The sequence below is a fragment of the Oncorhynchus gorbuscha genome, linkage group LG01 (assembly GCF_021184085.1).
Source record: "Oncorhynchus gorbuscha isolate QuinsamMale2020 ecotype Even-year linkage group LG01, OgorEven_v1.0, whole genome shotgun sequence".
In the NCBI taxonomy this organism is placed as follows: Eukaryota; Metazoa; Chordata; class Actinopteri; order Salmoniformes; family Salmonidae; genus Oncorhynchus; species Oncorhynchus gorbuscha.
Genome location: NC_060173.1, coordinates 50,780,756 through 50,924,934, shown reverse-complemented (window position 1 = coordinate 50,924,934; position 144,179 = coordinate 50,780,756). Strand labels below are relative to the sequence as shown.

The 144,179-nt window shown below is 42.4% G+C and overlaps 6 protein-coding genes and 1 pseudogene across 13 annotated transcripts in view; all 7 read left to right on the top strand.

Annotated features, from left to right (window-relative positions):
* Positions 1-3,857: 3,857 nt before the first annotated feature.
* On the top strand, positions 3,858-12,894 carry LOC124039341 (SIN3-HDAC complex-associated factor-like). 3 transcript variants are annotated; one of them, XM_046355307.1, is made up of 6 exons: positions 3,858-3,906; positions 8,075-8,202; positions 8,599-8,698; positions 8,843-8,966; positions 9,298-9,448; positions 9,721-12,894. In XM_046355307.1, exons 2-6 carry the CDS (start codon positions 8,075-8,077, stop codon positions 9,992-9,994), a joined length of 777 nt encoding a protein of 258 aa, XP_046211263.1. In that variant the 5' UTR covers positions 3,858-3,906; the 3' UTR covers positions 9,995-12,894. The 3 variants fall into 3 exon arrangements, with proteins under 3 accessions (XP_046211263.1, XP_046211256.1, XP_046211270.1); XM_046355300.1 differs by lacking the exon at positions 3,858-3,906 and adding an exon at positions 5,737-5,906; XM_046355314.1 differs by lacking the exon at positions 3,858-3,906 and adding an exon at positions 7,506-7,912.
* A 6,222-nt stretch (positions 12,895-19,116) lies between these two features.
* LOC124039443 (kxDL motif-containing protein 1-like) lies at positions 19,117-23,458 on the top strand. Of its 3 annotated transcripts, none has more exons than XM_046355431.1 (5): positions 19,117-19,314; positions 20,877-20,958; positions 21,487-21,639; positions 22,167-22,213; positions 22,598-23,458. In XM_046355431.1, exons 2-5 carry the CDS (start codon positions 20,885-20,887, stop codon positions 22,858-22,860), a joined length of 537 nt encoding a protein of 178 aa, XP_046211387.1. In that variant the 5' UTR covers positions 19,117-19,314; positions 20,877-20,884; the 3' UTR covers positions 22,861-23,458. The 3 variants fall into 3 exon arrangements, with proteins under 3 accessions (XP_046211387.1, XP_046211368.1, XP_046211376.1); XM_046355412.1 differs by having other exon boundaries at positions 20,860-20,958; XM_046355420.1 differs by having other exon boundaries at positions 20,827-20,958.
* Positions 23,459-23,599: 141 nt separating this feature from the next.
* On the top strand, positions 23,600-29,908 carry LOC124039292 (annotated as a pseudogene).
* Positions 29,909-38,675: 8,767 nt separating this feature from the next.
* LOC124039390 (coiled-coil domain-containing protein 34-like) lies at positions 38,676-45,814 on the top strand. The gene is made up of 7 exons (XM_046355356.1): positions 38,676-38,765; positions 43,002-43,267; positions 43,546-43,687; positions 43,873-43,980; positions 44,130-44,288; positions 44,761-44,887; positions 45,076-45,814. Exons 2-7 carry the CDS (start codon positions 43,113-43,115, stop codon positions 45,282-45,284), a joined length of 900 nt encoding a protein of 299 aa, XP_046211312.1. The 5' UTR covers positions 38,676-38,765; positions 43,002-43,112; the 3' UTR covers positions 45,285-45,814.
* A 702-nt stretch (positions 45,815-46,516) lies between these two features.
* On the top strand, positions 46,517-53,209 carry LOC124039409 (ras-related protein Rab-19-like). Its single transcript, XM_046355378.1, has 5 exons — positions 46,517-46,714; positions 47,098-47,184; positions 47,960-48,148; positions 48,901-49,084; positions 49,315-53,209. The coding sequence occupies exons 1-5, from the start codon at positions 46,703-46,705 to the stop codon at positions 49,578-49,580; spliced, it is 738 nt and encodes a 245-aa protein (XP_046211334.1). The 5' UTR covers positions 46,517-46,702; the 3' UTR covers positions 49,581-53,209.
* A 14,617-nt stretch (positions 53,210-67,826) lies between these two features.
* Positions 67,827-114,016, top strand: LOC124039309 (harmonin-like). 4 transcript variants are annotated; one of them, XM_046355257.1, is made up of 21 exons: positions 67,827-67,955; positions 71,059-71,126; positions 72,653-72,796; positions 73,041-73,179; positions 73,761-73,869; positions 73,977-74,001; positions 74,273-74,330; positions 74,669-74,857; positions 80,436-80,495; positions 80,602-80,658; positions 83,578-83,720; positions 85,036-85,101; positions 85,439-85,572; positions 86,950-87,026; positions 103,787-103,828; positions 105,634-105,687; positions 106,339-106,438; positions 106,946-107,055; positions 107,402-107,457; positions 109,174-109,298; positions 112,861-114,016. In XM_046355257.1, the coding sequence occupies exons 1-20, from the start codon at positions 67,920-67,922 to the stop codon at positions 109,265-109,267; spliced, it is 1,761 nt and encodes a 586-aa protein (XP_046211213.1). In that variant the 5' UTR covers positions 67,827-67,919; the 3' UTR covers positions 109,268-109,298; positions 112,861-114,016. The 4 variants fall into 4 exon arrangements, with proteins under 4 accessions (XP_046211213.1, XP_046211222.1, XP_046211230.1 ...); XM_046355266.1 differs by having other exon boundaries at positions 109,174-109,302; XM_046355274.1 differs by lacking the exon at positions 109,174-109,298.
* Positions 114,017-129,843: 15,827 nt separating this feature from the next.
* LOC124044709 (ATP-binding cassette sub-family C member 8-like) overlaps positions 129,844-144,179 on the top strand; it is a 142,530-nt gene continuing 128,194 nt past the window's right edge. The window contains exon 1 of the mRNA XM_046364145.1: positions 129,844-130,190. Coding sequence (XP_046220101.1) covers positions 130,170-130,190 — 21 coding nt within the window. The 5' untranslated portion in view covers positions 129,844-130,169. The remainder of the gene's footprint in view (positions 130,191-144,179) is intronic.

Genomic DNA, 144,179 nt, shown 5'->3' with positions numbered 1-144,179 from the left:
CGAGTAAAAGCCTTGGGTGGTGAGTTGATACAATTTCAAGTCTGGAAGATTAAAACCACCCTCAGACTTAGGAAGATGTAAAACTTGCCTTTTTATTCTATGAGTTTTATTTGCCCTTATAAAGTCTTATGACAGAGTATACCTTTTTAATGAATATCTTTGGTGGGGTAATCAGTATTATTGAGAATTCATATAAAAACTTTGGGAGCCATGCTATTCTGAAGAGGTTTATTCTACTTGTAAGATTAATGGGAAGAGTGTTCCATTTAATTAGATCTGCTTTCATATTGTTGAGTAATGGCATGAAGATATCGTTATATATTTGTTGTTTGTTGTCACTTATAAGACATCCAAAGTATTTGATATTTTTTGTGGTTCACTTATAGGATTGCTGCAGATCATGAGTTGTTCTTTTTCTTTTTCCTATTGCCAATATTTGGGTTTTTCCACTTAATTTTATATCCTGAGATTTTCAGATATTGAGTTTTCAATATTGGTCAGGTATATTAGGAGATCATCTGCAAATGAGTTTAGTTTATACTTATGTTTACCAATACTTATACATATTACGTTTGGTTCCTGACCAATGAATTTATGCAAGTGGTTCAATTGCCAGTGAAAACAGCAGGGAGGAGAGAGGACATCCCTGTCTTGTGCCCCTTTCTAAAGCAATTTCATCAGATAATCATCAGATAATCAGCATAAACTGGAGGCTGAGACAGGAGGGGTCGAGAGACACTGTGGCCCCATCCGATGATACCCCCGGACAGGGCCAAATAAGCAGGATATAACCCCACCCACTTTGCCACCACTAGAGGGATATCTTCAACCACCAACTTACCATCCTGAGACAAGCACACAAAGATCTCCGCCACGGCACAACTCAAGGGGGGGGCCTACCTGGACAGGAAGATCATGTCAGTGACTCAACCCACTCAAGTGATGCACCCCTCCTAGGGACGGCATGGAAGAGCACCAGTAAGCCAGTGACTCAGCCCCTGCAATAGGGTTAGAGGCAGAGAATCCCAGTGGAGAGTGGGGAACCAGCCAGGCAGAGACAGCAAGGGCGTTCATTGCTCCAGAGCCTTTCCATTCACCTTCACACTGTTGGGCTAGACTACACTCAATTATAGGACCTACTGAAGAGATGAGTCTTCAATAAAGACTTAAAGGTTGAGAATGAGTGTGCGTCTCTCACATGGGTAGGCAGACCATTCCATAAAAATGGAGCTCTAAAGGAGAAAGCCCTGCCTCCAGCTGTTTGCTTTGAAATTCTTGGGACAATAAAGAGGCCTGCGTCTTGTGACCGTAGCGAACATGTAGGTATGTACGACAGGATCAAATCAGAAAGATAGGTAGGAGCAAGTCCATGTAATGCTTTGTAAGTTAGCAGTAAAACCTAGAAATCAGCCCTTTCCTTAACAGGAAGCCAGTGTAGAGAGGCTAGCACTGGAGTAATATGATAACATTTTTGACAGGAGCTGCTAACATAATTGACATATTGTATAGCTAGCTAAGTGAATTAAATATCACCAGCTAGCTAACTTCATATTAGCTATAGCTAGCTATCCTAATGTATTTATCATTAGAAATTAAAAAAGCAAACTCGAAATGCATTTGTAGCTAGGCAGCTAGCTAGCTAACAACCATGGAAGAGGGTGAAAGAATTAGAAGCTCCAGCTGTCAGAGAAGGGAGAGAGTAGGCTACTCTGGAAAGGGCCTGTGTGGGAGGAATAATGAAAATATTCTCCAGTTCAGGTCCCTAGCGAGAAAAAAAACTGAGGACAGAGATATAGCAACATAACATTCAGTGCTGTCTAATTAAAGTACAATGAAGCCTGTTTCATTGTGATTTTTTCTGTGAAACCCTGTCTGCAGATGAAGAGGTCCCAATGACTGTCTCAAGAGAATAAGGGTACATCCTTGTATACCATGGTTTATATGTGTACTTATGTTAGCAAATGTTGTGAACAAAAATACAGTTTAAAAGTCACACAATGTATAAACCTATTACAACTGGAGAAGGCCAACCGCGCTGGGTGTACAGGCTTCTGTTCCAGCCCAGCACTAACACACATTATCACAAATAATGAGTTGATAATTAACTGTGCTATTGCCGGGCTGGATCAGGGATCATGGTAGCAAGGTTGGCCACCTCTGGAATTTACTATTTTTTTATTACCTGAAATTATACTTGAGGAATAATAGCCTACGTGTTTTTTTCATGTTTATTTTTATTTTTTATTAACCCATCCACCTCTTTGGAGGACAAAACAATAGCTATTTTATTTTTACAGCTTTTTTGTTACATATACAGTACCAGTCAAAGGTTTGGACACACCTACTCATTTAAGGGTATTTATTTTTACTATTTTCTAGATTGTAGAATAATAGAGAAGACATCAAAACTATGAAATAACACATATGGAATAATTTAGTAACCAAAAAGGTGTTACATAAATGAAAACATATGTTATATTTGAGATTCTTCAAAGTAGCCACCCTTTGCCTTGATGACAGCTTTACACACTTGGCATTCTCTCAACCAGCTTCACCTGGAATACTTTTCTAACAGTCTTGAAGGAGTTCCCACAAATGCTGAACACTTGTTGGCTGCTTTTCCTTCACTCTGCGTTCCAACTCATCCCAAACCATCTCAATTGGGTTGAGGTCAGGTGATTGTGGAGGCCAGGTCATGTGATGCAGCACTCCATCACTAGCACTCCATCCCTCTCCTTCTTATAGCCCTTACACAAATAATCCTTACACTGCCTGGAGGTGTGTTGGGTCATTGTCTTGTTGAAAAACAAATGGTAGTCCCGCTGAGTGCAAACCAGTTGGGATGGCATATCGTTGCAGAATGCTGTGGTAGCCATTATGGTTAAGGGTGCCTTGAATTGTAAATAAATCACTGACACGGTCACCAGCCAAGCACCCTCACACCTCATCCTCCATGCTTCACAAAGATCATCCGTTCACCTACTCTGCGTCTCACAAAGACACGGCAGTTGGAACCAAAAATCTCAAATTTGGACTCATCAGACCAAAGGATATAAAACATTATACTGGGGAATGAGTTCAGTGAGTTCAAGACAACTGCGAACTCATAAAAATAAAAAAACTCAGACTGGGAAAATATATTTCGAATGGTCATCCAACTCGGAATTCCAAGTCAGGAACTCTGGCCTCTTTCTAGAGCTTCAACCTGAATCATGATGTCAGTGATCCTCATGATTCAACCTGGTCCCCCCCCCGAGTTCCCAGTCATATTGAAAGCTCCATAAATCCAGAGAGTGCCCAATGTTGATGACAGATTTTCATGACAAAATCTGCTCACGAAAGCCCGCCTCACCACTGTCCTGTTCAAGTGAGCACAGTACAACAAGGTATCATGACAGAAGGCTAGACACAGATGCAGACACAGACACAGGAGGCAGATGGTTGGAGTCTTACAATATGTATCAATCCAATAGGGGAAGGCAAGAGAATGGTCGTGGACAGGCCAAAGGGTCAAAACCAGTTCAGAATCCAAAAGGTACAGGCAGGCAGAATCAAGGTGAGGCCAGGCAGGATGATTAGGCAGGCGGGAAAGAAGTTCAGAGTCGGGCAGGCATCAAAACCAGGAGGACAATTCAAAGAGAATAGAAAAGGGAGTATGTGGAAAAACATGCGGGTTTACTCAACTAACATACGAGACAAACTGGCACAGAGAGACAGGAAACACAGGGATAAATACACTGGGGAAAACAAGCGACACCTGGAAGGGGTGGAGACAATAACGAGGACAGGTGAAACTGATCAGGGTGTGACACAAGGTGAGTCCAGAAATGCTAGACTTTGATGACAAAATTTGCCCACCAGGACTGCTGCGGCACATTCCTGTTCAAGTGAGCACAGCACAACAAGGTGAGTCCAAAAATGTATTGTATGCTGCTGCATAAATTATGTAATATGCCAGGGAAATATGTATACTGTAGCTAAGAAAGAAATACTAATGTTGTGTAGTAAGGTGTTAGTAGCCCCTGTTCCTCACCATAATAATTTGGTCCCATTTCCCCTCATAACTTAGCCTACTGTTCTGACTTGGTGGTGCACATGTAGCCTATAGCCTGTTTTAGAGAAATGTCATAATCAAATATTGTAATATTGTAGCTTTCATTGTCTGTTTATATGCCCCCAATTATTTATCATATCGTTCTGACTTGGTGTACAGGGAGAATACTGTAAGAACGGCCCATGTTCTGAATTCTGTCACTGTACATTTAAAAAATGCTGAAAAAATAGTTAAATTGACTACATCCGTCGTAGCCCGCTCATTAATGTCTTCATCGAAATTAAGGACTTCCTCTTATCCACTCGTCGTCCCCTTATGACACAGTTTGTCCATCTCAATTATCAGTAGAAACCAAATTTGTTTAAGCAAGTCGATGTTCTTTTAAAAGGCAGTAAATTAGGCTGACTGAACTGTTTCACTGCCAGACAAGGCTCTATTGATAGCCAAGTGTAGCAGTGGTAAGGTGTTGGGACTGCTGTTTGGACTCTGCTGTTGGGACAGCTTATGTAGCCTCTAACAGTTTGTGGGTACCGTTTATCACTGTTATAGTGCAATTAATGTATTGTTTAGTGTTGTTGTGGCTTTTCTGGCATGCATCAAAAAATGTACAGTTGAAGTTGGAAGTTTACATACACCTTAGCCAAATATATTTATACTTTTTCACAAATCCTGACATTATCTGATATTGGCAGAAAGCTTAAATTCTTGTTAATCTACCTGCACTGTCTAATTTACAGTAGCTATTACAGTGAAAGAATACCATGCTATTGTTTGAGGGTGCACAGTTATGAACTTGAAAAGTTATTAATAAACCAATTAGGCACATTTGGGCAGTCTTGATACATTTTGAACAGAAATACAATGGTTCATTGTATCCGTCTAAAACTTTGTACATACACTGCTCCCATTTAGTGGACAAAATCTAAATTGCGCCTGGGCTGGAATAATATATTATGGCCTTTCTCTTGCATTTACAAGATGATGGTACAAAAAATACAAAAAAACATGTTTTTTATCTGTATTATCTTTTACCAGATCTAAAGTGTTATATTCTCCTACATTCATTTTGCATTTCCACAAACTTCAAAGTGTTTCCATTCAAACGTTATCAATAATATGTGTATCCTTGCTTCAGGTCCTGAGCTACAGGCAGTCAGAGTTGGGTATGTCATTTTAGGTGAACATTTTTTGAAAGGGGGATCCTTAAGAGGTTTTTAAATAGCTGGAGTAAAAAAAAAGTTTTATTTTTTTAAATGACTGCACTTTTGGAGCTAGGAACACAAGCGTTTCGCTACACCCGCATACCAATACAATTTGATTTGATAAAAAGTCAGATGTCAGTGAGTGGTTCTCACTTTTAAATAAATGTATGTTGGAGTTACCCAGCTACACGAGTCCTTGTCCACTAAACGAGACCTAAGTCCAGTTACTAATGTTTTGTTATAACGGCCATTACTCAAGCGAATGCATTTTAAGCCATCTGGCGTTCCATAGTAAAAGACTGTCTCCGCCTCTTTGCTTACATTCTTCAACGTGCCATAGCAACGAAAGACGAGCCCCCTGTTCCCGCGCAATGCTCCCATCCTCATAACGCCAGCAGAGTGCAAACGCGATGAAACGTCAGCCGTTTATGCAAATCAGGTTGATTGAAGAAAGTCAGAAAATGGAGGCGTGGATGGGGCGCACGCGCACTGAGTCCACAACTACCAAGTCCCATACACAGCGAGCTAGACATCAACAAGAGAGAACGGTATCTCGATGCTGTGGAATTGTGAGAGTAGTTCGGCAACATTGTAACCGCGCGTGTTCAAGGTTATTAATTTGTATCAGCTACGCTCGACTTGCATTTAAGGTAAGAATTGTGTTGGCTAATGTTCAGGTCTAGGCTTCTCAAAATGTGCAACATTTTTGTGTCAGTTTGCTTGGCTATTGTAGGCTTCGAAACAAGCAAGCTCCGAGTTGTTTTGGCCACTTGACAAGGCGAACAATTAACATCGATTTTCACAGTTCGAAAAACAGAATTAATTAGCCTATAAGCCTAGCCTATTTATTCGTTTTTTAACTTTTTTTAATATGCCGGATTTTATAGGCTAGTTTAAATGGGAATGAAACGACTGCAGTAATATGCCTGTTGACTTCTGGAGGTGAACTAAATAAACCCAGTCTGCAACATAAAAAAATGGGTGAACAGCAGATTTAGGCCTAGGCATTTTATCCCCATTATTTCGAGTTATATAGTGCGTTGTATGGTGTCTTCCCGATTAATTCGTTTTTAGTTGTGATTCTTAATAGGTGGATTCCTAGCCTCCGAGTACACTTCGTTTGCAATGTTGAAATGTGCATGTTCCGCTATTTATTCGACTGCTTACCGACGTAAGTAATACCCAAGTGCGAGAACCCATCATGCCTGCCATTCCTACCCGAGATGGTGCGCTTTCAACACGCGGGCGATTGCTCTGTCAACACGGATGCATCTATTACAAAACAAGTAGTAGCCTAACCAAATGATAGCGACGAACTAAAAAATGATAGCAAGATTAAACCACAATTTAAAATAATTGATGTAGACCTACGTTGTCACTGTTAAAAACCGAAGCTTTGAACTTCGTGCGCATTTGGTGTTTGGAGTTGCACTGGCCAGTGACGCGACGTCACCTGAATAACAATGTGTAGCCTAAAGATCACATTACACGACTATTCCAAAGCAAAAAATGTCTCGTTTTAGAGAGGACTGTGTTGTTTTTATGTAAAAAGTTTGATAATGCGGTTGTGTCAATTACATGATCGAGTTTATGGACTCAGACGGTGGGTTGAAAGGTTCAGTTAAAATGGGTGCGCATGAGGCTGCTCTTGTGGCATGCTTCCTCGTGTAAAGTGGGCGGGGAACGTATCGATTTACAGTAGTCTTTCTTCGGTGCTAATGTTATTTTTCATCACGGCCGTTTCGTTTTTAAACATAGGCCGTTTTTAATGAAACGATGTTAGTCGGTTTTACAACTTTAAAATTCTAAATATCACAAGCTCCATTCCTCCCTCACACACCCCCTTTCCTCCTCCACACACACACTCCCTGGCCTCCTCCTCCACACACACACCCCCGGGCCTCCTCCACATACACACCCCCTGTCCCCCTCCTCCACATACACACCCCCTCTCCGACTTTGAAGTCTGTTGCCATGTAGAGCTACGTCACGTACTGTATTATCCTGCTACTGTCTGGTTGTGCCACTGCACTGTCAAGACACCCGAAGGACTGCCACTTATATGGCAAAACAAGTAGACTGTAGGGGGCGCGGCTCACGGTTTTGCCGCATGATTATTTTGAAGGATTCCAAGCATCGTGATAGGTTTTGCATGGCAACGTAATATATACTTCTCCTTTAAATGCAAATGAGAAATAACCCGTTCTTCCAATTTTTTTTGCACCACGAGGTATTTACACAAGCAGCAGGTCAAATAACCAAGGCATAAGCTAAGTTTATTTAATTTACTGGGTCGGTGCGTCTGTGTCTTCTAGCATCAAACTAGAGTTTACAATTTTGTCTTAGCTAAGGATATTTGGCCATAACGCTGCGGCAACTATGCAATGCAAATCTCCGAAGACTATATGAGCGCTGCAGCAGGGTGACATTATCTGTATGACAGGCAGACAGACAGCTGACCTATATTCGCTCCTTTTGGGTCAGGGCATGGCAAGATGCTCACTTTCATCTGCTGCGCGTTATTTTTTATTTTAATTTAAAATATATTTAACGCGCGAGACTTCTGAAAATGATTGAATGTCTATCAACCATTATTACAATAGTTAGCCTATATGGAGGGGAAAAAATATTGAAGTTGTAACCTATTGTTCCGCCGGTTGGTACACAGGCTGAATCTTTTGCAAATAAATAACTTTTGAACAAAATTGACCATAAAATGGACCATCTTATTATAGGCCATTTCATTTCATAATGATTTGTACCATTTTTATTTTATTAAACTGCAAATGTCTTTGCTGTTTTGTGTTTTTGAAAACAGATGTTTGGCTTTCACAAGCCAAAGATGTACCGGAGTTTAGACGGCTGTTGCATCTGCCGCGCCAAGTCCTCCAGCTCACGCTTCACCGATAGCAAGCGGTACGAGAATGACTTCACGAGCTGTTTCGGGTAAGCAAGGATTTCTGACAAATACCGCGCCCTTATAGCAGATTTCGACATCTATGAATTCTTGCAAAAGTAGAATGACTGCAGGCGTTCTAAAACATAAAATAAAAACTAAAGCAGTCAAAAAAATATCACACATTGAGTTCTGTTTCCATAGCACTCAGTGCATAATTATGCACGGGGCCTGTGCAGGAAATCGGTGGACTGCTGCCTCCCAAACACACTGAAAATTAACAAAATATTAATATCCCTAATGAGTGGGCAGCTACATGTGAAATTCTGTAAAATGGTCAGAAATTGTGTTCCTCCTGGTAAAGCCAAATGTAATGTCATTATGAACATCTGTAATATTTACATTGTTCACATGGTCCATATTTCACATGTTTTCCCCACATGTAGATTATGTGAAACTCGGTCTGGAGAAATCTGCAATGCATGTGTACTCCTGGTGAAACGATGTAAGAAACTCCCAGTGGGGTCTAAGAAAAACTGGAATCACGTAAGATCCATATTTTATTTGTCCATATCTGCTCCTCACAACTCACCTGCCTGTTGGAAATGGTTAAGAAGGGGAAAAAAGTAATGGGAGCCCCTCTCTTCACTTCTCCTCTCTTCAATTTTCTTTTCTTCTATCCTATCCTAGGTAGTTGATGCCCGAGGAGGCCCCAGCCTAAAGATTTCCTCCAGGCCAAAGAAACGGAAGTCCCTCTCAAAGAGAGCCATGCCAATCCAGATCAGCCAACTGCAGAAAGAGCTAAAGAGGAACAGTAAGTCCTGTTCAGTGCCCCATAAACATATTAAGGTTTGACCACTTTTAGGTCCGTTTAGCTAATTCAGTAATAGATCAATGCAACCGTAACACCTAATCTCAGTGCTTTTCAGAGATTGAGGCACTGAGTCAGACAATTATTATTATTATTTTTTTTCATTTTAAAAGTATCTTTATAATGTAGCCTAAATATCTACATAATCTGGAAGGTTGAGATTCAAAAATTGTGAGATTTTACCAATCTCAACAAACGCCTTCTTCAGTCTACCTAATGATGTACACTACAGCATAGCCTTCTACATCTATGGTTCTACCCCTCCCTCCTCCAGACTCTGATGCCCACAGCACCACGTCCAGTGCCTCCCCGGCCCAGTCTCCCAGCTACAGCAACCCTTCAGATGAGGGCTCCGACACAGAGCTCTCCCCAGGCTCCAGCCGCTCCCCTGTCTTCTCCTTCCTGGACCTCACCTACTGGAAGAGGTAAGGCTGCAGTCCCCTCCAATCAAAACACTGTGTCTGTAATATCCAGCCTGGAAGTGTCCTTGTTCATCTTCACCAGATGCTTTGGTACTCAGATAAGAGAGAAATAGGGAAAAAAAGGAAACATGAACAATCTAAGGCTTAAATTTATTTTGTATGCACATATGCATTCGTCACTAACAATAATTGACCATATCTTGAATGGCAGTATGGCTGCATAAACTGTATCAGTATTACATGAATAATCTCATGTTCCTTTGCTTCTCCTCCAGGAAGAAGGTGTGTTGTGGGATCATCTACAAGGGCCGCTTTGGGGAGGTGCTCATCGACCCTCACCTCTTCAAGCCCTGCTGCCGCAAGAAACGGCAACAGCAGCGGCAGGAGGAGGAGGTTGTGGAAGAGGCAGAAGTGGTGGAGGAGGTGGTGGTGAGGAAGGAAGACGAGGTGGTGAGGTCAAACAGCCAGGAGAGCTCAGAGAGACCTCAGCTACAGGTCATCATGACGACATCTCAGACCAAAGTGGAGGTTGAGGAGGAAGACTGGTGATATTGCACCACAGTGTGAGCATCTTTGAGGAAGCCTACGGAATGCTTCTGGTTTACAAGCTCTTACAAGAAGAAGTTACCGCTGATTGCCTTTAGTCAGCGAGCAGCTGAATCCCGTCGTTTTGTTTGTTTGGTAACTTATAGACTGACTGAGGCATATGGACTAGTTTTTCCCCAATTCATCTGGTCTTGTTGTACCTAGTATTGTCCTGGGTTCGTCTTCATTAGGCTTGGGCATGCAACGGAAAATGTTTGAAAACGTTTTGCAACGGAAAATTTGCATTTATTATTGGGCAAGTCCATGTAGTCCACTCAGTGTTGCAAATCCATTTTCTTCCGTTTGGTGCCTTATGAACACAACCCGGACACCTCTCTTGGTGTTTTTCTCCTTGACATAAAATGCTGTAGTTTTGACTGATCGGCAGAATACCTTAATTAACAGGTAACAGCTGTACAGTAGCACTTGTATTATCGTGAAACACATTCACACTATATTTATCTATTCTGTATATATGGGCCTGTATGGATTTCTATATGGGCCACGATCGAGAGCCTGTTCACAGCACCAACAGCCAATACACCAGCCTTAATTTAGTGAGGGAAGGCAGTGCTAGTGTTTTGTCAGTGTTGGTAGGGATGATATTAAGGGAAAATGTTCAAATTGAAACTTCAAATTGAAACTTCATATTCATCATCTCCAGCACCGGTGTGTAAACTGTTTTTTTTGTGTTGTGTAATCAAAAAGATGCACACCAGAAAATATATTATTCTAGATGATGTCATCTGGTGTGCATCATGTCATTTTAACCAATTATGAGTTGGAAATTTTGACCAGGTGATGCTCCTGCTCAGACGTTGCATGCATCAACTAATGTTTGCGTGCCATTATAGCAACTGACATGGACTGGCAGATTGCTATAACATAGGTGGTGGCTCAATTGGTAGAGCAAGTTGTTTACAATACCAAATATCATGGGTTCCATTCCCACTGAGGCCACCCACATATAAAAGGGTCTGCTAAATGGCATATGTATATTATTATTATTATTATTATGTGGTTAGCTGATACGTAAAATACCTATCCAGGTGTTGTAAGATCTGGCTGGTGTCAACAACGCCTAGGCTGAGGAACGCTATCAATTTCTAAAGTGTTTCCCGAATGATGTCCTCATCTTTTGTTACTACAAAATATAGAAATGGACTGTTTTTATATATAGTATGTTGATGTTTGGGTGGTGGAGATGATGAATATGAAGTTGAAAATGGTGAAATGTCCCCATTTTTTAAAGGCAATAGTTAGTGCTAGATAGGTAGTTTGCGTTTTCTCCAGCTTATTATGTTAACGTTTGCAACGGAGGCCTAAGGTTTTCAAAAGGAAGTAGAGCAACACTAGTGTGCTTTGCATAAATGCCGAAGAAATAACCCCTCTCATCCAGAAGATGTGTAGATCGGATGCATGAGTGAAATACGCTATTTCATGGCCTTAAAAGCATATTACTCTTATTTTCCAGACCCAATGCCCCAACGTATTTTTTTATTTATATATTACATATAAAAAATGTCTTCACCATATTATAAATCAGCAAATGCAATAGTAACCTGTTCAGATCGTGAAATATTCCTCCTGGAGGCCTGGCTGGATACCTTTTTGGTTATTACCGTCAATAATGGGACATTATTGTCATTACCACACACACAGTGGATCTACTGCAACAACTTAGACCTACAATGCAATGAAATGACCCACATGAGCACAACTATCTGTCCTCCCCTGTTGTCAAACTTTTTGTATTTATTCTGGGGAATTGTTATCTTTTCTTTTTATATTCTATTTATCTTTTGTCTGCAGGACTTCTGTATAATTTAAACTTCATTATACATATGTCAATTCTATTGATCGTTATTTAGGCATTTTATACTTTTGGGGACTTACTATCATGTTCAAACAGAATTCATAATTCCTTGGTTAGTTAAGCAACTACTATATACTAGCCTACATTATCAAACAAAAACCAAAGCACACTTAAATTCATTCCATTTCAAATGCTAAACAGTTTATTTAGTCATTTATTTGTAACTTGAGTGGTATAAAAAGTACACTAAAATCAGTTAATTATCCATACTATAGGGAAGAGTGTATGTATATGGACATATTTCAATGGGGGGGGTTTGAGGGCTTTCTAATTAAATGTTATTTATTTCATATTGACTCGGTACTGGTACTTCCTGTATACTGTTATTTTCTACTCCCTATATACAGCCATATTTATTTATTCCTCGTCACTATTTATTTCTTATTTTATCTCTGCATTGTTGGAAAAGGACCCATAAATAAGCATTTCACTGTTTGTTTGTCTGCGAAGTATGTGACTAATAAACTTCGATTTGTATTTGTGCATTTTCCCCATGTGACTATTCTGATGCTGGTTTCTCACTATGTAATAATTTTGATTTCACATTTAAAGTTCTGTGATATGGTTAGCATTTAATGTAGTTCTTAAGCAATCAGTCTAGTCTGAAATTCACAATTAACAGTATTTGTGAATTATTGGGAACAATACTCTTATCAACATTAATGTGTAGTAATTTATTATATAATATACTGTACAAGAATTTGATTGGACCTGTATCTTTGTATCAGGTATCCAGCCTGTTGAACTATGAATTTCAATGATTTGAGGTAGCCTATATTCCAATTTTACTTTCCTCTCATCTTTGCCCTGTAATGTTGCATATGACCTGCAAGTCGAATCTTTGCTTTAGTGCTTCATGCATGTATTGTAGCTATGCAATTGCATTTATTTACCAAGTTAGATCTAGACAAAGCAATGTTTTGTGTTTTATACATGATGTACTTTTTTTTGTACTAGTCTTTTAATAAAAATAATTTGTGATTTTTGAGTCAGAATTTTCTGTTTTGCTAAAAACCTTGGGACTTTTATCCTGTTTTGGGGTAGTTTATAACCACTCCCAAGCTCATCACAATGCACTTTCACCATCCTATGAAGTTCATAACTTATTTCATCAGTAGCCTAATAAACTTCATGCCATCCCGAGTTGTAGCAATATATACAGTTGAAGTCGGAAGTTTACATACACTTAGGTTGGAGTCATTAAAACTCCTTTTTCAACCACTCCCCAAATTTCTTGTTAACTATAGTTTTGGCAAGTCAGTTAGGACATCTACTGTGTGCATGACACAAGTCATTTAAAAAAAATTGTATACAGACAGTTTATTTCACTTATAATTCATTGTATAACAATTCCAGTGGGCTTCTGGTGGATGTATTTCAAGGCCTACCTTCAAATTCAGTGCCTCTTTGCTTGACATCATTTGAAAATCTAAAGAAATCAGCCAAAATCAGAAAAAAACGTGTAGACCTCCACAAGTCTGGTTCATCCTTAGGAACAATTTCCAAACACCTGAAGGGACCCTGGTCATCTGTACAAGCAATAGTATGCAAGTATAAATACCATGGGTCTACGCAGCCGTCATACCGCGTTCTGTCTCCTAGAGGTGAATGTTGCAAATCAATCCCAGAACAACAGCAAAGGACCTTGTGAAGATGCTGGAGGACACAGGTACAGAAATATCTATATCCACAGTAAAAACAAGTCCAATATCGACATAACCCGGAATGCCGCCCAGCAAGGAAGAAGCCACTGCTCCAAAACCGCCATAAAAAAGCCAGACTACGGTTTGCAGTTGCACATGGGGACAAATATCATACTTTTTGGAGAAATGTCCTCTGGTCTGATGAAAAAATATATAACTGTTTGGCCATAATGACCATTGTTATGTTTGGAGGAAAAAGGAGGAGCCTTGCAAGCCGAAGAACACCATCCCAACCGTGAAGCACGGTGGTGGCAGCATCATGTTTTGGGGGTGCTTTGCTGCAGGAGGGACTGGTGCACTTCACAAAATTAATGGCATGAGGAAGGACAATTAGGTGGATATTTTGAAGACATCAAGACATCAGTCACGAAGTTAAAGCTTGGTTGCAAATGGGTCTTCAAAATGGACAAGCATTCTTCTACAGTTGTTGCAAAATGGCTTAAGGACAACAAAGTCAAGGTATGGGAGTGGCCATCACAAAGCCCTGACCTCCATCCTATAGAACATTTGTGGGCAGAACTGAAAAAGAGTGTGCGAGCAAGGAGGCCTACAAACCTGACTCAGTTACACCAGCTCTGTCAGGAGGAATGGGCAAAATTCAAGCTTGTGGAAGGCTATCCGAAACATTTGACCCAAGTTAAACAATTTAAAGGCAATGCTACCAAGTACTAATTGAGTATATGTAGCCGGGTTCCCCATCATAGCCTGGTTCCTCTCTAGGTTTCTTCTTAGGTTTCTGGCCTTTCTAGGGAGTTTTTCCTAGCCACCGTGCTTCTACACCTGCATTGCTTGCTTGCTGTTTGGAGTTTTAGGCTGGGTTTCTGTACAGCACGTTGTGACACCAGCTGATGTAAGAAGTGCTTTATAAATAAACGTGAATGATGTAAACTTTGAAAGAAATAAAAGCTGAAATAAATCATTCTCTCTATTATTCTGACATTTCACATTCTTAAAATAAAGTGGTTATCCTAACTGACCTAAAACAGGGATTTTTACGAGGATTGAATGTCAGTAATTGTGAAAAACTGAGTTTACATGTATTTGGCTAAGGTGTATGTAAACTTCCGACTTCAACTGTATATAGGAGGTGACTGCTGTTTAACGTAACAAAAAAAGCATAACTATGTTTATTCGCGGTGCTGAGCGAGTAATGGTAACTGACATGTGACGTTATCTAATGTTTTATCCCCTCTCGACTGAGGTGAATGAATAACACAGCCAGGTCAGCTCTAGCCTCTAGTTATCTGTCAGAAAGTGATATTTGTAGCCTTTGTTTTGTTCCGTTTCAGGAAGTAAATGATGAACTTGGATAGCTTTCGCCAGTTTATGTACAGTTCGAGAGAGACCTTGCCAAAAGTAATAAAAAGCTCTATCATTTCAGGCTTCACATACACCATGACATTGAAACCTGCAACGTTAGAGCTGTTTATTACTGTGTCAGTGTGAAAAGTTGAGAACTAGCTAGGGAAACTGACAGATCAATAACATTTCATTGCCACACTGCCTAATAAAACTCACATTGCACTGGAAAAAAGTCAGAAAATCAATATTAAATCGTTTAGCTGATGGTTTCAACGTTTGATTCTGGTTTAGTGTGATTGAGGCAAAAAGCTAACATTAGCCAACTTTTGGCCAACTATCTGTCTAACTTTAAATCAACTGGCGAAACCTAGCCAAGTTCATTTACTTCTGAAACGAGAGGCTACAAAACCTTTCCATACAAACAAAATCTGTTGGCCAGTAATAATCGCCACCTCATATTTCTATTTGACAGATTACTAAAGGCTAGAATTGATCTCAATCAGGATTACGGCAATACGTATTTAGATCTTCTTGAATTAGTGAATTTGAAAAGATTGTGTTAACAGACTATTAGCCTTTTTTTTCTGTCAATCAAAGCATATATTCTGCCGAGAGGGGTGCTCTGTTGAGTTTTGACGCATGAGAAAATACATGTGACTTGCCTATTCAGCTTCAGCTACTAACCATCCTAACATCTAATTAGAAATGAGGAGGTGTTTTTGGTGTAGCAGTAATGTTATAGCCCTACTATTTTATGTTATTATATTATGTAACATGCAAATGAATCATTTCAATCTTGCGAGACGTTGATTCTTTGATCTAACTTTACTAAACGAGCAACATTGTTAGAACAGATAATCTATTTGTAATAATACTAATAATAAGTGATGAGTATGACTATTAAAGGCGTAGGCAACAGATCTGGATGAAATTGCATTGTAAGCGAAAGGACTGAAAGAACGTTTTAACCCGAAAGGTGCTGAAAGGACAGAGCCAGGATTGCGTAATGACGTTAATGAAATAACTTTACCCAAATTGTGATGCTGAAGAATAGTTTAAGGATAGCTCTGCCATTCGGCCAGTTCAGGAACATACAACAATAATTTGCAGTAGGCCTACAACTAGGCTATGTGGTATAGATATTTGTAGGTAAATACAAATATCCTACCGCTTAATGTCATTGCAGTGTTTGCAAGGAGAGCTTTATTGCACGTAGGCATTTCCTTGTATTGTGTAGTTTACAAGCTGTATCATAAATAAGCGTTGATTCGACTAGCTTGAACACGTGAATACCCTATTACAGAATAGAATAAAACAGAGAAGTGAACTATTAATTCATATAATTTATTTGCATAGATAAAAAATGCGATCAAATCATTTGGCCAAGTAGTAAACATAAATCAGTACAATGTAGTATTGCACAGACATAAAATCTACTTGTTAGTGTGGTGCATTCCCGCCACAGGAGGTTGGTGGCACCTTATTTAGCGAGAACGGGCTTGTGGTAATGACTGGAGCGGAATCACTGTAATGGTATCAAATACATGGTTTCCAGGTGTTCGGTGGCATTTCATTCGCTCCGTTCCGGCCTTTTTTAAGAGCCGTTCTCCCCTCCACAGATTCACGTCTGAAAACTAGAACCTAAATGCATTATTAACTCCAATTTGACCCAATTTACATTTCCAATTGCCCACACTGACATACCAATCTAGGCTAAATATACTAAACAGGGCTACACCAACTTCCAGAGAGGGTCAGGCTTCTTAGGCTTTGCGGTGGCCACTCTGGTTTAGGTGTCCTCTGCAAAACGGCATTGCCTTAAGCAAGTGGTCATACATCGTTCTGGGTTCCACATATCGTTGTGGGTTCCACTGCACAAGAGGGGTCCATGCAGTTTTAGGCAGACACAGTGATTTGTTTTTGTATTGATTTTTTACCTACCACCATTTTACCTACCTTAGGCTACATATTAATTTCGTTTATCATTCTATAGTTTTTCATTGAAATTTAGTGGTAGGGCCTAGTTAAATATAATTTTTTTTAAAAATGTGTCATTCATTTTCCCAAAATAGTTTAACCGTGTATTCTCGAGTCAAATAGAAAAAAGTGAGGGAGCGCAGCTCCCCTGAGCTCTGGCAGCACTAAACCCATACATTTAAATGTTTAAAATGTATTTTCATTGTTAGAGTGGCCACTATCCGGTCAATATAATGTATAATCTGTGTCAAAAGCAATTACTTGTCCCATGCGACCCCCAGTTTGGGTCGCATTAGTTTGGGTCCCATTTGATTAGTTAGATTTCGAGTCAGGGTTGGGTAGGTTACTTTCTAAATGTAATCCGTTACAGTTACTAGTTACCTGTCCAAAATTGTAATCAGTCATGTAATTGTGGGATTACCCAAACTAGTTACCTGTCTAAAATTGGAATCAATCATGGAATTGTGTGATTATCCAAACTCAGTAATGTAATCTTATTACATTCCGTTACTTTTAGATTACTTTCCCTTCAAGAGGCATTAGACGAAAATAAAAATATATGTTACCAATTGAACAACATCTATTACAGGATAAATCAATGTTAAAGTTTACATAGCTGGCCATATATGGATGTTAAATGTTACTTTATGGGTTGTTTATGCAGGCTTCTTCTAACCCATCGCTTTCTACTACATATAATAATACGATTAAATTATATCTTTACATTAAAAACCAAAGTCTATCAGAATTCCAGTCATTCCAATAAATTATTGGTCTTGAAGAATAGGACTTGGAAATATGGAAGTATAGATTAGCTAAATTGTTTTACCTGATCATGACCCCAAAACTAAGGACTTATTAGCCAGCCCTACTCTGTTGTTTATGCTTTTGTTGTCATGGAGGACTGATTGGGCTCATTGATTCGAGTTGAAAAATAAATGCTGCACTCATGGAATGGCATGCTTTGAGCTCTACTGAAAAGTGCTATTTACATGTGAAAAATGAATGCCATATCCTGCATTTGTTAAAGGACTATTGTTAACCTTTTTGTTGGTGACACTTTGAAATCTTAATAACATTCAGCTGTTTAAAGGGCAAATCCACAGATGAAACAATAACCACTCTCAGATTAATAGACAGAGCTATGGATGCAAGGACTGACCATCCATGATATCAAAATGATTGATAAATCCAAAAACGGATGGAGCAACTACAGATTTCCGCTTTAAGTCTATCAAAAGTGTGCAAGTGTGAGCATGTGCCCCTTAGGGATATTCTTTTTTTATCAGCATGAATTAAATTGAGCAATAAAAGCCCCACTGTTATTTCATGGGTTTGGATCCGCACTATGCAGATGTGGCAAGAGCGCATTTTTCACTGGCTGTCCACTGGTTTCCAAAACAATGATTGATAGGCAGTTTAAACATCTTGAATTCAACCATTATTGGGTTCAAATACACATTTAGATTTGTGAACAGCCATCTACAACAACCACAATCGGTAAGGCGCAAATAGCTAAATGAGAGTGTGTGATCAGTGTGATTCACATCAATGCGCAATGTAGATATCATTAATAAGTGATATCCGTATCGCCGTAGACTACACAACTGCTGTCACCCTTACATCCAAGCTTTTATTCAAATTGATCATCTTTGGATGCCGACAGCAGTCCCACCATTGGAAGACATAGCTTGGACTGTAGCCTACCAAAGCCTATTCCTGCTCTTTTCCCGCGACACATTTGGTGTGACATCACAAGTCAGAGATCATGAAAAAAATATTTCACACTTCTCTGTTTTCTTGATGACATTCAAATCAGCATTGAAAAAAGTCGCAAATTTAAGTTTGTTCCACATGTGGTCAGATTTGCTCAAGTGGAACAAACTTAAACTTGCGCCTTTTTTCAAAACAGAGAAGTGTGAAATATTTTTCTTCGCAAACATCCTTTCTGAATATAAAAGTAATCCTCGAAGTAATATAGTTTTTCAAAGGTATCTGTAATCTGATTAGAATATGTTTGCAAGTAATGTAAAGACTACAGTTACCGTTAACGGATTACATGCAAAAAAACACAAAAAACGGTAATTACATGTAATCCGTTACCCCTTAACGCGTCCTAAAGTTCTAAAAAAGGTAAAAACAATTATAATAACTACCTTTGGTTTGCTGTGATTGCCATAAGCCACCGGAAATGACAGATATTCCTTTCCTATGTCACATGATCAACATTTCCACAACACGGAAATGCGGTGCAGCATATTGTTCTGTTTCTCCAGAAATAAATGTTTCTCTTTGCCACAGACTGCTAAATTACATCTAGCTCCAGTTATGAAAGTGAATGTCAGTAGCTTAATGTAAGAGTGTATATTGCCATTCAAGTGTTAAAGAAAACTCACGGATATAACGAGTTTGGGACATATCTAATCGTAAGTATGTTAGGCTAGCCTGGTTATCGTTACCACATATTTGTATAACTAAACTCGTTCTGTGTGACGTTACGTCTACTGTCTGTCTATAGTCTAGTCCATCATAGTTAGGTAACGTTAGTATGCTGGCCAGCTAGCTTTAGCACACTGAACAATAATATAAACGCAACGTAAAGTGTTGGTTTCATGAGCTGATATAAAAGATCCCACACATTTTCCATACGCACAAAAACGTCTCTCTCAAATTGTGAACAACTTCGTCACTCTCAAATTTGCAATTTTGTCACACAACACATGGCACAGCTGACTCACGTTTTGAGGGTGCGTGAAATTAGCATGCAGACTGCAGGAATGTCCACCAGGGCTGTTGCCAGATAATTGAATGTTAATTACCCTACCATTATCAAACGTTGTTTGGCAGTATGTCCAACCAGCCTTAAACTTGTAACCATGCCAGCCAAGGACCACCACATCCGGCTTCTTCACCGGTGGGATCGTCTGAGACCAGCCACCTGAACAGCTGATGGAACTGTGGGTTTGCACAACTTAAGAAGTTTAGCACAAAAGGAGGGGAGCTCATCTGCGTGCTTGTCGTTCCTCACCAGGGTCTTGACCTGACTGCAGTTTGGCGTCGTAACCAACTTCAGTGGGCAAATGCTCACCTTCAATGGCCACTGGCACGTTGGAGAAGTGTGTTCTTCACGGATGAATCTCGGTTTCGACTGTACCGGGCAGTGGTTTGCTGATGTCAACTTTGAACAGAGTGCCCTATGGTGGTGTGGTGGTGGGGTTATGGTATGGGCAGGTATAAGCTATGGACAACAAACACCATTGCATTTTATCGATGGAAATTTGCACAGACATTGTGACGAGATAACGCACTGCCCCATGTTGCAAGTATCTCTACACAATTCCTGGAAGATGAAAATGTCCCACTTCTTCAATGGCCCATTGAGCATGTTTGGATGTTCTGGATCGATGTGTACGACAGTGTGTTCCGGTTCCCGCCAATATCCATCAACTTTGCACAGCCATTGAAGAGGAGTGGGACAACATTCCACTGGCCACAATCAACACCCTGATCAACTCAATGTGAAGGAGATGTGTCACACTGCATGAGACAAATGGTGGCCACACCAGGTACTAACTGGTTTTCTGATCCACACCCATACCTTTTTTTTAAGACATCTGTGACCAACCGATGCATATCTGTATTCCCAGTCATGTGAAATCCATAGCCTGATTGATTTTATTTTGAGTGATTTCCTTATATGAAATGTAACTCAGTAAAATCTTTGAAATTGTTGCATTTATATTTTTGTTCAGTGTTAAGCAAACTAACAGAACGCATAATAAGCCTTGTATCTTGCCAGTGCTAACAATGTAACTGTTTCATAGCATTTCTTGACTACGATAGGCCTGCTCCCTAGCAGGCTCATATTTGTGTTAGCTAGCTATTTGCTATAATTTGTCATACAAACACCTAGCTTTTTGACATTCATGTATTCACAGTGTTGATGGTAAATGCTTTCCATTAATCATCAGCACCATGGAACCCACAGCTTCTGGAATGTTCTGTAACAGAATGCTTAGCATGGTAAACTCTGAGGATGTCAACGCCATCATCCAAGCCCAGAGGCACATGTGAGTAACAGTCCGGACTGCTGCACAGAGCACATCCTATATCTGCTGGGAGCATTGATATTTCTCACCCAGAGCAATGTTTCCCAACTCCCAGCGCACATTTTTGTTATTGCTCCGAACAAACATGCCTCATTCAACTTGTGTGCTTGTCCAGGGCTACAATAAAAAGTTGTACTGTTGGGGGTATTTGACTGGAGTTGGGAAACACTAACATGGAGAGCAGACTAGCTGGCTGCATGGGGTCTTGATGGATGGCCTTGCACTCGCTGTGATATGTTACAATAGTCAAATACAGCACAACATTGGTTCATTTTGCGTCAATCAGATCTGAGGTGATTTTATTACACCAACAAAACAGTCTAGACCTACTCATTTCCTTGACACTCAAGCCTGTTACAGTCAGCTTGTGCAGACTGGCAAAACAGGCACAGCTTTGCCAAAGACTAACACAAATAGGACACCATTAATTTAATATTATCGATATAATAGAGCCTATTTTATCTTGCTCGTCATTGGCTCCTCTCCCAGGCTGGACCGCTTTGAGAAGACCAATGAGATGCTGATCAACTTCAATGGACTTTCCAACGTGCGGCTGCAGCAGATGAACGAACACTTCCTGCTTCACACACGCACCCTGGTGGAGATGAAGAAGGACTTGGACAGCATCTTTAGGAGAATCAGGTGATGGACCCATCCTAATACCTCCCCCATTGTCTTCTGACAGATGGCGTCATTCTGACATGACACGCCGTTGCCGTCACGCTATCTGACGTAAGACAATGAGGCTACCCTTAGACCCGGCCTCTAGACTCCTTATACCCTACATACAAAAACATCCCCAAGCCTTACCCCGAAATCCTTTCTGTAGATTTGACATGGGTTGGATAAGTGTAAACAATATGGTAATGTCTCCACCCAGTCTATCGGGACAAGATGGGAACTACTTTCATACCTATCAAATTGTCAGATCTACAGGAAGTGGCAAGGGGTTGTTTAACAACCATTTTCTTGGTGGATTGTATACTTCCTCCAAGTACATATTATACTAACTACGAATGGAAACTTTTATCTGACTGTGACGGTCAGTCACATACTGTCTCTTGTCCAATTTTCACTCTAGCTCGTGGGAGTAGTCACAAAATTATAGCTCTAACCTTGGTTTCTTTCTTTCATAATCTACATATTCATGGTTTTATCTGTCCACGCAGGACTTTAAAGGGCAAGATCGCCAAGCAGTACCCAGAGGCCTTCAGCAGTGAGTTTGACATTTTACAGTCATGACGGCAACATTGGCAGAAAGACAAGTTGTTTACTGTAAATAGTTGCACATTCAGGCATTTTTCACAGTACAGTAGTTTACTCGTCTTGTTAATTGGATCTACACATATCCGACACTTTTGAAAGTATTTGATGTAACATAATTCAATGTTTTGATTCCATATTCAGTAAGTCTTTCTCCTCAGTGCCTCTGAAGGGGCATCTTAATATTAAGTGCTGTACTTTCTTCATCCAAATGCACAATGGGGAAAGAAATTGGTGGTGAATTGCTTTCACCTGTGATGTTTTTTTTTTCTCTCCAATTAATGTAGAATGGTGGCTACTTTAGACTATCGAGAGTCACCCTGAGTCTCTCCCACAGACGCCCACGAGTCGTCGGTCCTGGAGGACGACGAGTTTGATCCCATCCCGCCCAGTGTCGCCACGATGATCACCGCCACCATGTCGGGGCAGAGCACCGAGTCATGTGACACGAGCCCCGACGTCATTTCCCCGAATGTAAGCCGGTGTTCCGAAGACCTCTCCCAGGATCAGGCCGACACGCCCACCTCTGACCAAGGCCTGCCTAGCCCTGAAACGGACATGCTGAGGGACGAGGGCCCGGACTCAGTACCTGCAGAGTAGAGCCTCTGTAACCTAGGCCTAGAGCGCTACTCAGTACCTGCAGAGTAGAGCCTCCGTAACCCAGGCCTAGAGCTCTACTCAATACCCATAGATTAGATAGAAGCAGCAGGAGGTCAATGTGATTGATTTGGATTTTAGAGTTTTGGCCAGTTATCGGGGTTTGTCGGGTTTGAATCAGTAGCTGATTTGATGGTCAGGATTTAAACCAGCACACTGACTGCTGTTCACTTGTAAATGCCAAGATTGTGTCCAAAGATCCCTTTTGTTAGACACGCTTGTCCATCACTCGCCACTAACAATGAAGAAGATACTTGAATATGTGTTGTGGTTGTGAAGAACTGAATCCTTAATTACTGACCACAGGAGGACTGCACCCAGCTACTCATTTGTTTTGTATGCACAGGAGTCGCTCTCTCATTAATAATGGTTGAGCGTGGAAATATGCACTCATTTAAAGAGGTAGTGAGCTTTGTTGGTCATGGGTAAGCCTATTGGAAGCCAGCTAATCGCAATAGTACGGCCTACCAAAATATGTTTCCATTTTTTTTAGTGACACACCTCCGTGTTATTTGCCCTATTAAAACTAGAGCCTGACCGATATGGTTATTTGGGTCCGATTTTTGGAGGGACAAAACTTACCAATACAGATATCTGCTGATAAACTGTTTTACAGCAGGGAAATGAAAGTGCCATTTTCCACACTGAATTCTCCTGAATTGCCATTCAGAAGAGCAGTTGTCCAAGAAATATGCTGCTAATGTTGATTTCTTACATTGTGACATAATGAGAATGGCCGCAAACATTCAGATCAGCTTGACATACACCCCCCCCCCCCCCATCCTATTTATTGAATATTAGTTATCGTGGAATTATCGTCTGATACCGATAAAGCGTTAAAATGCCAATATCAGCAGATCATTTCAGCGACGCAGTATATCGGTCAGCTTCTTTTTTTTTACATGCAAAATGTGTGAGTTGCTGCATGGAAGAGTTCAGTATTATTGTTTTCCGTTGTTGCTCGGATATGCATTTTATTTTGTTGGGATGACTTGAGCTCGACTACTAGGCTACATAGCCACTTCACCCAGTGGTAATTGACAAACTTAAGCATTCTAAGTCTTTTATCTGTATCATGATTACGGTAAATGTTACGCAACAACTTGAATGTTAAATTATATTATTTGGTTTAACAATTTAAAAATACTTGAAATATGAACACCCCCCCCCCCCCCAACAACAACAAAAACAAAAAACCTCCAGCTTTTAATGTAACTTTTAGAAGAGGCGGAGCATCAGACGGGTTGCCTCCCACAGTGGACCAATGTTCCAGCCATAGATATGGGATTTCCAAAACTAGCTTGAGCGTTGTTCTGTAGCACATGCACAGAAGTTATGGGGCTTTAGCTATTGGGGAGATGTGTCCAGAACAGAATAAAACGTGCTCCCTTGCCACATTGAAAAGGGTTAGATTAATACCAGGTGATCATTCTGAGAAGACAATTTTCTCTGGTTGTAATGAAAAGAAACTTCAGCACGCTGATGATCTTAATGCGACACAGATGAAGGATTTTACACCAATTTGACCCTTCATCAGAATTTATTTGCTGGTTGTGAGTCAATGTTGATTTCTTACATTGTGACAAGAATGACATGAGAATGGCCACAAGCCGTTCAGATCAGCTATTTATTGAATATCAGTTATTGGTGGAATTATCGATTGGCAGGTTCTAATTTAAACTTCTGACAGACCTCATATCATGGGGATTAAGAGACTTTGTATTTGAGCCGAACACTGCACCTTGCCATCAATAACCTGCAGTATACTGCGTTTGCACTAGACTATATGCACTGTATATATTTGTTAAGGCAGCATCCTTTCCTCTGCATATCCCCTCTATAAATTGTATATCCTCACTGTAAATCTACTCCAGAATGGTATGTTGACTGTGTCTGTATTCTGTTAGTACACTGTCTATTGCTGGCAGCGCCTACCAAGTCAATGTACTGTACTTGACGAATAGGGATTCTGATGCCCTCTGCTGGCCAGACACTGATTTTATGGATCACAGATCCAGGCCAAAAGCCAAGTTTCGAATTCAGTGGAAGCCACACCTACTGCTCAGAACAAACCATTAAACCGGGAAACAAGTATCTCTCTGACTCTGCTGCTCAGTCTGATAGGGTGTGTTTCATCATGGCAGAAGCTGTTTTTGATGAGGATTTGATTACCTGTTCAATCTGTCTGGATCCACTGAAGGATCCAGTGACTACTGCCTGTGGACACAGTTACTGTATGGGCTGCATTAAAGAAAGCTGGGATCAGGATGATGGGAAAGGTGTCTACAGCTGTCCCCAGTGCAGGCAGACCTTCACCCCAAGACCTGTTCTGGGGAAAAATACTCTACTGAACGAATTGGTGGAGAAACTGAAGATGACAGGACAAGCTGCTCCTCCTGCTTACTGTTATGCTGGACCTTTAGATGTGGGGTGTGACATTGCGCTGGGAGAAAACTCAAAGCTGTCAAGTCCTGTCTGCTGTGTCTTGCCTCTTACTGTGCGACTCACCTAAAACTTCACAATGACCTCAACCAAGGAAAAAAACACAAGTTGATTGATGCTACTAGACTACAGGAGAAGATTTGCACTCGCCATGACAAACTGCTGGAGGTTTACTGTCGTACCGATCAGCAATGTATCTGTCTGCTGTGTGTGATTGATGATCATAAAGGCCATGTTATAGTCGCCGCTGCAGAAGAAAGGACTGAAAAACAGGTAAAGATGAGAAGAGTCAAATCACACAATACATTTGTTCATCTCTTTTAGCCTGGCATCCAGACCAGCGAGTGAGAATATGCGTAAGAAGCAGAGTAGAGACATTTTAACTCGCAAAAATATTTGGACATAACCTGTTTTTAACATGCTTCATCTGGTAGGTCGATGTCCCTGGTTCCTCATACAAAACAGAATGATGAGGTTCAATTTGGAAAGGGATCATCCAATCAGTGCGACGCCCAACCCATTTGAGGGGACAATAGTTTTCAGACGGTTAAACTAGAGGTTGCACGCTTGATGAGTCAGATGTTTGAGAGCGAGATGCAGCTCAAATTTCAAGGGGGTGAGAGAGCCAGAGAGGTGTGATCACGAAAGGGGTTTGGCTTGAAGCGCTGAACATCATGGCGTGAATATAAATGTGCTTTTGCCATTACTAGCATCATACATTTCACTGAATTACAGCATTATATACTTGACATTAGAAACAAAAAATATTATGCTGCTCTCAAGATTTGAAAATAACGGTTCCACTTCCGGGAACACGAGAGATCACTTTGGCCCGGTTCTGTTTCGATTCCTTGAAAAATATCGGTATTTTCAGGTTCCGTTCCTTGAACCGGTTCCTTCAGAACTAAAAGTGTAGATGGCTTCAACGTCAGACAAAAAACGCCTTTTCAACATTTTGTTTTCTGGGTACCTTGTCAGATGCACAGTGGCCTACCTTGATAGTAAGCTATTTGTTTTATGCAAATAATAAAATTCTCTGCAGAAGCAGTTGGGGGGAAATCATCTGAAATCCCAGCAGAGAATCCAGGAGAGCGAGAAGGAGATGCAGGAGCTGAGACAGGCTGTGGTCTCTCTGAAGGTGAGCGTTGGGAACATTTTAATTACACTCGCGGCAGTCTGGGGTCCCGATGAAAGCTAAGTGAATAGGGTGGTTGAAATGGATCCCCTCTTCTCTGTGTCCCAACAGCGCTCTGCACAAGCGGAATTGTTTGACAGTGAGAGGACCTTGACTGAGCTCATCCACTCAGTTGAGAAAAGGCGCTCTGAGGTGAAGGAGCTGATCAGTGCCCAAGAGAAGGCTCAAGTGAGTCGAGCTAAAAGGCATCTGAAGCAACTGGAGCAAGAGGTCGCTGGACTGAGGAGGAGAGATGCTGAGCTAAAGCACCTGTCACACACAGAAGATCACATCCATTTCCTCCAGGTGACATCTCTAACTTAAATGTCACTCACAAATGACTTTTCAATGACTAGGTCTGGAACTCTTTCACAAGTGAAATGTGCTGAAATAACGTAACCGTAGCCTTTCTCAATGTCGTAGAATTTCCAGTCTCTCTGTGTCCCTCTTGGATCTGAGGGCACACCCAGCATCATTGTCACCTTTGAGCACGTGAAGAAATTTGTCACTGAACTGAAAGAGCGACTACAAGACATCTGCAAGGAGGAAATGGACAGAATATACGGGAAAGGTTGGTAGAAGGCATATTTCGAGCTCATAAGTGCTCTTGTATGTTTGCTATTGTGTCTTCTGTAGAGATGCATGCAGTATGATTTGCGGTGTTTGTACCGTTGATGGCTAGGTTAGCATCGCTGAGTGACGTTGCCCTCCTGAAACTTGTTGCATACCTCCTAATGATGGTTGTGCCTGTGTCCTATAGTGACTAAAGTTCCAAACATTCACCCTTCTGAGCCCAAGACCAGAGAGGAGTTCTTAGAATGTAAGTAAAGCACACGCGCACAGTGCATGTTCACTCACTTTGTAAAAAAAGCAGGTAGCTGGAACCATTCTGAGTGGTCAGCTTCTGAGACCTCACTTGCTATATACTCATACAGCACTGACTGCTATATAACACTGACCGTTAGGGATCTGACCCACCACAGGTGGTCCAATAAGAACCAAACAGATGCTTAAAATGTTTCTCACCAACCAGACCTGGGCAGAAAATAGTTTTATTTTGTAGTGTATTTGAAGATAACCAACTTTACAAATACTTGAGGTAGTTGAATATGGTTTATATAGAGCATACTGGGAAAAATGATAATGATTGATGTGGATTTGGTTCAAATTGATGTGGATTGTATGAGTTTCAGGCCCTTGTATTAGGGTAAAACGAGGCCCATGCATGTATGCATGACAATGACCCAACACACCTCCAGGCTGTGTAAGGGCTATTTGACTAAGGAGAGTACTAGAGTGCTGCATCAGATGACCTGGCCTCCACAATCACCTGACCTCAACCCATTTGAGATGGTTTGGGATGAGTTGGACTGCAGAGTGAAGGAAAAGCAGCCAACAAGTGCTCAGCATATGTGGGAACTCCTTCAAGACTGTTGGAAAATCATTCCTCATGAAGCTGGTTGAGAGAATGCCAAGTGTGTGCAAAGCTGTCATCAAGGCAAAGGGTGGCTATTTGATTTGTTTAACACCTTTTTGGTTAAAAAATAACGAAACCCTTGAATGAGTAGGTGTATCATCTTTTGACTGGTACTGTGTCTGTATACACCGAACAAAAATATAAACGTAACATGTAAAGTGTTGGTCCCATGTTTCATGAGCTGAAATATTCAATCCCAGAAATGTTCCATACGCACAAAAAAGCTTTCTAAAATGTGCACAAATCTGTTTACGTCCCTCTTGGTGAGATGTCCCAACTTTTGAGGGAGTGTAATTGGCATGCTGAATGCAGGAATGTTTTAAAGGTACAGTATCTGTGACCAACAGATGCATGTCTTGGAATAGTATAGTAGATTGTGTGTGTGCTCTACTCATTCTATTTCCATCTTCAACATGCAGTTCCAGATGCAGCCATGCCATTAGTTGAGGGCAGCCAATCAAATAGTTTCAGAAAAGTAGTAACTTCCTGAGATCTGTATTCAAATAGTTTGAAAAAGTAGTTGCTTTCTCAGATCTTTATTCAAATACCTGTAGTCACCTCCAAAGTCACTGTTTTTGTTCCCCCCAGAAACTGTTTTACTTTCAACAAAGCATAGTTAAAACTAGAGTTCAGAAAGAAAAACATTTCTACATTAACATTTATTAAGCAATGAATAGAAGGCGAAAACCAAATGGTAGCATGAATATGTTAGCATTGCAAACATTATTCAAACACTAAGCCTACTCAGAGTTTAGTGGATGCACTTATCAACTTGACTAGGTCATCTCTTCTCATGTCCCGCTCTTTTTGAGAAAATAAAACTCCCCTAACACCCAAGGGAAGAGCGCCAAGAAGGTGATTGGCCAACATATGGGAGCAGAGATTGGTTGACTGGCTTATCAATAAAATACCCTTAAATTCACAGGGTCTTTAAAAATATACAAATAATAATTTTACACTATTTTTCCTCTTCCTAGACTGCTGCCCGCTGACATTGGATCCCAACACCGCAAATAAACTCCTGTGTCTGTCTGAGGGGAACAGGAAGGTGACCAGGAGTCATAAGATCCAGACCTATCCCAACCATGAACATAGATTTAGCCACTGGAAACAGGTGTTGTGTAAAGAGGGTGTCTGGAGTGTGTCTGAACCCTGCTACTGGGAGGTAGAGTGGACCGGGGTGGAGGTTGATGTAGCCGTCTCATATAAAGGGATCAGCAGGAGAGGAAGTGGTCATGAGTGTTGGTTTGGTGCTAATGACCAGTCCTGGAGGTTGTACTGCTCTGCAACTAGATGCTGTTTCTACCATAATGGTAGAGAGACTTCTATCCCCGCCATCCGCTCAGACTCCAGAGTCGGAGTGTACCTGGAACACGGGGCAGGAACTCTGTCCTTTTACAGCGTGACTGTCTCAGACACCATGACCCTCCTCCACGGAGTCAAGACCACGTTCACTCGGCCCCTCTACCCTGGGTTTGGGGTTGGTTCATCTGTGAGGATACTGACACCATTTTTGAGTAGTAACTAACTTAATATGTACGGTGTAAAATATGAACCTAGATTACAGTACTTTCCTATGGAACTACTGTGGAAATGGAACTACTGTGGAAATAGAAAAGTATCAGGAACACATTGTAAAGTGGGATGGTTATTTGTGTACTTTTTGGAAACTTTGAAAAAGCTGCGTTGATTGTCATCAATCATACTCCCTGTGTGTACAGCGAACAATAAGTTCAGCTGCTGTTCAACATATTCAATGCCAACCATAAGACAATGTGTTTAGACTTGTAAGTAGGGTAGTACTTTTCTAGCCATAACTCTGCCTTACCATATAGTAATGCATGTATACTATGCACTATTCTACTATATTAGTTCATTAAAAGTGAGAGTGATTTGTTGGGAGTTGTCTGTCTCTATTCTGTCCAGTGACATCACTTCTGCCCTCTTCTCGCCAGACCTGGTACCTTATACCGCAGCACAAACAGGAAAAGGAAACTCTTCCTTTACTGTCCAATTAGTTCAGAGAACCAAGGCTTTGTTTCTACACAGATCATTTGTTTTCCAGTATGATTATCCATTATTACACTGTAGCTTTATAGAAGGCTCCTCCATACAAGGGCCCATAAATCATACTCCACTGATACAGAAATCGCACTAATAGTAGAAGGCGCCATCAACAGAACCCTGGGAAATATGTTAATGAGCCCCTGTTACTAGTTTTTTTTTTTACAGGTCTAAATTGCCCCTGAGCCTTATACCAAAGATGAGTTTGGCTTATATCCGTAAATGTTTATTTTTCTCTCAATGTTGTCTCCATTACTGGCAGAGTGAAATTAGACCCAGCAATCACTATTTATCCATAATAGCAATGCAACATTCACCTTTATGGTCACAAAATCACTGACTCTTGATTGAAAGAACTCTCGTCATCTCCTTTGCAATGACTAGATTGACAGCCCTTTAAATGAGATGTTACACTGGGTCAAAGGAATTCTCAAATTTGACAGACTGCTAAAGAGAGGTTCTCATATTTTAAAAGTAAGATATCCACCAGAACACCAGAGTATTTATGGCCATGAATGTGAAGAAGAAATGCTCCAGATTCCCTTAATGCAGTGTGTTTGGGTAGAAGTTACCTGAAGTTGGACAGGCTATATTTTATTGGCTATAGAAATGAATCACCTTAATGCAGACAGACCCCCTATCAACATCAGAAACGGTCGTCAAAATGGATAAAAAAGGTCCGAAATACAGTTCTGACAATTGTAACAGCTGCATAATGGAGTAAGATACTTAACCATTTTTAATGAGAAAAAAAAAAATCTGTCAAATATTGACTGCATTATAGCAAATAATTATATGAGAGACAGAAAATCAGTGGAATTCAGAAATTGGTGGGACTGAATGTCAAATATCAAAAATACATGCCAACGTTTTTAAACCACATATGGCCCTTTTATACGTTCTGTCATATTGATAGAATAATAACGTTTGAAAATAACTAATTTGCATATACATATGGGCATAATAAATTAGCATGAAATGACTCTCTATCCAACCAGCTCTTTTTCAGGTACCCCCCACAATATCCCATCAACTTTCACCATGGGTTAATTTGAGTGGTAATGCAAAGGCAACCGAGTATAGATGGTCAACCCCCATATCACACACTCACTAATGGTAAATATACAATGTCTTCAGAATGTATTCACACGCCTCGACTTGTTCCAGTTTGTTGTGTAACAGACTGAATATAAAAATGATTACATTTATATTTTGTGTCACTGATCTACACACAATTCCCCATAATGTGTGGAATTATGTTTGAAAAAAATGTAGAAAGAGAAAAAAAAGAATAGCCTTGAGTCAATGAGTATTCAACACTTTTGTAATGGCAAGTCTAAATAAGTTCAGGAATATAAATGTGCATAACAAGTCACATATGTTACATGGGCTTATTCTGTATGAAATAATAATGTTTAACTTCCCAATCTACCCCACACATACAATTATCCCTCAGTCGAGCAGTGAATTTCAAGCACAGATTCAACCACAAAGACCAGGGAGGTTTTCTAATGGTTCGCAAAGAAGGGCACCTATTGGTAGATTTTTTATTTTTTTAAAATTAATAGCCCTTTGAGCATGGGGAAGTTATTAACTACACTTTGGATTACACATAGTCACTACAAAGATATACAGGTGTCCATCCTAACTCAGTTGCCGGAGAAGAAGGAAACCGCTCAGGAATTTCACCAGTTTAATGGCTGTGACAGGAGATAATTGAGGATGGATCAAAAATATTATAGTTACTGAAGGGGTTAAACCAAGGCCTCATATCTTTTACAGTGTTAATAAATTGTGTTATGATGAACTGTAAGGTCTCCTCTCAGAAGACCTCTGTGTGTGTGTTAACCTGACTTGAGTGATATGCCCTGCAGACGACTATCAGATGGCGGAAACCGCCTAAGCTCATACTCCTCCTTTCTGGGTCCCACCGTGACTGTCTGACGTTCTGAGAATCCGACTGGTTTTCTGAGAACACAAGGCCACCGAGGCCACCGCAGGCCTGATGGAAACCGCCACTTGGCAGAAGATGCTTAGACTTCTCTGTTGTGAAATGTCACCTTGTTATGAACCTATAACTATATAATTTGCAGGAGGTCTTAGATGCCTCACAGAACCTGGGGAGAGCTATCATATACCGTACTCTACCAACTTCTGCCATACAATTGTACTACTAAAATAAAATCCTAATAGTTAAACAAGGAGTCTGTGTTTCCTTTCTATTACCAATATATACGTTTGATAATTGTATAGACCTGATTGTCTTTTGAAGAAATTGATCAACATTACTCCACAATACTAGCATAAATGACAAGAGTGAAAAGAAGGAAGCCTGTACAGAATAAAAATATTCCAAAACGTGCATCATGTTTGCAATACGGCACTAAAGTAATACTGCAACAAATGTGTCAAAGAAAATCACTTTTTATCCTGAATACAAAGTGTATGGGCGGCAGGTAGCCTAGTGGTTTATAGCATTGGGCCAGTAACTGAAAGGTCGCTGAATCTAATTACTAATAATATAATAATAATCTAATATCCATAAAACCTAGCGGTATAATAGGGAAATGGTTCCAATAATTTTTCCACCATTAATTTTTCCCAGAGGGGATTTTAGAAACACTTAAAATAAGGGCTGTGTTTGGTGTAGGCTTAACCCTGGCGTGAGCTTTTGATAACCGTGTAACTCTCTGACATTGTTGGAAATCAGGCCTACTACTGTTGCGTCATCTGCAAACTTGATGATCGAGTTGGAGGCGTGCGTGGCCACACAGTCATGGGTGAACACGGAGTACAGGAGGGGGCTGAGCACGCACCCTTGTGGGACCCCTATGTTGAGGATCAGCAAAGTGGAAGTGTTGTTTCCTTCCTTCACCACCTCTGGGCGGCCCGTCAGAAAGTCCAGGACCCAGTTGCACAGGGCAGCATTCTTACATAGGTATTCCTCTTGTCCAGATGGGATAGGGCAGTGTGCAGTGTGATGGCGATTGCATCATCTGTGGATCTATTGGGGCGGTAAGCAAATTGAAGAGGGTCTAGGGCAGGGTTGGACAATTACAGTCCTCGAGGGCCTGATTGGTCTTACAGTTTTGCCCCAGCTAACACACCTGACTCCAATAATCACCTAATCTTGATCTTCAGTTTAGAATGCAATTTGATGAATCAGCTGTGTTTGCTCGGGATGGAATAAAAGTGTGACACCAATCAGGCCCTCGAGGACTGGAGTTGTCCACCCCTGGTTTAGGTTGTCAGGTAAGGTAGAGGTGATATGATCCTTAACTTGCCTCTCAAAGCACTTCATAATGACAGAAGTGAGTGCTATGGGGCGATAGTCATTTAATTCAATTACCTTTGCTTTTTTGGGTCCAGGAACAATGGTGGACATCTTGAAGCAAGTGCGGACAGCAGACTGGGATAGGGAGTGTGACAATAATGCTAGTACCAACTCGAACCCAGGCGCAGAGAAACACAGCAGGCAGAGGTAAGGGTAAATCCATAACTTTACTTAGTCATAACAAAGCAACCGCACAAGGGCACACTAAGAAAAACACGAGACCTAAGCAAGGATCCAGGCCAACAGAGGAACCTAAATACAAGGCAACCAGGTGAATTCAATAACCATTAATCAGGGTAACCTGGAAACTCGAAGACAGGGTAATGGTGCCCTCCAATAGAAACCCGAAGAAACAATAGTCAAAAACCACAGACCCCGTGACAGGGAGAGATGTAATATGTCCGTAAACACTACAGCCAGCTGGAGTGCGCATTCTCTGAGGATGTGACTTTGGATGCCGTCTGTGCCGACAGCCTTGCGAGGTTAACACGTTTAAATGTCTTACTCACATCGGCCACGGAGAAGGAGAGCCCACAGTCCTTGATTAGCGGGCTGCGTCGGTGGCACTGTGTTATCCTCAAAGCGGGCGAAGAAGGTGTTTAGCTTGTTTGGAAGTTAGATTTCTGTGGTTTTCCCTTTGTAGTCTGTGATTGACTGTAGATCCTGCCGCATACGTCTTGTGTCTGAACCATTGAATTGCGACTCCACTTTGTCTCTGTACTGATGTTTTGCCTGTGATTGCCTTACGGAGGGAATAACTACACTGTTTGTGTTCGGTCATATTCCCAGTCACCTTGCAATGTTTAAATGCTGTGGTTCGCACTTTCAGTTTTGCACGAATGCTGCCATCTATCCATGGTTTCTGGTTTGGGTAGGTTTTAATAGTCACAGTGGGTACAACATCTCCTATACACTTCCTGATGAACTCAGTCACTGTATCCGTGTATTCATCGATGTTATTTTCAGAGGCTACCTGGAAAATATCCCAGTCCGTGTGATCAAAACAATCTTGAAGTATGGATAACGATTGGTCAGACCAGCATTGAATAGACCTTAGCACGGGTACTTCCTGTTTGAGTTTCTGCCTATAGGAAGGGAGGAGCAAAATGGAGTCTTGATCAGATTTGCCAAAGGGAGGGCCTATGCATTTAGAAAAGTTGAGTAGCAGTTGTCCAATGTTTTACCAGGGCGAGTACTACAGTCAATGTGTTGGTAGAACTTCAGTAGTATTTTCCTCATATTTACTTTGTTTCAATCCCCAGCTACAATAAATGCAGCCTCAGGATATGTGGTTTCCAGTTTGCATAAAGGCCAGTGTAGTTATTTGAGGGCCGTCGTGTTATCGGCTTGAGGGGGAAAATACAGGGCTGTGACTATAACCGAAGAGAATTCTCTTGAGAGGTAGTACGGTCGGCATTTGTTTGAGGTATTCTCGGTCGGTGAAGAAAATGACTTGAGTTTCTGTATGTTATCACAATCACACCATGAGTAGTTAATCATGAAACATACAGCCCTGGCTTTCTTCTTCCCTGAGAGTTATTTATTCCTTTCTGTGCGATGTACTGAGAACCCAGATGTCTGTATGGACGTGGACAGTATATCCCGAGAGAGCCATGTTTCCGGGAAACAGAGTATGTTTCGATCCCCGAAGTCTCTCTGGAAGGAGATCCTCGCCCAGAGCTTGTCTACTTTATTATCCAGAGACTGAACATTAGCGAGTAATATACTCAGAAGTGGTGGATGGTGTGCACGCCTCCTGAGTAGGACTAGGAGTCCACTCCGAATACCTCTTCTCCGCTAGCAGTGTTTTGGAGCAGCCTCTGGAATAAGTTAAATTGCTCTGAGTGGTACGAACAAAGGATCCAACTCGGGAAAGTTATATTCCTGGATGTAATGCTGTTGAGTCACCGCCGCTCTGAATACCAAAAGTTATTTACGGTTGTATGTAATAACACAACTTCTTCAGGAGGTTAATAGTGTAAGAAAAAACACACAAAAAAAACAAATAACTGCACAGTTTCAGCATATCTGTCGGCACCATCTTACACGGACATGGCTTGTGTATTCAAGTAGAGCTGATGCCGCTTTTTTGTTTTTGTTGTCGCATTTTTGGAAAAAGATACTCTCATTTGAGCAGTGATGTTGTTCGTTTCTGGAATAATATCAGGACCAATTTGAAAGCACATGATCATTGTACTGAGCATTTACCAAACACGGAGAGTTTGAGCCACCTTGCGGAAAGATTGAAAACAGGCACAACCATTGACGCAATCAACCGAACTGGCAGCGAGCTGGATCGCATCCTGACAAAGCCCTTGGGAAGAAGTGCTGGCTTGGTTTCTCTGTGTGTTTTCTACTTCAAAGGTACTAGAAGGCTGGGGATCAAGCTCTTTTTTAATTTTCTGAAGTTGTTTTCACCTTTCAGCTCGTGAGTGTGAGAGACTGAACTGAGTAATCTATCCACAAAGTAGATGGATGGACGACTTACAGCTAGATAGGGAGGTGCTTACCCGCATTGCCATGATGACCCAGGACCATTACCAAGTGAAATTGGCTATTACCTCCAGGCTGCAAAATAAGTACACAGTTAATTTCTTCTCACAGTCTGGTATAAAACATTTCTTATTGTTCATAATCATACTTTCCAATTGATCTGAGCTCTCCCCTTCTCCATTTCGTCCCTGACTCTTTCTCCCTCCTTCCCTTCCTCTCTCTATGCAGATTGTCCAAATGCAGGATGATGTCAGTATGGACACGTTTGTCCAGGACCTCTCCATGACCCTGCAGCCTGTGAAGGTGGCCCTCACACTGCCTTCCTAGAGTTCAGCTGACCTGCTGCCTCTGCTCACTGACCAGGGTGAGTACTCATTCATCCCATCTCATCCTGTCTTTGAATGCTTGTCTCCCTCCTCCACCTTTAGGACCAATACATCTTCAAACTTTTGGAGTAAAGTTGTTTTTTAAATATATATATTTTTTGTTGATTATCTGATCCATCTTCTACGACATGTGTGCATTTATCTCTCTCTTTGTATTTTACAAGGACTTTCCCCGTCCCTCTTTATCTATCTCCTTCCCTCGGTCTCTCTCAACCTTCCCCTTTCTCCCTCTCTCTCTTCTCTCTCTTGCTCTCTTTCCCTCCTCCCATCTTTCTCTCACTCACACACACGCTGCACTGGCCCAGTATCTTCTACGACCTCTTTCACAGACTCCTGCAGTCCTAGCATGGATGTGGATCCCAACACAGCATGTGCAACCCTCTCTCTATCCAGCATTTAAGTATTGAAAAGGTGTGGGGCTACGAAGAAAAATAGAACAGTGCAATTTGAAGTCAGCCTTTGAACGGGGTAGTAGGTGCCAGATGCACTAGTTTGTGTCAGGAACTACAACACTGCTGGGTTTTTCACGCTCAACAGTTTCCTGTGTGTTTCAAGAATGGTCCACCACCCAAGGAACATACTGTCAACTTGACAGAACTTTGGGAAGCATTGGTGTCAACATGGGCCAGCATCCCTGTGGAACACTTGTCACCTTGTAGAGTCCATGCCCCGACGAATTGAGGGTGTTCTCAGGGGAGAGGGTGCAAGACTGCAAAGCTGTCATCAAGGCAAAGGGTGGCTACTTTGAAGACTCTCAAATACAAAACATATTCTGATTTGTTGAACACTTTTTTGATTACTACATGATACCATATGTGTTATTTCATAGTTTTGATGTCTTCACTATTATTCTACAATGTAGAAAATAGTAAAAATAAAGAAAAACCCTTGAATTAGTAGGTGTTCTAAAACAACTTATAAATGCCTCATGAGCTTATTTCAACTGTCACACTCCGGGAGAACCCAATATATGACCGTGTTTTCCCCCAATGTTTTTAAACATTGTAAAAGTAAACAAACACTGTATAGCCTCATAACATGGTTAAAACAACCATTTTGATGTCATGGATGGTCAGTCCATAGCTCTGTCTATTAATCTGAGAGTGGTTACATTTCTCCAGGCCCATCCCTCAGTTTGTTTTACCAAAACAGAGACGGGGTGACCGTTTTATTATTGTTTAGTCTGGATCTGCCCTTTAAACAGCTGCATATTATCAACATGTCAAAGTGTCACCAACTAAAGGTCAACAATAGGCTTATAGCAAATGCAGCAAATGGCGTTCATTTTTCACATGTAAATAGCACTTTTCAGTAGTGATCAAAGCATGCCATTCCATGAGCGCAGCATTTAATTTTCAACTCAAATCAATGAGCCCAATCAGTCCTCCATGAACAACAGAGTAGGGCTGGCTAATAAGTCCTTAGTTTTGAGGTCATGCTCAGGTAAAACAAATTGTCAAATCTATACTTCCATTTTTCCAAGTCCTATTCTTGAAGACCAAGAATTTATTGGAATGACTGGAATTCTGATAGACTTTGGTTTTTAATGTAAAGATATAATTGAATCATATGATATGTAGCTGAAAGTGATGGGTTTAGAAGAAGCCTACATAACCAACCCATAAAGTAAAGTTTAACATCTGGCCAGCTGTGTAAACTTTAACATTGATTTATCCTGCAATAGATGTTGTTCAATTGGTAACCTACATGTTTGTCTTCTAATGCCTCTTAAGGGGAAAGTAATCAGATTACGTTACTGGTTTGGGTAATTCAAAAGTTATGTTACTGATTACAATTTCGGACAGGTAACTAACTAATGGATTACATTAGAAAGTAACTTACCCAACCCTGCCCGTTAAAACAGGGCAACCAGTGGAGCACAAATATTGTAAATACAACCAATATTAATCTGTTTACTTGTCTTCCCCTACTATTCGTACTACAACTATTTGCACATTGTTAAAAACACTCGCTGATAATATAACACTTGAAATGTCTTTACTTTAAACCTTTTTGAGTGCAATGTTTACTGTAAATTTATAATTGTTATTTTGTTGTTTTTTGTTGTTTATTTCACTTGCTTTGGCAATGTAAACAATGTTGCCCATACCAATTAAGCCCCTTTGAATTTAACTATATAGTTATGACAGTCATGGCAAGAAGTGATCCGGCTTTTTTCAAATTAAAATTAGATATTTTTTTTGCATTTTAGATAGACCTAACCCTTAACCTAAAATGCTACGTTAATTATCCTAGCTTGCTGCGGAAGTTCTAACCTACTACAAGTCAAATCTGACTTTCATGACGGTGACGACCCTCTTCTCCATGTTGTCACCATGGATACCGCTCCGCGTCTACAAGGAGCGTCGCGTTCCGCGTTGGTGATTGGCGAGAGATTGTGTGGTGTATCATGGGAAAATAAAGTTGTTTGCAATCACAACCAAGTAAACAGAAGGGAAGAGGTGCGTGAAGACCTAGGTAAAAAGATGAATATAAGCCAAATATTTATTGGATAGTCGAGCTAGATGCTATTGCATTGCTAATGACAAGCATAATTGTATGATAATCTAACGTTAGCTAGCTGGAAAACAAGCTAGTAACTAGCTAATTTGCTAACTGTCTGTAGGTAAGTAGCTACTTCATACAGTGCTACGTATCGCGATAACTGGCCAGTTCCAAGGGAGGTTATTGCCAGAGGATTAGCTAGCTGTCTGGGCCTTTTAACATAATTGATCTGAGCTGCAATAACAGTCTGCTAGGGCTGCTCGGGCCCTGCAAATAGCTACGATTACTTTGAACAAGTATCTAACGCCCAGATCGCTCCGTTCAAACTCCCATTCACCAACTCTGCAAGCGTTATAATGTCAAAATACGTTCGTTTATCACGAAATATCGAGTTTCGCTTAGCAACTATCGTAATTTAGTCCCGTTACGGCTGGTATGTACTTCCCAAAAAGGTCTAAATACAACATTTACAAGCAATTGAACAATGTTTTATTCCGCACCTCCAACAATGGCAATGGAAATCAATAATTACTGCCACGCACAGGTCAGAAGTCTACAACAGCTCAAATCAAATCAAATTTTATTTGTCACATACACATGGTTAGCAGATGTTAATGCGAGTGTAGCGAAATGCTTGTGCTTCTAGTTCCGACAATGCAGTGATAACCAACAAGTAATCTAACTAACAATTCCAAAACTACTGTCTTATACACAGTGTAAGGGGATAAGGAACATGTACATAAGGATATATGAATGAGTGATGGTACAGAGCAGCATACAGTAGATGGTATCGAGTACAGTATATACATATGAGATGAGTGTGTAGACAAAGTAAACAAAGTGGCATAGTTAAAGTGGCTAGTGATACATATGTTACATAAGGATGCAGTCGATGATGTAGAGTACAGTATATACATATGCATATGAGATGAATAATGTAGGGTAAGTAACATTATATAAGGTAGCATTGTTTAAAGTGGCTAGTGATATATTTACATCATTTCCCATCAATTCCCATTATTAAAATGGAGTTGGAGTCAGTGTCAATGACAGTGTGTTGGCAGCAGCCACTCAATGTTAGTGGTGGCTGTTTAACAGTCTGATGGCCTTGAGATAGAAGCTGTTTTTCAGTCTCTCGGTCCCAGCTTTGATGCACCTGTACTGACCTCGCCTTCTGGATGATAGCGGGGTGAACAGGCAGTGGTTCGGGTGGTTGATGTCCTTGATGATCTTTATGGCCTTCCTGTAACAACGGGTGGTGTAGGTGTCCTGGAGGGCAGGTAGTTTGCCCCCGGTGATGCGTTGTGCAGTCCTCACTACCCTCTGGAGAGCCTTACGGTTGAGGGCGGAGCAGTTGCCGTACCAGGCGGTGATACAGCCCGCCAGGATGCTCTCGATTGTGCATCTGTAGAAGTTTGTGAGTGCTTTTGGTGACAAGCCGAATTTCTTCAGCCTCCTGAGGTTGAATAGGCGCTGCTGCGCTTCTTCACGACGCTGTCAGTGTGAGTGGACCAATTCAGTTTGTCTGTGATGTGTATGCAGAGGAACTTAAAACTAGCTACCCTCTCCACTACTGTTCCATCGATGTGGATAGGGGGTGTTCCCTCTGCTGTTTCCTGAAGTCCACAATCATCTCCTTAGTTTTGTTGACGTTGAGTGTGAGGTTATTTTCCTGACACCACACTCCGAGGGCCCTCACCTCCTCCCTGTAGGCCGTCTCGTCGTTGTTGGTAATCAAGCCTACCACTGTTGTGTCGTCCGCAAACTTGATGATTGAGTTGGAGGCGTGCGTGGCCACGCAGTCGTGGGTGAACAGGGAGTACAGGAGAGGGCTCAGAACGCACCCTTGTGGGGCCCCCGTGTTGAGGATCAGCGGGGAGGAGATGTTGTTGCCTACCCTCACCACCTGGGGGCGGCCCGTCAGGAAGTCCAGTACCCAGTTGCACAGGGCGGGGTCGAGACCCAGGGTCTCGAGCTTGATGACGAGCTTGGAGGGTACTATGGTGTTGAATGCCGAGCTGTAGTCGATGAACAGCATTCTCACATAGGTATTCCTCTTGTCCAGGTGGGTTAGGGCAGTGTGCAGTGTGGTTGAGATTGCATCGTCTGTGGACCTATTTGGGCGGTAAGCAAATTGGAGTGGGTCTAGGGTGTCAGGTAGGGTGGAGGTGATATGGTCCTTGACTAGTCTCTCAAAGCACTTCATGATGACGGAAGTGAGTGCTACGGGGCGGTAGTCGTTTAGCTCAATTACCTTAGCTTTCTTGGGAACAGGAACAATGGTGGCCCTCTTGAAGCATGTGGGAACAGCAGACTGGTATAGGGATTGATTGAATATGTCCGTAAACACACCGGCCAGCTGGTCTGCGCATGCTCTGAGGGCGCGGCTGGGGATGCCGTCTGGGCCTGCAGCCTTTTGAGGGTTAACACGTTTAAATGTCTTACTCACCTCGGCTGCAGTGAAGGAGAGACCGCATGTTTCCGTTACAGGCCGTGTCAGTGGCACTGTATTGTCCTCAACACAGTACATTGGAGGTGCTGAAGAGGAATTTTCCGGTTACTTGTACATTTTTATTTAGACCTTTCTTGGAAGTACATACTGGGCGCTACGATAGTAAATGAAGATAGTTGCTTAGCGGAACTCCATATATGGTGATCAGCGAACAGATGTTTACGTTATAACGCTGGCAGAACTGGTGAATGGGGGTTCGAATCGGAGCTTCATGGGCGTTATATGCTGACCAGACCGGACACGTCGCGTGCGAGAGCGTCGCAAAATAAATTTAGAAATTAGAAATCCATGTTATTAAATTATTGCACCCACACTGCTCGCGCGCGCCAACGAGCGTCTGCGATGCCAAGGGTTAACACGGAACCCAAACCGGCTGCGCTCGTGCGCTATCGTGCATAAATGTATTTTGTCCCCCCACACCAAACTCGATCACGACATGCAGGTTAAAATATCAAAACAAACTCTGAACCAATGTCATTAATTTGGGGACAGGTCGAAAAGCATTAAACATGTATGGCAATTTAGCTAGTTAGCTTGCACTTGCTAGCTAATTTGTCCTATTTAGATAGCTTGCTGTTGCTAGCTAATTTGTCCTGGGATATACACATTGAGTTGTTATTTTACCTGAACTGCACAAGGTTCTCTACTCCGACAAATTAATCCACACATAAAATGGTAAACCGAATCGTTTCTAGTCATCTCTCCTCTTTCCAGGCTTTTTCATTGTTGAACTTATATGGTGAACTCAACTAAACTTGAACGCAACTGATCTGTGTCAGAAATAGGAACGACTTCTATTTTAGCCCTTGGCGTGGTAGATGCTCGCGAGCAGTGTGGGTGCAATAATTGACTAACATGGATTTCTACATTTATTTTGCGCTGCTCGTGCACGCGACTTGTTCAGCATGTAAAATAGAAGTCATTCCTATTTCTGAAGCAGATCGCGCTGAAAGTCCGGCCTCTCCCATCTCCTCATTGGTTTATAGAAGCAGGTACCCATGTGCCATCTCCTCATTGGTTATACCCACGTGGGTGATTGAAAGACAAACTTTGTTGCCGGTTGTCATGGTAATACTATGAAAGTTTAGATGCGATCCCCATATAAATTCAAAGATGAAAAAGCCTGGAAGGAGGAGAGATGACTAGAAACGATTCGGTTGGCCGTTTTATTTGTGGATTAATTGTCGGAGTAGAGGTCCTTGTGCATTTCAGGTAAAATAACAACTCATAGTTTATATCCCAGGACAAATTAGCTAGCAACAGCAAGCTTGCTAAATAGGACAAATTAGCTAGCAAGTGCAAGCTAACTAGTGAAATTGCAATACATGTTTAATGCTTTTTGACCTGTCCCCAAATTAATGCCATTGGTACAGAGTTTGTTTTGATATTTTAACCTGCATGTCGTGATCGCGTTTGGTGTAGGGGGACAAAATACATTTATGCACAATAGCGCACGACGGCGCACGCGCGCAGCCAGTTTGGGTTCTGTTTAGTAGCCATGCGTGTTTATTATAATGCTTGTTCATCACAATGATCGCTCGTCATAATGCTCGCTACATAGCTTCTCCTGTTGAACTCTGTCTGCATTCCTTATTTGTGACTGCAAGAGTGACATTAGAGTATCCACAAAATAAATGTAAAAAATGGTTTGTGCTCGTTTAAAAAAATAAAAATTCACTTGTTTATATGCTAACAGGGGGGAAAGATGTCAAGCTTTCCTGCCTCCGCCTCCAAGAGTTTTAGCTCGACTCCTCTAAAGACTTACCAGGACAGCGGCAGGGAACTGCACCAATCCAAGAGTGTGGACTATGACTCAACAGGCGACTCCACCTACTCTCTGCTCTCCCCCCATCTACCATGACAGCTATGAGAGTGATGAGGACCTGGCTGCAGCTCACCACGTACATCAGATTGACACCTCAGCCACACAGAGTGATGACGCCAGACCCCTCTCACCCATCAGGTATGGTTGGTGAACACGAGCAGTGTTACCCAACTGGATTCAGCAGACAGTCAGCAACATTTTTGTTCGCGCCACATGCTCTTTAGTTAGGGTCCCCTCATCAACAAGCAATTAAAAAGGGTTGATGACGCTAGACAATTTGATGAGACTGTTTCAATGGAAGTGCCACAGACCAAAATAAAATGTATGAATGAAGGGTACACAGAATTAGCTCTAGTAGGCTTAACTGTAGGGTTTGTGCACAAAGTTATGCTCAGAGTTGAGCATGTGTGTTTCAGAGATGATCCACAACAGAAGCCCCCAGAGAGGAGAGCAGTAACTGAGGCGGAGGATCCAGAGGCATGTCTCTCTGCCTGGGAGAGGTGGCTGGTCTGCAAAGCCAAAGAGGAGAGACTCAGAATAGAAAAGAAAGCAGAAGAGGTGCGCAGTCGTATCTTTTTAGTTTCTTCTTCTGTTTGGCAACTCCTGTTAGCATTGGAGTCAGAACGTGATCATTTATGTTTTTCTAACATTTTATATCTTCCTTTCTGTAAATTAGGGCTGCAAATGTCTATACATGGAAGCAATTGAGTATGACTGTGGGGCTGACAAGTGTTATTTGTTAGGAGCGCCTACTGAGGGAGAGGAATGAGGAACAGGAGAGAGAGCAGCAGAAGAAGAAGATGGTGGTGGAGGAGAAGATCCAGGAGTGGCTGCAGATGAAGAAAGAACAGGTTAAGAACCCCCCCCCCCCCCCGTCTTTTGACTCGGTTATTAACGAAGTTCCAGAGAGGAACAATGCAGTTGTATGCTTTCTCATGCATACGTTATATCTGCACCTAAAGGGGTAAGTCATGTTTTTGTGATTGTTTGTCATCCCCAGGAGAAGCAGGAGAAATTGCTGAAGGAGAGCAAAGAGCAGAAGGAGATGCAGAGGCAGCAGCAGAAGCAGAGGGAGATTGAACAGAAAGCAGAGGAGAAGTACAGAGAGTGGCTACGGAGGAAGAACCTGGAGAAAATGGAGAGCGAGAGGAGAGCGAAGGTAGGTTCTTTCACAGTAGCCTTGTGGAAGTATTCAGAGACGTATTCAGGACGGTAAACATTAAAATCTCTGAAATATTTTGTTGCTTTGCTCTACATTAGAGTACAGTTGTTGGAAGAGATCGACATATTAGCCATTTGCTAAATATTCCTGTGCTCTCTCTTTTCTGTCGTTGCTAACTAATCCATACGTAGAATGTATGCACACATGACTGTAAGTCGCTTTGGATAAAAGCGTCTGCTAAATGGCATATATTATTATTATTATTATAATCTTCAGCAACACAGAACTAAACCATGTAATTGCATTATACAGTAGTTTGTTACTCTGAATGCAAGTTGATGTGGCAAATTCCTGGAAATGTCCATTTCAACATGCGTTTCAATCTTTCTGACCACAACTGCTTTGGTTTCCCTGGAAATAATTTGTGAGGTGCTCAGCTGCTGAGATTGGGACAATTGTGTTGTAACAGGAGGAGGCAGCCAGCAGAGAGGCTCAGGAGAGGGAGCGCAGACAGAGAGCAGAGGAAAACTTTAAGGAATGGCTTCGTGCCCAGGACAAGAGCCGACCCAGTCCCAATGCACCCGGCTGCCCGCGAGGTAACATAACGGTCTTCACCCAGTTTAGGGTTGTTCAATCTCATATTCACCTTCTGGAAAATGTCATTAAAAAAAATGTAACAATGAGATGTTTTATTGCCACACACATGTAGTTGTACAGTCGTGCATGTATATTTTAAAGCAAGTTTGGATTTTGTAAAGTAAGTGTATTTTGTGTCTTCTCCCAGGTGGCTATGACAATGTAACGTACCCATCTCCCAGCTTCTACAACCCAATCCCATGGAAGCCCATCCACGTCCCGCCACCAGAGAAAACACCAGTGAAGAAGACTTCCCATAGGAAACGGCCAAGTCAGCCCAAGTACCAGAACAGCCCCAGCATCCCATTCAGACTCAGAGACACTGTAAGCTCGGCAGCTCGCCTGCAGAGGAGATGACAGCTCCAGTAGAGGTTCACCTTGGACACAGATCTAGAGTACTATCCTCAGATCTAACCTCTGGGGAAACCACAAAACTGACCTTAGATCAGTGTTTAGGCGCTTTATGGTACTGTGAGAGGACACAGGGGAGGTGACCATGCTAATGTACATGCCAGGGATCATCAACTTTTTTGAGTGGATGATCAGGTGGCCGGAATATAATTACAAATCATTTGTAGACTACAAATGGACCGCAAGAAGCCCAAACCGATATAACATTTGACCAAATAAAATGGGATAATTTCAAACCTTGCTTACATTTGAATTAGATCACAAACAGTATATCTCTCTTTTATGCATGTGAATCTTTTGAAACAGATTGCTAAAATTCAAATAACTTGGAGCTGATTTGCTGATGTTTTCAGTCTTTTATGTCCAACAATAATAAAAATCACCTGCGGGCTGCTAGTTGGTGAACCATGGTATAGGTATTTCTGTTTTTTTTTTAAAAGTTTTAATACATTTGCAATAAATTCTAAAAACCTGTTTTCGCTTTGTCACTGTGTGGTATTGTGTGTAGATTAATGAGGAAAAACGGTATTTAGTCCAGTTTAAAATAAGGCTGTAACGTAACAGAAAAGTACAGGTCTGAATACTTTCTGACTGCACTGTGTAGACTGTTGCACTAGTCCATTGACTGTGTTTTCATGTATTTCTTATTGAAAATACACATTGTGGTAGTGCATGTTTTTTGATGCCAGATTTGTATAGGTTCTTAATTCTCAAATAATATTTTATGATTCATGTGAAGCTAAATATTTCTACAAATTCTGTTACTTTCACTGACAAACAATTTTCTAATGACACATGTACATTTTTTTGCATAGTTCGGGATGTCAATAAAAACTGTTTATTGTACTGTTTAGTTGTGGCTATTTATATTATGGCTATGGGCTGGATATTTTAATTCATTTTAGATTTATCAACCTAAATGGATAGCAGACAGAGGGAGACTGACAAGTGTTATTTCTTATGCTTGAACTATTTGTCAGACACAGTAAAAAAAACAATGCTAACATAACATGAGTTGATCAGTAGACAGCTGCAGATAAGGCAATAATAGGAGATTTGGTGTCAGTGGGTGAAAGATAAACATTCCTCAGGCTGCAGGGCTTAATGTGGAACCGTCATGTGACCACACACTCAGAGGAAGAACATGGTGGCTGGGGCCAGAGATAGGCCAGCCCTGGTGCACAGCGCCACTCACACTCGCACACATTGTTCTGTGTCCAGCTGTGCCTTGTGCCTCTGTGGGCTGAGATGACGACAAACCAGTGTGTGGGTGGAGAGAGAAATGAGAAAAAAAGAGGGGGTCTCTGACTTCCAGAACAGTAGACTCTTCATCACTTCACTTTATCTCCTCGCGAGGTCAATGTATGGCGCCTGAGGTAAAATGGATTCATCACACAGTAAATTCAATTAACCCTCATTAACAAGATGTTTACTGAGAAACGCTTAAGCGTTGTCTTGTGTTCTTGCCTGCTCTATATTTAGCTGTTGAATGCACTGGAATGTGTTAGTTGACGGCAGTCGGGAGGTGGCGAATAGTGAGAGAGGGGAAGCCGTCTGTGTGTTTCTGAGTATTTGTATGCAGCTCTCTGGGGTCCAAAGGCCACTTGTCAAGACAAAATTATTGTGTTTACATTTCGCCACGAGCAGCTTAACTACAGGAGTGGCTCCCTCTATTGACTTAAGGATGTGTACCCAGTGAGCCTTGCAAGAACCTAGAGATGTGACCGCTGCGACTGATCCCTCCTTCCTGTCCTCACAGACCCTGGACCTTACCCGGAAAACTACAATTCCCAAGATGCAGTGGTGCAGGTGGGCAGGCAACTGGAAATCACACCTGCCAGGAAAGGTAAGGGGTGTACCGTAGCTGTCTGTGAACGAATGAGAGTGGGGAGAACAACAGAGTAGAGAGAGAAATATGGTATAAAGGGCATAAGAAAACCAACTGTGCAGGGAAACAGTTGGAGGTCTGAGCACAAAGAATGGGAGTGATTTGATGTACACAACCTTTGAAAAAGGGCGAAGACTTGAAACGTGGACCTTTTGGAAGCCTTCCAGAACACCTTTAATTAGGATATTGTTTCGAATGTGACGTTTTATTTGCGTGTGGAATGAGCTCACTTTGGGAGATGGACACCTGAGGAAATACCCGAAGAGGGGCTGAGTAGAGAACACCTGTAGAAGTAGAGGATATAGCCTATTGAAGCCTTATCTTCAATACAACTTCTGACAAGAAAAAATAATGAAGAAGAAACAGGCTATGGTTATAAACAGGGGACTAACAAAACGTGATATTCTTGTTTTGGCCAACAATTTGTTTTCTGTATAGCAGCCAGTTTAAAAGAAAATATAGTTCCTGAGTTTTCCCAAGACAATCTGCATAGAAGGGACACCGTTTTAGTAGGAAATGTTCATGTACTTCTTTAGCTCCTCTTGAGGAAGGGTTCTCTTCGTGTTTTTGACTAGGATGTGACCATCTCTGTCAACAGTTTCAACTGTTATTGACGCAGCTAACAACTTACACAGTAGAGAACCAGTTCTATCGCTGCTGCAGGGCATCTCGGCCTGGCCCTATTTTAGTTTTGTCTCTCAGACTCTCCCTGTGTCGACCCCTCACCATGCAGTCCTCTGGGCCGGAGCAGGACGACTCCTTCGACTTCCTCTTTAAGATCATCCTGGTGGGAGACTCGGACGTGGGGAAGACCTGCGTGGTCCAGAGCTTTAAGTCTGGTGTCTTCATGGAGAAACAACAAAACACTATCGGGGTGGACTTCACCGTACGCACCATGGACATTGATGGCAGGAAGGTCAAGGTAAGGAAATACGTGTCGATTTCTGGGACGATTGTTTATCACATTTTTCCGATGTTAAGTACAGGACATGTTGTCTTTGTTCCGTCCGGTATTTTGTTATTGTCAATAGGCCTAGCTAGCTTAATTGTGTCTTTACACAGTGTAAATGGTTCTGCCTCTGTTGTCCTCAAAAGCAAAGAAGTCTTCAGCACTTTTTTGTTTGTTTTAAGGAACGGGAGAGGTCAAACTGTAACTTTGGATCGCCCGGCTCTGAGTGTGTGTGTGTTTTCTGGGTGTGTATCAAGTGACTGTATAATTGTATGGACAATATAAGTGTGTTTTCCTAGGTACATGTTTGTGTGTGTATTTGGAGGATGGGTTGGATGTTTTTGGACCTTAAAAACGTCTCATCCATAAATGAAATCCATTAAAACCTCCCTGTACCGGTCTCTCCTGCACAGGGATGCATAGACATCCAACCCACAGTCCTTTGCCCTTTAGTGTTTGCCGAAGCGACTGGATAGGTGTAAGCATGTGGTGCTGTCTCCAGCTAATCTTTCAATGTGCTTAGGGGAGCGCTCTCCATGTTTACACCTATCTTGTTCTACCAGAGGGTTGGGGAAAAGGCTATGGGTGGGTTCAAACGGACCCTTTGTTCCTTAACCTTAATAAAGGTCAAAATAAAAAAAAACCTGGCCTGAGAGTGTGTGTATAAGAAATTGGTGTAGTGTGTGTTCTGCAGCTAAAGTGGGTGTTGTTTCTTGTCTCCTCAGCTGCAGGTGTGGGACACGGCTGGACAGGAGCGTTTCCGCACAATCACCCAGAGTTATTACCGCAGTGCCCACGGCGCTATAGTGGCCTATGACATCACACGGCGTCCAACTTTTGAATCTGTGACACACTGGATCCAGGAAGTGGAGCAGTACGGGGCTGCCAGCGTTGTTCTCATCCTCATTGGTGGGTGGGAGAGACACAGGCAACACGTGGCTTTAGTCAAACTCTGTTATAAAGCCTACTGAGCAGTTGTAATAATGACATAACAGATTTGGTGCTCATCGTCACCGGTGGGTGAGAGAAAATTGTCTGACACTTACCTTGAGCTTATAAATAGATTCTTCCAAGCAATCAACATTCATCTATTTCTCAAATTAAAATAACAATTTCCATTCTCTGCTCTTTTCTCCTAGGGAACAAGTCGGATCTGCAGTCGGAGAGACAAGTGCTGTTTGAGGATGCCTGTACTCTGGCTGAAGGGAAGGGTGCGCTGGCTGCTTTGGAAACCTCAGCCAAGGAGGCCCAGAATGTGGAGGCAGCCTTCGTGCTAATGGCCCGGGAGCTGATGGTTAGAAACGGCCTGACCATCACAGACGAACACTCACAGGCCTCCCCACACTTCCCAAACTCACATCCTATCCATGGCTCCGATTCCACGGACAGGAAATCATGTTGTTGAGAGGATTGATGGACAAGGTTGTTGTGCTGATGGTCCTGATAACTGTATAATTAACCTAGAGATAAACTATAATTGTCTGGAATCAACGTTGCCACAAAGCCTGCTAGTTTTAGACTGCCACATTTAAAGGTGCTGTCAAGAAGCGTGTTGGGATCGAGGCTAGGGGTTGGGGATGTGTGCGTCTACTATATTGTGCGTTGGTGGGAATGGAATAGATACAAGTACTGTAGTGATGATTGAGACTATCACTGCCACTGAAAAGTCCCACTCCAACTGTATTTTTTACTTTTCCCATTGAAAAACAATATTTCAAGTATGAATACAGTACACACATTTAGGGGTAAAAATAAATACATGTTTTGAGCAAAATAGTAAAAAAAAAAAAACATTTTTAACACAATTGCGAAATTCAAGAGTTTGCCAAAACAAGGAGTTGGTCTGATGGTGCACTCTGATGTCATCGGATTTTCCCTTTGCTTGCAGGAACAATAGAGGATCACCTATTTTGTTAAGTGAATCAGGTCAATCAATTAAGTTCTAGGGAGGCTGGAGTGGGTCTTTAACTGTAGTTTTCAACTTGGCTGCCAGTCGTCACATGCACCTGTCCTTATCGTACTTAACCTACTACTTTTGTCTAAAACGTAACCAGTATTTAATAACCAAACGTGGTAAAAGTATCCTCTGGCCACCTGTGGTCTATTGTATGTGTCAGAATGACTGGTTTCAATGAACACTCCTATTGTTTGATCTTTTACCTTTAAAAAAAAAATTGTCCTCCAGTTTGTCAAATTGCATTGACAATTCCACAGTCTCACACTTCTTTCCCTTCAAACAATTGGCCAAATTGTACAAATGCTGACATCCCCGCACAAAACATTCAATAACAAATTCCATTAAAATAATAATCATAATTCAGAAAACATGATAAAATAACTACATCCCCCAGTAGCATCCCGTCACATACTATTGGCTCTGTTAAGATGCTCCAACCCTTAATTGAACACAAGCGGATATGTAGGACCAGTTTAGTTAACGGTAAATTGAACAACTTGCCTTGCATCAGTTGTGGAGACCATCAATGAACATTCCTTGACTTAAATTAGTCACTTGCGTAAAGAAATTACTCCGATACTGTAATAATCCTGGAAGTCACTGACCTATCAAACCCACCCCTAAGGCTGTTTCAAGTAAACTAAGAATCATTTTAGTTGCCAAAAACATAATCATGATTACCATAACAGACATAATTACACTCTTTAGAACAGGACACGCAACAGAAATGGAAAAGTTACGGAAATCTCAATGGCAGAACCGTATGATATATGTGCACGGACATTGTAGACTTGTATAAGACAATACAAGAGTGAGGGGGTTAAGGAGGAAGCCTCCTTCATATGTTAACTTGTATTTTAGACATCTGTTGGTCACAGCGAGGTCTATGTGGACTCTCAGGCTCTGTCCTAACCAAAGAGTAGCTGCTAGGCTAGGTTTACACAGGCAGCACAATTCTGATCTTTTACCCAATTGTTGGCAAAACATCTGATCTGACTGGTCAAAAGAGCAATTATTGGGCAAACGATCAGAATTAGGCTGCCTGTGTAAAGGCAGCCTTTGAGACCCAGACCACGAGGGGCTGTTAACTAACTAGGCAGTGAAGTGAACAGTGTATGGGCCAGGAATAGACTTGACAGGACAGTATTGTCCTCGCCCCTAGTACACCCCAGACACCCATTCCATTTTGTCACGGATCATTTTGTGGTTGTCCTCCAGGCTCTGGGGCTCCCCACCGATCCGTTTGAGCTGCATCTGAACCCTGCAGTGGCGTCAGGCCTGTAAGTAGTGGTTGTAGAGGTTGGCACCATAAATGTCTGCTATAGGGTTGTCACTGTGATGGAGAGACGGGAGGGAAGGAAGAGAGTTAAGTGGGCTTGAGTTAAAATGTGATAGCCTGGCTGACGTGACCCACGTGACCACACAGCAAAGAGCTGTGACCCACTTGGTCTGAACAAGAGTCCGTGTAAAATTCAATATTTGCTCACAATTTGAGCTAACATTTCGAATGGTTCTCATATGCACGGTATTTCCTCGTCAATTTCCTACTCCCCACTAGCGAGATAAACAAGCCAAGCTGTGGGGAGAAAAACTCAGGGGTGAAATATTCTGAAAAGTAATGGCCAATTTAGGGACTGAATTAAGATAGGCGCAACTTGAAGCATTTCAAGCCTTTGTGTGAGGGGAGGATATATTGATGGTCTTGCCAATTGCATTTGGGGAAAAGCCTAATTTAACCAGCTAGCGAGTTCTAGTCTTCAAGAAGCTAGGAAAACAGCTTCCAATTCTGACAGTCGTGTCCACGCTAAAGGCTGTGGTGGACGGACTAATCCACGAAGCAACAGCCCTGGCTCAGATCGGTGGTTGTGAAGCAAGACAAGAACGTTATATTGGAGGGTGCATGCGACCTTGTCTTCGGAAGTCCGGAGAGCTGGTTGGAGAAAACCAGGAAAGATGTTTTGGCCTCATTCCTTTACAGATCCAAAATCGTCCGAGTTATTGCGGATGAAGTCCACATGGCCTACAAATGGTATGTACAATGATCTAGAACTGTTCAGCAAGACTACTCATCTTGTTGGCTGAGGAAAAGTAAATGTGGACAGTTCTTCTAACATCTTCAATATGCACCTCGGACTTCGACAAGAAGGACACGCACAGTTGCGTCCCAGATGTGTCTGTCTTCACTCTTAGCCTACTTCAGAGCTGAGATGCCTGTGAGAAGGACCCGATCACATGAAGGGCATTGGCTAAAAATAATGTAGGTATCTGAGAGCCATGTGAGTGTGAGGTGCTTCAGAGCACGGTGATTGCCAGCCTGGAGAAGGGAATTATATGAATTATATTCAGTCCAAGGACACAATGGCCACTTTGGCCACAAAAGGCATGGATTTTTTAGGGGACATTATGGCCACACAAGGAGGATGCTGCCGGGACATTAGAGGCCTAGTGAGAATATTATCAAGTGCTTGTCAAATTGTGAATGAGAGACTGATGTAGTGTGTGCATCCTGCGCAAGATACAAAGCTGAGCTCATGACTTTCATGCAACTTTTTTCAAATCATAATTAGTCGCATAATTCAGCCTTAGAATGTTTTAAAAATCAAAACATTTCTTGTGAAGGTGTAGCTTATATTAAATGGATTTTTGAAATGCAGACATTCCAAAGGTCTGCATCAGTGGCTTGTAGGCTATGCGTGGAAGCCAAGAGAGGCGAAATTTTTTTATGTTAATTAACGATCAATTACCGTGAGACCAGCAGATATTTGCTTGACAATCACCGGATGACAAAATGACATGACAGCCCCAGTCTCAAGTTGGAAAAACTCCCAGCTCACAGAGTGCGCATTGGTCCTCCTCTTCTTCCACCTACGACGAACGTTACACAGCTATCCAGAATCAGAACCAGTCATGCTGCTCTGAGGCTGAAAGATAATTGTTCCACTGCACCTGGGTACAGAGAGGTTCAAAAGATACCTTCACTCTACATCTTCACCGGGTTTAAACCTTCACATTTCACAAAGTCATTCCACATTTGCTTCATGCCTTATCTCACCCTCTAAAATAAAGTGAATTTTGTACATGCTCTCTGTTTTCTTTATATTTACATTAGTAAATGTTGCATTAAGTGCCAGATGATTCGTATCTATTTAGGTTTTGTTGGTCATACTTGCTGTCGTCTGATCTTTGTGGGCCAGACTGTGATCTATTAATGTTTAGGTTACTACATGCATTGCCATAATGAGGGAGCAGGGAGAAAACATGCTACAGCAGGTAGTAGATGGTACAATGTGAATCACTCATGTATTCCATGTAAACAGAGGACATCCAAGAAGGAAAATCCAAGAAGGAAAATTAATACCTTCAGTGGGGTAATGTTCAGCCTGTAATTAACTAACTAACTAACTAACTAGTAAATGTATAACCAGAGACAGTACAGTATGAAGATCGGCAGAAACTGCTTCTCTAATAGAAATTCCCGATCACACTTGTAGGCGATGTCAGGGTGACTTTGGCTAGCTAAGCTCATGCGGAAACGCGCCTACCTGCGCATATGCAGGCCTTCAAATCAAAGTCACTTCTTCGCTATTAAGTTGTTATTAACTCTAATGAAAAGGTCTCAGTTTCGACTGCAGGCTGACTTCAGTCGTCAGTTGAATGGTGTTTCCTCCAACACATTGGTGCAGCTGGCTTCGGGCCATGTATTGGAGGACGCATGACCTTTGACTCTCCCAAGCCCGTTGGGGAGTTGCAGCTATGAGACAAGATTGTAATCACGAAATTGGGGAGATAAAGGAGGTAAAAAATAATCATAAATAAAACCTGTCAGTTTTCACGAGGTTGGAGTAATAACTTAAGACATTGACTCGATTGTAGTTTGTTCCTTTAGATTTAGAGAAAATAAGTAACTAAGGAAGAAGTTTTCACTTTACTAATTGACTTCTCAAACCCCAAACCTCGTCCTGATCTGCTTGATCTGTTTCGCAAGCGTTCCTGGAATTCTCAAGATGTTGCGCCTCTGGGCTTATATACTCTGTGGTATGACTAAAACATACAGTTGAAGTCGGAAGTTTACATACACCTTAGCCAAATAAATTTAAAGTCAGTTTTTCACAATTCCTGACATTAATTCATAGTGAAAATTCCCTGTCTTAGGTCAGTTAGGGTCACCACTTTATTTTAAGAATGTGAAATGTCAGAATAATATTAGAGAGAATGATTTATTCCAGCTTTTATTTCTTTCATCACATTCCCAGTGGGTCAGAATTTTACATACACTCAATTAGTATTTGATAGCATTGCCTTTAGGTCCTTCTGTAGCTCAGTTGGTAGAGCATGGCGCTTGTAACGCCAGGGTAGTGGGTTCGATCCCCGGGACCACCCAAACGTAGAATGTATGCACACATGACTGTAAGTCGCTAAATGGTATATATATTATATTAAATTGTTTAACTTGGGTCAACCATTTCAGGTAGCCTTCAACAAGCTTCCCACAATAAGTTGGCTGATTTTTGGCCCATTCCTCCTGACAGAGCTAGTGTAACTGAGTCAGGTTTGTAGGCCTCCTTGCTCACACAAGCTTTTCAGTTCTGCCCACAAATGTTCTATAGGATTGAGGATTGTGATGGCCACTCCAATACCTTGACTTTGTTGTCCTTAAGCCATTTTGCCACAACTTTGGAAGTATGCTTGGGGTCATTGTTCATTTGGAAGACCCATTTGCGACAAAGCTTTAACTTCCTGACTGATGTCTTGAGATGTTGCTTCAATATATCCACATCATTGTCCTCCCTCATGATGCCATCCATTTTGTGAAGTGTACCAGCTCCTCCTGCAGCAAAGCACCCCCACAACATGATGCTGCAACCCCCGTGCTTCATGGTTGGGATGGTGTTCCTTGGCTTGCAAGCCTCCCCCTTTTACCTCCAAACATAACAATTGTCATCATGGACAAACAGTTTTATTTTTGTTTCATCAGACCAGAGGACATTTCTCCAAAAAGTCCAATCTTTGTCCCCATGTGCAGTTGTAAACCGTAGTCTGGCTTTTTTTTATGGCGGTTCTGGAGCAGTGGCTTCTTCCTTGCTGAGTGGCCTTTCAGGTTATGTCAATATAGGACTCATTTTACTGTGGATATAGATACTTTTGTACCTGTTTCCTCCAGCATCTTCACAAGGTCCTTTGTTGTTGTTCTGGGATTGATTTGCACTTTTCGCACCAAAGTACGTTCATCTCTAAGAGACAGAACGCGTCTCCTTCCTGAGCGGTATGATGGCTGCGTGATCCCATGGTCTATATACTTGTGTACTATTGTTTGTACAGATGAACGTGGTACCTTCAGGAATTTGGAAATGGCTCCCAAGGGTGAACCAGACTTGTGGAGGTCTACAAGTTTTATTCTGAGGTCTTGGCTGATTTCTTTTGATTTTCCCATGATGTCAAGCAAAGAGGTACTGAGTTTGAAGGTAGGCCTTGAAATACATCCACAGGTACACCTCCAATTGACTCAAATGATGTCAATTAACCTATCAGAAGCTTCTAAAGCCATGACATCATTTTGGGGAATTTTCCAAACTGCTTAAAGGCACAGTCAATTTAGTATGTAATCTTCTGACCCACTGGAATTGTGACACTGAATTATAAATTAAATAATCTGTCTTTAAACAATTGTTGGAAAAATTACCTGTGTCATGCACAAAGAAATTTGTGGAGTGGTTGAAAAACAAGATTTAATGACTCCAACTTAAGTGTATGTAAACTTCCAATTTCAACTGTACATTTGATTAGCTACTTGATTTCAAGTAGATAGCAAGCTAAAGTTATAGCTGGCTGACTTTGGGCTAAACATTGCTAGCTAGCTATGCTAGCTGACGTTAGTTGCTACTTGCTAGCAACAAGATTGCAACATGTTACAGATTGCATTTGTCTGATATGCCACTCATTTTTTTGTGTAAAAGGGTTGTTTTAACATTCAGAAAATATGTATATCTGTAGACCTTATATCTGTAGGCCTTCATGCCAGACCACCCTTCTTTTCTTTGTGGTAGGCCGTTAAAGCTGGTGAAACTGCCATGCCCATTTGGGATAACACAACAACAAAGAAGATACTTCAAACAACAAACACCATTTCCCCTAATGTCGATTCCATCATTAAGGTGCAGTAGGTGGTGGAATTAATCTGCATTGATAATGACCTGACCAGTCACACAACTCAAACAGTCCATTCTGTGTGAGTAGAGGGGCTTTTCCAAGCCAAGGTACACACAGTGCATACAGTATCATGGTGGTGTCTACTACATGCTCTATGTTCTGTCCCTGTCAATCATTATCAAACTACACCCACCCAGCTCTTTCAAGTTTCAGCCAGTGGGCATTGGTCATTTTAGTGCACAGCCTTGGCAGGGACTGTGGCTAAGTAATGATAGGCAAGTGTAAAGGTGACATCAAGGTTATTATAGTTTTGTGATTGAATGTGAGTTTTTATTTCTGTTTGTTTTTACATATTAAATAATAATAATCAGTTGAGTTTAGTTTCAGTTTTCAGGCTTGATTTTCTAGTTTTATTTATTTTCAGTTTGATAAAAACATTTATTTTTCTCACCCATCTACACACAATACCCCACAATGACAAAGCAAATTTATTGAAAATGAAATACAGAAATATCTCATTTACATAAGTATTAACACCCGAGTCAATACATGTTAGAATCCCCATTGGCAGCGATTAAATCTGTGATTCTTTCTGGATAAATCTCTAAGTTTTGCACACCTGGATTGTACAATATTTGTACATTATTCTTTCAAAAAAAATATTCCAGCTGTGTCAAGTGGTTTGTTGATCATTCATAAACAGACATTTTCAAATCTTGCCATAGATTTGAAGCCAATTTAAGTCAAAACTGTAACTAGGCCACTAAAGAACATTAAATGTCTTCTTGGTAAGCAACTCTAGTGTAAATTTGGCCTTGTCTTTTAGGTTATTGTCCTGCTGAAAGGTGAATTTGCCTCCCATTGTCTGTTGGAAAGCAGACTGAACCAGGTTTTCCTCTAGGATTTTGCCTGTGATTAGCTCTATTCTGTTTTTTTTGTTTAAAAAAAAAACTCCCTACTCCTTGCCGATGACAAGCGTCATGTCACCATTACTCAACATGATGCAGCCACCAACAATGCATGAAGAGTGGAACTCAGTGATGTGTTGAGTTTGCGCCAAACATAACACTTTGTATTCAGGACATAAAATGTGTTTCTTTGCCACATTTCTTGCAGCTTTACTTTAGTGTCTTGTTGCAAACAGGATGCATATTTTGGAATATTTGCATTCTGTACAGGCTTCTTTCTTTTCACTCTGTTTTCACTCTGACATTTAGATTAGTATTGTGGGGTAACTACAATGTTGTTGATCCATCCTCAGTTTTCCCCTATCACGGGCATTGAACTCTGTAACTGTTTTAAAGTCACCATTGGCCTAATGGTGAAATCCCCGAGTGGTTTCCTTCCTCTCCGGCAACTGAGTTAGAAAGGACACCTGTATCTTTGTAGTGACTGGGTGTATTGATACATCATCCAAAGTGTAATCAATAACTTCACCATGCTCAAAGGGATATTCAATGTGTGCTTTTTTATTTGTTTACCCATCTAGGTCCCTTATTTGCGAGGCATTGGAAAACCTCCCTCGTCTTTGTGGTTGAATCTGTGTTTGAAATTCACTGCTCCACTGAGGGACTTTACAGATGATTTTACTGTATGTGCGGGGTACAGAGTGGAGGTAGTCATTCAAAAATAATGTTAAATACTATTATTGCACACAGAGTGAGTCCATGCAATGTATTATGTGACTTGTTAAGCAGATTTCTACTCCTGAAACGTATTTAGGCTTGCCATAACAAAGGCATTGAATACTAATTGACTCAAGACATTTCAGCTTTGAATGTTTTTATTCATTTGCAAAAATGTCTAATAACAATTCTATTTTGGCACTATGGGCTATTGTGTGTAACCCAGTGACACATTTACATTTAATCTATTTTAAATTCAGGCTGTAACACAACAAAATGTGGAAAAAGTCGAGGGGTGTAAATACTTTCTGAAGGCACTGTATGTGTTGTAGGCCTATAGATTATTTTGGGATGTCACTTCTTTCCACTAGGGGGCAGTAATACACAAAGTGATAGACCAGGACCATAGACTTGGGTAGACATAACATCTCTGTATCTGTGTAATAATGAACGATCTCTTAAGCTAAGAGCATTGTATTTGGTACAAATCATTCCCTAAGTTCTAGACCTCAGCTGAATCTGGTAATGAATGGTGTGGCTGTTGAACAAGTTGAGGAGCCTAAATTACTTGGTGTTGCCTTAGATTGTAAACTCATGGTTAAAACATATAGATTCAATGGTTGTAAATATTGTGAGTGTCCGTGCTAAAGAGATGCTCTGCTTATTTGATACCACACTCTACAAAGCAAGTCCTGCCGGCTCTAGTTTTATTTTATCTTGATTATTGTCCAGTCATATGGTCATGTGCTGCAAAGAAAGACCTAGTTAAGCTGCAGCTGGCCCAGAACAGAGTGGCGAGTCTTGCTAGTCACTGTAATCAGAGGGCTAATATTAATAGTGTGCATGCCAGTCTCTCTTGGCTGAGCGTTGAAAGGCTCTGACTGCGTCACTTATTTTTTACAAGAAACATGTGTTGGTTATTCCAAATTGTTTGCATAGTCAACTTACACACAGTACTGACACACTTACTCCACCAGACATGCCACCAAGGGTCTTTAAAAAATGTAAAAATAAAGCAGTACTTCACGACACAATGTCTCTCCCACGTGACCGACTTGTGTATGTACTGACATGTATTCACGTTTTTAAATGGATGTAAATTGTAGTAATTTTTGTTGTGTGTCGGGACCCCAGTAAGACGAGCTGTCACTATTGGCGTCGGCTAATGGGGATCCTAATCAAATCAAAGATGGTGTCTGTGAGCATGGGCTGCACCATTGAGGACATCGCCATCTTCAAATAGTCCATTTTACTTGTTCACAAGTAAAATTCATTGGCTGATCCCTCCTGATGACCTGGCTGTCAAGACTCCAAACTGGTAATCAGGTCAACCGGGTCATCAGGAGAGATCAGCCAATGAAGTTGGAAGCTTCACCCAAGTCCTCAATGGCATCACCCAAGCTAACAGTATTTTGGCCACTAGAGGACTCTATTCAACACCATAGCCAGGACATAGATTTGGTTTGAATTATAACTCAATCTTAATGTCACTTGGATTTAAAGGATAAGCACCTAGACTGGTAGAAAAATATGGAAGGAAACTCTTGCTTGTGTTTAAATGAAGCCAATTTTTATTTCATTTTTTACTTTAGACTAGTCAATTAATTTTACCTGACAGAAAGAGAGGAAAACAAAGTAATGCAGGAATTTTACATGTTTATTTACATCAGACATTTAGCAGACACTTATCCAGAGCGACTAACAAGAGTGCATACATTTTTTGTACTGTTCATGTAATATTCAAATCAAGTCACTGACTAACCCCTTCAAATAAAGGTTAATAAAAACAGCTGCAACAGCAAAAACCTAAGCAATACAACACTTCACAAAGCTATCAGTCCACAGCCAGCCAGTGTGCATTCAACCAATCAAGATTTTCTGGTTCATCTTCAAGAAAACTGCGTTCCAGAGGTGGTTTTTCGGTTTCTCAAGCTTGATGACCAGCCAGGTTGACCCTCCGGGTGGACAGTGACCTTAGACACAATCTTCAATGCGAGGAAGTTATATTTCTTAAGCACTGTGGTCGAGACACTTGCCAGATTCCTCGCGCTGGCATCTTCCTGGGGTCCAGCTGCTCTATGGAGGAAGTACAAAAGACAGCATACCTACTTTATGGGCGGGATGAGATCTACGTCGATTTGAGTAAATGGGCTCTCTTTCCTAAACAATATTTTAGATCTACAGAGATTTTGATTGTTTCCTCTGAACAGAAATGGATCCCAAACATTTATGCAACTAGCCCACGCAATTGTTCATTTTTATATCTAGTTATTAAAACGACCAGTTAATTAATGATACATCCATTGATAAAAAATGAAACTCATTTTTTTCACAGCAACACACAAGACAATTAATGATACATCTTTATTGATAACTGTCATGCAGGTGAAAGAGGACCCAAAAGCGACTTGGCGAAAACAGAGTCTTTAATCCAGTAAAGTAAATACAAACAAAAAACACAACTTTCACTCGAAATGACGAGGACAAACTGGAGACTCGATCTTGAACAGCAGGTGAACAGCAGGTTGCCTCGGGAAGGCACTTGAACCAGACAGACTCAGACACCTGCTCACCACGCAGCATCTGAGGAAAACACGACACGACAGGGCGATACACAAACACAGCACGGTGAATTCTAGACAAGGAACCGACAGGACAGGAACGGAACACAAAGGAAGAAATAGGGACTCTAATCAGGGGAAAGGATCGGGAACAGGTGTGGGAAGACTAAATGATTGATTAGGGGAATAGGAACAGCTGGGAGCAGGAACGGAACGATAGAGAGAAGAGAGAGCGAGAGAGTGAGAGAGGGAGGGGGAGAGAGAGGGATAGAAAGAGGGAAAGAACCTAATAAGACCAGCAGAGGGAAACTAATAGAATGGGAAGCACAGGGACAAGACAAGATAATAAATGACAAAACATGACAGTACCCCCCCACTCACCGAGCGCCTCCTGGCGCACTCGAGGAGGAATCCTGGCGGCAACGGAGGAAATCATCAATGAGTGAACGGTCCAGCACGTCCCGAGACGGAACCCAACTCCTCTCCTCAGGACCGTAACCCTCCCAATCCACTAAGTATTGGTGACCCCGTCCCCGAGAACGCATGTCCATGATCTTATGTACCTTGTAAATAGGTGCGCTCTCGACAAGGACGGGAGGGGGAGGGAAGACGAACGGGGGTGCGAAGAAAGGGCTTAACACAGGAGACATGGAAGACAGGATGGACGCGACGAAGATGTCGCGGAAGAAGCAGTCGCACAGCGACAGGATTGACGACCTGGGAGACACGGAACGGACCAATGAACCGCGGAGTCAACTTACGAGAAGCTGTCGTAAGAGGAAGGTTGCGAGTGGAAAGCCACACTCTCTGGCCGCAACAATACCTTGGACTCTTAATCCTGCGTTTATTGGCGGCTCTCACAGTCTGTGCCCTGTAACGGCAAAGTGCAGACCTCACCCTCCTCCAGGTGCGCTCACAACGTTGGACAAACGCTTGAGCGGAGGGAACGCTGGACTCGGCAAGCTGGGATGAGAACAGAGGAGGCTGGTAACCCAGACTACTCTGAAACGGAGATAACCCGGTAGCAGACGAAGGAAGCGAATTGTGAGCGTATTCTGCCCAGGGGAGCTGTTCTGCCCAAGACGCAGGGTTTCTGAAAGAAAGGCTGCGTAGTATGCGACCAATCGTCTGATTGGCCCTCTCTGCTTGACCGTTAGACTGGGGATGAAACCCGGAAGAGAGACTGACGGACGCACCAATCAAACGACAGAACTCCCTCCAAAACTGTGACGTGAATTGCGGGCCTCTGTCTGAAACGGCGTCTAACGGGAGGCCATGAATTCTGAATACATTCTCGATAATGATTTGTGCCGTCTCCTTAGCGGAAGGAAGTTTAGCGAGGGGAATGAAATGTGCCGCCTTAGAGAACCTATCGACAACCGTAAGAATCACAGTCTTCCCCGCAGACAAAGGCAGACCGGTAATGAAGTCTAGGGCGATGTGAGACCATGGTCGAGAAGGAATGGGGAGCGGTCTGAGACGACCGGCAGGAGGAGAGTTACCCGACTTAGTCTGCGCGCAGTCCGAACAAGCAGCCACGAAACGGCGCGTGTCACGCTCCTGAGTCGGCCACCAAAAGCGCTGGCGAATAGACGCAAGAGTGCCTCGAACACCGGGATGACCAGCTAACTTGGCAGAGTGAGCCCACTGAAGAACAGCCAGACGAGTGGAAACAGGAACGAAAAGGAGGTTACTAGGACAAGCGCGCGGCGACGCAGTGTGCGTGAGTGCTTGCTTAACCTGTCTTTCAATTCCCCAGACTGTTAACCCGACAACACGCCCATAAGGAAGAATCCCCTCGGGATCAGTAGAAGCCACAGAAGAACTAAACAGACGGGATAAGGCATCAGGCTTGGTGTTCTTGCTACCCGGACGGTAAGAAATCACAAACTCGAAACGAGCGAAAAACAACGCCCAACGAGCTTGACGGGCATTAAGTCGTTTGGCAGAACGGATGTACTCAAGGTTCTTATGGTCTGTCCAAACGACAAAAGGAACGGTCGCCCCCTCCAACCACTGTCGCCATTCGCCTAGGGCTAAGCGGATGGCGAGCAGTTCACGGTTACCCACATCATAGTTGCGCTCAGATGGCGACAGGCGATGAGAAAAATAAGCGCAAGGATGAACCTTATCGTCAGACTGGAAGCGCTGGGATAGAATGGCTCCCACGCCTACCTCTGAAGCGTCAACCTCGACAATGAATTGTCTAGTGACGTCAGGAGTAACGAGGATAGGAGCGGACGTAAAACGTTCTTTTAGAAGATCAAAAGCTCCCTGGGCGGAACCGGACCACTTAAAACACGTCTTGACAGAAGTAAGAGCTGTGAGAGGGGCAGCAACTTGACCGAAATTACGAATGAAACGCCGATAGAAATTAGCGAAACCTAAAAAGCGCTGCAACTCGACACGTGACCTTGGAACGGGCCAATCACTGACAGCTTGGACCTTAGCGGAATCCATCTGAATGCCTTCAGCGGAAATAACGGAACCGAGAAAAGTAACGGAGGAGACATGAAAAGAGCACTTCTCAGACTTTACGTAGAGACAATTCTCTAAAAGGCGCTGTAGAACACGTCGAACGTGCTGAACATGAATCTCGAGTGACGGAGAAAAAATCAGGATATCGTCAAGATAGACAAAAACAAAGATGTTCAGCATGTCTCTCAGAACATCATTAACTAATGCCTGAAAAACAGCTGGCGCATTGGCGAGACCAAACGGCAGAACCCGGTACTCAAAATGCCCTAACGGAGTGTTAAACGCCGTTTTCCACTCGTCCCCCTCTCTGATGCGCACGAGATGGTAAGCGTTACGAAGGTCCAACTTAGTAAAGCACCTGGCTCCCTGCAGAATCTCGAAGGCTGATGACATAAGGGGAAGCGGATAACGATTCTTAACCGTTATGTCATTCAGCCCTCGATAATCCACGCAGGGGCGCAGAGTACCGTCCTTCTTCTTAACAAAAAGAACCCCGCCCCGGCCGGAGAGGAAGAAGGCACTATGGTACCGGCGTCAAGAGACACAGACAAATAATCCTCGAGAGCCTTACGTTCGGGAGCCGACAGAGAGTATAGTCTACCCCGAGGAGGAGTGGTCCCCGGAAGGAGATCAATACTACAATCATACGACCGGTGAGGAGGAAGGGAGTTGGCTCGGGACCGACTGAAGACCGTGCGCAGATCATGATATTCCTCCGGCACTCCTGTCAAATCGCCAGGTTCCTCCTGAGAAGTAGGGACAGAAGAAACGGGAGGGATGGCAGACATTAAACACTTCACATGACAAGAAACGTTCCAGGATAGGATAGAATTACTAGACCAATTAATAGAAGGATTATGACATACTAGCCAGGGATGACCCAAAACAACAGGTGTAAACGGTGAACGAAAAATCAAAAAAGAAATAGTCTCACTGTGGTTACCAGATACTGTGAGGGTTAAAGGTAGTGTCTCAAATCTGATACTGGGAAGATGACTACCATCTAAGGCGAACATGGGCGTAGGCTTCTCTAACTCTCTGAAAGGAATGTCATGTTTCCGAACCCATGCTTCGTCCATGAAACAACCCTCAGCCCCAGAGTCTATCAAGGCACTACATGTAGCACCCGAACCGGTCCAGCGTAGATGGACCGACAAAGTAGTACAGGATCTTGATGGAGAGACTTGAGTAGTTGCGCTCACCTGTAGCCCTCCGCTTACAGATGAGCTCTGGCTTTTACTGGACATGAATTAACAAAATGTCCAGCAACTCCGCAATAGAGGCACAGGCGGTTGGTGATCCTCCGTTCCCTCTCCTTAGTCGAGATGCGAATCCCTCCCAGCTGCATGGGCTCAGACTCTGAGCCAGAGGAGGGAGATGGTTGCGATGCGGAGCAGGGAAACACCGTTGATGCGAGCTCTCTTCCACGAGCCCGGTGACGAAGATCTACCCGTCGTTCTATGCGGATGGCGAGAGCAATCAAAGAGTCCACATCTGAAGGAACCTCCCGGGAGAGAATCTCATCCTTAACCACTGCGTGGAGTCCCTCCAGAAAACGAGCGAGCAGCGCCGGCTCGTTCCACTCACTAGAGGCAGCAAGAGTGCGAAACTCAATAGAATAATCCGTTATGGACCGTTCACCTTGGCATAAGGAAGCCAGGGCCCTAGAAGCCTCCCTACCAAAAACTGAACGGTCAAAAACCCGAATCATCTCCTCTTTAAAGTTCTGGAACTTGTTAGAGCAATCAGCCCTTGCCTCCCAGATAGCTGTGCCCCATTCTCGAGCCCGGCCAGTAAGGAGTGAAATGACGTAAGCAACCCGAGCTCTCTCTCTAGAGTATGTGTTGGGTTGGAGAGAGAACACAATCTCACACTGCGTGAGAAAGGAGCGGCACTCAGTGGGCTGCCCGGAGTAGCAAGGTGGGTTATTAACCCTAGGTTCTGGAGGCTCGGCAGGCCAGGAAGTAACAGGTGGCACGAGACGTAGACTCTGGAACTGTCCAGAGAGGTCGGAAACCTGAGCGGCCAGGTTCTCCACGGCATGGCGAGCAGCAGACAATTCCTGCTCGTGTCTGCCGAGCATGGCTCCTTGGATCTCGACGGCAGTGTAACGAGCGTCTGAAGTCGCTGGGTCCATTCCTTGGTCGGTTCCTTCTGTCATGCAGGTGAAAGAGGACCCAAAAGCGACTTGGCGAAAACAGAGTCTTTAATCCAGTAAAGTAAATACAAACAAAAAACACAACTTTCACTCGAAATGACGAGGACAAACTGGAGACTCGATCTTGAACAGCAGGTGAACAGCAGGTTGCCTCGGGAAGGCACTTGAACCAGACAGACTCAGACACCTGCTCACCACGCAGCATCTGAGGAAAACACGACACGACAGGGCGATACACAAACACAGCACGGTGAATTCTAGACAAGGAACCGACAGGACAGGAACGGAACACAAAGGAAGAAATAGGGACTCTAATCAGGGGAAAGGATCGGGAACAGGTGTGGGAAGACTAAATGATTGATTAGGGGAATAGGAACAGCTGGGAGCAGGAACGGAACGATAGAGAGAAGAGAGAGCGAGAGAGTGAGAGAGGGAGGGGGAGAGAGAGGGATAGAAAGAGGGAAAGAACCTAATAAGACCAGCAGAGGGAAACGAATAGAATGGGAAGCACAGGGACAAGACAAGATAATAAATGACAAAACATGACAGATAACAATAAAACCACTAGTTATTTCACAGCAACACACAATAGACAAATCAGTAGTAGAGAACAAGTGAGTCTAGGATGCATGTGCATGACCTATGCACAATGTTCAAGTTGTTCTGTTTGTATTTGATTAGACTATCAATGTAAAATGACATTAACGTCGTACACAACTTGTCTGCCAATGACCATACACACCCAGGTCTTCTTGGCCTAAAACATGACAAACTGATTTGTGAGACATGACCATGCTAGTCATTTATGAACATTTGAACATCTTGGCCATGTTCTGTTATAATCTCCACCCGGCACAGCCAGAAGAGGACTGGCCACCCCTCATAGCCTGGTTCCTCTCTAGGTTTCTTCCTAGGTTTTGGCCTTTCTAGGGAGTTTTACCTAGCCAACATGCTTCAACACCTGCATTGCTTGCTGTTTGGGGTTTTAGGCTGGGTTTCTGTTCAGCACTTTGAGATATCAGCTGATGTACGTAGGGCTATATAAATGAATTTGATTTGGATTTGGACATGAGTGGGACATACAGACTAACAAGAAACATGGAAAAATAGATACAACTGAGTGTTTATATTTATATGTAACAAAAATATAAACGTAAAGTGTAAAGTGTTGGTCCCATGTTTCATGAGCTGAAATAAAAGATCCCAGAAATGTTCAGCACAAAAAACGCATTTCTCTTAAATGTTCACACATTTGTTTACATCCCTGTTCGTGAGCATTTATCTTTTGCCAAGATAATCCATCCACATGATAGGTGTGGCATATCAAGAAGCTGATTAAACAGCATGATCATTACACAGGTGCACCTTGTGTTGGGGACAATAAAAGGCCACTCTAAAATGTTTTTTTTTTCTTCACGCAACACAATGCCACAGATATCTCAAGTTTTGAGGGAGAGTGCAATTTGCATGCTGACTGCAGGAATGTCCACTAGAGCTGTTGCCAGTAAATGTAATATTAATTTCTCTACCATAAGCCGACTCCAATGTCGTTTTATAGAATTTGGCAGTACGTCCAACCAGACTCACAACCGCAGACCAAGTGTACCCATGCCAGCCCAGGACCTCCACATCCGGCTTCTTCACATGCAGGACCGTCTGAGACCTGCCACCCGGGCAGCTGTTAAATCTGAGTATTTATGTCTGTAATAAAGCCCTTTTGGGGGGGATAAACTCATTCTGAATGGCTGGGCCTGGCTCCTCTGTGGGTGGGCCTCTGCCCTCTCAGACCAACCCATGGTTGCGCCCATGCCCATCCTTATATGAACTGTAAATCAGTAAACTTTTTGAAATTGTTAAATTTTGAGTTTATATTGTTGCTCTGTATATTTAGCTTTGCACAAGCTTTAGTTGTTTTCCCACCAACTAAATTATGAAGCTTCCTGAATTGTAAATACTGTATCCTGAAAACCGGAAACATCCGCCTTTCCCCAGCCCAGCAGTGCCTCAGCAATTGAATACCAGGAGCTATTCTCTGAATGGGGCCACTGCTGGGATCTACCACCACAGAGATAGATAGAGGACTCATCTATGATATAGTGTCTGTGACAACATGGGCAGTGCCAGTAAGGCTACAACCCATAGAGCCCTGCAGTGTGGGTGTCATAATACCCATAAAATCTAGAGGTCAAACAGGGAAATGGTTCCAATCTTTTTTTACCACCATTCATTTTTTTTTAGAAACACAAATAAGGGCCGTTTTGTAGAAACACTTTTGATAACAAAATTTCTCTCGGACAAGGTGACTTAACAATATATTTGTCTCTATTCCATGTAATCAGCATCAAAGTTCACAAAACTACAAATGACCTGACATTTTGATAACCATTTAAATTAAACAAATCATCAAGGCATTTCAAGTTCTTTATGATTGCCATATTAGCAGCTAATTAGCATTTAATTTATTTTTATTTTGGGGGGGGGGGGGATACAGACAAATATATTGACAAAAGTCACCTTGTCCTAGAGAGATTTACACGGTTATCAAAACGTCATGCCAGGGTATTATGACTCTTACTGTGGTACTCTATAGGAATCCCCACCCGGTCGACTACTTTGACTACTTTTAAATGGCGGAAGAATGTTGGAAGCACTCATTGGCGCTGCCCATGTTAAAACGGCTTTGGGCCACTAGAGGCCTCTATCATTCTTTATGTCTACCGCCCAGCGTTCACTGTCGGTAGCGCCACTGTCGAGAGGGTACTGTCGCTAACAGGAAGATAGTACATCGGTCGGTGTCAGCGTTATTCTTTTGTCGAAAATGGAACGAAAAGTAGCTCGAGAATTTAGGCACAAGGTAAGAACTTCATTTGTGTTTCATTTTGTTTTGGCTGTTATCAAAGTCCTATGATGTACTCTGAACCCTGTTGGGGGTAATGCTCTTGCACAGGTGCCTTTAGATGCGTTTATAATGTCTTCATAGGTGTAGAAAATGTTCATGTAGGACTAACATGTTTTGGCTGGGATTTTAATTGAATTGTTTCATCCTTTATTTCACAATTGTGAAATTAGACGGTTGTGTTATACAACTGTTATACAACAAGTGAATCCTCTGTAGTGTAGGATTAAAAAGTTGCCCCCTCTTGTGAGGATATTTAATTTAATATATTCCTTTTTAATACCACATGTGTGTATAATCTATACAATAACAATGTCGATTATAGGGAGAGTGTGTACAGGTAAACTAGGCTATTATCATGAGTACCTATGGCCTGTGTGTCAGCTTTCCTGATTGGTTATCCTGGTCATTTGTCAGGTGAACTGTGTGTATTGCAAAACGTTCACCTGGTGTTTCCAACATATTTTCGTCTGTTGGTCATTCTAGACCCAACACAAAGATACCGATGATGCATTTTGTATTTAGCCATACAATTGTTCACGGATACTCACGGTGACAGTATTCGGATAATTATGTAAAAAAAAAAAAAAAGAGAAGCTGTGTAAAGGCAACGTGATACGTTTGGGTTTTTTCCGTCCTCTGTAATGTGGACCCAGAGCCATCTGTCCTCTATGCTGTAGGCTCTCACTAGGTCGCTCCCCATTAGTTAATTTAGACCGTGTCAGGGATGTCCAGCCGAGCGGAAAAGGATGGGACGATTTACAGCAGCAATTAGAGACAGAGAGGGGACTGGCAGGCAGGAAGGCATGAGCAACAACAACAACACTTTTAGATAAGGCTCTAAAAAAGGGCTTTATAAATACATTTGATTGATTGACCACAGAACAGCATGCGTTTTTGGTCATGTTTGTGACAATGAATATGTGGTGACAATATGTCTTTGACAGGTGAATATAGGCTACTGTTAGATTGAAGTGGGCCCTTAACTTCTCTTCCAGTTTATTTGTTGTATGTGTCGTGTTCACCTCGGTGCCTTTGTTGCACGTTTTGAGAATAAGGGAGTTTCAGGGTTTAGAGAACACAATAGGTCTTCATATACTGTATAACATAAGCTGAGGTATCTGGCTGGCTCTTTATGACATTAGCTTCAACCGTTCCGGCTGCTAAAGTCTGCGCGTAGTCACCGTTGCTTACCCTGTCTCTTTATGTTGAGTCCGAGAGCTTTACCAAACCATAAATACACTGTCATACACCCAGGAACCTGCACGGTTGAGCTTGTGTGTAGTAATATGTGCCTAGGTGTCTGCGTGTGCGTGTTGTGTGTTGTGTGTATCTCTAAAGCCTTTTCTTTGTACACTCTTGGAAGTAAAAGCAGCCTCAAATAAACTTTTGGGATTGCCAGCTGTGAGGGTTAAATGTCATTCCTGTGCATAAGTTTGTACACAATATATATATTTTTAAATGCATATTACATATTGTAATATTAACATTGCTGATGACATTGTAGGAAAGTGGTAGCTCTTCCAACGTTAGGATTTGCATGGGCTCTTAAGGAACTCAGTTTTGAACCTTAACAATACGGGGGCCAGAAATAACTATCTGAAAGACACAACCCCAATCGTCTTATCTGACCCGCTGGGCCAAAAATAACTATATTGCAAGCCAGGGCCCTACTAAGCCACGCCCCCGGTCATCTTATCTGACCGCCTGGGTCATTTCTTAATAACCCAGCATCGATAATCCAGCATCAACAACCAACGTGTTTCTTTTTTTTTATTTAAGAAAACCACCTGACTAAGTGACCCAATGCCTGCTACCCAGCAGTTGGGCCATCCAAACATCCAGGCATTTTTAAGAGTGTAGGCCAGGTTGAAGATACTGTAGGTAACTAGCGAACTAAGCCAACACTTAATAATTATCATCATAAACAAATGTCATTACCATCAAAAATAAACATTATTATTAAAACAAACAGGACCACTTTGGAAACAAGGGTTTTAATGAATCATTTTAAGTGATATCCTCTGGGTCCACATTGTACATTTAGTTGTTTATGTCTTTTACCCCAAAATACATTCAATTCAATTCAATATAGTCATATAATATAATGTGCTTGACAGCCAATGTTGTATTATTCAACATTGATATTAAAATAGTACTGATATAGGAATGGGTAATGTTTTACCAGTTGCTGGCCATCCCATAAAGCCATTGCCAAAAACCACATATTTTCATCTTCTTCCGAGTTTGGCAGCGCAACAAATCCAACATCAGAATAAATTCAGAGTGCTCCGCACACTCTTGCGAGAGAGTTCCTCCAGGAAACATGAAAGGTTCCCCCATAACCCATCAACTAACCAAAGGTGCAAATATGAACCTATTGACTGCAATGGTTCCTTGAGTCACCCCTAATTGTAAGAAATGATGGTGGAGGACTGCTTGTCACAGGGATGTACTGTAAGGTGACACTGCTCACCTCACTATTCCAAACCGCCCTCCAACCTCCACCCCTCCTTATCGCTCCCTTACTCCCCCTCCCTAGTCCGGTGGCATGAGTGTGTGTACCAGCCCACAGTCCTAGTAAGGGGAAGGGATCTAGAAAACAGGAAAGCTACCTGGCCTTCTACCTCCAGCAACACACAATAGAGATGCTATTGATGCTAACGCTTTACAGGCACAGGCACACAAAACGCAGCACTGACAAACATATACACAGGTTGGTGCCCACACGCGCACACACACTGAGGCACTCACACACAGCCGGATCGACAACCTTCCTTAATGAAGGAGATGGGGTATATTAATGACTGGCCTAAGCGCTTCCTCAAAACCTTTCTGCAGCAGTTCAGTCGCTACAAGGTAAGATGCACACACTGCTGTGCGCACACACGCACACACACACACACAAGCCTAGGGCTAAAGGGAATGCCCCCTGTTGTGCTGAAAGGACCACAGTAGAGTGGGATGTGTCAGTGTAGAGCCCGCAGCCTTCCCTGGCAGCTGCTATCTTGTCTGTGATGATGAAGATGAGAGTGAGACTAAAGATGCCTTTGCTGTTTAGGTGGAGCTGCTCATTGACAATGAGGCTGAAAAGGATTACCTGTACGATGTCCTGCGGATGTATCACCAGTGAGTACCAGTGGTGTAAATTACTTAAGTAAAAATACTTTAAAGTACTACTTAAGTAGTTTTTTGGGGTGTCTGTACTTTGCTTTGCTATTTATATTTGTCACAACTTTTACTTCACTACATTCCTAAAAGAAAATGATGTACTTTTTACTCCATACATTTTCCCTGTCACCCAAAAGTACTCGTTACATTTTAAATGCTTAACAGGATAGAAAATGGTCCAATTCACACACTTATCATCCCTAATGCCTCTGATCTGGCAGACTCACTCAAAACAAATGCTTAGTTTGTAAATGATGTTGGAGTGTGCCCATGGCTATTCATACTTTTTTTTAAACTAAAAAAATTGTGCAGTCTGCTTAATATAAAATAATTAGAAATTATTCATACTTTTACTTGTGATACTTAAGTATATTTGAGAAATTCTATTTACTTTTGATACTTATGTATATTTTAAAACCAAAACACTTTTAGACTTTTACTCAAGTAGTATTTCACTGGTTGACTTTCACTTTTACTCGAGTCATTTTCTGTTAAGGTATCTTTATTTTTACTCAAGTATGACAATTGGGTACTTTTTCCACCACTGGTGAGTACCACCATCTCTGTTTGACTTTCACTCCAGTTTAGTGATAAATTATTGACCTATTCTTCTTTTTTTCAGGATGACCAATTTTCTGACAATTTAACTTCCCTCAACTGATTTGCTGATCCTTTATTTGGGGAAGTGGATTGTTAGTGTGTCTACCAGTACTTGAACAAAATGAAGATGGCCTTTTTTTCTGTCAATTCTACTTCAACAATGTGTGTGTGTGTGTGTGTGTGTGTGTGTGTGTGTGTGTGTGTGTGTGTGTGTGTGTGTGTGTGTGTGTGTGTGTGTGTGTGTGTGTGTGTGTGTGTGTGTGTGTGTGTGTGTGTGTGTGTGTGTGTGCGCGCGTGCGTGTGTGTGTGCGCGCGTGCGTGTGTGTGTGCGTGCATGCTTGTGTGTGTGTATACAGGTGTATGGTGGGAGATAGGATTTCATTCAGGACTATGACGATAATGTGGACTGAATGGAGGTGAAGGGGAATTAGCGGTGCTGGTTTCCATGCGCTCTTTGTATGGAGCCAGAGACCTGAGACCCCATTGGTTAGACCCATGATCAGTTTTCCGCCGGTGCTCCGCCAAGCCTGGCCAGCTATTCACTAAAGCCCTTTACTCGTTCATACACGAGTAAGGAGTGAAATGGCAAACGTTAATAATTCATAGTCATAGGTCATACGTTCCCATTGGAATTGGTAGGTTGATTGCACATTCTTGGAATCCTGGATGGCCCATAAGGCCATGGCGTTTATCATACCGTTCTGAACGAGTCATTCTGTGCGCTGCTTTGAGTCCCTTTGTCCTCATAATCACGTATGTCAACGATAGGAATGATAAAGAAAGGCATTCAAAACATCTCGCTCTCCCCTGAATGTCTGTGCAGTGTGTGCGTGCGTGCGCACGCGTGTTGAAGCTGTCCTTTGACCCTCTGCCCTCTCCCTCAGGTCCATGGAGCTGCCCGTGTTGGTGGGGGACCTGAAGCTGGTCATCAACGAGCCCAGCCGCCTGCCGCTGTTTGATGCCATCCGGCCCCTCATTCCCCTCAAACACCAGGTGGAGTACGACCTGCTCACCCCCAAGAGGTCACGGTGAGTGGAGGGGTCGCTGCCACCCACCAGGCCGGAGCCCATAGACTTTCAATAAGATGCACTTGTCTTATACCATGTAGTTACTCTCTTAGTACTTATAGGCAACGAGAATGTACACCAATTTGATAACACAGAACTGATAACCCCTTCCTCCACCTTTTACTGTCATCCTCCATCTAACCCCTTCTCCCTCTCCCCTCCTGTCTTCCCTTTCCTCCCCCCTCTCTCCATCCGGGTGGTGCAGTAAGCTGAAGGAGGTGCGTCTGGATCGTACTCATCCTGAGGGTCTGGGGCTGAGCGTGAGAGGGGGCCTGGAGTTCGGCTGTGGACTCTTCATCTCACAGATCGTCAAGGATGGACAGGCTGGAAACAGTGGCCTGCAGGTGTGTGGGTGTGTGTGTGTTTGTTTGCGTGCGTGTTTGTGTGTGCAGCACTTGTGCATGCATCGAATAAAGTCAACCCGAGGAACAAACCGTTTTGGTAAAAACACCCAGGAACTTTTTAAGTATCTTCCTGTCCTTCATCTCTTCCTGAAGCAATTTGCTCCTGAGTCACGACTCAGACTGATTGGATCTGCTTTTCCATCAGTCTGCTGTAGTTATTCCCCTCAACCGGCGTGACAAGATGTCACACACTTCCATTAGCTCAATAACCGGTGACACAAATTGACACACAGCTACAGCCGAGGTGACACAGCCATCCTGTCTTCGCATCTAGGAGAAAAAAAAAACACTTCTGAGACTCATCCTTACCCAGTGAGCACAAGACGTTGACTTATTTTCAACCCAAAATACGTATTTTCACTGTCATGTAGTACCAGTATGGAGGGTGGATGGGATGTGGTGAAATATCTAAAGAGAGGCAAACATACACTGAGAAACATAACACTCAGAAAAGGAGCCACACACTGTCACACTACATAAAAAGTGCGGGTCGTAACGTCTGACCTCCTTGTGACCTCCAGATGGGAGATGAGATTGTCCGCATCAATGGATACGCCATCTCTTCCTGTATCCACGAGGAAGTCATCAACCTCATCAAGACCAAGAAAATCGTGTCGCTCAAAGTCCGGCGTAAGTTAAACTAAATCCACCCAACCAATATACGCACTCACCCTCATGTCAAATACAAAAGTGAATATTCATAACTTACTTCAATTTTGATCCTTTTATTTGTGCAGAGGTTGGGATGATACCAGTGAAGAGGTAGGGCTGTTTCTCTCTTTGTTGGTATTGTATCTGACACCTTTCTGCTTTAGAAAAGACTGTGATCAAAATGAAACAAGAAATCCTGTCCTGGGCAAGGGGTATCCGGTGAGCACTGAGATGGTAGCTAGATTATTGATTGATGTATTTCCTGTGCCAGGTGTTGCTCACAAAATCTTACTCAAGGGATCTTCCTGATCAAATAAAGCTGAAATAAATACATGAATGAATATAGAATCGGATTTATCCCACGCTATCTGTTCCTCTGTAGTACCACAGCGGAGCCTCTGAAGTGGCAGTTCGTGGACCAATTTGTGTCTGATTCTGGGGTGAGAATGAGATAAATTTTTCTTTGAGATGAAATATTCTCTCATATTCTTTGAAGTGTAGCACCATATGGCCCTTCTTCATTCTCATTTTAGTAATTTAATAAACACTTGTCCAGAGTGACCTACCAATAAGGAGGCAGAAAAAGCAACACACTGTAATGCAACCACGGAATTGTACAATCTCTCTCTCTCTCTCTCTCTCTCTCTCTCTCTCTCTCTCTCTCTCTCTCTCTCTCTCTCTCTCTCTCTCTCTCTCTCTCTCTCTCTCTCTCTCTCTCTCTCTCTCTCTCTCTCTCTCTCTCTCTCTCTCTGTCTCTCTCTCTCTCTCTCTCGCTCAGGATAAGAAGAGCAGTGTGGCAGGCCTGGCATCCATGGGAGGGAAGGAGATCAAGGAGAAGAAGGTGTTCCTGAGCCTGGTGGGCACCAAGGGCATGGGTGTCAGCATCTCCAGTGGCCCCACACAGAAGCCTGGCATCTACATCAGTAACGTCAAATCTGGATCCCTCGCTGCTGAAGTAGGACTGCAGGTAAGAGTTTGGCCCTGTCTAGCGTACTGTAAACCACTTTGTAATGAACATGTAGAAATGTATCACGATGACAACCAGTCAACTTGTTGGGACCATACTTGCGAACATAAACCTTTTTTTAAATGGATTAAATGAATGTTTTTCCTCATCAATCTACACACAATAACCCATAATGACAAATCAAAAAAAGATTTTTCGAAAGCAAATATATTAAACATAAAAAACATAAATACCTTATTTACACAAGTATTCAGACCCTATACTCTGTGCATCTGTCTATGTAAGCTCCCACGGTTGACAGAATGTGCCATGTGCAATAACATCAACAATTTTCATTGGCCGATGCGCATTTTGAGACAGAGAAAAAGTTTAAACTGAAAAGTATGGACCCATAGTGTTTTGTCAAGATCAATGAGAAATCTTCACTCGATTGGAAACCTTTTTCTGAACCATGTCTCAATATTGTGTGAGTGTTTGTGTCAAGATTCCATCTACAGGGCCTTCAGAAAGTATTCATACCCCTTGACTTATTTCACATTTTGTTGTGTTACAGCCTGAATTCAAAATAGATTCAATTGAATTTCTTACCCATTTTATTCATTTATTTATTTAACCTTTATTTAACCAGGTTAGCCAGTTGAGAACAAGTTCTCATTTACAACTGCGACCTGGCCAAGATAAAGCAGTGCGACAAAAACAAAAACACAGAGTGTGTAACTCTGGGATAGACAAACAGTCAATAACACAATAGAAAAATCTAAGGCAATAAATAGGCCATAGTGGCAAAATAATTACAATTTAGCAATTAAACACTGGAGTGATAGATGTGCAGATGATGATGTGCAAGTAGAGATACTGGGGTGCAAAAAATAAAATAATAATAACAGTATTGGGATGAGGTAGTTGGGTGGGCTATTTACAGATGGGCTGTGTACAGGTGCAGTGATTGGTAAGCTGCTCTGACAGCTGGTGCTTAAATTTAGTGAGGGATATATGAGTCTCCAGCTTCAGTGATTTTTGCAATTCGTTCCAGTCATTGGCAGCAGAGAACTGGAAGGAAAGGCGGCCAAAGGAGGTGTTGGCCTTGTGGATGACCAGTGAAATATACCTGTTGGAGTGCGTGCTATGGGTGGATGCTGCTATGGTGACCAGTGAGCTGAGATAAGGCGGGACTTTACCTAGCAAAGACTTATAGATGACCTGGAGCCAGTGGGTTTGGCGACGAATATGTAGCGGGGGCCAGCCAACGAGAGCATACAGGTTGCAGTAATGGGTAGTATATGGAGCTTTAGTGACAAAACGGATGGCACTGTGATAGACTACATCCAATTTGCTGAGTAGAGTGTCGGAGGCGATTTTGTAAATGACATCGCCGAAGTCAAGGATTGGTAGGATAGTCAGTTTTACGAGGGTATGTTTGGCGGCATGAGTGAAGGATGCTTTGTTGCGAAATAGGAAGCCGATTCTAGATTTAATTTTGATTGGAGATGCTTAATATGAGACTGGAAGGAGAGTTTACAGTCTAACCAGACACCTAGGTATTTGTAGTTGTCCACATATTCAGAAGTCAGAAACGTCCAGAGTAGTGATGCTAGTCGGGCGGGCGGGTGCGAGCAGCAATCAGTTGAAGAGCATGCATTTATTTTTACTAGCGTTTAAGAGCAGTTGGAGGCCACGGAGGGAGTGTTGTATGGCATTGAAGCTCGACTGTAGGTTTGTTAACACAGTGTCCAAAGAAGGGCCAGATGTATACAGAATGGTGTCGTCTCCATAGAGGTGGATCAGAGAATCACCAGCAGCAAAGAGCAACATCATTGACATACACAGAGAAAAGAGTCGGCCCGAGAATTGAACCCTATGCCACCCCCATAGAGACTGCCAGAGGTCCGGACAACAGGCCCTCCGATTTGACACGCTGAACTCTGTCTGAGAAGTAGTTGGTGAACCAGGCGAGGCAGTCATTTGAGAAACCAAGGCTATTGAGTCTACCGATAAGAATGTGCTGATTGACAGATTCGAAAGCCTTGGCCAGGTCGATGAATACGGCTGCACAGTAATGTCTTTTATCGATGGCGGTTATGGGGGCAGGTTGCTGCGGGGGGTGCAGAGCTGTTGGCCGGGGTAGGGGTAGCCAGGTGGAAAGCATGGCCGGCCATAGAAAAGTGCTTATTGAAATTCTCGATTAATATCCTTCCAGGATACCCGGGCCAGGTCGATTATAAAGGTATTTTAGGGAGCGTTTGACAGTGATGAGGGGTGGTCGTTTGACCGCGGACCCATTATGGACGCAGGCAATGAGGCAGTGATCAGTGAGATCCTGGTTGAAGACAGCAGAGCTGTATTTGTGGAGCAAGTTGGTTAGGATGATATCTATGAGGGTTCCCATATTTACGGATTTAGCGTTGTACCTGGTATGTTCCTTGATCATTTGTGTGAGATTGAGGGCATCTAGTTTAGATTGTAGGATGGCCGAGGTGTTAAGCATATCTCAGTTTAGGTCACCTAACAGTACGAACTCTGAAGATAGATGGGGGTAATCAATTCACATATGGTGTCCAGGGCACAGTTGGGGGTTGAGGGGGGTCTACAACAAGTGGCAACATTTAGAGACTTATTTCTGGAAAGGTGGATTTTTAAAAGTAGAAGCTCGAAATGTTTGGTCACAGACCTGGATAGTACGACAGAGCTCTGCAGGCTATCTCTGCAGTAGATTGCAACTCCACCCCCTTTGGCAGTACTATCTTGACAGGAAATGTTGTTGTTGGGGATGGAGATTCCAGAATTTTTGGTGGCCTTCCTAAGCCAGGATTCAGACAAGGCTAAGACATCAGGGTTGGTGTAGTGTGCTAAAGCAGTGAATAAAACAAACTTACGGAGGAGGCTTCTGATGTTAACATGCATGAAAACCAAGCTTTTACGGTTACAGAGGTATCTACACACAGTACCCCATAATGTTAAAGTGAAAATATGTTTAAACATTTTTGCTAATTTATTGAAAATGAAATACAGAAATCTCTCATTTACATAAGTATTCACACCCCTCAGTCAATACTTTGTAGAAACACATTTGGCGGCGATTACAGCTTTGAGCCATCTTGGGTATGTCTGTATCAGCTTTGCACATCTGGAATTGGGGATTTTTGTCCATTCTTCCTTGTAGATTCAAGCACTGATAAATTAGATGGGCAGTGGCGGTGAACAACAATCTTCAAGTCTTTCCACAGATTTTCAATGGGATTCAAGTCTGGGCTTTGGCTGGGCCACTCAAGGACTTTCACATACTTGTTCTGAAGCCATTCCAGCATTGCTTCGGCTGTATGCTTGGGGTCATTGTCTTGCTGGAATATAAATCTTTCGCCCCAGTCTCATGAAAGATCTGCCTGTATTTTAGCTCAAATCATTGTTCCTTTTATCCTTTCCAGCCTCCCAGTCCCTGCTGCTGAAAAGCATCCCCATAGTATGATGCTGCCACCACCATGCTTCATGGTAGGGATGGTGTTAGACGGGTGATGAGCTGTGTCTAGTTTTCTCCAGGCATAATGCTTTGCATTCAGGCCAAAGAGTACAATTTTTTCCATATGCTCTCAAAGTCTTTTTGCAAACTCCAGGCATGCTGTCATGTGCCTTTTTCTCAGGAGTGGCTTCCGTTTCACCACTCTCCCATAAAGCCCAGATTGGTGAAGTGCTGTAGAGACTGTTGTAGTTCTGTCAGGTTCTCCCATCTCAGCCAAGGAACTCTGCAGTTCTGTCAGATTGGTCATTGTGTTCTTGGTCACTACCTTGACCAAGGCCCTTTTTGGCCAGTTGCTCAGTTTGGTTGGACGGCCAGCTCTAGGCAGAGTCTGGGTAGTTCCATATTTTTTTCATTTTCCCACTGTGTTCCTGGAAACATTCAACACTCTATAAATACTTGTATAGCCTTCCTCAGATATATGCCTCAGATATATGCCTCATATATATGCCTCAGATATATGCCTCATATATGCCTCAGATATATGCCTCAGATATATGCCTCATATATGCCTCATCACAGTTCTATCTCAGAGATCTATGTACAGTTGGACTTCATGGTATAGTTTCTGCTCTGACATGCACATGTCAACTGTGGGACTTTATATACTAAACACAGGCGTGTTTCGTTCTAAATCATGTCCAAACAATTGAATTGGCCCCAGGTGGACTCCAATCAAGTTGTAGTGACATCTCAAGGATTTCCAATGGAAATTGTATGCACCTTAATTTGGAGTATCATAGCAAAGGGGTGTGAATACTTATTTGTATAAAATATTTCTTTAGTTCGTTTTCAATAAATTTGCAAAAATGTCTAAACATGTTTTCACTTTGTCATTATGGGGTATTGTGTGTAGATGGGTGAGAAAACATGTATTTAATGAACTTTTTATGGATAAACGTGCCGTCAATGGGGCAGTTGTAAATCGTGCAGCACAATCGCAGATTTTAGAGAAACAACTCATTTCTGTACATAAAAGTGTCTTATATCGGTTGAAAGCTTAAATTCATGTTAATATAACCAGACTGTCCAATTTACAGTAGCTATTACTGAGAAAAAAATGCCATGCTATTGTTTGAGGAGAGCTCCTAACAGCAAAACACTTTTTTTTCACCGCGGTAGGTTTGATAAATTCACCTCTGAAGGTGAAATGTGTACTTACATTCTGAAATCCTGTTCTAATTTATCATCCAAAGGGTCCCAGAGATGAAGTGTCGTTTTGTTAGATAAAATCCTTTTTCATATCCCAAAAATGTCCATATAGCATGCACAATCAATTTTGTATTTCCATTCGTTCAATTAGCAAAGAAAGGAATCTGTGAAAATCTAACCCTAAATGATGTTTCAACCAGTCAAATTACATTCAAATGTATTCCTCAGAGATCCTATAACGTAACCAGACTTCACTATATCATTAGGAGTGTAGTATATCCTATAAGACACCAAATTTGGTCACTAATACTGGAAAAGCTAAATCAAAGTCCAAGTATACAGATTTGATGATATTTTTTGCAGAATTGTTTTATGTAAATGTAAATGTATCCCTCACGATTTGCCCAAATGTACCTGGGTGACTTCACACTAAATATCATGTAGCTTGCTCAAACTTCAAGTTATCAGTCTGAAACTTTGCACATACACTGCTGGCCTCTTGTGGACACCATCGGAATTACAACCAGAGTGATGGCTAGATTTGGGACCTTTCTGTTGCATTTCAAAGAAGGTGGTAGAAAATAAGTTGTTTATTTCTTTGTATTTTCTTCTATCAGATCTATTGTGCTATATTCTCCTACATTCAATGCACATTTCCACAAACTGCAAAGTGTTTCCTTTCAAATGATACCAAGAATATGCATATCCCCTGAGCTACAGGCAGTTAGATTTGGGCATGTCATTTTAGGCGAAAATTGAAAAAAGGAGGCTGTCCCTAAGAGGTTATAATGAAGGCACTGTATTTGGGTCCTAGTATGCCACAATGTCCCAATGTGGAACCAAATAAAGTACTGAAATGTGTGTGTGTTTTAACATGGTTAGAATTGTGGATTGTATTGTGTTTTGTGTTGGTAGATTGGTGACCAGATCGTGGAGGTGAACGGGGTGGAATTCACCAATCTGGACCACAAAGAGGTAGGACACATGAAATGCAGACAAAGGTTTGATACATCCAGAAAACTGTTTTGCTTGGTAAATAATGAATTTGCTTTGGAAAGTTTTGTTTTTATTGCGTCTGCAGGCTGTAAGAGTTCTGAAGAGTAGCAGGAGTCTAACCATCACAGTTCTCACCGGCGCAGTAAGTACACCGCCAGGGCCTCCCCCACCCCCAAAACATTTTAGTGGCCCCCTGCTTGACATCGGAGAGAAAAAATGTAAGTACACTTCCTGCAATTCTGCACGTTTTGCCATGGGGCTTAGAGAAAATGTCGCAGTTTTGAAGCAAGTTTGCTGCAATTATACACATTTTGCCATGGAGCGGAGAGAAGATTTAGCCATTTTAGAACTATTTGCATGCAACTCGACTCATTTTGCCATAGGGCAGAGATACAGTTTTGCACGTGTCCTGCATGCTCAGTCTGTAATCTGACCGTGATTACTACAAGTTTTTATAGCTGGCTAGACTGATTTACCAATATAAAAATGTTTTACTGACATAGGCTAAATGAGTGACTTTCAGGGACTGACATAACAAAAGAAAACCTGCTGATGCCCAAACACATTTCGAAACTGCACCTTGTGTGTTCTACTACTCTAACTCTCAACACTAAATTGAGACTCCAACTAAATTTTGGGGGGTTCAGGGGACCCCTAGCGGCCGCGGGACCCTAAGAGGTTGCTTATGTCACTTATGCCTAGGGCCGGCTCTATGAATAGTGCTTCCTTAACATTTACCCAATTTATCTGCAGCCGAGTCTTACTTGATTGATTACTTTTACAGGCTGACTAGACTCTGCCATCGCGAGCATGTTGATTTTGTCCATTCATCCCAGACGCGATCAGGACACGCAGGTTGAAATATCAAAACGAACTATGAACCAACTATATTCATTTGGGGAGAGGTCGAAACACATGAAACATTCATGACCATTACCTAGCTTGCTGTTGCTAGCTATTTTGTCCTGGAATATAAACATTGGGTTGTTATTTTACCTGAAATGTACAAGGTCCTTTTTTTCTGTATCTTCGTAGAATTTTGACTCATTTTGAGTCACAAAATCATGTGTTCTCTAGCCCGACAATTATTCCATAGATAAAAGTGGAAACCTAGTTCGTTTCCAGTGATCTCTCCTCCTTCGGTCTTGTTCTTCTTCATGGAGGTTGGCAACCAACTTTAAGGTGCATTACCTCCACCAACTGGACTGGAGATGGGAGGGGCGGGACTTGCAGCGAGTCAAGCATACAAAATAGAACCAAGTTCTACTTTAGCACCTGGCTACGCAGATGCTCGTTGGCACCCTCGAGCAGTTTGGATTGAATGATTGAATAACATGTATGTGTACATTATTTTGCAACGTGAGCGGTGTGTTCAGCATGTTAGTTCCTACTGGAGTCTCTCATACCCCTAGCAGTTTTGACAATTTTGGAAAATGTGAATGACTTTGATAAAAATCTATCTTTTATCCAAGTTTACCCTAGAGCCAAGTAAGCTTTATACCTGCACCACAGTTTACACAGGTAATGCAGTAGACAACAACATCTGCATCAGTGGAGGCTGCTGCGGGGAGGACGGCTCATAATAATGGCTGGAACGGAGCAAATGGAATGGCATCAGACACGTGGAAACCGCGTGTTTGATGTATTTGATACCGTTCCACTCATTCCGCTCCAGCCATTACCACGAGCCCCTCCTCCCCAATTAAGGTGCCACCAACCTCCTGTGATCTGCATTATATCCACCTACAGAGTAGGATAATGTGTGTGTCTTTCTTTCGAACATGTTACATTTACATTTAAAGTCTGCTTCTGGAGGAGAACATGACTCATTTCGGAAAGTCATTTACCAAGGTGGTTGTCATCAGGCCTCAGTTACAGGGCTGTGTTCTTGCGACACGGCGTCTCCTCTCATTTACTGCTAGCAGAGGAGGTACCGTTCAATTGAGAATTGTTCCTGTGTAAATGTTCTGTTGCTTTGTGTGCAAACAAGTGCGGAGTGCCTCTTATTGATTCGTCCTTATACTTGAGCGAGTTACATACAGTTAACTGCCAAAATAAAGGAAATGCTTGAGTTAAAGAGGGATACAAAGTCTTGAAAGCAGGTGCAGGTAAATTACACTCGTGGGAATGGGCCTATGTGGTTAGGGCTAAATTGAAATGTTTCTTACAGAAGAGATATGAAAGGCATAACCATGCTAGTAATTGAAAGGGAACAGTTTAGAGATTATGGGAATATAAGGATTTGTTCTTAAATCAGAATTTGTGCTTAACTGACTTGCCTAGTTAAATAATGGTAAAAAATAAATACAAATACAAATAAACAATGATTAGACCAAAGGTCTAGTCACACAACAGTTTATTTATTTATTTTACGAGGCATGTCAGTTAAGAACAAATGCTTATTTACAATGACGGCCTAGAAACAGTGGGTTAACTGCCTTGTTCAGGGGCAGAACGACAGATTTGTACCTTGTCAGGTCCGGGATTGAATCTAGCAACCTTTCAGTTACTGGCCCAACGCTCTAACCACTAGGCTACCTGACGCCTCAAATAAGACTGAATCTTGGTTTGTATAGAACGCAGTCACGAGTGCATTCAGGTGCGTGTGCTGCAGCACATTTTTCTTTCTCTCAATCGACAAACATTGTTCAGAACAACCCAGGGTGTGATGTCATGTCATCTTGTAACTAACTGTACATCAAACATAGTGACACGGTTTATGGCATCAGTTTTATGATATGGCTTGTATGACATCAACGCTGTATTTGTTATAATCCTCAAACGTCTCATCTTTCAAAATACAGTCCTCTTAATTCACAGACAAAAAGTGCCCAATCAGCGGGAGGGATGGGGGGGGGAGGGGCAACTTGTTGTCGCACGAGTTGCTCCAGTTCAGAACAGGCTGTCAGCCGTATCAAATGTTTGGATGTCCAACCCCAGAGGCATACATTATATATACAATGTTTGGTAATCGATAGGAGGTTTTTAATTCTAAGGCACACCGAATGTTTAAAAATTGAGATATTTGAATCCTCTGACCCCCCCCCCCCCCACCCCACAGGGCAGTGAGTTGTTTATGACAGACGAGGAGCGTCTGGCGGTGGAGGCTCGCAGGGAGCTGGACAGACGAGAGTTGATGCACCAGAAAAGGGTTGCCCTGGAGACTAACAAGATGGTCAAGGAGCAGCAGGAGAAAGAGAGGCAGTGAGTGGATATCAGTGGACTGATTGATTGGTTGATTGGTTTTGAGATTTAAACCCCAATTTAAACCACATCATTGGATGTATGGCGTTTAAAATCATCAAGGGCAACTCAAAGAAGTGGTCAAACATATTTTCCAGTGTGGCTGGGGCTTTATCAGAATAGATAAGGCCCTTTGGAGGGAAAACGATTGTACTGAACTATTGTACGGAATAGGCAGCCCAAATAATGATGGGAAGGTTGGACAGAAAAAGCATCAAAACCAACATAAATGATTATTTTATTCAGAGAGCTGAAGCTTTGGCAATTGGAAATTCATAAACTGATCATTCTGTATTTTTGCTAAAAGTTATTTTTGTCTGTGCATATGCTTTATGAACAGATGCCTCACTTGACACACCAAGAGAGAGAGAGGGAGAGCACAGACAATACGTGAGGACTGAAACATACTGTATGTTGGTTTTCACTTGATAACCCACGTTCAGTTTGCCAAAATAGTCAGTTGCTGACAGCCATAGAGCACAGAGACTTTATCTCTTGGCTCTGTACACTAGAAAATAACAGGCTTTTCACTAGCAGTGATAGCAATCAGAGACGAGCAAAACAAAATATTTGTTTTTTTCCCTGATTGACAAATGAGATATACCACTGAGTATGCCAGTGTATATCCTAATATTCAGAACAGCCTTCAATTCGTCTGGGCATGGACACTACAAGGTGTCTGAAAGCTTTCCACGGGGATGCTGGCTGATGTTGACCCCGATGCCTCCCACAGTTGTGTCAAGTTGGCTGGATGTCGTTTGGGTGGTGGACCATTCTTGACAACCAGGGAAACTGTTGTGCGTGAAAAACCCCAGCAGCGTTGCAAACCCCGTTCAAAGGCACTTCAATATTTTGTCTTGCCCTGTTACCATCTGAACGGCGCGCACACACACAATCCATGTCTCAATTGTCTCAAGGCTTAAACATCATTCTTTAACCTGTCTCCACCCCTTTATCTACACTGATTGAAGTGGATTTAACAAGTTAAATCAATAAGGGATCATTGCTCTAACCTGGATTCACCTGGTCAGTTTGTCATAAAAAGAACAGGTGTTCTTAACGTTTTGTACACTCAGTGTACAAACCCTGTCATCAACATAGCTAACATAGTGAATCTATCATACTGACGCTATCTCCAGAAGAATAGGCTGTAGTATATACAGTGTCTCAGTCCTATACAATTTCAGAATATGTTGTTATTTCCCATACAATTGGATTTTAGTCATCCATACCGCACATATAAATACATATAAATGTTTCTTTGTGTTGCGAACAGGAGAAAGATGGAGATTTCTCAGAAGACTGCCGAGGAAGAGGAACGCTATCGGAAGGAGATGGAGAAGTGGGTTTTCACCCCGCTTTGCAAATTCAATGCTCTTTCTGTTATATATGTATTGTGTATGTTATGTACGTAATGTTACGCCTATGGCAAATTATTTCCGCAGTCAAACAGGCAGATCAGTCAGGGACTGGGATTATTGCATGAAGGGAACCCAGGATCTATCAAAACTTCACAGACCGTGTAGTTGAGCTCAGAGAGCTTCAGTTCTCTTGTGTGTTCACAACTATATCAGAGAATGTTTAGTTGGGATGACCCAGTGACCTCCTGACCTGTGTGTGTCTATGTGCGCGCGCTTGTGTGGATGCATGCGTTTGTGTGCGTGCCTGTGTGTGCGTAGGATCGAGGCTGCGGAGAGGAAGCACCACAGGGAGTGGGAGGAGGACTGGGCGCCTAGAGAGCAACCCAAAACCAAGAGTCCCTCGCCGGCCCCGCCTGAAATCAACACCGCACCCCCCAAGTCCAAGAACTCTGGTAAGAACAGTAGGTCAGGTGGTACCTCTGATAGTGTCTAATGAATCTGTAGAGCACGGGTACTCAACTCTGACCCCAGAAGGTCCGGAGCCTGCTGGTTTTCTTTTCTACCTGATAATTAATTGCACACACCTGGTGTCACAGGTCTAAATAAAATCATATTTTATTAGTCACGTGCGCTGAATACAACAGGTGTAGTAGACCTTAGGCGAAATGCTGAATACAACAGGTGTAGTAGACCTTAGAGCGAAATGCTGAATACAACAGGTGTAGTAGACCTTATAGTGAAATGCTGAATACAACAGGTGTAGTAGACCTTACAGCGAAACTGCTGAATACAACAGGTGTAGTAGACCTTACAGTGAAATGCTGAATACAACAGGTGTAGTAGACCTTACAGTGAAATGCTGAATAGAACAGGTGTAGTAGACCTTACAGTGAAATGCTGAATACAACAGGTGTAGTAGACCTCACAGCGAAATGCTGAATACAACAGGTGTAGTAGACCTCACAGTGAAAAGCTGAATACAACAGGTGTAGTAGACCTCACAGCGAAATGCTGAATACAACAGGTGTAGTAGACCTCACAGCGAAATGCTGAATACAACAGGTGTAGTAGACCTCACAGCGAAATGCTGAATACAACAGGTGTAGTAGACCTCACAGCGAAATGCTGAATACAACAGGTGTAGTAGACCTCACAGCGAAAAGCTGAATACAACAGGTGTAGTAGACCTCACAGCGAAATGCTGAATACAACAGGTGTAGTAGACCTCACAGTGAAATGCTGAATACAACAGGTGTAGTAGACCTCACAGCGAAATGCTTACTTTAAAAAACATACAAAGAAGAATAAGAAATAAAAGTAACAAGTAACTAAAGAGCAGCAGCAAAATAACAATAGCGAGACCATATACAGGGGGGGTACCAGTAAAGAGCCACTGTGCGGGGGGCACCGGTTAGTTGAAGTAATATTTACATGTTGGTAGAGTTATTAAAGTGACTATGAATAGATGATAACAACAGAGAGTAGGGGTGGTGATGCAAATAGTCTCGTTAGCCATTTGATTATATGTTCTGGAGTCTTATGGTTTGGGGGTAGAAGCTGTTTTAGAAACCTCTTGGACTTGGCACTTCCTGACTACAGGAGCGCCCCTGACTCGAGGGGAACAATGACAAAATGCAGTGGAACTGTCTTCGAGGTCCAGAGTTGCGTTTGAGGGCTACAGATGAATGAATAGATCCAAGGAAGGCCGTGTAGATCAGCAGAAACTGTAAGGGCCTAGACTTACAGTTGTGTTTCACCTCTTTGCATGCTGTCTGTCTCCTCTCTTCCTCCACTGTGTGCCGTGCTTCTCTGACTTCTTCCACTGCCAGACATTGGAGCAAGCTCTTTTCAGGCTGACGACGACGTTGAAGAGCAGCAGGAGGAGGAGGAGGAAGTGGGGAGTGAAGTGAGTGACGGGTCTCACAGTGTACCCACAGATCGCAGTGTCAGAGACGCACTACAATACCACGCACCACATGCTCGATTTCCTTTGACAATCAAAACCCACTGACAGGCTCCCACACCTTAGTAGGGATAGCCTGGATGCTAGGCTGTTTCTGCTTTAGCTAGCTCTTCATGTATTTCAGAAACTGCCTCGCATTCCTCTTAACACGGTGCCATCTTTCTCAATACAACCCTTTGAGCTGTCTTTCTCCATTCATTTCTGTCGCGTGCAGGTGGATTCAGTTGCCGAACTGTCGCATGCTTTTTCTCCATAGTTGCTGAAAGTTCTGCTCTGAGTCCTCCTTAGCCTGAGTGTCAGTCTGTTCCTGCTCTCTACGTGGAATTGTCATGCAATGCAGGTTTGGCTTGACAATGACAGTGGAGTAGGTGAAAGGACAAACAAATCTGGGACCAGGCTAATTCCTGCCTCGGCATCCGAGTGACTCTGTTTGGCGTTGTTTTTTTTCTCTCTATAGCTTTCGGATGGTTTTATCGCTACGAAGGGAAGCTGCCCACGCTCCGCAAGGTATTCTGTACGGTCGCGGTTTGGTGTGCTGTGAGATGTGTTCTGTCAAATCTAACGGACATATTTAACTTTGAGCAAACATAACATCACTCGTTTACTGGTTCTGTCACCACAGTGCCGTGGCGGTTCTATAATATTATTGTCGAACCTTACTGTGCAGTTTCTAGTCTTGGTCCTTGTACGGTTTGGACGGTTTGGGGTGGAATGGGTTCTGGTTTCTCCCTGGTTTCCGTAACGATGAATATGAATGATATCTCAGAAAGGAGAGAAGAAGAGGAAGAAGAAGAAGGTGTCCAACACAGACACCCTGCAGGAACAGAGGAAAAACAAGAAGGAGATGGAGTTTGAGCTCAAGCTGGCTGCAGAGAAGGAGGAGATGTATGAACGAGAGAAGCAGCTGAAGATCAGTAGACTGGTGCAGGAGGTAGGTATCGTGACCGGTAGACTGGCGCAGGAGGTAGGAGTAATGATCAGTAGACTGGCGCGGGAGGTAGGAATAATGATCAGTAGACTGGCGCAGGAGGTAGGAGTAATGATCAGTAGACTGGCGCAGGAGGTAGGAGTAATGATCAGTAGACTGGCGCAGGAGGTAGGAGTAATGATCGGTAGACTGGCACAGGATGTAGGAGTAATGATCAGTAGACTGGCGCAGTAGGTAGGAGTAATGATCAGTAGACTAGTGCGGGAGGTAGGAGTAATGATCAGTAGACTGGCGTGGGAGGTAGGAGTAATGATCAGTAGACTGGCGCGGGTGGTAGGAGTACTGGCGCAGGATGTAGGAGTAATGATCAGTAGACTGGCACAGGAGGTAGGAGTAATGATCAGTAGACTGGCACAGGAGGTAGGAGTAATGATCCGTAGACTGGTGTAGGAGGTAGGATTAATGATCAGTAGACTGGCGCAGGAGGTACGAGTAATGATCAGTAGACTGACGCAGGAGGTAGGAGTAATGATCAGTAGACTGGCGCAGGAGGTAGGAGTAATGATCAGTAGACTGGCGCAGGAGGTAGGAGTAATGATCAGTAGACTGACGCGGGAGGTAGGAGTAATGATCAGTAGACTGACGTGGGAGGTAGGAGTAATGATCAGTAGACTGGCGCAGGAGGTAGGAGTAAGGATCAGTAGACTGACGCAGGATGTAGGAGTAAAAATCAGTAGACTGGCGCAGGAGGTAGGAGTAATGATCAGTAGACTGGAGCAGGAGGTAGGAGTAATGATCAGTAGACTGACGCAGGATGTAGGAGTAAAAATCAGTAGACTGGCGCAGGAGGTAGGAGTAAGGATCCGTAGACTGGCGCAGGAGGTAGGAGTAAGGATCAGTAGACTGGCGCAGGAGGTAGGAGTAAGGATCCGTAGACTGGCACAGGAGGTAGGAGTAAGGATCAGTAGACTGGCGCAGGACGTAGGAGTAATGATCAGTAGCCCTATGCGGGAGGTAGGAGTAATGATCAGTAGACTGACGTGGGAGGTAGGAGTAATGATCAGTAGACTGGGGCAGGAGGTAGGAGTAAGGATCAGTAGACTGACGCAGGAGGTAGGAGTAAGGATCAGTAGACTGGCGCAGGAGGTAGGAGTAATGATCAGTAGACTGGTGCAGGAGGTAGGACTAATGATCAGTAGACTGGTGCGGGAGGTAGGAGTAAGGATCAGTAGACTGGCGCAGGAGGTAGGAGTAAGGATCAGTAGACTGGCGCAGGAGGTAGGAGTAAGGATCAGTAGACTGGCGCAGGAGGTAGGAGTAATGATCAGTAGACTGACGCATGATGTAGGAGTAAAAATCAGTAGACTGGCGCAGGAGGTAGGAGTAAGGATCCGTAGACTGGCGCAGGATGTAGGAGTAAGGATCCGTAGACTGGCGCAGGAGGTAGGAGTAATGATCAGTAGACTGACGCAGGATGTAGGAGTAAAAATCAGTAGACTGGCGCAGGAGGTAGGAATAAGGATCCGTAGACTGGCGCAGGAGGTAGGAGTAAGGATCCGTAGACTGGCACAGGAGGTAGGAGTAAGGATCAGTAGACTGGCGCAGGAGGTAGGAGTTCTGTGGAACGTGATTATGTATGAGTGAGGATATAACATAAAATGAGAAAAGAGTGACTTTCATCTTCTGAGTTGACTTCCCATCAGCATCTTGTCAATAGGGTGGGTCTTCTTTATTCATTTATACTTTGGTGTATGACTAAGCCCTAACCCAGCTTTGAGTTATACAGTATGTTGTTCTATACAAGAATCAGGGACCCAGCCTTGAGTTATACAGTATGTTGTTCTATACAAGAATCAGGGACCCAGCCTTGAGTTATACAGTATGTCTTTCTACACGGGAGTGGACCTAGGCTTGAGTATTGCGTTGCGCTGTGCCGTGCCCCAGGTGTCAGAGACAGAGCGCGAGGATCTGGAGGAGTCAGAGAAGGTGCAGCACTGGGTGGAACGTCTCTGTCAGACACGCCTGGAACAGATTTCCTGTGTGGAGAACGAGTCCCCAGAGGTACATCTCGAACCCCTTCTCTTATCTGTGTATCAGCTAGGAACACCGGTGGTCCTATCACATTTGATACCTGTATATGTAGTAACTTTTCCTCAATCATTTAATGTTTTTTCCCTTCTGTTGCTAATTAATAGATTTTTCGTAGGCCACAATGCTCTGTGACTGTGTGTACCATGATAGCTCTGTGGTTGTGAGTGTCTGAGAGGCTGGGCTTGTCCTTCAGATGTCCCCTCCTCGGTCTCCTGCCTCTGGGCCCATGGTGAGGCGTTTCCCCGGGGGTCTCCAGCTGGCCACCACTGACCTTGATGATTTGAACTTGGATGAGGTGGACCAGAGCCTGAGGGGGCCCCTGAAGAGACTGGCCCCCACCCAGCCTTCTTCCTCCCATCCCCCGCCCCCCCTACCTCTCCCTCCACCCTCTCCCAGACTCAACCCCACCATCCCCAACTTCTCTCCTGCCTCACCACGACCATTGCCCCAACGCCTCCCCCTTCTCCCCCTCCACCCGCAAGCCCCCTCCCTCTGCTGCTTCTACCGCGGCCTCCAGAGGACGCCAGCCCCTCCTCCTCCTCCTCCTCCGCCACCCCCACCTCCACCTCCACCCCCACCTCCCCCTCCACCTCCTTTTTCTAAGTACCCTCCTACCTCCATCTCTTCTCACTACCCTCCTACCCCAATCTCCCACTTTCCTCCCTCCTCCTCACACTATCCCCCTACCTTCCAGTCCTACAGGCCCCCGTCCTCTCCCCGTCCCTCCCCTCAGCCTCCCCCTCCTCCTGCCCCACCCTCTACGCCCCCACCCTCCCAGTACCCTGAGGAGCAGCTGGGGGGAGGGTCCCATGGAGGGTACCACCACCACCCCACCAGTCCCCCAGAGACAAGGAGCGAGTGGGAAGGGGGCGGGTACATGCCAAGGGGCGGTTACTACTCGTCCAACGCCAGTGAAATGTCCTACCCCTCCAGCCCTAAGGTAGCCTCCCTGGTGTGACTATGGCTTGGTTTGAAAACAACCCCTAGCCTGTTTCCCTTGCCCTTCCCCCAAAAACGTTTTAAGCAGAGCTGATAGGAGCGGACAGGTGTTAGCAACTACTGTGATGGCACCCACTAAACCACCCAATTGGTTGAGGGAAGAGATGCTGTTACATTCCTGCTAACATCTTGTTCCTTCAGATCTCAGAACATCAAGGGGGCAGGGGAATGTTTAAGGATGGTACTCTGCATGATCTGTGCCGGGAAGATGCATGGTTATTTAATTCATGAAAGGGAGAGGAAACACATCACTGAGTCGCGCTGACTGAATGTTGTGAAGAACAATGTCAACTTCCTCTCCGATGAAGTGCAACCATGGATGCAGTTGTTGGTTTTTATTCGGTCTGTTTGCGGTGGCTCTGATTTTGTATTGTGTTATCGTATTTGACAGCAGTGGGTGTAGAAATGCATGGTGTGACATGGTGGGTAAGATCGTGTGTAGACAAGAGAAGTTGTGAGTCACGACTGAATAGCTCCTCTTCAAGTGCATATGATATCTCCTTTCCTACATGTGTGTTCCATTTGAAACCACCACTGTGTGTGTGTGTGTGTGTGTGTGTGTGTGTGTGTGTGTGTGTGTGTGTGTGTGTGTGTGTGTGTGTGTGTGTGTGTGTGTGTGTGTGTGTGTGTGTGTGTGTGTGTGTGTGTGTGTGTGTGTGTGTGTGTGTGTGTGTGTGTGTGTGTGTGTGTGTGTGTGTGTGACATTACAATTCCAGTAGTGTTCTCTAATGGTCATTCAGGGATAAGTACATGATACTACTGTGTTTTCCTGGTTCAGGTGATGAGAAACACTTCCCATATCAGTGGCATCTCCAATGTAAGCAATTCCCTGGTAAGTCTGCTCCCTCCCGTCATTCGATCATTGAGAGAGTGGTCAGTGGAGCCTGCCTAGATCGCTCCTGTAGTGGAGGAAGTTCTTCTGTGATGTCAGCAAATGTTTAGACAAGCTGGAGAGCTGTTGACTTTAGAGTTCTTCACAGTTCTGGAACATTCCCAGGGCTCTGATCTTACGGGGTTAAACATATATCATATATACCACATATACAAAAGTTTGGAGTCACTTAGAAAAAAAGTCCATTCAAATAACAACAAATTGATCAGAAATACAGTGTAGTCATTCCAGGATGCTGGCCTTCTAGGCAGAGTTGCAAAGAAAAAGCCATATCTCAGACTGGCCAATAAAAAGAAAAGATTAAAATTTGGAAAAATAACACAGACACTGGACAGAGGAACTCTGCCTAGAAGGCCAGCATCCCAGAGTCGCCTCTTCACTGTTGACGTTGAGACTGGTGTTTTGCGGGTACTATTTAATAAAGCTGCCAGTTGAGGAATTGTGAGGCGCCTGTTTCTCAAACTAGACACTCTAATGTACTTGTCCTCTTGCTCAGTTGTTCCCCCCGGGGCCTCCCACTCCTCTTTCTATTCTGGTTAGAGCCAGTTTACACTGTTCTGTGAAGGGAGTAGTACACAGCGTTTTACCAGATCTTCAGTTTCTTGACAATTTCTCACATGGAATAGCCTTCATTTCTCAGAACAAGAATAGGCTGATGAGTTTCAGAAGAATGTGCCTGGCCATTTTGAGCATGTAATCGAACCCACAAATGCTGATGTACCAGATACTCAACTAGTCTTAAGAAGACCAGTTGTATTGCTTCTTTAATCAGCACAACAGTTTTCAGCTGTACTAACATAATTGCAAAAGGGTTTTCTAAAGATCAATTAGCCCTTAATTTGCCATTGGAACACAGGAGTGATGGTTGCTGGTATTGGGCCTCTGTACACCTATGTAGATATTCCCTAAAAAATCTGCAGTTTCCAGCTACAATAGTAATTTACAGCATTAACAATGTCTACTCTGTATTTCCGATCAATTTGCTTTTCTTTTAATGGACAAGAAAATGTGCTTTTCTTTCAAAAACAAGGACATTTCTAAGTGACCCCAAACTTTTGAACGGTAGTGTATATAGGGTTAAATCACAGGGTTAAAGCTCTGATGTCACTGGTTTTATAATGAGCGGTTTGCTCTGGGTTTTAGCAGTAGAATCCCTATGTTTTCTTATCAATAATGTCCATGGCGCTCTGCTCACTGAAGCCCGCTGTAACCCCATTGTTTGCTGTCCTTTCTGCCACTGCTCGGATGTTCCTAATAGCAAATCGCTCCTAGCCCGCCCAACCAGAGGCGTCAGATGGCCCCTGTCATGTCTAAACCAGTCATGCTGTCCCAGAATCAGTCCCATCGACCTACCCTACACGCTGAGGGCCTGGTAAGAAACACAGACTCAGCACTGTCCGCCTACTCCTCCTCTCTCCCTCTCCCTAAACACCCTCAACCCCTCTCCGCATGCTTGCTGTGTTCTCCTGTCACTCTCCCTAGCCGGGGTGCTACGTTTGTTCACGCTGTTTCTCTGCTGCACCAGACAAGGCTGGTTAGTGTACCGATGCTAACTTCCTTATCAGGAGGAGACCCTGTCATTACTCTGCTCCCAACTGGTCATTTACCACGTGTCATCACCATCCAGAAAAACCAAGGGAGGATCAGGCCTGGCTTTTATATATTGTCCAATTCTGTTGTCAAAGATGAATCCACAAACTGAGAGAGCGTGATAGTCTTTTGCAGTTTAGCTGCAGAACTTCTTAGTAACGGAGTGAAATGATACAGCATCAGAACATGACTCGCCTTCCAATAGCGAGAGGATTGAGAGTGTATTGTTTCTTTGCCTGTCTGAAATTCGGAATACATTGATGTTCCCGATAGGTTGTCTATAGGTTGTTATTCATCTGAAAGGGGACAGGTCCACGGGGGTGAATGGTAGGAGAGCGATTGCTGAAAGACCGGTGGGACGGAATCGAAGCAGCAGCGGCTTAGATCACCAGACCAACCCAAGCCGTTATCCAGAATGCCTTATGAGTCAGAGTCCCAGAAACGGAGGAGAAGCTCTGCTGCAGTTTGATAGATGCTGAGACCCTCTCAAGCCCCACTGTCCGTCTGTAAGACTGACGCTCTATCTGCTGCTATTTAGACCACACAGGATGCCCATCTCAGCCCGTCTCTCCCTCTTGTTATAAGTGCCTGTTGATTAAATGGATGGCCACCACCCGTGGATATAGCCTACAGTACAGTTTAGGTGCAGTCCGTTTCAGGCTTTGACGTTTGGTGAGTGCTGTGTTAGCACTCCAAAGATGTCGCATAAAGTTGACTTTTCCAATTTTTTCAATTGTTTTATTATTTTCGCTGCGTCAAACGTTTTGTCTTTGCAGCCTTCTTCAAGTCTATTGGTAATATTTTTCGTTCAAAACAGAATTTATAGGCCACAGGTGAGCAATTTAAACCCTGTCCTTATCAAGAACACTGTCCATATCATATATTTGCATATAATTTATGAGTTAGGCTCACATATTTATGAACGACCTAGCCTGATGCCCTTTGTGGTAAGCTATCCAGTAGATGTATATAGTGTATCCAAATGAGCGGATGGTTCACGTCTCATTAACCCCAATTGCTCTTTGTGCCCGCTCCCGTACCCTATAATTCTGTATTTCTTTGCATTTGTATGCGTGTAGACCAGAGAATCTGATTGGCAGATGAGTGGCAACCCCAATTAGAAGCACCTGTTGCTCGTCAGTTGCTCACCTGTGTGCCCTGTAAATGCTGTTCATTAAAAGCTGAAACGTCTGTGTACGCTACTGCTGATTCAAATAAAATAATAAACCAAATCGAAAAATGATATCAGCCTTACGCAACATCTTTTTGAGTGCAGACCCATCACATTATTTTGCTTATATGAGTTTACAGGTTTTACGTACCAACCAAAGTTCTGGGAGAGCACGATGGTCCCCTTTTGATTGGCTACTGTGTTAGCTCTAGAAGATCCAAAGCATTTAGCTACAGTCTAGTTAGGATTCAGATTAGATAGTGTGGTACCAACATGGAGAATTATTTCGTTAATTATTTTGTAAAGTGAAGTTGATCCAAGGTGAAGGTTTTGCTGATGTTGACAGAGAGACAGACTTTAAAATAAAATAAAATTAAGTTCATCTTTATTTAACTAGGCAAGTCAATTATGAATACATTCTTATTTACAATGACGGCCTACTCCGGCCAAACCCGGACAATGCTGGGCCGATTGTGCGCCACCCTCCCAATCACAGCCAGATGTGATACAGCCTGGATTTGAATCAGGTACTATAGTGATGCCTCTTGCACTGAGATACAGTGCCTTAGACCACTGCGCCACTCGGGAGCCTAAACAGAGGGACAGAGGGAGCCCAGACAGAGGGAGCCCAGACAGACAGAGGAGCCCAGACAGACAGAGGGAGCCCAGACAGACAGAGGGAGCCCAGACAGAGGGAGCCCAGACAGAGGGAGCCTAGACAGAGACTCTGAAAGAAAGAGGAAGCAACTCATAAAGAGAGAAACGGAGAGAGACTTTTTGTATTTCTTTAATAAGCCATCCTCACTATATTGAAACACCACAGTAACCACAGTGAGTCCCCCGGCAGCTAAAAATTGCATTGCATACCATCAAACCACTTCTCAACCACATTTCACAGTACAATACACATTCCATATCCATATTACAAATGTATATTTAACCCGCCCTCTCCAGCAGTACAGTCCTCCTAAGCCCCCGCATATCTTGAAATAACCCCAGATAGTTGACCATCTAGTATTTATAATCAACCTGTCATGACTTTATTTTCATTAAGCTGATGACTGTTATTTATTTAATCCACTAACTATGTTTAATTGTTACCTGACTAAATTGATCATGTAACAACTAACTCATTAGGAATTTGGGGCACCACGGAAGAGGTTGCTTAAAGAGTTACCATCTCCCGAATTAAACTCTATAAGATATATCTATTACATCGATAAACAGTCATCTTATTAATCATTACCTCTTATCATTATGAACAGTCGTAACCTCATGCATCTACAAAAACACCAGCCTTACTCATGATTCAGTACTACACAAATTGGTTGAATAATTTATTTACAAGTTAACTAAATAATAACAGGAAAACATACACACTTAATACATGAGACAAAGGTCCCTTGCGGACTTCTACAATATGGTGGCTTTTTACACAACAACATGGAGAGGGAGAGAAAGAGAAAAAGACACTTATTGTCAAAACATTTCAGAACTATTCTCACATTAATCATATAGTTTGCACACAAACCACTGCCCGTTTGGAATAAGAAATCATGAATGTATTTACATGTGAGTGCCTTTGTTCGGTCGGAACAAACCTTCCTTAGGAAGGTTGTTGGCCTTTCAGTGGCAAGCTGTACGGCTCTGATTGTCTGAAAGGGGTCTCCACTTTCCCGTCTTCTACTATTGTTCACTCTGGAAGATAGCTAGCCAGCCGTGGCGACGGTTCCCATTGGTGATGAGCGTAGTAGGATAGTCTCACTTAGATTCACTTTTCTAGATATTTGACTCAAGAAAGCTAATCAACTGTCTCAGTGATTGTCTGGGAGGTGAGCTTCTCGCCTACACCTCGTGTTGATTATTCAGCATTTGGACCACGATGGACATAAGATGCAGCTCGCCGTCTCACTTGTCTAAAGGAATGTGAGTTTATTTCTTCACCTCGTGTTGAGGTTCAAAGTTACAACCTTTTCATACATGTAGCTACCGCCTCACGTTTCCTGGTCTGATGTTAATCTCTGTTGGCAAGCCTTTTATGTCCTCTGGCCGAAGGGGACGGTTCCGTCCATCTGACACTCTCTCTGACCTTATCGGGGTGTGGCTACCTACTTATGAACAGTTTATAGGAGATAGATTCTCCCCAACAACTACCTAATACACACAAATCTAAAGGGGTGAATGAGAATATGTACATGTAAGTATATGGATGAGCGATTGCTGAGCAGCATAAGCAAGGTGCAGTAGATGGTATAAAATACAGTATATACATGTGATAGGAGTAATGTAAGATATGTAAACATTATTAAAGTGGCATTATTTAGAGTGAATTGTATAAAGTGACTAATGATTCATTTATTAAAGTGGCCAGTGATTGGGTCTCAATGTAGGCAGCAGCCTCTCTGAGTTAGTGATGGCTCTTTAGCAGTCTGATGGCCTTGAGATAGAAGCTGTTTTTCAGTCTCTCAGTCCCAGCTTTGATGCACCTGTACTGACCTCGCCTTTTGGATGATAGTGGTGTGAACAGGCAGTGGCTCGGGTGGTTGATGTCCTTGATGATCTTTTTGGCCTTCCTGTGACATCGGGTGCTGTTGGTGTCATGGAGGGCAGGTAGGGTGCCCCCGGTGATGCGTTATGCAGACTGCACCACCCTCTGGAGAGCCTTGCGGTTGAGGGTGATGAAGTTGCCGTACCAGGCTGTAGCTTTCTTTAGCTCCCCACTGACCATTCCCCATATTCTTATGTTAGAATTATTGTTCCAGTCTTCACTTTTGATGTGCTAGAGTTTCGGCCGGAAAACTTCTGTGAAACAAAGAACATTCCTTGGGTTAAATACTGGAGTGGGAGAGAAAGTCTCCTTCTCCTGTAATTTATGACAGGGTGTGAACTGTCAACCCCCCCAGGAGCCCCCCCCCCCCAAGCTGATCTGACCCGTTCAGATCCTCACAGAAGAGTCATGACACACCCTAAGGCATAGAGGGAGGGAAGTAGCTTGGGGGGGGGGGGGTCGTAGTGTCAATCTCTAATGACTACTGTCTGGTTCCTGTGTTACAGCCCCCCGGAGATGCTGAAACGGATGGTGACGTATAACAACTCGTTTAGGTCCAACAACAAGAGACAAGTAATCCATACCCATCACCACCTTCTCCTCTGACTGTGCTCTCCTCTGCTCTGAGTGGTTCTCACTAGTTTACTGGCTGTTTTCCCTTGTTCTTTCTCATCTAAATCAATCCACCTTTCTTCCTCAGAGTGACGTGTGGAGTGACTGCCTCCTTTATTTCCCTGGTTCCCAAACTGTCCTTTCTGTTGGATGCAGTAGTCCCTTGTACACATTCGATAGCTCAACTAAATTGACTGTGGAAGTTAAGTATTATGTACATGCATTGGGCCTTCTTTTGTCTCAAGGTAGATATGCAGATGGCGTGGATGCTGAGTAGTGTAGATATGTGGTTGTACGTCTTCTTTTTAGTGTTCAGGTTGCCCTGAACTAAACTGAACTGACAGTCCATTGTCCCACTGTAAATGGCATATTAGTGTTCGATACAAACTGAGACCACAAGCAACTTCCTGTGCAATGGGAAGAAGGGCCTTCTTTTTTTTTACTCGACCCTACAGGTCATGCTTATTGTCATTAAAAACCTCGAGTTGACATTCCTTGCCTTAAAATAAACTCTGTGGCACCCTGCTATTGCACATATAGCTGCACTATAGCTGGTGGGAAGTAGTGCACTATATAGGGAATAGGATGCTATTTGAGATACAAACTTGTACCGCAGAGAGCCTTTTGTACCGCAGAGAGCATCAATGTCATTGCAATAAATTGGCTTCTCATTCAGCCAGATTTAATTAACGTTCATTCTGACTCCCTCAGACTGATGTCTCCAGTCATGAAGGACGCTATACAATTAAATTGGCATTTGTTTCAAACTGGAGACGTCTGCTTTTTGAAATGGAAAGTGCAGTGTGATTGCCTTGTTTACTGAGCTGTTGCTGCAGTGGTTGAGACATGAGTCCTCTTTCTCCTGAATGGAGATTGAGGAGCTGTGGCCCTCAGATTTTGAAGGCCACAAATGACGGTGTTTGTGTGCGTGTATATCAATGAATCTCCTTTTACAATGTTTTGAAGTGAAAATAAGAAATGCTGTCGCTATCTCGCTTTACAAGACAAGGTTCTTGAACAGTGGAGCAAACAGAGAAACGGATATTTGGAAACTCTTGGTAGGACAATGGAAGTTTACTTCAAAAACATCTATATTTTATAGTAGCAACCAATGTGTTGAAACACTGAAATGTGTTGGTTTTAACAATCGCTTTTTTCCCCCATCGCTTTCTACTGCATATAATAATAGTACAATTAAATGATATCTTTACATTAAAAATCAGTCATTCCAATAAATGTTATACCCTTTGATCTTCAAGAATAGGATTTGGAAATATGGAAGTATAGATTAGCCAAATTGTTTTACCTGAGCACTAAAGGTCTTATTATCCAGCCCTACTCGGTTGTTTATGATTTTGTTGTTCATGGAGGACTGATTGGGCTCATTGATTTGAGTTGAAAAATAAATGCTGCACTCATGGAATGGCATGCTTTGATCACTGAAAAGTGCTATTTACATGTGATAAATGAATGGCAGTTGCTGCCTTTGCTATACTGTAGGGCTATTGTTGACCTTTTTGTTGGTGACACTTTGATATCTTGATAATATGCAGCTGTTTAAAGGGCAAATCCACAGATGAAACTAACAAACCGTCGCCCCACCTCTGTTTTGGCAAAAAGCTGAGGGATGGGCCTGGATGCAAGGACGGACTATCCATGATATCAAAATGACTGTTTTAACCATGTTTTGAGGCCATACGGTGTTTGTTTACATTTACAATGTTTACAAACATTTAGAGAAAAACATGCTTATATTTTTGGTTCTCATGGAGTGTAACACTTGAACTAAGCTTATGAGGCATTTATATTATTCAAGAATCAAAGGATATACAGTTGAAGTCGGAAGTTGACATACACCTTAGCCACATACATTTAAACTCAGTTTATCACAATTCCTGACATTAAATCCTCGTAAAAATTCCCTGTCTTAGGCCAGTTAGGATCACCACTTTATTTTAAGAATGTGACATGTTAGAATAATAGTAGGGAGAATGAATTATTTCAGCTTTGATTTATTTCATCACATTCCCAGTGGGTCAGACGTTCACCTACACTCAATTAGTATTTGGTAGCATTGCCTTTAAATTGTTTAACCTGGGTCAAATGTTTCGGTAGCCTTCCACAAGCTTCCCACAATAAGTTGTGTGAATTCTGGCCCATTCCTCCTGACAGAGCTGGTGTAACTGAGTCAGGTTTGTAGGCCTCCTTGCACGCACACACTTTTTCAGTTCTGCCCACAGATTTTCTATAGGATTGAGGTCAGGGCTTTGTGATGGCCACTCCAATACCTTGACTTTGTTGTCCCTAAGCAATTTTGTCACAGCTTTGGAAGTATAATTGGAGTCATTGTCCATTTGGAAGACCCATTTGCTTTAACTTCCTGACTGATGTCTTGTGATGTTGCATCAACATATCCACATTATCTTCACTCCTCATGATGCCATCTATTTTGTGAAGTGCACCAGTCCGTCATGCAGCAAAGCACCCCCACAACATGATGCTGCCACCCCCGTGCTTCACGGTTGGGATGGTGTTCTTCGGCTTACACGCATCCTCTTTTTTCCTCCAAACATAACGATGGCCGTTATGGCTAAACAGTTCTATTTTTGTTTCATCAGACTAGAGGGCATTTCTTCAAAAAGTATGAGCTTTGTCCCCATGTGCAGTTGCATACCGGAGTCTGGCTTTTTTATGGCAGTCTTGGAGCAGTGGCTTCTTCCTTGCGGAGTGGCCTTTCAGATTATGTCAATATATACTGTGGATATAGATACATTTGTACCTGTTTCCTCTAGAGGTTGACCGATTATGATTTTTCAATGCCGATACCAAACCGATTATTGGAGGACCCAAAAAAAAGCTGATACCGATTAATCAGTCGATAAAAAAAATACAAAAACATTTATTTGTAATAATGACAATTCCAACCATACTGAATGAACACTTATTTTAACTTAATATAATACATCAATACAATTTATTTAGCCTCAAATAAATAATGAAACATGTTCAATTTGGTTTAAATAATGCAAAAACAAAGTGTTAGAGAAGAAAGTAAAAGTGCAATATGTGCCATGTAAGAAAGCTAACGTTTAAGTTCCTTGCTCTTAACATGAGAACATATGAAAGCTGGTGGTTCCTTTTAACATGAGTCTTCAATATTCCCAGGTAAGAAGTTTTAGGTTGTAGTTATTATAGGAATTATAGGACTATTTCTCTCTATACCATTTGTATTTCATATACCTTTGACTATTGGATGTTCTTATAGGCACATTAGTATTGCCAGTGTAACAGTATAGCTTCCGTCCCTCACCTCACCCCTACCTGAGCTCGAACCAGGAACACATCGACAACAGCCACCCTCGAAGCAGCGTTACCCATGCAGAGCAAGGGGAATAACTACTCCAAATCTCAGAGTGAGTGACGATTGAAACGCTATTAGAGCGCACCCTGCTAACTAGCTAGCCATTTCACATCGGTTACACCATCCTAATCTCGGGAGTTGATGGGCTTGAAGTCATAACAGTGCAATGTTTGAAGCACAGCAAAGGGCTGCTGGCAAAACGCACGAAAGTGCTGTTTGAATGAATGCTTACGAGCCTGCTGGTGTCCACCATCGCTCAGTCAGACTGCTCTATCAAATCATAGACATAATTATAACATAATAACACACAGAAATACGAGCCGTAGGTCATTAATATGGTCGAATCCAGAAACTATCATCTCGAAAACAAGACGTTCATTCTTTCAGTGAAATACGGAACCGTTCCGTATTTTATGTAACGGGTGGCATCCATAAGTCTAAATATTCCTGTTACATTGCACAACCTTCAATGTTATGTCATAATTACGTAAAATTCTGGCAAATTAGGCAGCCCAAACTTTTGCATATGCACTGACTCTACGTGCAATGAACGCAAGAGAAGTGACACAATTTCACCTGGTTAATATTGCCTGCTAACCTGGATTTATTTTAGTTAAATATGCAGGTTTAAAAATATTTACTTCTGTCTATTCCTTTTAAGAAAGGCATTAATGTTTATGGTTAGGAACACATTGGAGCAAGGACAGTCCTTTTTTGCAAATACTCACCGAATCGATTATATGTAACACAGGACACGCTAGATAAACTAGTAATAATATCATACATGTGTAGTTAACTAGTGATTATGATTGATGGATTGTTTTTATAAGATAAGTTTAATGCTGACTAGCAACTTACCTTGCCTTTCTGCATTTGCGTAACAGGCAGACTCCTTGTGGAGTGCAATGAGAGGCATGTAGTTAGAGTGTTGGACTAGTTAACTGTAAGGTTGAAAGATTGAATCCCCGCGCTGACAAGGTAAAAATCTGTGGTTCTGCCACTGAACAAGGCACTTAACCCACTGTTCCTAGGCCGTCATTGAAAATAAGAATGTGTTCTTAACTGACTTGCCTAGTTAAAGAAAGATTAAATAAAGGTGTAAAAAAAACTTGGCCAAATCGGTGTCCAAAAATACAGATTTCCAATTGTTATGGAAACTTGAAATCGGCCCTAATTAATCGGCCATTCCGATTAATCGGACGACCTCTAGTTTCCTCCAGCGTCTTCACAAGGTCCTTTGCTGTTGTTCTGGGATTGGTTTGCACTTTTCGCACCAAAGTACGTTCATCTCTAGGAGACAGAATGCGTCTCCTTCCTGAGCGGTATGACGGCTGCGTGGTCCCATGGTGTTTATACTTGCATACTATTGTTTGTACAGATGAACGTGGTACCTTCAAGCGTTTGGATATTGCTCCCAAGGATGAACCAGACTTGTCAAGGTCTACAATTTTTTTTCTGAGGTCTTGGCTGATTTCTTTTGATTTTCGGAGAGGTGTCAAGCAAAGAGGCACTGAGTTTGAAGGCCTATTCCTGCTCTTTTCCAGCATTCCATCAAACCCATTTGGTGTGTCATCATAGTGGTCTCTGACTTGTGGTCAGACTCGCTCAGGTGGAACAAATTTAAACTTCCGCCTTTTTTCAATGTTGATTTGAATATCATTGAGAAAACAGAGGAGTGTCAAAGATTTTTCAAAAGTATCTGTAATCTGATTACAATATTTTTGCTGGTAATTTAACGGATTACAGTTACCGTTTTTCTGGTAACCCCTTACATGTAACGTTTTACGTTACTCCCCAACCCTGTAGGCGCACCAGGCTTCAGTGTGTCAAGAACTGTAACGCTGCTGGGTTTTTCACGCTCAACAGTTTCCTGTGTGTATCAAGAATGGTCCACCACCCAAACGACATCCAGCCAACTTGACACAACTGTGGGAAGCATCGGAGTCAACATGGGCCAGCATCCCTGTGGAACACTTTCGACACCTTGTAGAGTCCATGCCACGACGAACTGAGGCTGTTCTGGGGGAAAGGGGGGGGGTTCATCTTAATATTAAAGAGATGTTCCTAATGTTTTGTACACTCCGTGTGTATAGTTAGCCTTCTCTCTACAGTCGCATAGACCTTGTCATCACTTTATTTTTCAGAGCTGGAAAGACATGGAAAATGAGTCCACAGCCTTGGTTTTTGTTGTATTATAACATTCATCAATTTGAAATACCATTTAAAGACAGAAGTGGTTGTCAAAGGAAATCTAGCCCTTGTGCACTCACCACACTCGTTCTCTGTTAGAACCTAATTACATCATTACATGCCAACGTCATTTAGAAAAGTAATAAGCTACATTGCCATTGTGTAAGATGTCATATTACTGAGCAAGAAATCAGTTAAGAGACCAGGGTGATATAGGGCCTGCATTATAGGCCTATTGTTCAACCATGCTTCCTATTGGCACTGAACCTCAAATGCAGCATTGCCATGTTGAACTGTCTAATATGTTGTTTTGTCTTTCAGGGCTTTCAGAAATACGTGGAAGACTTTGATCCCCACTCCATGGTACTGTATGTCTGTCTATAGCTGCAAGACCTTTAGACGTACAGGATCATGTCATGTGTACAGGCGTGTGACATGTGCCAACGAAGATCTGTTAACCGTGACTATAAAGCCGTTTGTAAATGTCAGTCTCCATTGTGAGCCATCCCATAGTTGACCTTCTCGGTTCCGTGTGGCCATTGAGTCACTGTAACAGCCATTCTGTGTTATAGCCTTCCTGGAAACCTCAGTGGGACACCTCTAATGTTCTCATCTTTCTTGGAAATAGTCAATGCGCCTCAGGGAAATGGTTTTCTATAGCTAAAGCCATACATTGCCTTCGGAAAGTATTCAGACCCCTTGACTTTTTCTACATTTTGTTACGTTACAGCCATATTAAATTGATTAAATAGTTTTTTTTCTCTCTCCCTCAATCCACACACAATATCCTATAATGATGAAGCAAAAACAGGATTAGAAATGTTTGCAAATGTCTTACAAAAAGGACTGAAATAACACATTTACATAAGTATTCAGGCCATTTACTCAGTACTTTGTTGAAGCCCCTTTGGCAGCGATTACAGCATTTAGTCTTCTTGGGTATGACGCTACAAGCTTGGCACACCTGTATTTGGGGAGTTTCTCCCATTCTTCTCTGCAGATCAAGCTCTATCAGGTTGGATGGGGAGCATTGCTGCACAGCTATTTTCAGGTCTCTCCAGAGATGTTCAACCGGGTTCAAGTCCGCGCTCTGGCTGGGCCACTAAAGGACATTCAGAGACTTGTCCTGAGGCCACTCTTGCGTTGTCTTTGCTCTGTGCTTAGGGTAGTTGTCCTGTTGGAAGGTGAACCTTCGCCCCAGTCTGAGGTCCTGAGCGCTCTGGAGCAGGTTTTCATCAAGGATCTCTATACTTTGCTCTGTTCATTTTTGCCTCGATCCTGACTTGTCTCCCAGTCCCTACCCCTGAAAAACTTCCCCACAGCATGATGCTGCCACCATCATGCTTCACCATAGAGATGGTGCCAGGTTTTCTCCAGACGTGATGCCTGGCATTCAGGCAAAATAGTTCAATTTTGGTTTCATCAGACCAGAGAACGACAAACTCTAATTGGGCTGTCATGTGCCTTTTACTGAGGAGTGTTCCAAACTTCTTCCATTTAAGAATGATGGAGGCCACTGTGTTCTTGGGGACCTTGAATGCTGCATAAATGTTTGGATACCCTTCCCCAGATCTGTGCCTCGACATAAGCCTGTCTCGGAGCTCTACGGACAATTCCTTTGACCTCATGGCTTGGTTTTTGCTCTGACATGCACTGTGGGACCTGATATAGACAGGTGTATGCCTTTCCAAATCATGTCCAATCAATTGAATTTACCACAGGTGGACTCCAAGTTGTAGAAACATCTCAAGGATGATCAATGGAAACAGAATGCACCTGAGCTCAATTTCAAGTCTCATAGCAAAGGGTCTGAATACTTATGTAAAAAAGCTATTTCTGTTTTTTATTTTCAATATATTTGCTAAAATTTCAAAACTGTTTTTTTGGGGGCTTTGTCATTATGGGGTATTGTTATGGGGTATTATGGGGTATTATGGGGTGTGTAGATTGCCGAGGATTTTTATTTATTTAATCCATTTTAGAATAAGGCTCTAATGTAACAAAATGTGGAAAAAGTAAAGTGGTCTGTATACTTTCCAAAGGCACTGTATATAATAGAGATATAATGTATAGATTGTACAATCCATACATATCTATTCACTGTGATCCAGTGTTGTAATGTTATGTGTTTTGTTTTGACTCCATCCATCTCTGCTGGTTGTTAACAGTTCTCCTCGGAACAGATAGCTGGGCGAGACGTGAGACTACTGAGAATCAAAAAGGTAAGCAGAATTACCATCAGGATGAACTGTCCAGTTTTGACTATACTTTTCAGGTTATTATATTTTTATTTAAGGAAAGAAGGATCGAAACAAACTTACCTTTGGGGACAATGAAGTTAATTGACAAAACAAAAAGTTCATTCCTGCACTGCAGAATCATCTCTATTTCCTCAGACAGACAGACATACAGTAGGATGATGGTGATGATGATGATGATACATCTAAGGCTTTAAAGCTGCAATATGTAACTCTTTGGGTGACCAGACCAAATTCACATGGCAATGTGAGTTATAGATCTGTCATACTCATTGAAAGCAAGTCTAAGAAGCGGTACATCTGTTCTATGTGTGCTATTTCTATGCTTCCCGTTCACAAGTTTCATTTTCCATCTTTTACTTTCTTTTTTTGTACACCAGCTTCAAACAACTGAAAATACTATATTTTGGTTATGGAAAATATATTTCACAGTAGTTTAGATGGTACAATGATTCTCTACACTATACTTGTTTGTTTTGTCACATAAACTGAAATGAGGTGAACTATTAGAATTTTAGCAACCAGGAAATGGCGGAGCGATTTCTTTACCGTGCATTTTAAAATCATATGTAATGAATGCATAACATGTATTTCCATGTATCTCTCTTACCTCAGGTTGGACCACTTGATCTGGCTGTGGAGGGGGGAGTAGACTCCCCTCTGGGAAAGCTAGTGGTATCTGCCATTTATGATGGAGGCTCGGCAGACAAACATGGTGAGTTCATACGTGTCAACACTTGGATTGATTTAATTTAAAGGTTACAAACATCAATATCTTGTCTCAACCCTCTGTTGTCACCAATAGAAATTGAATGGCATGTTTTTGTTTCATATTTGACAGACAAACAGAATGTCAAAAGGTTTATTCCATCTCTCAGAATGATATTCAATGGTCTGATTCTGCTCTTATTAGTCTATGGCTGTGTTTACACAGGCAGCCAAGTTCTGTTATTTTGTCCAATTATGGGCAAAACAGTTGATTTGATTGGTCAAAAGACCAATTAGTGGAAAAATAATCCGAATTGGGTGGCCTGTGTAAATGCAGCCTTTATGTCCATGTGGAGCAATATTAGTAGAAAGGAATCCCAGGCTATTGAGTGGGATCTGTTTACTAAACGTAAGTTGAATCTACATAGGCAGCACTATTCACCCAGAGGTTGTTGTATGTAAAAACAAAATCATTTTTGTGATAATTTTTGTGTGTGTGCGTGTGCCTCCCCAGGTGGGATAGTGCCAGGAGATGAGGTGATGGCTGTGAATGGGAAGATCCTGACGGACTCCTCACTGACAGAAGGACAAAACTCTCTGACCCGTGCCTGGAACAGTGGAGGGGTATGATTTTAACTGTCTCTTTTACACTCTTAACAACAACAATGTCTAAAGATCAGAAATACTGGGGTGTGGGGGGTGGGGGGGGTCATATCCGAGGCTATCAGTTTGATCCTGTATTGTGGAATACTACCCCGGTTGTTTTGTGCTGACGGTAATTTGTCTTACACGTCAACAATCGGGACAGTTGGTTTTATAGTGAGGGGAGGGGGAGATTTATTTGGATCAATAGTTCCTCTGTGATATTCTTTTAACCCTGCAAATCCTATATGGAAGAGGGATAGACAGTTCATCATTATATGAGCCAAGCATCACTGATTGTTTTATTTATCTGAATGTGTGCCTTTAGGATTGGATTGACCTGGTGATAGCAGTGTCACCTCCAAAAGAGTATGAAGATGAGGTGTAAGTACATACTCTCCATCAACTCCACATGTGGTACAATCTCTGCAGTATGTGAATACACACAATGCGTAGCTTATAAATGCTCACAATGATTCAGTTGAAGGTAGATGCAGGGCGTAATGTTTCAATTGACTTGTTATTTACAGTGCATTCGGGAAGTATTCAAGACGCCTTGACTTTTTCATGTTAGTCTTATTTTTAAAATAATTACATTGTTTTTGTTCCCTCATCAATCTACCCTCAATACCTCAAAATGACAAAGCAATGTTTTTAGAAATGTTAGCAAATATATATATAAAAAAACTAAAACAGAAACATCACATTTACATAAGCATTCAGACCCTTTACTCAGTACTTTGTTGAAGCACCTTTGTCAGCGATTACAGCCTTCAGTCTTCTTGGGTATGACGCTACAAGCTTGGCACACCTGTATTCGGGGAGTTCCTCCCATTCTTCTATGCAGATCCTCTCAAGCTCTGTCAGGTTAGGTGGGGAGCGTCTCTCCAGAGATGTTCAATCAGGTTCAAGTCCGGGCTCTGGCTGGGCCACTCAAGGACATTCAGAGACTTGTCCCGAAGCCACTCCTGCATTGTCTTGGCTGTGTGCTTAAGGTCATTGTCCTGTTGGAAGGTGAACCTTCGCCCCAGTCTGAGGTCCTTAGCGCTCTGGAGCAAGGATCTATCTGTACTTTACTCTGTTCATCTTTCCCTCGATCCTGACTAGTCTCCCAGTCCCTACTACTGAAAAACATCCACACCGCATGATGCTGCCACCACCATGCTTCACCGTAGGGATGGTGCCAGTTTTCCTCCAGATGTGACGCTTGGCATTCAGACCAAAGAGTTCAATCTTGAAGTCATTTAGGTGCCATTTGGCAAACTCCAAGCGGGCTGTCATGTGCCTTTTACTGAGGAGTGGCTTCCGTCTGCCCACTCTACCATAAAGGCCTGATTGGTGGAGTGCTGCAGAGATGGTTGTCCTTCTGGAAGGTTCTCCAATCTCCACAGAGGAACTCCAGAGCTCTTTCAGAGTGACCATCGGGTTCTTAGTCACCTCTCTGACCAAGGCCTTTCTCTCTCAATTTCTGTTTGGCCGGGCAGCCAGCTCTAGGAAGAGTCTTGGTGGTTCCAAACTTCTTCCATTTAAGATTGATGGAGGCCACTGTGTTCTTGGGGACCTTCAATACTGCATAATTGTTTTGGTACCCTTCCCCAGATCCGTGCCACGACAGGTGTGTGCCTTTCCAAATCATGTCCAATCAATTGAATTTACCACAAGTGGACTCCAATCAAGTTGTAGAAACATCTCAAGAATGATTAACTGAAACAGGATGCACCTCAGCTCAATTTCGAGTCTCATAGCAAAGGGTCTGAATAATTATATAAATAAGGGATTTATGTTTTGTATTTTTCATAAATTTGATTAAAAATTTTAACCTGTTTTTTGCTTTGTTATTATGGGGTTGTGTATAGATTGATGAGGACAGTTTTTTATTTGATCCATTTTAGAATAAGGCTGTAACGTAACAATGTGGAAAAGGGGACAGGTGGTCTGAATACTTTCCGAATCCACTGTATGTGTTGACTGTGATGTGACTATAGCTAAATGGCCTCTCATGTAGTCAAAGTAGTGTGTGATGTGTATGTCTGTTAGACTGTCTATCTGTCGATGTTCATGTCTGTGTGTCTGTCGGTGTGTGTGTGTGTGTGTGTTCAGCCCGAAGTCAACATCAGTCAGTCCTACTGTGAACAGAAAGGTGTTTGAAGGCAGTGCATCAGTGTACAGACAAGGCTACCGGCTCCAGTTTTAGCCCTAACCTCTCACCCTGCACACCCCCATCTGTGGGTAAAAACCCTACCCCCACGCACCCCTACCTTGTGCCCCTGCCAGAGGGGATGTTTGGCATGACTGTTTGGCCCCAGGGGGAGGTGGACTGTGTGTGCTTGTGCAGTATGCATCTAATTCATGTGACAGTCTCTCTGTCAATCAGAAACGACGACACACCACCATCAGTAGTAAACAGTATGTACGTTTTATGCCTCTCATTTTAGACACTTGCTGTCACAATGAATGGCAGTGTCTGTCTTCTAGAACAATAGACACACCGCACATACAGTGCATTTCTGAGGCTCCGGCCTGTCCTAAGAGGTCACATCCATAATCAGCGTGACCGAGGTAGTGACATAGCCTTCTGCCAGCCTTCAGCAGTTGTTCTGATTGATGTTAGTCAAAGGGACTGTAACATGTTTGGACCTATACTGGGAGATTACTATAGCAGCGATCCCCAAACTGTTTTGGTGCTGTGGCCCACCACAAGCTTAGGTATTCTACCTATGTACCCACCACCACGTTATCACCTACCTAGTTGAAACAAATGTTTCACAATTCATGGCCCAAATACACTGAACAAGCATATAAACGCAACCTTCAACAATCTCAAAGATTTGACTGAGTTCAAGTTCATATAAGGGAATATGTCAACTATAAGTCAACTAAAATAAATATATTAGGCCCTAATCTATGGATTTCACATGACTGGGAATACAGATATGCATCTGTTGGTCACAGATATCTTAATAAAAAGTAGGGGCGTGGATCAAAAAAACAGTCCGTATCTGGTGTGACCACCATTTGTCTCATGCAGCGCGACACATCTCCTTTGCATAGAGTTGATCAGGCTGTTGATTGTGGCCTGTGGAATGTTGTCCCACTCCTCTTAAATGGCTATGCGAAGTTGCTGGATATTGGCGGGAACTGGAACACGCTGTTGTACACATTGATCCAGAGCATCCCAAACATGCTCAATGCTCAATGTCTGGTTGGTCTGCAGGCCATTGAAGAGCTGGGACATTTTTAGTTTCCAGGAAATGTGTACAGATCCTTGCAACATGGGGGCCGTGCATTATCATGCTGAAACAATATGAGGTGATGGCGGTGGGTGAATGGCACGACAATGTGCCTCAGGATCTTGTCACGGTATCTCTGTGCATTAAAATTGTCATCGATATAATGCAATTGTGTATGTAGCTTATACCTGCCCATACCATAACCCAACCGCCACCATGGGGCACTCTGTTCACAACGTTGACATCAGCAAACCGCCCGCCCACATGTCTGCCATCTGCCCAGTACAGTTGAAACCGGGATTCATCCGTGAAGAGGACACTTCTCCAACGTTTCAGTGGCCATCGAAGGTGAGCATTTGCCCACTGAAGTCGATAACAAGGCCAAACTGCAATCAGGTCAAGACCCTGGTAAGGACGACGAGCACTCAGAATAAATTCCCTGAGACGGTTTCTGACAGTTTGTGCATAAATTATTTGGTTGTGCAAACCCAGTTTCATCAGCAGTCCGGAGGTCCTGGGCTGGTGTGGTTACACGTGGTCTGTGGTTGTGAGGCCAGTTGGACGTACTGCCAAATTCTCTTAAACGATGTTGGAGGCAGTTTATGGTAGAGAAATGAACATAAGATTATCTGGCAACAGCTCTGGTGGACATTCCTGCAGTCTGCATGCCAATTGCATGCCCCATTAGAACTTGAGACATCTGTGGCATTGTGTTGTGTGACAAAACTGCACATTTTAGAGTGGCCTTTTTATTGTCCCCAGCACAAGGTGCATCTTTGAAATGATCATGCTGTTTAATCATCATCTTGATATAGCACACCTGTCCTGTGGATGGATTAGCTTGGCAAAGGATAAATGCTCACTAACAGGAATGTAAACTAATTTGTGCACAACATCTTAGAGAAATATTTTTTTTTGTGTATATGGAACATTTCTGGGATCTTTTATTTCAGTTCATGAAACATGGGACAAACACTTTACATGTTGCGTTTATATTGTTGTTCAGTAGAGAATCCAATGGGACCATCCAGTGGGTTCAATCAGTCAATTTGGGGTTACACAGCCATAGGGTCTCTCCAAACATCTGCATGTGTGTTATTTCTAACTTGCTTGTTTAGTTTAGTTTATTAGGATCCCCATTAGCTAGTGCACATGCAGCAGCTACTCTTCCTGGGATCCACATAAAACACATGACAGAGTACAGAACAGTTACAGACAAGAACAACAATAGATATTATTACGTTCATATTAAAATGAAAAGTAATATACTGTCATGGCACCAAGCAACAAAAACATGTATATTTACTCACTACCCAGCTAGCAATGAGGAATCGGCCCAGGAGCGGCCCTCTTCCGGGTGGCCGGAACTGTTTGAATCGACACCCGAGGACTCGGCCCGGAATCAAAATGACTGACTGCCCAGATTCGACCCAAGTACATCGGGCTGTTTCTGTCTACCGGAATTCAGCCAACATTGCCTGCATCTTACCAGAATCCCTCCAGAAGCGGACTGATGCAATTTAAATAAATGTATACAAAATTACCCGATTTAGAAATGTTTAATATTACTATTATACATTTTATACGTACAAATTTTACCCATCCACAAAAAAAATTGTGTCGGAGGAAACCTTATATACACCTGGTGACCGTGTCAGCGTGCATGCGCCTGGCCCGGCACAGGAGTCGCTACAGCGCGATGGGACAAGGAAAGCCTTGTCCCATCCTTGTCCCAACCTTCCCCGGGCGGTGCTGGGCCAATTGTACGTCGCCTCATGGGTCTCCCGGTCATGGCTGGCACGGGTCTCGAACCAGCATCTGTAGCAACGCAGTTTGTACTTTGATGCCGTGCCTTAGACCGCTGAGCCACTCAGGAGGCTCCATCCACAAAGTTTTTAATGCTTATCAATTGCCTCGCACAAAGTATCAAAATACTGAAATACTACACAGGACTCTATAGAATTTAATTGAAACACACATATTGAAATGTTAATTGTTTCTTTTGATCACAGAAACAATTAGAAAATATGGAAAAATAAATAATGAAATGTTAATTACATAAAGCTGCCTGTGTAATCATCTGCCAGAGAGTAGCCCCAATCGGCCCGAGCCCCAAGTAATACATTTGGGCCAGATAACTCACACCGGAATCGGCCCGAGCACAATGCCCGTATCCTAGCCATAAGTCATGCAGACTCGTGGCCGAGTCTGACTCTCAGCCAGAATTGGCCCAGATCCACTGTGCTAGCTGGGTACTCATATATTCATATTCTTAAATACCGTATAGTTAAATTAGATCTTTAGAAAGAGGAGAGGTGCTGGGAAACATTGTATTTTTATCTGTTTTTTAAACTAAACTTGCTTTTTGCCTGAGTAAGCTCTGGTGGCAGAGCATTCCATGATGACATTGGTTACATAACTACATTGGTATACATAACTGATTAACGCATTCAATCAGTTTTGGGTTGAGGTAGCGGGACTTATGACCTAAGATACATTCTAAGGCTCCTCAACTGATGATATCCAGGTCATTCGACCTGTTTCTTTCTTTCTGTAGGACGTTCTTCTGAGAGTCACCTGACCACCTGCCTGCCAAACAAGCCATACCCACCAACCAGGAACCATCGTTCTCATTTCCTCTAAGTTTCTGTATATGTATGTAGTATACAGTATGTTAGCATGGGTATCCAAACACAGCTGGTACTGTAGTGAAATGTTAGCTATAGCTGAAAAGACTGGTACCCGGACTATATATTTAGAGAGTTGAGACAACTTTTGCAATTTCAAATATGGTTTTAATTCTAGACATTCAGTTCCATTGCATTATTTAAATATTCCTCGTGTAATGTTAAAGTAACGGTCCAGTGTTTCCAGATTTCTATGAAATATGACCTATAATTACTTACAATATGAGTGAAATAGTTTTCCTTCCAAAAAGTGGTAATGTTAAAAAAACTGCTTTTCTGTGTTGGAATAGTGTGGGCGTACCCCAACAGGTACCCCAACAGGTACCCCAACCTGTCATTCAAAATATTAACGTGAGTAGAGGGCTGATTGGCCAGCTCATTCTCCTCAGGAGGATGACCTCATACTTTATGAGGAAATAGCAAGCATTTTAGAAACTGTCTGTTTGAGATACAAGTTTGTGTTTTTTCTCCAATTTATGCTTTGGCCACGTACAAGTACAGGATGAGTCAACAACATTATTTGGGTATGAGTAAACAGAATATGAACTTTAAAAAGTGAGATGTTCACTGGACTCTAATGGGTCGCTAACATGGTTGCCATATCATTTTGATTTGTCATGTAAATGCATCCTAATGCAGAAATCTCAATGTCCCAACTAATTACATAGCTATGTTCCCCATTCTTCTCATTCTAGTACACTACAGCATAGGAACACAGTTGTGAAAAACTGAAATCTGATGCTGAGAGGCATCGGTGTCAACAAGTTTTGATCCTCTGAGTTTAGTTAAATGCTAAGTGTATCTTAATGAGCTTCTAGTATGCCATAAGCCCCCTGGTTATAGGTGAAATTACACTCCTAAATCTCCAATGAAAGGTGTTTGAGCTTATCTGTATTCAGTTAGAGTATGTAATTAGCAGCAGGAGCAGCCCTGCAGGCAGGCAGGCAAGCACACTGTGATGTAATCAATGTCCCTATTTGAAATCAATGCTCTCTCAGAATCAATAAAGGTATGTGCTTACTTTGACTGATCAGATTGTCTGGATTCACGATTTGGGCAGTTTATATAAAGCTGGAATTCTAATGCGTTAGTTCTCTCTCTCTCTCTCTCTAATAGTAGCATTATTTACATTGAATGAAACACTAGGCAGGTTTCCATTGACCCAGGTTGATTCGTCAAAAGCATTAATCATGTTTCCATCCACAGTTTTTATGTGAGTAAAGTCATACCGTATAAAAAATAATCACAACATCTGTAATGGAAACAGGAGGTTTGAACAATTGAATAAATGCAGACAGATAATTTGTTTGTTCGACGTGGTGGGATCTTTTTGTGTCTGTAAAATTAATTGGCGTGAACTTACGGTGGAAACGCCTTTATGCGCAAATATTGATATAATAACCATCATCTAGAAGTGAACTCGGAGTCACACAATAACATGGTGTGTGGTCCTCCCACTACGAATCGTGAAACCATGCAGTTTATTAGGCTACAAATGAAATAAGTTATGATGAACTTCACAGGGTGGTGAAAGTGCACGGAATGAGCTTGATGCTCCTTCCCAATACATGTTTAGAGTCTTATTCTGGTGACATGACGCTGTTGGCTGGAATGCACATGCCAATAACAAAGTAGGCATTTTTGCTTTTCAACTCAACAGCTTTTCGGACAAAACTATTGGTAGAATTGAAAAAATGCGATGGGAACACATTGAACATTATATTTGTATTCGGTAGATGAAAACTTTAATAGAAAAAGTACATTTGTGCGTTCCAAATCATCACACACTGATTTTAACCGCAACAAAGTTTGGTGGGGAAATTAACATATGTTCTTTATGCAGATTTTAGAATATTTGCATGAAAATCTGTCGCCAAACCTAGCTTACTGTCGCAAACAAAACCTTCACGACGTGTAATGGAAAGGACAGATATAGGAGACATTTTCTAAAGATCGAGAAAATTGTAACCCTTTGATAGGGGAGGAACTTTCTTCTGTTTAACTGGGTTTTTCCAATAAATGATGATTACCGAATAATTTCGAAGGTACGTAATGTCATTGCGTAACTATGAAGCTCCACTCCACATTTAATTCTAAATGTCTACTGCTTAACTACAACAAATAAAAAATAAACTTTCTTTGCAGGGCAAGGACTGTCCTGACTTTCAAGAATACCTCAATTGCTTGGCCTTGCTTTCCTGGTTGGCTGGAAAGTTTCACCATCCAATAACTTCAGATCTACAGGAGAACAAGTTTCCCTGTAGCACGGACAGTGGTGATATGTCAGCACATGAGAATTATTCAAATATGGCAAATATTGGTCAATTATTGCATTCTAACCCTGCTAGCTTTCGTGGACTACCTGAGATATGAAACAAATTGGCATACATGCTGTCACCAATTTATTCATGTGCAATTTGCCTAATGGGTAATTGTAACACTTCATGTTTATTCGACACTGTAGGTTGTGTAATTATTTTATATATATTTTTAATTGGTGTGACGATTACTTTCAGGCAATTGTCACATCTATTTTCTATGCAAACTTCCACAATGTCGACAAATATATCACTGGACAAGTTGATGGAAACAGCTACTGTTGTGGATATTAAGATTAAAAGTCATACTCGGCAATGTGAAATGATTAACGTCGTGTTCATCATCTCTGGTCTAAAGCAAGTACTTCTCGCTGCGGCACATGGAACGGGGTTGGGTCCCACCACACGGTTGGTTAAGTCCAATTTTGCGTTCTACAACGCTCGACACGACATAGCATGCGTGGTGATACTTATGCACCTACATGTTACTGATCGGCTAGCTTGCCACTGTAGCTAGCTGGCTAACATCGTATGTTTACAGAGTCATGTCTAACTATAAAGATCATTATTATCTAGTCTATTTGTGTGTTAATCATTTATGTTGACTGTAAATACGTTTTATGCATGTTTATGATGTGTTAGCTCTACAAAGAGTCCCACAAAAACTCAGGACCAAGCCAACAGCTGAATCAGCACCCACCCAACCAACCAATGCACCAACACAGCTGAACCCTTCCATCCCGATCTCACGGCCTGTAATTGCTCCCATCACTCCTGCCATCCTCCACAAACCTGACGAGAAACCAAACACTATATTAAATCAAATCAAATTTATTTATATAGCCCTTCGTACATCAGCTGATATCTCAAAGTGCTGTACAGAAACCCAGCCTAAAACCCCAAACAGCAAACAATGCAGGTGTAAAAGCACGATTGATGATTGACTCCAATGGAAAGTTTATATTAGAATAAACTTTTCCCACTTAAAATGGTGGCAAAATTATGGTGCCCCACAACAGAGTTAAGTATGGACCTCTTGACTGTGGCCCAGCTTGGCTCCCCCAGCCATATCGTCATTCACACAGGGACCAACAGGAAAGAGTGAGAGAGTGCCCACATCACTAAGGGGAGTGATGGAGAGGTCCTCCACCATCTTCCCCCTTGCAAAGATTGTAATGTATACCCTGCTCCAGAGGAGAGATATTCACCCTGCCACCATCCATCAGGTAAATGCCAGCTTCTCAGGACTGTGTGTTATGGCTCAATGTACACCTGGCCTGCCATCCCACCCTCAGCCTGGACAGTCTGTACGACAATGTACACCTGTACAAAGATACAGTCCCCACCTTCGCCAGGACGTTAAAGAATGTTGGCCAGTCCACCTCACCCCACAGGAGCAGCAGACCAGCCACCAACTCTGTGAGACAAATCAGATGCTCCTATAGACCTGCATCCAGTGGTGCCTCAGAGAAACTGGAGAACAAGCAGAAACGCTACCCCTCATACCACCCTTCACCACTTCTTTCCCAGGAACTGCATGCAGATACACTGAGCAATGCCCAAGCCATACGCAGTCAAAGAGGCCCAGCGCAGAGTTTGGAGCATCGCCAGCCACACCACCCTCTTCAATTCCCCCTACAACCTCCCTCCAATGCTGCCAGACCAGGGCCGGCCCATCACAGCACAGCTCTACTAGACCCGGCCCACATCAACACAGCTCTACCAGACCCGGCCCATCACAGCACAACTCAACCAGACCTGGCCCATCACAGCATAGCTCAACAAGACCTGGCTCATCATAGCACAGCTCTACTAGAACCGGCCCGCATCAGCACAGCTCTACTAGATCCGTCCCATCACAGCATAGATCTACCAGACGGGCCCAACACAGCTGTACAAGACCAGGCCCACATCAACTCAGCCCAGCTCTACACAGCACCAACCATTTCCCTAGGCTCTGGCAAAACCCTCTTCAGGGTATTGCACCACAGGATGCAGTCCACACCATGTATCATTCACATCATCAGCCCTCATATGCTGAGAGTTTGGAGCTTAGCCAGCTTCCTCAATTTCCCCCACAACCTCCCTCCCAGGCTATTTTTGGTTAACCTCCCTACTCCTACCCCCCATGGCAGCCCCAACCCTGCAACAGGAGCCACACCCAGAATGGAGCATTGGCAGCCACTATAGTCCCCTGCAGCAGCTCCACTCCTTTGACGGTAGCTTCCTCCGGTGGATTGAGCTCTGCCAACACTGCTCTCCCAGTTCCTGCCTCAGCCCGAATTGAGGGAGGTCTGTCAAATGCTCTCACGTGGTTGGCCAGGGATCTTTAGAAAGTCTCAGCTCACTCAACATAGCTGCAGATGACCCTATGCCTGTTAGCTTTTATAAGAGTGAGCTGAATCCCCCCCCCCTCCAACTTTAAATATCATAGGGGGCTTGGGCTAATGCACCTTAATGTGCTTAGTAGGATTTAAAAAACGGACACAACTGACATTTGGGTACAGGACTCATGTCCCGACATTCTGGTTCTCACGGAAACATGGTTAAATGGTTCTATCTCTGATTTAAAAAACACTGAAGTAAATGATTATAATGTATTTAGACGTGACCGATTACAGAAGGAGGAAGAATTGGCGATATATGTTCAAACTCATTTCTTGGGAGTCCCAATAATTAAATATTTTTGTTCCCAAGACGTTTAAGCTCCTACAGTGCCTTGCGAAAGTATTCGGCCCCCTTGAACTTTGCGACCTTTTGCCACATTTCAGGCTTCAAACATAAAGATATAAAACTGTATTTTTTTGTGAAGAATCAACAACAGTGGGACACAATCATGAAGTGGAACGACATTTATTGGATATTTCAAACATTTTTAACAAATCAAAAACTGAAAAATTGGGCGTGCACAATTATTCAGCCCCTTTACTTTCAGTGCAGCAAACTCTCTCCAGAAGTTCAGTGAGGATCTCTGAATGATCCAATGTTGACCTAAATGACTAATGATGATAAATACAATCAACCTGTGTGTAATCAAGTCTCCGTATAAATGCACCTGCACTGTGATAGTCTCAGAGGTCCGTTAAAAGCGCAGAGAGCATCATGAAGAACAAGGAACACACCAGGCAGGTCCGAGATACTGTTGTGAAGAAGTTTAAAGCCGGATTTGGATACAAAAATAATTCCCAAGCTTTAAACATCCCAAGGAGCACTGTGCAAGTGATGATATTGAAATGGAAGGAGTATCAGACCACTGCAAATCTACCAAGACCTGGCCATCCCTCTAAACTTTCAGCTCATACAAGGAGAAGACTGATCAGAGATGCAGCCAAGAGGCCCATGATCACTCTGGATGAACTGCAGAGATCTACAGCTGAGGTGGGAGACTGTCCATAGGACAACAATCAGTCATATATTGCACAAATCTGGCCTTTATGGAAGAGTGGCAAGAAGAAAGCAATTTCTTAAAGATATCCATAAAAAGTGTCGTTTAAAGTTTGCCACAAGCCACCTGGGAGACACACCAAACATGTGGAAGAAGGTGCTCTGGTCAGATGAAACCAAAATTGAACTTTTTGGCAACAATGCAAAATGTTATGTTTGGCGTTAAAGCAACACAGCTCATCACCCTGAACACACCATCCCCACTGTCAAACATGGTGGTGGCAGCATCATGGTTTGGGCCTGCTTTTCTTCAGCAGGGACAGGGATCCAGGACCATTCTGGAAGAAAACCTGATGGAGTCTGCAAAAGACCTGAGACTGGGACGGAGATTTGTCTTCCAACAAGACAATGATCCAAAACATAAAGCAAAATCTACAATGGAATGGTTCAAAAATAAACATATCCAGGTGTTAGAATGGCCAAGTCAAAGTCCAGACCTGAATCCAATCAATAATCTGTGGAAAGAACTGAAAACTGCTGTTCACAAATGCTCTCCATCCAACCTCACTGAGCTCGAGCTGTTTTGCAAGGAGGAATGGGAAAAAATTTCAGTCCTCAATGTGCAAAACTGATAGAGACATACCCCAAGCGACTTACAGCTGTAATCGCAGCAAAAGGTGGCGCTACAAAGTATTTACTTAAGGGGGCTGAATAATTTTGCACACCCAATTTTTCAGTTTTGGATTTGTTAAAAAAGTTTGAAATATCCAATAAATGTCGTTCCACTTCATGATTGTGTCCCACTTGTTGTTGATTCTTCACAAAAAAATACAGTTTTATATCTTTGTTTGAAGCCTGAAATGTGGCAAAAGGTTGCAAAGTTCAAGGGGGCCGAATGCTTTCGCAAGGCACTGTAGTTGTAGATGTGTCCATAAACCAGAATACACATGTATTTGTTGCTGGGAATTTACAGCCCCCATGCTGCTATGGCGGTTGCTATATCTGAGTGTTTAACATTTTTTAACATTGGTCATTTTAGGGGATTTGAATCTGGGTTGTCTATCCCCGGCGTCAGATCAATTTAAGAGCACATGCATTGATTTTAATCTGACTCAATTGGTCTTAAAATGGATACGGCTAAATGTGAACAACCTGGTTAACTCCTCATTGATTGATATAATTCTTACTAATAACCCCCATAAATATGTGTCTAGTGTATTACTTTCATGTGATCTCAGTGATCATTGTCCCATGGTATGTATTAGAGACACGAGGTCATAGCACTATCGCTGTGGCATCCTTAGTTCCAAATTATGTGGTTAACTGTATGTATAAAAGGCAACATTGTGCTTCCCTCTTCATTGACCTGTTAAAGGCTTTCGATACTGTTAATCACTCACTGCTAATTCAGAGGCTTTCCTCAATTGGCCTAGACCAGGCTCCTTGTATTTGGTGTAAAAATGACTTGACAGATAGAACTCAATGTGTATCTACAGTGGTTCCTCCTTTAAAAGTTGCCTCATACTGCGGCACAGCCTGCGTGCTGCTGCAGCATTCTGTGGCATGTCATTTTGTGGTACTTCATTCTTCGACTACTGCAAGTTATTGCTAGTTTGACCACCAGAGGACATCTTTGAGAAGCATTTGATAGTATTCCGTATTGGCATCCGTATTGGCATTACCAGAAAATGTAAAACCTTTATATGTAATAGCATAGTATATCGGATTGATTTGAAGAAATTTGGCTTAATTAATTTGATTAATATTATGGGGTTACCATTCAGAGAAAAATTGTCCGTTTGTAAATTCAGACCTTTTTGCTCTCAGAGCGCACACTGGAAGTTCGGGCAGTTAAACTGTTCTGTGTTCTTCTCCATCTCTGCCTGTCTTGTTTTTTATTTTTTATTTCACCTTTATTTAACCAGGTAGGCTAGTTGAGAACAAGTTCTCATTGACAACTACGACCTGGCCAAGATAAAGCAAAGCAGTTTGACACATACAACAACACAGTGTTACACATGGAATAAACAAACATACACTAGGAAAAATGTATATATACATCATGTGCAAATGAGGTAAGATAAGGGAGGTGAGGCAATAAATAGGCCATCGTGGCAAAATAATTACAATTTAGTAATTAAACACTGGAGTGACATATGTGCAGAAGATGAATGTGCAAGTACAGATACTGGGGTGCAAAGGAGCAAAAAATAATAATAACAGTATGGGGATGAGGTAGTTAGATGGGCTATTTACAGATGGGCTTTGTACAGGTGCAGTGATCTGTGAGCTGCTCTGACAGCTGGTGCTTAAATTTAGTGAGGGAGATATGAGTCTCCAGCTTCAGTGATTTTTGCAATTCATTCCAGTCATTGACAGCAGAGAACTGGAAGGAAAGGCGGCCAAAGGAGGAATTGGCTTTGAGGGTGACCAGTGAAATATACCTGTTGGAGCGCGTGCTATGGGTGGATGCTGCTATGGTGACCAGTGAGCTGAGATAAGGCGGGACTTTACCTAGCAAAGACTTATAGATGACCTGGACCCAGTGGGTTTGGCGACGAATATGAAGCGAGGGCCAGCCAATGAGAGTATACAGGTGGTAGTGGTGGGTAGTATATGGGGATTACATCCAATTTTGTGAGTAGAGTGTTGGAAGCTAATTTTGTAAATGACATCGCCGAAGTCAAGGATCGGTAGGATAGTCAGTTTTACAAGGGTATGTTTGGCAGCATGAGTGAAGGATGTTTTGTTGCGAAATAGGAAGCAGATTTAATTTTGATTGGAGATGCTTAATGTGAGTCTGGAAGGAGAGTTTACAGTCTAACCAGACACCTATTTGTACATGTCCACATATTCTAAGTCAGAAGCCTCCAGAGTAGTGATGCTGGATGGGCGGGCAGGCGCTGGTAGCGATTTGCTGAAGAGCATGCCTTTAGTTTTACTTGCATTTAAGAGCAGTTGGAGGCCACGTAAGGAAAGTTGTATGGCATTGAAGCTCGTCTAGAGGTTAGTTAACACAGTGTCCAAAGAAGGGCCAGAAGTATACAGAATTGTATCGTCTGCGTAGAGGTGGATCAGAGAATCACCAGCAGCAAGAGCGACATCATTGATGTGTACAGAGAAAAGAGTCGGCCCGAGAATTGAACCCTGTGGCACCCCCATAGTGACTGCCAGAGGTCCGGACAACAGGCCTTCAGATTTGACACACTGAACTCTGCAGTTGGTGTACCAGGCGAGGCAGTCATTTGAGAAACCAAGTACATTGAACCTGTCACACATGCATTAATTAAAAAAAACTTAAGATGTCAGCTGCTAATTTTCAGATTTACACCACATAAATCCAGACATTTTCACTGGACTATCTGTTGCTGCCAAATCATGATTTCCCTGGAGGTTAGCCTTGCAATAACCAAGTGGTGAGACACATAGCCATCTATTTTTAAATGTTTCAGGTACACTCTGATAGGTGTCTGCATCACATACAGTATCTTCTATTGACATTATCTTCTATTGTTTGTCCTCATGTGTCTGTTTTTCAGCATAAAGTACTCTGTAGTCACCTAGTGTGGACACCAGGTGAGACCACACACACACATTAACAGTCTCTCTTCTTCACTTCATCCCTCTCCCCCTTCTCCCTAAATCCTCTAGGTTATATCAGCTGTTTTGGTGAACCCCTCCCGCATCTGAACTGGCTGACAGAAGGCACAGCATGATCATAGGTGAGATGTCACTTGGTCGGGTCAACAGGAAGTATTATTAAAGAGATGCTTTACATTGAAATACAGACAGAGATGTAGTAGTCCCCAGAGTTAATGATCCAAGGTCAGTTTTGCATTTCACCTCCTGATTTAAGATGACTGACTGTGTTAGAATAGAAAACCAAGGCTTAATCATGCTCTCTCTATCCATTTGTTACTTGTCTGCAGGTGTGTTTTGATATGAGAGAGGAAGCCAGTCCCGTCATCGCCACCTCACCCGCTCTTAAGATAACCATCGGGCCAACTGGGGGCCCAAGGCTGGTTAGGCGACACCGCAATTGTGATGAACTGAGAGAATATTAGGGTAGCACTGTAATTCATGAATCATATGCTGTCTGCCGCTGTTCTTACCTCTTTCCATTTGTCTTCTACACCTCTCTCCCCACCTCGTCTTTTTTCTTCCTCGTTTTATCATGCACACCATATGTGCATCGATGTACAAATTGAACTTGTATTTATAATATTACAATTAACATAATTATAATGCATTTATAACACCTGAATAATGAACTTCTTTCAATAAAGCATTTCACATTCTCCACTGGTTGAAATACTATCCTGTGTCCTCAGATTAATGCAGTTAGATATGTATAGTTTTTTTCTGTATATATGAATAACAAATCAATCATGTTTCTAGTCTATTGCATAGTTACAATGTTTAATCATTGATGTCCCAGGAGCAGTAAACACTGTTGCATTATATATTTTACCTTTTTTTAACTAGGCGATTCATTTTGAGAACAAATTATTTTTTTCAATGACTGCCTAGGAACAGTGGGTTAACTGCCTGTTCAGGGGCAGAACGACCTTTATTTACCAGCTCAGGGGTTTGAACTTGCAGCCTTCCGGTTACCAGTCCAACGCTCTAACCACTAGGCTCCCCTGCTGCCCCATTTAATTGTAATACATATATGCAGACACGGCATCATTCAAATAATGGAGTTTGATATGACTGAAAAAGAATGTCTCCAAGATTCGTACCTGAACCGCACCTTTATTTGCCAAGGAAGAGTACATGATCAGTAAACATATTCAATGTACAGGCTACAATGTGGGAATCTCATGCATGGTAATAACTATAGTACATGTGTATATAGGACTTGCATCCTTGGCACAATAAAGTTATTATATTCTACTCTATCCATGGGCTTCATTAATGTGGCAGTTAGCCTAGTGGTTGGAGCATTGAACTAGTAACTGGAAGGTTGCAAGATCGAATCCCTGAGTTGATAAGGTAAAAATCTGTCGTTCTGCCCCTGAACCCACTGTTCCTAGGCCGTAATTGAAAATAAGAGTTTGTTCTTTAACTGACTTGCCTAGTAAAATAAAGGTACAAATAAAATAATACAAAAATGTAATTCAGACTTGAAGTCGATACAACTATGATAGCTGGGGATCATAGATAGGTTCTGAACTAATATTCATACAAACGTTTTAGGGTCCATACACAGATCGGCTACATACTGTAGCTAGCTACACATCCATAGGCATACAGTTATTTTTATCCTCCACTACACAATAACCAAGTAAATAGATAGCTAGCTATGTTACTTTAGCTGCATTGCAAGGAAAGCTTATACAATTGTACATCCAATTTGCAGTAAATGCTTTAGCTAGCTAGATTCTTTACGTCCACTGTTTCACAAGAAGACAGCTTGGTTTTCTGAGGAGTCCCTAAAACATTAAACAACACAAATTACAAAATAAATCTCCTAACACTAGCTAGCTGGCTCGTCAGACAACTTGCTAAATAGCGATTTTCGTAAATTAACTTTATGACAAAAAAATATGCACAAACGTTTGTCTTTACATTAACTAACATATTCCTCTCAATTGTAATTGTTTTGCTTGACTCGTTATGAGGTAATAACAACTTACATTTGGTTCCGCCGTAATGTTTTGTCAAGCATCTTTGTTGATGCCACAAGGCAAGGGTGGCTCGCGTCAAAATGTGTCATTGGAACCACTCTATAGGATTGGTCATATAAAAACCTTGGGACCCAAATGCATAGTGAGTGCTCTACCTCGCCCTTGTGGTGGTCTGGAGCAATGAAGCCGTGACACTGGGTACCTCTAAGTCCCACAGTGCAAGCTCACAACTTTTAAAGGAGGAACCACTGTATTGATGGTGTTAAATCAGGTTTCCTGGATATTACGAAAGGTGCCCTGCAGGGGTCGAGTCTGGGTCCTGTACTTTTTACTATTTACATTAACAATATCGACTTGTCTGTTAATCAGGATAGGGTCTATTTTTCTCCACTTCCTGTCTGACTGACGTGCACAAAGCAAACTGCCTGTTACACAGGCCCAGAAGCCAGGATATGCATATTATTGGTACCATTGGATAGGAAACACTTTGAAGTTTGTAGAAATGTTAAAATAATGTATGAGACTATTAACACAATAGATATGGTAGGAGAAAATCCAAAGGAAAACCAGCCGGAAATGTTTTATTTTTGAGAGTCCATGCTCTTGCAATGGAAAGTATAGGGGCATATCCAAATCCAGCTCCCAGATTGCAATTCCTATGGCTTCCACTAGATTTCAACAGTCTTTGTTCAAGGTTTCAGGTTTGTTTATTCCAAAACGTGGAAGAATGATGAGTTTTAGTACTGGGACTCAGATTTGGAAATCAGTCTGTGCGGGCACCTACTAATATTGTTTTCCTATTAAACATACTTCTTTCCGTATGAAATATTAAAGTTTAATGACATTTTAGGGCACCTGAGGATTTCATAGAAATGTATTTTGATTTGTTTAAAAAAAGTTTAGCGTAGCTTTTTGGATTCCTTTCTCTGCATGTTGAACGAGTGGATTACTCAAATCGATGGCGCCATCTAAACAGACTTTTTGGGATATAAAGAAGGATTTTATCTAACAAAATGACACTACATGTTGTAGCTGGGACCCTTTGGATTCCAAATCAGAGGAAGATTTTCGAAAAAGTAAGTGAATATTTAATTGCTATTTGTGATTTTATGAGCCTGTGCCGGTGGAAAAATATGTTGATGTGGGGCGCCATACTCAAAAAATTGCACGGCTTGCTTTTGTGTAAAACCTATTGTAAATCAGACAGTGCAGTTAGATTAACAAGAATTTAAGCTTTTAACCGATATAAGACACGTGTACAGTATGTATAGTACCTAAATGTTAAATATCCATAATTTTTATGATTATTTATTTGAATTGCGCGCCCTCCAATTTCCCCGGAAGTTGTCGACAGCGGAACGCCTAGCCCCAAGAAGTTGTAACCTGCACTTGTATGCTGATTATACTGTTGTGTATGCTATTGCCCCCACGGTTGGCCAGGCTCCTTCTGAACTACAGTCTGCCTTCATGGTATTACAGAAAAACTCTATAGAAGTGAAATTAGTATTGATAGCAAGTAAAACAAAGTATATGTTGTCCTCTAGAGCGCATAAAAATAACTGTGATGATTTAAGCGTATGCACTTTGGATGGTGTCCATATTGATCGTGTCCCTGCTTACAAATATCTGGGATTCTAGATAGATGAAAAGCTGTCTTTTTAAGTTGATTGTTTTTGAGTTAGTTAATAAGCTGAACATAGAAATGTGATTCTTCTATAGAAATAGGTCCTGCCTCTCGCTAAAGTATAAAGCAGATTATTCACTCTGTGTTCCAATCAGTCCTAGACTATTGCGACATCAACTACATGAATGCATCTTCCACTTCATGAAAGCAGTTAGATGCTGTACATTGATAACCATCTGTTCTGAGACACTAAGACTACTCCATGGCTATTCTAAATAATAGTTCCATTACATTACATTACATTTAAGTCATTTAGCAGACGCTCTTATCCAGAGCAACTTACAAATTGGTGCATTCACCTTATGACATCCAGTGGAACAGCCACTTTACAATAGTGCATCTAAATCTCTTAAGGGGGGGGGTGAGAAGGATTACTTTATCCTATCCTAGGTATTCCTTAAAGAGGTGGGGTTCCAGGTGTCTCCGGAAGGTGGTGATTGACTCCGCTGTCCTGGCGTCGTGAGGGAGTTTGTTCCACCATTGGGGGGCCAGAGCAGCGAACAGTTTTGACTGGGCTGAGCGGGAACTGTACTTCCTCAGTGGTAGGGAGGCGAGCAGGCCAGAGGTGGATGAACGCAGTGCCCTTGTTTGGGTGTAGGGCCTGATCAGAGCCTGGAGGTACTGAGGTGCCGTTCCCCTCACAGCTCCGTAGGCAAGCACCATGGTCTTGTAGCGGATGCGAGCTTCAACTGGAAGCTAGTGGAGAGAGCGGAGGAGCGGGGTGACGTGAGAGAACTTGGGAAGGTTGAACACCAGACGGGCTGCGGCGTTCTGGATGAGTTGTAGGGGTTTAATGGCACAGGCAGGGAGCCCAGCCAACAGCGAGTTGCAGTAATCCAGACGGGAGATGACAAGTGCCTGGATTAGGACCTGCGCCGCTTCCTGTGTGAGGCAGGGTCGTACTCTGCGGATGTTGTAGAGCATGAACCTACAGGAACGGGCCACCGCCTTGATGTTAGTTGAGAACGACAGGGTGTTGTCCAGGATCACGCCAAGGTTCTTAGCGCTCTGGGAGGAGGACACAATGGAGTTGTCAACCGTGATGGCGAGATCATGGAACGGGCAGTCCTTCCCCGGGAGGAAGAGCAGCTCCGTCTTGCCGAGGTTCAGCTTGAGGTGGTGATCCGTCATCCACACTGATATGTCTGCCAGACATGCAGAGATGCGATTCGCCACCTGGTCATCAGAAGGGGGAAAAAAGAAAAAAAAAAGTTCCCATAGAAGGTGTGAATAATGGAACACCCAACACTTTCCATGGTAGGGATTGTAATAGAAAATGAATGATAAAGAAATTAACTACAATATACTATTCAAGTAGTATGTGACACCTACAGCACCCGATGTCACAGGAAGGCCCAAAAGATCATCAAGGACAACAACCACCCGAGCCACTGCCTGTTCACACCGCTATCATCCAGTAGGCGAGGTCAGTACAGGTGCATCAAAGCTGGGACCAAGAGATTTAGAAACAGCTTCTATCTCAGGGCCATCAGACTGCTAAACAGCACTCACTAACTCAGAAAGGCTGCTGCCCACATTGAGACCCTTTGGTATGGATCACTAGTAACTTTAAACAATGTCACTCTAAATACTGGCACTTTAATAATGTTTACATATCTTACATTACTCATCACATGTGTATACTGTATTGAGACCCAATCACTGGACACTTTAATAAATGGATCACTAGTCACTTTAAACAATGCCACTTTAATAATGTTTACATATCTTACATTACTCATCACATGTGTATACTGTATTGAGACCCAATCACTGGACACTTTAATAAATGGATCACTAGTCACTTTAAACAATGCCACTTTAATAATGTTTACATATCTTACATTACTCATATCACATGTATATATTGTATTTTATACCATCTACTGTACCTTGCCTATGCCGCTCGGCCATCACAAATTCACATACTTATATGTACATATTCTCATTCACCCCTTTCGATTTGTGTGTATTAGGTAGTTGTTCTGTCAGGAGAAATGGGCCAAAATTCACCCAACTTATCGTGGGAAGCTTGTGGAAGGCTACCCAAAACATTTGACCCAAGTTAAACAATTTAAAGGCAATGCTACCAAATACTAATTGAGAGTATGTAAACTTCTGACCCACTGGGAATGTGATGAAAGAAATAAAAGCTGAAATAAATAATTCTCTCAACTCTTATTCTGACATTTCACATTCTTAAACTAAAGTGGGGATCCTAACTGACCTAAAACAGGGAATTTTTACTTGGATGAAATGTCAGGAATTGTGAAAAATTGAGTTTAAATGTACTTGGTATGTACACTTCCGACTTCAACTGTAAGCTCGTCGTCCCCTTATGCCATAGTTTGTACATCCCAATTGTCAGTCGAAATCAGATTTGTTTAAGCAAGTCAGCCATATCAGCAATGTTGCCAGACCAGGTTCCACTGATTGCCAGGTGTAGCAGTGGTAAGGATTCACTCCATGGTGCTGAAAATAAAGCTCTGTTGTTGGGACAGCTTTGTGTAGGCCCTAACAGTTTGTGCTCACCGTTATAGTACACTTAATGTATTGTTTCTTGAATTCTGTTATGTAGTGACTTTGCTGCCATGCATGAAAAACAAATGAATTTGCCCCACCAAGATGTACATGCTAAAATCGCCACTGATTATGTAGAACAAACATGCTTCTATGATTTTAAGGAATCATGTCAGTTCTATTCATGGCATTTCTATCTGCAACGTTCCAAACGTTTTTTGTACTGGACACGTCCAGGTGAACCCACTGAGCTAAAGTCTATACAAACCCCGCTCTGCCCATCGCTTGTCGGTCTGGAAAGCCTGTGGTAGGCGGGGTCGACCTAGTTCCGTGGCGAGGGTCTTCTCGTCTAAAGTGTATTTCCTGACATTATTGAATCACAGTCGGACTAATTGTTAAGGTCTCTTTCAATGGATTAATTGAACACTTGTCGTGTGCCATTTACAATGCGGGAGCACGCAGACCCTTGCCTAAACTATTTCAATCGGCCTATTCAGCCTGGGTAGTTTAGTTAAAATATTGTATGAGTAAATGTTCAATCATCCACTGATTTTGTTTAATAAAATATTCATCATGATTATTGTAGCCTATATGAATTCGCTTATACAGTTAATTGCGTCTGCAAATTAAGTAGTTCATGTAGGATTGCATGCTTGCTCACCAGGCGATGATGTAATAGCAGCGCTCAGGCAATGACGTTCAGGTTATTCTAAAATGTGGTGGGCTGGCATAGGCTACGTAACTACAGAGCATCTTGTGTGTCTGCATCAGATCGACCGGTTTTTGTACATTAGTCGACGGCTCATGCTAAAGCAGAAGGTAGCCTTGAAATTGTGTCTCACGCTGCTTCCTCTGTACACAGTTTCAGGAATGTGGCCACTGGCCAGATCCTGGTAAAAGAAGAGTCAGACTCCCAAATCACAGAGTTTCTAAACCCAGAGGCGCAACATCGACAGACTTGCGTGAACGCTTGCGAAGCAGACCAGGCTGGGGTTTGCGGTTAAGAGAAGTCAATAATAAAAGTGAAACATTCTTCCCTAGTTGTTCATTTTCTCGAAATCGAAAAGCCACAACCTAGATTCGAGCCAATGTCTTAAGTATGTTAACATGATATTACTCCAACCTCGTGAAAGTAACAAACTGACACGTTTTCATTTTCGTCAAAAACAACGTTATATCGAAGAAGTGCCATTCATTTGACGACCTGCACATGCGCAATTCGCGCGACGTTTTCTGCGCATGTGCTTAATTAGCCAACGTCGCCTACTAGCGTGATCGGGAATTTCTATTGGAGAAAGCAGTTTCTGCCTATCTTTATAGTGTACTGTCTTTGCCCAGACGGTCACGGCATCCATCAATCGTTTCTGTCAGTTTAACCAAGTTCCCTTTGTTTGCGGACGTGATGGACTCTAGCTGCGTTTAAAACCAGAACAGATGTGACTAATTGTTTGTTTCTTTCCGAGTGTTTTTATTTTTTTAGTAGGTTGGATGCTCAGTCAAGACAAGATGAACAAGAGAGAGGATGCATAGTCCCTGAGATTTTTTTGTGGTCCACTTGTAAAATAACCAACCTGTTATCTGTCTATGATGGCTTTTTGTTGCACTCGAGGACTGGAGTCCACAACCGTCGCTCTTTGAAAGTAATGATCTCACGATACAAACCGGTAAGTGTTTTGCATGTGTGGGTGCTACTGTTTGGTTGTTGAATGAGTTGGTCGAAACAGTTATCCCGTGCGCACAATTGGCGAAATAAAAACTCCAGTGAGAGGGTATGTGTTTTTTATATTTCGCTGAACATTACTCACCATCGAATTTTTTTTTGTCTTTCAAAAAAGTGTATTATTCAGTTGTTTCCCACTGGGCATATATGTCAGCAGTTCAATGTCCAGTTATGATTTACATTTGGTTGAGTAGTGAACTAACGTGAAATCAACAAACAATGTCACCATGTCATTGGATTTAAATTGAAAGTTACGGAAAAAAAAACGTAATTCCCTTACGGTGATGACTTTTTTTCTCATAATCCAATCAGTTTTCCACATTACTTCAGCGATATCACATATATTATTTTTGGTTGAAATGACGTACAAATAACGTCGATTTATTGCGTTTTTGCCCAGTGGATTATGTATTGTTTTAGTCAGAAAGTAATGGACAAAACGTGACCATCTTGTTAAAACTATGGGCCTATTGATGTCTCGGTAAGTAAACTTAAGCCAGAGCCAGGCATCCCTTTACATTCAGCACCTGGTAGTCCTCTGGCAAAATCAAATGCAAAAAAATGACCCGAGGTCATTGTCTCAACTTCATGTTACTCTCTTCATCCTCCCACATCACATGTTACCTTAGAGACCTGTGCCAGGTCCTATAATCCAAGTGGTACAATAGCCTACACAGTTTATCACCGGGGCACAGCTATAGGGTATAAAAGGATTCCTTGCTTATCCGTAGGAAGCAGGGGTGCTGAGGGTGCTGAAGCACCCCCTTAAACAAATCACAAAAGTAGTGCACTGGGCCTTTACGAGTCCTGTATTAGTAGCCATCTGTAGCTCGGTTAACAAAAAAAAATACATCTGGGCTGTCATGCCAAATAATGTTCCCCTGTGTCCTTGTGTTCCCCCGTGTCCTTGTGGGCAAAAAGTGTGATATTTTATGGTAGAGTTGTGTCATTAATTTATTTTCACAGATTGCCATGTGAGTGTACAAAAATAAACAATCAGACTAAAATACTGAATTATGGTGTGTGGTTGCTGTGTGGGTGGGAGGTTCTGCCTGTCACTTGTTCCCAACAGGCAGCCAGTCTTGGAAGGGGGACTTGAAGAGGGAGACTGCAAAGTCCAGGCACTGCTGCTCTCTTCTGAGTGTTTGCAGTGCTAGTGTTTTAGTTAGTCTGTGTATCTCACAATATGTGCCCAGTATGATAGAAAACCTTAGCAGATAATGACAATAACAATAACAGTATATGCAATAAGGAAAAGTTGGGAGGGTGGTTGGTAATGTAGGACATCAGGTGGATCCACGTCTGGGTGTTGGGCAGAACCCCTAGCTCCTGGAGAACAAGAGCAGAGTTAAAGGGAACAGGATAGGAGACAGGGACGTAAAACAAGCAAACACACAGGTTATACTTTATTGTGAGAAAATGTGATGGATTAGGACAGTGTTATAAATGGGAGATATGTACTTTTGGAAGGTATAGCCTACCTCAAGCTGGACCTCCCCCGACTAAGAGCGCAGCGAATCAGACTGATCCGAACTCACTGGTTCTGGTGGATGGGATACCTCCTGGGGGCTTGGACAGTCGATGGTCCTAAAGTCATTTAGAGAGGTCAATTGAAGAGGTACATTTTTATAAGCTCAGCCTAACTGCAATTTTTTGCTTCCTCAAATGTCAACCAAAGCTTAACATACTTTGTCCGTTGGGCTTCACCGAAGTGTAGGGTGTCAGTGCTTTCAGTGGCCGACTGTCCAACTGCTCCAACTGGAGAAGATTGTTAGCTTCCATCGAGGTAGCCCTATGAAGAAAAATATCAGTGTTAGGGAAACTAAAACTAGCTTCAGGTTATTCTGTGTGCAAATGCAAAGTTATGAGATTTTTTTTTTAAATTCACCTTAACAGATGGTGACCCCAGCTAGAAGCAAAAGAGCAGTGAGGTTTCCCAGGTCTCGCCTTCCTTTCATCCTTCTTCCAAAACAAGTTATTCGGCCGGATGTGGTTGCACTTGGTCTCCTTCTTGATTCTGCTCCAGTAGCTGTCCTTCTGTTTCTCCTGCGCTTTGTCAATGTTCAGTCTCATCTTGATTAAATAACAGGAATAAATACAATTTATATTTCATATTACAAATACATTTCTTACATATCTCTTGGAGGGCCAGAAAATATATGAACAGAGGACAATCATTTTTACCTGGTCAAAGCCGTGCCTGAAGGTGGTCCTCGAAGACATTCTGATCTGGTTCGACAACTTCCACCACATGTGGTCTGGTTTCAGTGGTCCGAAAGTACGTTATAGGGTCTGGATGAGGGTCTGGTTGGTCCATTCACCAAACCTTGAGGAGGGGGTTGGAAAACGATATCTATTGACAATGTAGGATATTGAAATATGTCCGATTTTATGTACCATGGTGAAAAACAAAAACAAATAGTAAAAAAACAAATTAAACAAACCATTGGTGACAGAATATAACTTAACATCCGTACCTTATTCCAGCGTTCATGACATCAGTCACTCAAAGATGACCCCGGGAGAACCGTGGGTGTCATCATCGCCTTGGAGGTGGCCTCTCCAGTCTCGTCCTTGATGGGTATCATCCAAAATGAAAATCTATTTTTGTTTCCAAGCATCCATTTGAATGGGTTACAGAATGGGAATGTAGAGTTAAGCACATACTCTTCATTGACCTTAATGGGTATTGTCTCCACCTGCTTGGCAAAGTGATCGGTCGCCGTCAGACACCGATGGGGTCCAATGACATCCACCCCTGACATCTCATCTCTCTAACACTTAAGATGATGACTTTAGTCTTACCCGTATCTGTGTCACACAGTATGCAGATTTTCACATTTGTAAGGATATTGACACACACAATTCTACAATATGGAAGTCTGCTATGGTCAAATAAAGCAACCATTACAAAACGACTTATCAGGACATAATTTGACTTTTTTGTTTAACTAGGCAAGTCAGTTAAGAACAAATTCTTACTTTCAATGATGGCCTAGGAACAGTCTGTTCAGGGACAGAACGAAAGATTTGTACCTTGTCAGCTTGGGGAGTGAACTTGCAACCTTCCGGTTACTAGTCCAACGCTCTAACCACTAGGCTACCCTGCCGCCCCAGTGTGACACTTACCGATCATGTGCCATGGTGAAACAACTTTGATGGGCTTCAACTCCGGGCGCCACAGTCTTCAACCTCTCAAACTTCTGGCAGGCTAGACCGGGAACTGATCTTTAAGCAAAAAGTGACAAATTGAAAAATTGTGTGCTCTCTGATATGACATTCATTGTAATCATAATAACTTCAGATATAACAGAATATGATTGAATAACAAAAGGTTATTTCACTTGCCCAACTGTCCATCTCCTTAACAATTCCCCGTCAGAAGAAGCGTAGGTTGATTTTGGCAACCATGCGCTTCACTCCGAAATGGCCAGCATGCATCTCGGTCAGCACGGCATCCTCCTCCTCCTCAGTAAAAATCACCCTCCTGTGTGGCTGGCCATCCTTCCCCCGTAGGTACATATGGTTGCCTAACAAGTTGGAAGAGAAGAGTTGTTGAAATACTCTAGTCTAAGTACATTTGCACTGCTGTCTTTCTCTGTTTCTTTCTCTCCATCTCTCTCTGTCTGTCTTCCACTTTCTTCCCACCTCTCTCTCCCTCTCTCACTTTCATCCTTTCTTTCTCAGTGTCTGTTAAGGGAAGACACCAAGTTAAGGGCATTTGTAATTACCATAATTGCTTACACCTAACCCTTTGATTGATCAGGTTGAGCTTATAGCTAGATAGCGCAATATGACAGACATAACTATATCAGTTGAGGCTGCTGAGGGGAAGATGGTTCATAATAATGGCTGGAATGGAGTTAATGAAATGGTATCAACTAAATGGAAACCACGTGTTTGATACCATTCATTTTACTCCATTCCAGACATTGTGAGCCATCATCCCCTCAGCAGCCTCCACTAAACTATATGTATAGCTAGCAACCAGCTGACCAACTAGCTAGATGGAAAATGGTTGTTGAAAAATGGTTGTACATAGCTAAATCTGACCAGTTATCTAATATAATTGTGAATATCTCTGTTGCTCCTCTTGTCGAAATCAGTGGTGCCTTTATAGTACTGCGCCTGGTTGGAAAGATAAAAGGAAATCTGAGGGATGTCATTGAAGTGCAAGCTTTTATTTTTGTACATATTTTTTAAATCTATTTCAAATGATAATGATAAATGTATTTCAAACAATAATACACATCAAAAGCAGCTACTGTAGCTGACTTGGCAGGCTGTGGTAAATAAAGTACAGTAGCTAGCAATGTGTAGTGGTCTGGGTGTAAGCTGGTGCAGAGGAGTCAGGCGCAGGACAGCAGAGATGAGTAACACAAGTAAATTTACTCAAATATTCCAAATAACATGTCGTAATACCGAGCCCACAATAACGGACCGAACATACATAAAACAATCACGCACTAAAACCATGGGGAAAACAGAGGGTTAAATAATGAACATGTAATTGGGGAATTGAAACCAGGTGTGTAAAACAAAGACAAAACCAAATGAAAAGTGGATCAGCGATGGCTAGATGGCCGGTGACGTCGAACGCCGCCCGAACAAGAAGAGGGACTGACCTCTGCGGAAGTCATGACAGTAGCACGTATAGCGCAAAATTTTACGTGCTGTCATTATGTCATGCATACCTATATAACGTGCATACCTACGTTATATAGGTATGCACGTCTAATTAGACTAGAATTTGACTAAATTAAACTGTAGGTTAAACTAGACATCGGCCTATACTGATGTTGGCATTTTTAGCTAATGTCGGCCGATTCTGATATGTTCACCGATATATTGCGCATCCCTAATAATAATAATAATAATACTAGGAGTAAAATAAAGAACAGAGTAGAAGCAGCAAATGATGAGTGCATGTGTGTGCATATGCTTTGGCCAAACCCATCGGGTTTTGGACTAATCAGCCGGCCCAAATGTGTTCGCATTCAGTCAAGGGTCGGTGAGTGGGCGTGGCATAGTGTTTGGCCATGTAGTCAACTCCAATTGAGTCATATATACCTGGCCTATATCTCACTGGACTGTGCTCGGTGCTCGGTGCTCGGTGCTCAGTGTCAAGATGGTTTGTTTGATGTGTCCTTCACATGTGTTATATGTTATTGCTTTCCAGGGTGAGCGAGACCTCTCTCTGTCACTAAATTATGTATGACCATCACTACATCATTCAGAGTACTACCGACACACACACTTTACATGCCTTTGCCTCTAATCTTCTCTGTCTTTCTCTCTCAAATTCCAGCTGCTTTATTGGCATGAAAAACATTGCGTCAATATTGCCAAAGCCAATACAAGCTGTCATCAAGGCAAGGGGTGGCTACTTTGAAGAATCTGAAATACTTTTTTGTTGTTGTTGGTTACTACATGATTCCATATGTGTTGTTTCATTAGTTTTGATGTCTTCATTATTATTCTACAATGTAGAAAATAGTTTTAAAAAAGAAAAAGAAAACCCTTGAATGAGTAGGTGTGTCCAAACCTTTGACTGGTGCTGTATATATTTGGCTGCAAGAGGAGCCCTTGCACCTTCGCCCATTAGTATTTTTGGTTTTTCCTCTGGGTTTAATACATTTAAATTAGGAATAAATATATAGTAATTTCTGTGAATAATGAATCTCTTGGTGAGATATATTTCTCACAGTGAAGGAGAAAGTACATCTCTGTTTCTACCTCCCCTGTCGTGCAGTGACCACATACACGCTCCTCTTTGGGGAACCATGTCTTTTTATGTCTGCCGGTTTTTATTGCCAATTGGTGGTCACTCAGCCTGTACTTGGTAAGGATCTGTCTCTGCTTCATATCTCTGACAGAGTAGAGATAATCAGAATGTCAGTATTATCTGTTTAGGGGCAGATAGCAATCTGGTCGGTTTTGGGATTTTGTTTCGTTTTTCCAATGTTGTAAATATGAGTCCTTTTTATTGGTTCATGATATTGTTTACGTGAATTCTTTCTTTTGAAGCAGTGCTAGTGTCAGGTTGGATGGTTAGGTTCAACACTAGCTGACTGAGAGGGCTCGTTTCTGGGCTCAGCTCTTGGGTTTGAAGTGCTTTCAATTGGAAACTTGAATTTGGACATGAATTTTGGTTTAGCCACAATTGTAATAATATTTCTTGTTTTTTCATTACCACTGGAAAGTGGTCAAATTCTGCACCTCATGCATGATTAGTTTGTGCATTTCTATGGACTTTAGGGCTTCAATTGGATGTTTGTCCCACATTTTAAAGTCCCCTAACCTTCCTTCTGTAAAGAGCTATTGGTAGGATTACGTTGTCAAATATTTTGGTCCAAAATCTAATTGGGATGTTGATTTTGAATAATGTTGTTTTTATTGCGTACAATGCTCTGCTGGCAATTACTGCCATATTAAAGTTTCCCAATGTAGATACAGTTGAAGTCGGAAGTTTACATACACTTACGTTGGAGTCATTAAAACTTGTTTTTCAACCACTCCACAAATGTCTTGTTAACAAACTATAGTTTTGGCAAGTCGGTTAGGACATCTGCTTTGTAGTCATTTTTACAACAATTGTCTACAGACCAATTATTTCACTTCTAATTCACTGTATCAAAATTCCAGTGGGTCAGAAGTTTACATACACTAAGTTGACTGGGCCTTTAAACAGCTTGGAAAATTCCAGAAAATTATGTCATGGCTTTAGAAGCTTCTGATAGGCTAATTGACATTCATTTGAGTCAATTGGATGTGTACTTGTGGGTGTATTTCAGGCCTACCTTCAAACTCAATGCCTCTTTGCTTGACATCATGGGAAAATCAAAAGAAATCATCCAAGACCACATGTCTGGTTCATCCTTGAGAGCAATTTCCAAACGCCTGATGGTACCACGTTCAGCTGTACAAACAATAGTACGCAAGTATAAACACCATGGGACCACGCAGCCGTCATACTGCTCAGGAAGAAGACACGTTCTGTGTCCTAGAGATGAACATACTTTGGTGCGAAAAGTGCAAATCAATCCCAGAACAACAGCAAAGGGTCTATATTTTATATATATTTTATATTTTTTATATATATTTTTATATTTATATATTTATACACACACACACACACACACACACACACACACACACACACACACACACACCTATTCTGAAAGGCCCCAGAGTCTGCAACACCACTAAGCAAGGGGCACCAACAAGCAAGCGGCACCATGAAGAACAAGGAGCTCTCCAAACAGATAAGGGTTGGGTAATAAAAAAATATCCGAAACCTTGAACATCCCACGGAGCTCCATTAAATCCATTATTAAAAAATGATGGCATCATAACAAACCTGCCAAGAGAGGGCCGCCCACCAAAACCCACAGACCAGGCAAGGAGGGCATTAATCAGAGAGGCAACAACGAGAACAAAGATAACCCTGAAGGAGCTGCAAAGCTCCACAGCGGAGATTGGAGTATCTGTCCATAGGACCACTTTAAGCTGTACACTCCACAGAGCTGGGCTTTACAGAAGAGTGGCCAGAAAAAAACTTTGTTTAAATAAAAAAATAAGCAATCACATTTGGTGTTTGCCAAAAGGCATGTGGGAGACTCCCCAAACATATGGAAGAAGGTGGTCTGGTCAGATGAGACTAAAATTGACCTTTTTGGCCATCAAGGAAAACACTATGTCTGGCGCAAATCCAACACCTCCCATCACCCTGAGAACACCACCCCCACAATGAAGCATGGTGGTGGCAGCATCAAGCTGGGGTGATGTTTTTTATCAGCAGGGAAACTGTTCAGAATCGAAGGAATGATGGATTGCGCTAAATACAGGGAAATTCTTGAGGCAAACCTGTTTCAGAGATTTGAGACTGGGACAGAGGTTCACCTTCCAGCAGGACAATGACCCTAAACATACTGCTAAAGCAACACTCAATTGGTTTAAGGGGAAACATGTAAATGTTTTGGAATGGCCTAGTCAAAGCCCAGACCTCAATCCAATTGAGAATCTGTGGCATGACTTTAAGATTGCTGTACACCAGCAGAACCCATCCAACTTGAAGGAGCTGGAGCAGTTTTGCCTTGAAGAATGAGCAAAAATCCCAGTGACTGTAATTGCTGTAATTGCTGCAAAAAGTGTCTCTACAAAGTATTGACTTTGTGGGGGGGGTGAATAGTTATGCATGCTCAAGTTTTCTGTGTTTGTCTTGTTTATAATAATAATAATAATAATATATATGCCATTTAGCAGACGCTTTTATCCAAAGCGACTTACAGTCATGTGTGCATACATTCTACGTATGGGTGGTCCCGGGAATCGAACCCACTACCCTGGCGTTTCAAGCGCCATGCTCTACCAATGAGCTACAGAAGGACCTTGTTTGTTTCACAATAAATAAATACAATTGCATTTTCAAAGTGGTAGGCATGTTATGTAAATCAAATTATACAAAAACGGTGCTTCAACAAAGTACTGAGTAAAGGGTCTGAACACTCACAGTGGTTCTTCCTTTAAAGGTTAATTTTTTATTTAAATTTTATTTCACCTTTATTAAACCAGGTAGGCTAGTTGAGAACAAGTTCTCATTTACAACTGCGACCTGGCCAAGATAAAGCATAGCAGTGTGAACAGACAACACAGAGTTACACATGGAGTAAACAATTAACAAGTCAATAACACAGTAGAAAAAAAGGGGAGTCTATATACATTGTGTGCAAAAGGCATGAGGAGGTAGGCGAATAATTACAATTTTGCAGATGAACACTGGAGTGATAAATGATCAGATGGTCATGTACAGGTAGAGATATTGGTGTGCAAAAGAGCAGAAAAGTAAATAAATAAAAACAGTATGGGGATGAGGTAGGTAAAAATGGGTGGGCTATTTACCGATAGACTATGTACAGCTGCAGCGATCGGTAAGCTGCTCAGATAGCAGATTTTTGAAGTTGGTGAGGGAGATAAAAGTCTCCCAACTTCAGCGATTTTTGCAATTCGTTCCAGTCACAGGCAGCAGAGAACTGGAATGAAAGGCGGCCAAATGAGGTGTTTGCTTTAGGGATGATCAGTGAGATACACCTGCTGGAGCGCATGCTACGGATGGATGTTGCCATCGTGACCAGTGAACTGAGATAAGGCGGAGCTTTACCTAGCATGGACTTGTAGATGACCTGGAGCCAGGCGAACTGCAGCACAGTTTGTGGGGTGCTACAGAATTCTATGGCACGTTATTTAAGTGTCAGCCATTGTTGTCAGAATGACGCAATTTACCACAATCTGCCAACATCTACCACAAACGGTCGCTGCATAAGCTCAAAACCTTTAAAGGAAGAACCACTGTATGTTAGCAAAAACGTATAAACCTGTTTTTTCATTATGTGGTATTGTTTGTAGATTTAAGGCTGTAACTTAGAAAAATGGAGAAAAAGTAACGGGGTCTGAATACTTTACAAAGGCATTTTAAGTGTTCGCATGTTCGAGTGGGATGGTGAGCCATTATGAGTGAGGCACAGTCATCAGTGATGGCACAGTGATGGGCTTTATTTTGTCCATCAACTGTCCCGGGAAGTATTTTCTTGGTAGGAGGGTGGACACAACATATTGATTGTTGGGAACACTCTGCCACTCTTCTCACTGCCGCAGATACATTTTCACCTTTGGCATGAAGGTAATTTGTTGGGGATGTCAGTCTTATTCAGAAGTTATACACCTGGTGTCAAGGGAGTAATCTTTCCTGGACCAAGAACCTCCCATTTGAATTGAGAATTACTGCTGTTGTGGGTGGTTGTATGGGTGGAGCAAACTGGGAGGCTGATAGGTTGACCTGGGCTGGAGCAGCCTGTGCTGGAGCAGACTGTGCTGGAGCAGACTGGGAGGCTGACCTGGGCTGGAGCAGACTGGGAGGCTGGTAGGTTGACCTGGGCTGGAGCAGACTGTGCTGGAGCAGACTGGGAGGCTGATAGGCTGACCTAGGCTGGAACAGACTAGTAGCCTGACCTGGGCTGGAGCAGACTGGGAGGCCGGTATGTTGACCTTGGCTGGAGCAGCTTGGGAGGCCGGTAGGTTGACCTGGTGCAGTGTCATCGGGCTGTGTGGTGGAGGCCATGCTGGTTATGCTGGTCTTAGGTTGTGCCTGTGTTGTACCACGCTGGTGGACATGTTCTCTAGATGCAGAGAACATAATGACTAGCTGCTGGTTGAGGGTGTCAATGTACCTCTCTCTTTGTTGTAGCTCCTCTCTTGTTGTGCTCAGATGGTCTCTGAGGTCATCATTAGTCTGACTCAGTTTGTCCTTTCTGCTTTCTAATTTCGCAAAAGATGCTCTGCTCTCCTCCCTGAACGGTTTCATCTCTTCTTTTAGTTTCTGGACAGTGTCCTCCACTTGAAGCTTGTTCTCTCTATGACCTCTGCTTCAACTAGGGAGAGGGTGTAGTGGAAACGTTGCATAGCAGGTGTTCTTGGTGTTGTAGGCATGTCCTTGGCTCTGTCTGCTGCAGGTAAGGTAGGTAGAAGGACACAGAGAGCTTCTTGCTGGGTCACAGAGGCTGTTGGGGTCTGCTTTTCTCCATCTCCCTCCTTGACTTTTTCCTCAGCTTCTGAGATGAGTTCAGCTTCTACTTTTAGGGTAGCAAACACATTCAAGCCTCCAGGCTTTTGATAATCATTGCCTTGTATCAATGCAGTTGTCCCTAGTGTCTTTAGAGAGCTGTTTTACTTTGATATCTTTTGTCATTTGTCCTTTTTGTCTTTCTGTTGTTAACTAGCTATGTTTTGTTAGCTAGCTGGATTGTTTACAAGTTGTTAGGGACTCTCCTAAAAGAAGCTAGTTAAGATAACTTCACAATTTTATATAAAATATACGTTTACACAAGCTCATCTTCATCGTTTGCTGCTTGTTTTGTCTCCCATTCAGTCTTGCAGTTTTCCGTTTGCTTTTTCCAATGTACTTCACTCTAAAACCATGTACATTTCGATATTTGTAAGAGTACATTTTTTTTCAGCAGCTGCTGCTCAATTTGGATCTCTCTCTATTATCCACCACATTTCAATATTTTAAGTGAGAGAATGACTCAGAAACTAACTGTTGTTTCCCAGTTATAGAGCTCTCCCCTAGCTGCACAGTTAGGCAATCTACTTTTATCCCATGTTGTGTTGAACCACAGTAACCCAGAAAAAGAACTGCTAAACCTAGGTTACTCTCTTCTGGAATTGGCAGGATACACCCATTGGAGTCAGATATTCTTCAAAAGGTCCTGATGAATGTTCAGATACCTCTTAGGTTCACAGAGAATACACTAAATACATAGCGGTGGACTACTGTGAACAGCTGAGACGGTTGTCTGTCAGTGAGTAGGTCTGTCTGTCTGTCTATTTGGCCACATGGCCATTAGTCGTAACACTTTAGTTTCCGGTCCTGAAAGGCTGCCAATAGAGATTTGAAACCAATTACATACCTATGTACAACTGGAGCAGCTGAAAGGTAGGAAAGTCAGTCAGTCAGTGGTCTCTGTAGCCACTGGTCAGTGATTTTACTGAAGGTTTCAAGAACTTCCGACGTGAGTTCCATTCTGGAACGTTCCAACGTGAGAGGATCAAAATGTTCCTCTGAGCCGCTGTTAAAGCTTCTGTTCTGCCCCTCCCCTTTTAATTCTGACAGTTGACGTTTTAAACTCTCCCTGGGGAATAATCCCACAATGGACGGTGGTAATCTCAAATTGAGGACACGACAGATTAACACAGCTAAAGCTGGCCACACACGTGATTACAGAGGAGCAATTTAAAAAGAAAAAACACAAGTAGGTTGGAGATGGTTGATTGTTGCACATCAGACCTAGATTCAAATGCTCTTGAAATTATTTAAAATACTTTATCAGTGCTTGATTGAGCTTGCCTGTTGCTACGTAACGAATAGAAAAGTCAGAAAAGTGCAAAACCCTGGCCACGTGACAGAGAGACTAAAGAAAACACTCAAATTCATATATTCAACATGTCTGTTGCACATGTCAATATAATGTATATAGAAAAGCTAGAAAATATCTACATTTAGTGTATATGTATTTAAAAGTTCTTCCTAGAGATGTTTGTGGAAGCTACTGGATATCTCCCTCATGCCAACTTCTTCGTTCCCACGTGGGGAGGTATTTTGGTGCAGGATAGGAAGTGAGGGTACAGAGTTACAGATGTTGCATTCCCCCGGGGCCACGTTCAGTTCCAAAATGTTCTAGAACGTTGCAGATAGAAATTCCATGAATAGAGCTGACGTGATTCCTTCTACGTCAGAAAGGCATGTTTTGTTCTACATAGTATATTTCTATCTCCATGTTCCAAAAAGTTGCATCCTGCTGAACACTGCGTGGGTGTCGAGGGAGGTATCAGGTATCGTGTCTCGACGACCAGCCGTGCATCTTCACTCTGTTCCCCTCCCTCCCTGTGCCTCCCTCTAGCGTCAGAGGTGCGTTCAGTAGAGCGCGCTGTTTTTGATCATTCAGCTAGAAATATGCTATGTGGAACCAACATGCCTCTCTGACATGTAGAATAAGGAATCACGCCGGCTCTATTCATGGTATTTCTATTTGGAACATTTTGCAACTGAACGTGGCCCAGTTGTCACCTCTCACCCCTGACAGCTGAGCTGGGCATCGCCCAGATTACTGTATTTGATCTACACATCAATTATAAAAAAGTGTGAATTTACTCTGTGCATTCTGTACCTTGGGTTGATGACCTGCGTGAATGAGCAGAATGTCATTGGGATCCATAGAGTATAACCCTGACAATAAAACAGCATAACATACAGTAGTCTGTTTTTTTAGGATGCCATTCATATTTTATGTTCCTGTGTTTTAGACAGTTGTCACGTCTACTCTCGCTCCCCCTCTCTGGCGCTCGTTTGTCACCAGTTTGGTTCATTATTACGCACACCTGCCGCCATCGTTACGCGCACCTGCACTTCATCACCTTCCTGATTACCTCCCCTACAGTATATCTGTCGGTCCCTTTGGTTCTTCCCCGAGGCGATATTGATTCTGTTCCTGTGTTATATGTCTGTACGCTACTCGTGTTTCTTGTTTTGTTCCATGTTTCATTTATTATTAAATTCACTCCCGACTCCTAGCGTACTCGTTACAGCAGTATATACAGTGCCAGTCAAAAGTTTGGACACCTACTCATTCAAGGGTTTTTCTTTATTTTTTACTATTTTCTACATTGTAGAATAATAGTGACGACATCAAAACTATGAAACAACACATATGGAATAATGTAGTAAGCAAAAAAGTGTTCAACAAATCAAAATTCTTCAAAGTAGCCACACTTTGCCTTGATGACAGATTTGCACACTTTTGGCATTCTCTCAACCAGCTTCATGAGGAATAATTTTCCAACAGTCTTGTTGGCTGCTTTTCCTTCACTCTGCGGTCCAATTCATCCTAAACCATCTCAATTGGGTTGAGGTCGGGGGATTGTGGAGGCCAAGTCAACTGATGCAGCACTCCATCACTCTCCTTGGTCAAATAGTCCTTACGCAGCCTGGAGGTGTGTTGGGTCATTGTCCTGTTGAAAAACAAATGATAGTAACACTAAGCACAAACCAGATGGGATGGCGTATCACTGCAGAATGCTGTGGTAGCCATGCTAGTTAAGTATGCCTTGAATTCTAAATAAATAATTGAGTGTCACCAGCAAAGAACCATCACACCTCCTCCTCCATGCTTCACGGTGGGAGCCACAAATGTGTAGATCATCTGTTCACCTACTCTGCGTCTCACAAAGACACAGCGGTTGGAACCAAAAATCTCAAATGAACTTTTAACAAGGCAAAGTTGTCATCAAAGCAAAGGGTGGCTACTTTGAAGAATCTCAAATATAAAATATATTTTAATTTGTATAACACTTTTTTTGGTTGCTACATGATTCCATATGT

Bases quoted from the DNA above. Each gene is read 5' to 3' on its own strand.
- LOC124039390 (XM_046355356.1), top strand. From the start codon at position 43,113: ATGACTCAACAGGCGACTCCACCTACTCTCTGCTCTCCCCCCATCTAC. The intron at 43,688-43,872 runs GTGCGCAGTCGT...GTTATTTGTTAG, and splicing joins TAGAAAAGAAAGCAGAAGAG to GAGCGCCTACTGAGGGAGAG. The intron at 44,888-45,075 runs GTAACATAACGG...GTCTTCTCCCAG, and splicing joins TGCACCCGGCTGCCCGCGAG to GTGGCTATGACAATGTAACG.
- LOC124039341 (XM_046355307.1), top strand. From the start codon at position 8,075: ATGTTTGGCTTTCACAAGCCAAAGATGTACCGGAGTTTAGACGGCTGT. The intron at 8,203-8,598 runs GTAAGCAAGGAT...CCCCACATGTAG, and splicing joins GACTTCACGAGCTGTTTCGG to ATTATGTGAAACTCGGTCTG. The intron at 8,967-9,297 runs GTAAGTCCTGTT...TCCCTCCTCCAG, and splicing joins GAAAGAGCTAAAGAGGAACA to ACTCTGATGCCCACAGCACC.
- LOC124039309 (XM_046355257.1), top strand. From the start codon at position 67,920: ATGGAACGAAAAGTAGCTCGAGAATTTAGGCACAAG. The intron at 103,829-105,633 runs GTACTGTATGTC...GGTTGTTAACAG, and splicing joins ACTTTGATCCCCACTCCATG to TTCTCCTCGGAACAGATAGC. The intron at 105,688-106,338 runs GTAAGCAGAATT...CTCTTACCTCAG, and splicing joins GACTACTGAGAATCAAAAAG to GTTGGACCACTTGATCTGGC.
- LOC124039409 (XM_046355378.1), top strand. The intron at 48,149-48,900 runs GTAAGGAAATAC...TTGTCTCCTCAG, and splicing joins TTGATGGCAGGAAGGTCAAG to CTGCAGGTGTGGGACACGGC. The intron at 49,085-49,314 runs GTGGGTGGGAGA...CTTTTCTCCTAG, and splicing joins CGTTGTTCTCATCCTCATTG to GGAACAAGTCGGATCTGCAG.
- LOC124039443 (XM_046355412.1), top strand. From the start codon at position 20,864: ATGGAACCCACAGCTTCTGGAATGTTCTGTAACAGAATGCTTAGCATG. The intron at 21,640-22,166 runs GTGATGGACCCA...CTGTCCACGCAG, and splicing joins AGCATCTTTAGGAGAATCAG to GACTTTAAAGGGCAAGATCG. The intron at 22,214-22,597 runs GTGAGTTTGACA...TCTCTCCCACAG, and splicing joins GTACCCAGAGGCCTTCAGCA to ACGCCCACGAGTCGTCGGTC.